Source organism: Ziziphus jujuba, chromosome 9 (genome assembly GCF_031755915.1).
Source record: "Ziziphus jujuba cultivar Dongzao chromosome 9, ASM3175591v1".
Classification (NCBI taxonomy): Eukaryota; Viridiplantae; Streptophyta; class Magnoliopsida; order Rosales; family Rhamnaceae; genus Ziziphus; species Ziziphus jujuba.
In genome coordinates this window covers 3,987,165-4,126,049 of record NC_083387.1, presented here as the reverse complement: position 1 = coordinate 4,126,049, position 138,885 = coordinate 3,987,165, and the positions used below count along the sequence as shown (strand labels likewise).

Genomic DNA, 138,885 nt, shown 5'->3' with positions numbered 1-138,885 from the left:
AATGCATATTACTTCTATATTTAAGAGCATCATGATGATCGATGATGTAATGGTCTTGTTCACTTTGGTTGTTGCCTGCCAGCTCATCTTCAATTTATTTATATTAAGTACCGATTTCTGAAAGATTTTTACAATTCACTAACACATATTTAAAATTTTAAATCACTATCTTTTTTTTAGTTTAATGTTAATGAATGAGAGGGTTGAGAAACTCTTAAAGGCCAACTCTATTCAATCAAACGAGTTCAAAGAGTTTTCACAACTGTTTGATAAATAACTTAATTGCAGTCCTCCTCAAAGAATAACCATTTCTTGACCTGCGAATTAAAGAACACAAAAGAGATGAGTCGTCTGAATCTGTGCATAAAATTCTATTTATTTATATCATTTCAATTTCCTCATATGTTTGATTCTACGTTCTATATTAATTTAGCCAACTGTTCATAATTATTTATTATTATTATTTTTCATAAAATCACAACTGCTTCAATCACTATGTTTGATATCTATACTAAAATTCCATGTATAAAATGAGAATTAATTTATAATTATGACTGATGGAGACAGATGGAAGTCTGAAAATGTTGCCCTAGTTCCCATCGTCTAGCCTTGGTTGATGGAGTTCAATACAACACTAAACAAAGTGAATATAAATTATTTTCCAAGTGTACTTGGAGCTACTTTTGGTGTAGATTGAAAGCCGAAACTCGGCAGGTAAGAATGGGCTAATGCCTTTTAATGTTCGAGACTTAGCCCAATAAAATGGGGCATAAATAAGAATTTTTGAACAGAAAGGCCTAATAGGCCCAATACCAGAACCACTTGCGTAACATGTAGATAAGAGTGGCTGCGTGACGAAATCACATTGGAAAGAAAGAGAAGTAAAATTGATCGTACCCAAACAAAGAGGGGCTCACCCATTTTATCTTCCACGTGTAACCCAGTAATCAACTTCATCATTGTAAGGGTGTCACAGAATGGGAGGGAGTGTCCAAAACGCAGAGCAATGAGGCAACACAAGAAGGATATGCACGTAATCGTAGTGGAAAATGGAGCATGGTCCAATTAAATCTCAGGGAGTGGGAGACAATTAGCTACGAATCCTTAATTCTATTACGGGATTAATAATTAATAAGTTTTGTTTCTAAAAGATTTATCAATTGAAAACAAGAGTATTGTTAATCTTTGCAAATTAAAATCTCAATTGAAAGGAAGCACAAAAATACAATACCATTCCGCATAACAGGCAAGACCCATCTCGCTTTGAGGTTAATCCCCATTCAATTCTCTCACTTTATTCTTTCTTTCACTTTCACAATTATACTGTTACTGTTGTTCTTTTTTTTTTTTTTTTTGAATCTTATTTTCATATCCCACTTATTGGTTTTTCTAAATATAATCTATAATTCTCTTTTTTTTTTTAATTATATAGTTTAGTGTAATTCTCCTTCTGGGTTGCATGCTTTATTATGAGAAAGGAAGAAAAGAAATCATCTGAAGTTACAAAGACGGTATGTTTTATTTGAGTAAGCACGAAGTTTGTGCCCTTTTTATCTATTGTGATTTGTAATATGTTGAATTTATTTGGTACTGGCAGATTAGCTTCTTTTTTTTCTTTTTTTTTTTTTTTTTCCCCATATAAAATTTTGTTTTTCTGAGGCTAAATTAAAGTTTGATTTTGGATTCAACTAGAAGTTGTATTGGTTTGGACCAAGATCTCATAGTTTACTTTCATCGTGACATGGATTGTTGAAGGCCTATATTGCTTTGACTTAAACCAGTTTATTTGTATATGATGATGGATCTTTTTTCTGTTTGTTGCTTAAACTCTGTGATGGTGAAGAAATTTATAATTCAGAATGAAATCTTGATTTCTACTCAACTACCTAGATCCTTCAATCTGCGCTGCCTAATTGTACTTGGGTTGGGGAAAATTTAACAGTGTATATCTGCATTTTTTCTGAGTATCCATTTGAGAATATCAATGTAACGATTGGATAAATGTAAATATCACATGAGAGGCTCTTCCAGTTTTTATTTATTTATTTTTTAAATTTTCAGATTCAAGCTTGAAAGATTTGAAAGAAAAATGAAGTTCGAAGAGGGAAGTGCAGTGGAGGTGTTAAGAAGAGAAAAAGATCCATATGGGTCATGGTTCTGTGGTAATATAATTGCAGAAGATGGTGATTACTACATTGTCAGGTATGAGTTACTCATGGACGATGGAGGAGAGCCTGTCATTGAAAGGGTTCACGAAGAAGAAATCAGGCCTCAGCCTCCACATCATCAGGAGCAAAAATGGACCATTGGTGATATAGCTGAAGCATTTGATAAGCAATGTTGGAGGCTTGGGAAGGTAGCAAAAGTGTTGAAGAATAACCGCTTGGTTATCAAATTTTTTGGGTCAATCCAACTTAAGGAATTTCATGCATCTGATCTAAGGATTCGGCAAGCTTGGCATGAGAATAACTGGTCTATGTTTGTAAAGGTAAGGGAATGAGTTCTTGCTCTTGAACCTTGCCAAATGTAAAACTAATATTTGTTTTGCTTGCGTTTTTTGCTACTAAGAACATCTAGTTTGTTTGTAATTATTCATTTACATGAATTTGGACAAATGATTAACATACAAGCACAATTCTTCATAGTTATGATTGTTAAAAGTTTTGCAAGCTCACCTTTTATGATATTTCCACATGCAAATATTCCCTGATGTTTATAATTTGGGGAAAGCGTTTTTAACTTTTGATTGTATTTGAATATATGAGATATTTCTGATGTCCAAGCACATATTTGATATTTCCTACAGGTCCCAAAAAATAAGCAGGAAGCCAAAAACTGTAGACTGAATACTCTAGAGCAATCAGGGAGCTTGGAATGCAATGCTCAAGCACTGGTAAAGCGTGAAGAAACTTGCTCAAGAGAGCAAAAGAGGCAGAAAGTTCTTAAGAAGGGCATGCATAATCGTCTCGGATTTTCCAATTATTTAAGGAACATGAAAAAGGGTCGTGCCTGTCATCCTGAATCATCCTCCAAGGACCTGGTTTTGGAAAGAAGCTTCAAGAAAAGAACAACAATACCAGATAAAGGAAACACTACTCCTCCGGTCGAAGTGGAAAAAGAAATGGTAAACAAATCTACTGATATAGGTACCGTGATCCAAAAAAGAAGAAACTTGTGGATGGATAATTCTTTTCAGCCTCAGTATACTGAGGATAGTTATCAATGCTCCGTTGCTAGTTGTAATTTGAACCCGATCGCTGATGATTGCTCCCGAAGTTCTGATAAGATTATGGAAGTCATATGTCATAGTTCTGATGCTGAGTCAACATTTCCATCTTTATCTAGCAAAAAACATCCATCCATATTTCCTCAAAAACTTAATGTTGACATTCATGAACTAGAACTTCAAGCTTACAAGTCAACTGTGCAGGCACTTCATGCTTCAGGTCCCTTGAGTTGGGAACAAGAATCCATGCTGACAAATCTCCGCCTTTCTCTTCATATTTCTAATGAGGAACATCTATTTCAGCTAAGACACCTCTTGTCTGCTCAGGTTCTTTAATCATCTCCATCACTACTTCTCCACCGTCCGCAAACCAATCAATAGTATAGCTCACTCGTTGACATATTATGGAATCTGCTGAAGATTCTAGTTACATTCTCCTCTGATGTAGACAACATTCTGCTGCCTGTTTCCGTCGTGTAAATTCATGTAAATTGGTCTAGAAGGAATTCAGTTTTGTCTTTATAAACTACGGCCATGTCGAAATACATGCAAAGTCGGCCATCGGTTTACGCCTTTTTGAATTCCATCCTGTTTCCTAAGTTAAATACGAAATGTCTTTTAATATGTTTCATTCAGCTTTTCTTGATATGGCTTTAGCTTGCTTTAGTTTGAAACCTTGATACAAAATGAGCTTCTTTTTTTTCTGTAGATTTATGTAAAGTACAAAATGGGCCTTTTTTTTTTTCTTTTTTTTTTTTTCTGTAGATTTATGTAAAGTTGCTGTCCTGTTGACTTTAGTTTCTACGATTTTAATTGTTTAGTCCTCATTGTCAATAAATCAACTGGCTGTTAGTGGGGAAATTAAAATCTCCTCATTATGTTTCCGTTGCCAAGGAGTCCATTGTGGATTCAAAAGGGTTCCAAAGAGTATTCTACCATGTTTTCTTTTGTTGAAGAAATTCCAGCCTTTCTAGCTACTTACAATGTGGTTGGTGGCTATCTTATTTGGGTTTTTCGAGGGTGGTGGATTATTTTATGTACCAAGTTTGAAGTTTGAAGTTTGGAGTTTTTAGATCTGGTCGATTGAGAATTTGATACATTATTTATTTCACATAATCCAACATAGAATTCTTTTCCTTTCCATGATAAACAACAAAGACAAATTTTTTTGGTGAGTAATAAACAACAAAGACAAATTGTTCCTTACCAATACCAAAAGGTCGTGCGGAAAAGGGCAAAAAAGTACAAATAAAAAAAGGTGTATGTGACCACCCTTGTAAAATTATTCCCACGATAACCGACACCATTTTGATTTTCCAGCCCTGTTGCACCCGCTAACGACATAAAAGATGAAAAGGAAAAGACCAATCTCAAGTCATCACTAAGCTTGGCAGAGAGCAATTTTCGTTGGATATTTACAGGGTGACTGTCGCTAAAAAAGTGCTTCACCTGGTATTAAATATCATATCGAATATGAACACTCAGGTTTCTAAGTAGTTGGTTGTGATATAATTACGTGGATCCCACATCTTCAAATCCCTGTATAATTGCAGTCAGCATGATCTCAGGCTACCTGACATAGTCTTGTTTAACAATGGCTTTAAAGTTGGTAAAAAGCCAAATTTCTTTTTCTTACTCTTCTACAGGCTTTTCAGTTTGTAGATGTAACAGATATACAACTTTCAATTGAAATGGTGGACGACACTTGCCCGTGATACAACTATAGCCCAAAATTTCAGAATCAACATGGACATCAAATTAATCGAGCACATTTAGCCAAAAGAAAATTGTGCTGTATCAGATGAACTAGTTCTTCTATATGGGATATCTCAAACCATCTTGCAACAAATGGCAAGAAATATATATATATATATATATATATTTTTGCTTACAAATCAGAGTATCCAACACCTGCAACCTTGTGAATCCTGTGGTCCTTCAAACCATCGATCCCACATTACGTTTATTGGGCCATTTGTTCTGTAATAGGAATACATCTATCATGGAGCATCAGAAATAAGAGCAACCTGAAGTGATAGAGAGTGAGAAGATGAATGTTATGATACTTACGTTGGGAGCAAAGCATCTGGTCTGGCTTCTATATAGGGCAGCAATCTAGGGGCACGGACAAAAATATATCATCATGAACCATCATATCCATTGTATTTAACTTTTATGATGCCAGAAGAATCATTCTTAATACTTCAGTTTGCAGAATTAGTTATTATCTTCAGAAATTAGGATATGAAGAACCATTTCTCATACTTACTCAGCACATATTGATGAGACATTTTCGGTTCTTTCAAGCTCTTCCAACTCTTCCTGGACAGAGAAAGAAATGGATAAACATAAATCAGAAAAAGAACATTGATATGCCTATACTATAGTTCATACAGCTAAAGAGAAAAACTTAATACATAACCTATGATTCCACAGGAACAGAGTAGTCAAGAATTTATTATTTTGTAGGAGAAAGAAAACCAATGCTTAAAAATATTAAAAATGACAATAAATAGAACACTGCTGTAGTTGGCATCTAAGAATATCTGATACGAAGTTCCAAGAAGGCTAGAAAATTCATAGAGCATCAAAAGGCAAAACAAACCAAATATTTATCCTGAAGGTCAATAGCAAGAGCAGTGCTGTCAATGGCAATCTTAAGACAGCTCTTAAACAGGTCTGTTTACACCTTGATTTCATGGGCATTTAAGTCGCTAATGCTATTACCATTCAACAAAATTCACAGTAAAAAAATACATGCATTTTCTCCTTACTCAAACTTGTTTCAAAGTTAAACAAAATCAATAACTCAGATTCCAAGCTACATAATTTGCATAATAACAAAGGTTTAATAAGCGGCCTTTACTCTTACTTATTCATAGAATTTCCAATTTGCAAAAATATTCTTGTTAGGGATTTACCAACTTCATGCCCATCAGATGTTTATTCGTTCAACAGCCTCTTTTCTCAATTTGATAAAATCAGCGACTCCAATTAATCAATGATTTAAACTAAGAGAAAATTTGATTTACCGATGCCAAAATACCCAACAGAGTGGAACATCTCCAGGTCGCTTCATTCTAAACCCGGTCCAATCTCCCTATGTAGTCAAACCAATTGGGAAATCCAAGAAACTCCCTCATATTCGACGAACGTTAATAATGGGTTAAAGAAACAACTATAGTCAATATCTCATTTTCTTTCATTCTACACAAAAATACCCAAAAAAAGAGAGAGAATTTGCTTCCAAGAATATTAGGTGTAACTCTTTTTTTTTTTTTTTTTTGTTGGCCATTGCATTAAGTATAATATTTACATGCTAAAAAATAAAATAAAATAAAATAAAAGAAAAAGAAAAAAGCTTGTACACCAAGGTTCACGATAACGGAAGCAAAAGCAGAAAAGAATGCGAAAGTTCTTCTAATGGACCAACTTTCTAGGGAAACAAACAGCATTCCTACACAACCAAAAAAAAAGACGGAAAGTTGAGGAAGTAAACAGTGAAGAAAAACCTCCAAGCTTTTGAGTTCTTGTTCGAGGCGTTTGAGCTCAGCAAGAATCCGATGCTTTCCTCTGTTATCATTGGAGGTTGATCCTCCTGCTGCTGCTACTCCTCCTGCTACTCCTCCTACTGAAGAATCGAGCTGTTCGTTGGCAAACGATGGCGTTTCAGTCTCCATCAGTAGTCACACTTTGGAACTAACTGCAAATATGGAGCCTCCACTGAAAGAATACTTCAAACCAGCACATTCATTTGAACCCCATGCTTCTGATTTCTCTCAACCAATTAACCGCATTCAACTACTCTCTCTCTCTCTCTCTCTCTTTCTCTTTCTCTTATCGACCCACGCAGATCTGGAGTGGAGTCTTCCTTCTTCTTTTTTTTTTTTTTTTCCCCTTTTTATTTAAAAGTTTCGGAGAAATAGAATTTCCGTACAAGATCGACTTTTCCCCCTCTCTGTCTGCTTTGCCAGTGTATTTTTTTTTTTCTTTTTTTAGTTGAAACCAACAATTTAAAAATGCAGAAAATTAGCATGACTTTTTGGCCTTCTTTTCTCTTTGCTTCGTAGTCTGTTTCTTAACTTCTTGGAAGGAAAGCCGTTTTTTCCTTGATAGCAAAAACAAACCTTAATAAATAATTGGTTTTCCTATTTCCTTTTTGTTTTATTTGCAACTTTTTCAGTTTTAAATATATATATATTTATATATATTTTGATAGATTAAAATAATCCTAAATTTCCAAAATATTGACTTTAAATGAAAGGAAAAAAGACCAAAATACTGCCCTTTTCCGACCAAAAAAGAACCAAACCAATTAACCATTTCTATAAATTCTCTTGCTTTTCTGTAATAAACATTCGCCGTGTATTTTCTTATTATTTATCTTTTCTCTCTTTGATTCAGATGTTTAAATTTTCATTTTCCAAATAAATAACTATATAAAAGCACAACTAATATTTTCTTTATATTGTAATTGAAAGTTATGATTTATAACAATAAATATATATGATTTACTAATATTTTCATTTATACCCTACCAAGGTGCTTGCCTTCTCTAAGTGGTGACTGAGTGGTGACCAGCAGAACGAGATGCTGTTTTTGTGTTGAAAAAGTGCCTTTTTTCTTTTAATTTTCTATGTTACACTCGGCATCTTTAATGGATTAATGTCACAAGAACTGTAAATGCTAAAATATAAATTCGGTATTTTGGCCCTGTATCTCCAATACAAGCCAGATGTCTAAGATGATATATAGGATGCTATATTTGACATTTCAACCGACATTGTTTGTTTGTTAAATTGTTTTGTCAAAATTTAATACTAACATTTTAACATTTGTATTAAAGAGCTTAATGTCATGGGCCCCTTCTTGTTAAGCCTCAAAAATTTCATCACTTATGTGCAGTGGGCGACGTTAAACTTTAAGATTATGATGACGAATTATATAAAAATGACATTGTATGTAGTAGCATATTTTTTATGCTCTTTATAGAATTGGATTTTTAATTTTTAATTTTTAATTTTTATATGTGGATGTCATTTACTTGTATATTCCATCGAGCATCTTCAATGGCAGCACTGAAATTGTGATGCCGAGACAAAATATGAATAGTAGAACCACAACAAGGGAATGTATTGCATAGGGAGAGAGAGAGAGAAAGAGAGAGAGAGAGAGAGAGAGATAAAGTAAAAGGCCCATTACTATGTCGGCGATGAAAGGGAAAGGGAAACACTTTCTCACCCCTGCAAGTTGTTTGCTCAGTGGCCTGCAAAATACCACCCATTGCTTTAAGCCAAGCAAAAAAACGAAAATAATAATAACTAAAATGCAGATTTTGCAACACGGCATTGACACAGAGCAAAGAAAGCTGCACTAGAATTATTGGTTCTGTTCCATAAATTATTATGCACACAGGCATTGCTGGGTGGAGACCCAGATCATAAAATCCTTTGCTAAAAGTTGGAAATTAATTACAACATCTATGAGTTTTGAACTACTTGGTCCCCTCCAGCATCACCATCTTTGGGCACCACTGGAGGTAAATCTTCCATGTTGTAGACCGAATTGTGCCTAGAATTCTCTAGTCTTTCACCATTTCCCCACAAAGCATAAGCCTCTTCTCCATGTATCGCATCGTCTCCAACTCTCAGATCGTCGTCTTCCAGTCTAAGCGGGATTAGAAACCTTATTAACAGACAAATTGTTGAGGTCGTAAAAACGTTGACCAAAATCACGAATCCAATGCCCAGTAGTTGAATACCCATTTGCCTAAACCCCGCTGTGGTCCGCCCAGTTGCTAAGCCGTAAGCGACACCAATATTACGCGGCCAATCGTCAACTGAAACGAAAATGCGGCTGAGTTCTGGATCGGCGAAGAAGCCGGCGAGAATGCCACCTAGGCTTCCGGCGATGGCGTGGGTGTGGAAGACGGCCATTGTGTCGTCGACTTGCTTGAGGAGCCGAATCTGTTTGTGGAGGTGCATCATAGTGTACCATGGGATGGTTCCTGACATTATCCCCATTATTATAGCTGCCCAACCTTGTACCACTCCTGCTTCTCCCAACACACATAAAAGAATGAATAATAAAGTTCATCTTTTTAGTTATAATTCTAACCCAAAACCGAATCAATCAAAATTTGAACTATGTTGGTTTTTTTTTTTTTTTTTTTTTTTTATAGTATCCGTACTATATGTTTCCATTGCACGTATACATGTCCTGAAGTTATAATTGATCTAAAATTTCAAAAATCATTAATTTAGCGTTCAAAAAGATATTACAAAATATAGAATTTTTTCTCTTTCTAAAAGAATATTTATATAAAATTCATATTTGTTATTAAATATTGTTAGATAAGTAGGCAAAAATGATGAAGGGAAGAAAAGGGCCAGTAATGAGGGTGACAATACCAGCAGCAGGGGTGATGCAGACAAGGCCAGTAATCATGCCCTGTGTGGCACCGATCACAGACGGCTTCCCAAAGTAAAGAATATCAAGCATCAGCCACGTCAGCAAACTGGTTGACGTACATAGGTGGGTGTTAAGGACGGCTAGTGATGCATCCATGCTCGCTGCGTATGGACCTCCACCGTTGAATCCTGTCCATCCCATCCAAAGCAATCCCGCACCTGCCAGCATCAGAAGGATGTTGTTTGGCGGGAACCTCTCTCTGTCCTTTTTCTGCCTGGCTCCCACCTGCACCACCGCCCATAAATTTGTCCACAACGTCGAGATCGTTAATGATATATATATATATATATATATATATATATATATATATATATATATATGTATTTGCATTAATTGTTATTAGTATTTTAAATTTTTAAAATTATGTAAATTGAATAATAAAATTTTGAACTTGTTATAAATTAATTTAGTTGATTAATGATATTAATTTTATTATTAGATGAGGTTACTATACAGGTATTATATTTATAATATTGATATTATAATTTTTTTAATAAAAATAAAAAATTGAAAATTTAATTTTTTATTTTTTATTTTACATTTATAATTTCTTATTTCATTCCTATTTTATTTAAATTAAAATTTCAAAAATTAAGTATTAATTTTTTATTGTCATTCCTATTTTATTTAAATTAAAATTTTAAAAATTAAGTATTTTAAACATAAAATTAGATAAAAAAATAAAAATAAATTGAAATTTTGGATCAAAAATTAAATAAAATAATTTCAGATCCAAAACTTATAATAATTTTTATATCAAACCATAAAAAATAAAAATAAATGTTAATTTGTATGCTTTTGTTATTTTGGTCTAATATAAAAAATAAATTTATTATTAGTGATTTTGTTTTTTTCATTTTTATTTGGTTTAATAATTTATATTTATTACTTTTACATCTTTATCTTTTTAAATAAAAATGGTTCATTCTATTTCTAATTTTTTTATGGTTCACTTTTATAAAATCAATGATTCGCAAGTGAATATAAGTAGATTTACCATTCTTCTCTTTTTTAGATCAAAATAAAAAAATTATAAAAATTAAATTTTTTTATTTTAGACTTTTTTTAATGGAATTATTATTAATTTTTGGTCCATTAAAATAATTTTATTTAATTTTTTCCAAATTTATTTTAAATTTGTATTTTTTTATCTAATTTTAGGTTAAAAAATATTCAATTTTTTAAATTTTAATTTAAATAAAATACAATTTGATACAAATTTTTAATTAAAAAATAATAAATACAAAATAGAAAAATAAAAAATTTTCTGAAAAGCAAGTTATGATGTCAATATGATGTTATATAAATGTAAAATTAATAAAGCTAATAAATTGAATTGATTTGTAAAAAAAAAATTCAATTTTTAAAATTCAATTTAAATAATTTTTAATTTTAAAGATCAATTCGCATACCTCGTATACTAATTCGCAATTAACCCCATATATATATATATATATATTTTTTTTTTTTATAGAACCAAAGGGTTTGAGAGTAGGTGTTACCCAGTAAGCTGCAGTGAACCCGGCCACACCGGATGATAAGTGAATGACATATCCTCCAGCGTAATCGATCAGCCCAAGCATGTATAACCACCCTTTGGGTGACCAAATACTATAAGCACAAACAGTATACGACGTCGTAAGCCATAGCGGCACGAACAACATCCATGCACGGAAGTTCATCCTCCCCAGTAACGCTCCAGCTATCAGAATCAGCGTTATGGCCGCGAAAGCGAACTGGAAATAAACCATGGTCGCGTTTGGGAATTTGCCAAGGAATGCTGGCTTTAGCAGAAATTTCTGTGCCAAAGACGTGTTAGGCTGGCCCAAGAACGGTAGGAGATGTTTGCCAAACGACATATGATAGGCCCAGCCTACCCAGCAGAAGAGAACAGCGCCGAAGGCGTAGAAGGCCATGAACGCGGAGTTCAGGGCCCATTTTTTCTTGACTATGCTGCCGTAGAGGATGACGAGGCCCGGAACGCTTTGGAGGCCCACAAGAGTGGCGGAAGTTAGTTGCCAGGCGTTGTCGGCCTTGTTCATCCACTCTGGATTGGCATCGTCCGGCAGAAGGTTCACCGGTAAAACCATTTTGAGCTTCGACTCCGCCAAATTCGGGGCTTGACTTGAGAAAGAAAGAATCAGAGTGAAGAGGAATGAGCTAGTTAGGGGACTTTTTGTTTTGCTACGAAATACTCATTGGGTATAGCTGGGATTTTTTTTTATTTTTTATTTTTTTTTTACTATATATATATATATATATACACACTATTTATTATATCTACGTGATTGTGTTGTATGGATGTGGAGGTACCAAAATGTCCATGGTTTATTATTTGCATCTAACATTTGGATGGGTACTAGAGAGGTTAAATTTGTGAATGACAATGTTTTGAGGAAAGGTTATAAATTATAAATAAAAGGGATCTTTTTGGTTTCTATTTGTTGTCCAACAAGGGCGGGGAGTCCAACGGCTTTTTTTTTTATAACTCGGGGAATCCAACGGCTAGGAGTGGAAACACTGGAGGTCCGGCCGAAAAGTGGAAGGTGGGACATTTTTTTAGGCTAATGGTGTTGATGCTCCCAAAGGAAGTTATAGAATTAGAGCCAATTATTATGAGTATAATAGTTAATTATTATTTGTGACCACGTAATCTTTATGGAATTTGAGTGACTCATCTGTACGTGGCATTTGTTCAAGATTCAACGATTGGCTTCATCAGTTTTGTAATTTCTTTATTTTTGGTAAAATTTGCTTCATCGAGGTTGCGCATTCTCCAATATATCTCTTTTTATATCAACGGCCAATAGAGATGGAGACGACCTCTAACTTTTTAATGTTCGTTTGAATATTTTCTTAAATTTTAATTTTTTTCCCCCCTAATATTTGTTTAATAATAAAAAATTAAAATTCAAAAATAAGTAAATTAGACTTGTGTTACAAATTAAAGATAAATTTGTCTTTCTAGAAAAAAAAAAATCATGTAACTAATTTCAAAATTTCTTAAAATTATGTTTTTATAAAAGTGAAATAGATTTCCTAAAGGCATGTTTGCATGTTTGAAACATAGGAATATAATTTCTATTTCAAAGATTTGTTTTTTTTTTGTTTTTTTTTTTTATATTTGATAAATTTTTGAATTTGACAATAGTTATTCCATAAGAATAGATTAGGGATGGGCAAAAACCGAATTACATCGACCAAACCGACATATTTGATTTGGTTTAGATTGGTTTTAACTTATTAATCTTTTTGGTTCGATTAAATATATTAAAAAAAACCAAAACTGTCGGTTCGGATTGCGGGTTTGATTAAATTTTATCCAACCCAACCCGTAACAAACCAATCATCAATTAAACTAACATTTTATTTTACTTTTATATATAAATATAGTATATAATTATAAAATAAAATTATTATTTTATTTATTGTGAGAATGGGATGGAAGAGTGTAAAAGAAGATTTTTTGAAATAATTTTCATATTTATAGATTGTTAGTTTATTTAATGATAAGTTCATTTTGAAATTTAAAATTTTAAATATGGGTTGTATTATATTTTATAATTAATAATGATTTTAAATTTGTCATAGAATTTATTTGTTGGTGCATGATGTATTTGTATAATTAGGTTATAGTTGTAGACTTATATTGTAGTTGTATGGTTTTACGTTGTATTATTTCACTTGTATTGTAGTTGTATGGTTTAATGTTGTATTGTAGTTAATGGTTAGTTTATTTAGTATTTTTGCTAGGTGAATGTATGTTAAAATTATTTAATTTAGATATTATTTTATTTAGATAATAGCTTGAAAAAGATATTTAATTCAAAATATAATGCATGAATATGATTGAAGATTGATAATTAAAAAGGCCTAAAAAAACTTTATACAATTTTGAGTCCAATGTATACAATTTCTATTTCAAAATAGCATAAATAAAAGAATTTGGACCGAGTCCTAATATGAGGCCCAAACCGTTAACTAACCCAAACTGACCAATGACTATTGATTTGGTTCGATTTCGAGTTGAACGTGGTGGTTGGTTCGATTCGGTTTCGTATCCAACCCAAACCGAATTGGTCAGTTTGGTTTTAAAAAACCCATAAAACCAAACATACCCGCACCGAACCCACTCTTATAATAGATATTCCTCCATTTGAAGGCGTAGTAATTATTTTTTAAAATCTTAAAATTTTTATTTTTATGTTTTAATTTGGATAAATTTTAAAATATTTTTATCATATTTAAATTTAAATTGATTATCACATATGTAAAAATATATAAATAAATATAAAATTTTATTTTTATCAAATTTTAACACTTTTGAAAAAAAAAATTTTGTTTATAAAGACTAAACCTTAATTTTAAATCAAAATATATAAATAAAAATTATTTTTTTTTTTTTCATTTTCTATTCCTATAAATATTATTCCTAATTTTAAAAGAATAACTATTTTGTATATTAAACCTAAGTTAAGTTTATTTTCTAATAACTATCCAAACATGAAAAAAAAAAAATTGTATTTACTTTCTAAAGAGAATTAAATTTTTACCGACTTTTAGGGGCCAAAATCATATCCAATAGGAACTTGAAAACAAGACAAAATCAAAAATATCTCTCCAATAAATTGGCCAATGATCCCAAAAAGAATATAGAAAAAAATGGGACAACTCATATCAGATCATAACCTTTTTCTTCTTTTGGTTAATTATATCAAATCATAACCTGAAAAATAGAAATATAGAAAATAAGAGAAAAATAGCTCTCTAATGAGTGGGGACTGCTTGCGTATCCCTGCATTTAAATACAACCACAAGAATTTTTGTGAGCGACACCAATAAAAATAAAAAGAAAAGAGTGACATTAATCACATGAGATTTTTTGTTTTTATGTATGTGGGGCCATAGCCTGTGGTTCCTTTTTCTTGCTCTCTCTTATCGAGCTTAATCGCTGAACCGGTGAGCGTCATTTCCTGCTCTACTAGCGGTACTCTCGCTGCCCCAAATTCGGAGAGGTAAGAGACTAATCACCATCTTGCCGATTCATCGAACTACTTGATATTCCCTGGGCATTAACAATAATAACTAAAGTAGCTGGTAGATTTTTGTGGGTTCTCCGCTGTATTCTCTATATCACTGTACTGTTTAATTGAAATTTACTAGATTTTACTTTGTGGGTATTCTCTGTTCAATCATATTTATGGCTTCTGCAATGCTCAATGGAGCTGAGAACCTCACTCGTTTCAGAGGAATAACACCAAATGGGTTAGGTTTTTCTGGATCGGATTTTCATGGGAAGAACTTTCCCAAGGTGGGTTTGTTTTACAATGCTAGAATTTCCAGGTCTGGTGCTAGAATTACTTTGCCCAAGTGCAGTCTCTCAGCTTCTAGGCCGGCTTCTCAGCCGAGGTTCATTCAGCACAAAAAGGAGGCATTTTGGTTCTACAGGTTCCTCTCGATTGTGTATGACCATGTTATAAACCCAGGGCATTGGACTGAGGACATGAGGGATGATGCACTCGAACCTGCTGATCTCAGTGATCGGAACATGATTGTTGTGGATGTTGGGGGTGGTACTGGTTTCACCACTTTGGGTATAGTTAAGCATGTGGATGCCAAAAATGTAACCATTCTTGACCAGTCCCCTCATCAGCTTGCTAAGGCTAAGCAGAAGGAGCCTTTGAAGGATTGCAAGATAATTGAAGGTGATGCGGAGGAACTCCCTTTCCGTACTGATTATGCTGATCGATATGTATCGGCTGGAAGGTACATTGCTTTATTTTTTTTAGTATGATTTTTTCTCTAACATTTTCTTATCAACCAAATTATTTTTCATTATTGTGTCATAATTCTAACATGTAGTGATGTTGTCTAGTTATTTTATTGAGCTGCTAAGAATGTGCTTAAGCAAGAATTTGTTAATTGGGGGAATAAAAAGTACTGGTTTTGTGTTAATTTACTTAATGAATGTGATTGGTTATTGAGTTTGTAGAATCATTGCATAATGTTTGTTAAAGAAATTGGTTATGTGAATGAAATTTAAATAATCATACAATAGAATTGTGTTCCCCCAAATATCCCTTTCGAAGAAACAGCAAGTTTAAAGGGGCAAGAATACTGGGAAGTCTTTGACTGCATACTTTGATTCTATGGGTGAACTCGAATATGTTGTAAATTTGCAAATTGTGTTTACATTATTGATATAGTAAGACAGGGAGGAAGAGAGATTAACCTTTTGTCGTTCTGCCCCTAATGGGAATTGTAAAATTTCATTTTCTCAGTATCGAGTATTGGCCAGACCCACAGCGTGGCATCAGGGAAGCATATAGGGTCTTAAAACTCGGAGGAAAAGCATGCATAATCGGTCCTGTTTATCCAACATTCTGGTTATCTCGCTTCTTTGCTGATGTATGGATGCTCTTTCCAAAGGAGGAAGAGTACATAGAATGGTTCCAAAAGGCAGGTTTTAAGGATGTACAACTGAAAAGGATTGGCCCAAAATGGTATCGTGGGGTTCGCAGGCATGGGTTGATCATGGGATGTTCTGTAACAGGTGTCAAACCAGCATCTGGGGATTCTCCTTTGCAGGTAACTTGCTTCTATACTTTTAGTACTCCTTACAATGTTTTCTTCTATTTCATTTCCCACTTGCCAGAGATGCATCTTATAAAACATGTTGTGAATTGTTGGAGATTTGTGCATACAGTCAATGACAATGTTGGAAAACACAGAGAGGTTTATACTGTCTATCCTGCTATTTCATGATATGCTTTGATTAGTTCAATTTCTGCTGTATGATAATTTTGTCCTGCTTTATCTTCAGTGCATTTTTTTCGTTTTATTCTATTTGTACTTTTGAATAATTTGCATGTCAAAAATCATAAAATATGTTGTGGTGGCTCCTTTATGTGTGGGCCTTGTACTCGCAAAACTTAGAAGTCATGAAGCAAAGTAATAATTGAGAGCAGTGGGATTCAAATGCTATAGATGGAGAAGTTTATGGCTTAATCTGAAATGGTTGGCTTGCATTGTTGAATTGGATCTTATCGACACCTTTAGTACTGGTGGAGAAGTTTATGACACCTTTAGGACTGGTAATGGGTATTATTTATTTTAGAAAGTGGAGTGAAGTTCTGATTTTTTCTTTCTATCCTGCTGAATTATATCAAAATGAGATATTATAATGTGTCTACATTGTAGGATATTATTTTGTCAACTTAAATTATCATTGAAACTGGTTGTTACTTGGTGATTATACAATTTGTTTCATTTTATTTTGTATTATTTTTGTATTATTTATATGTTTATTCTTAGTATTAATGAAGTTATGTATGACACATAATGCAGCTTGGTCCGAAGCAAGAGGATGTTTCAAAGCCAGTACATCCGTTAGTGTTCCTATCACGCTTGATTTTGGGTGCCTTGGCTGGGGCTTACTTCGTACTAGTGCCTATCTATATGTGGATCAAAGATAAAATTGTACCCAAAGGCCAACCAATCTGAGAGAGAGAGAGAGAGAGAGAGAGAGAGAGAGAGAGGTCTTTGCTGTTTGTAGGATATGCTAACATGCCTCAAGTCCTGTTTAATATCCTTAAGATATTTCACTCAACAATGATAAGCCATTCCATGTGCTTTTGTATGTTAACTTACTCCTTTTCAAATGCACGTCTGATGTTGCATTCATTGGAGACTGTCCTGGTAACCAATCTGCTGCGTGCAAATGCCTATATCATACATTTTGCTATCTCTATTTATTTTCTCTTTTTCACATGCACAACCAACGAACAATCTATTGCCACACAAAAGGTATTAAGCAAACTAACCAGTGATACATGTATTTAAGTCTATCAGTAACCTTATCTAGTTTTCCAATATATCAGTTCAAAACGAAGTCAACACAAAAAAGCCAAAGCAGAAAATCCAATTCAAATTACATTGCGGTGTTAAGTATGAAACAACTGAACCAGATAAGCCTTTTAACAGTTTCAATTTGCACACTACGGGGGAATGCCTCTCTCCGACGACCAAGATGCCAGTGCAAATTACCTAGTATCAGGACTGGCATCTCCATAGGAAACTAGCCCCCTTTGTCCAGATAGGGAGCTGGATCTTGACCTGCTTCTAGATATAGATGTTCTTTTGCGACTCTTTGGTGGTGTGGCATCTACTGATCTGGATCGGGAGGACTCCTCACTCCCAGACCTGGACCTGGATTTCATCCTACCTCTATCTGGTGAGCGCTGATGCTCAATTCGGGGACCAAGACGGGACTTTAGCCTGTCACTTACAAGAGGTCGCTTATCTAGTGGATTAGGACTGTGTGTAGGACTCTGGCTACGGTCCTTGTTACGGCCACGATAATGACCTGGACTAAGAGAAGCACTTCTACTTCGACTTCTCCTCCTTTGAAATCTATATAATAGATAATGTAGGTTAGTACCATATATATTTCTTCATGATTGCAAAGAATAACAGAAATATAGTTAACTAAATATGCGACCAAAAAAGTAAGTTAGAAAAGAACAAATCAATTAAAAAGCAATGCTGTACACAAAAATTAAAATAAAGAACAGGATAACCAACAAAAGTTATTCCATCTTCCAATTGCATAAATCTTTTCTTCTACACTATCAGATTCTTGAAACTAGCAAAGATACAAGTGCAACAACATAAACAAACTCTGACAAAGTTCACCTTATAAACAGAGAGAGAGAGAGAGAGAGAGTACCTGGAAGGGCTGTCACCTCTTGGTGGGCTTTTGTAACGTCTATATGGTGAGCGCTCAGAGTAACGTCTATAGCCTGAGTACCTTCATAGTACAGAAAACACATATAAATACCAAAACAAAGCCACCCTACTTAATTCAGTCACGTGGAGTTACCTATCATTATTCCTTCTGTACATATTTCTTCCACCATAATGGTAGGAGCTACGAGGTGAACGCTCTGGAGAAGGCGTACGGTAGCGACGTGCAAAGGAATAGCGCTCAGTAAAGCCCCGCCCTTTTCTAACACGCTTTGAAGTCCCATTTGGAGAAGTGCTCCTTGACAATTCCCGCCCATGGTCAGAGGCTGAAGGTTCAGAGCCTTTGTGAACAAAACCACCCAATGGACTAGCTCCAGAAATTCTTCTAGGACTCATGCAGGGAATGCTCCTAGGCCTGTTTCTTGACCTTTTGGGAGTTGGGCTCCTGTGGATTAAATATGTATAGGAGCTTTATCAGTGCTATTAAAGTTATGCATGTTCCAGTTCAACGGAGTCAAATATTTAGCAAAGAAATGCACTAATAGAAGTGGAGTAAGAAAGCTGTATCAACCTGGAGCTATTTGTGTCATCTGAGTGGGAATGTAGATTAACAGATTTAGGTTCTGTATCATGCCCATTGTTTAAACGTTCATTCTTTGGAGACAATTCACCTTCCTCTTGGGATGAGTTATTCTCCGTAGTCTTTATCTCAACATTCTTTTGAACAGTTTCTCTTAGTACATGGGGGGACTCTTTCATATCTGAAACATAAAAATCACCCATGAGTTCTAAACCACCATATTGTCAATGTTTACGAAATTCATCCATCTGTATCCCCAAAAAAAAAAAAAAAAAAAAAAGCAACCATAAAACTATGACCACATAACAGGGTTCCTTACTGCTAAAATGGAAAAAGATAGCATACCAAGATTCCTAGGTTGTTTATTTTCAGCATCGTTTAAGTTATTGGTCTTACGTGAGGAGGTACGGTGATCATTTTTATCATCATCAGAACTGCTTCTGCTCCCAATATACCTCTCACTTTCTGTATCACTTGAACTATCCGATCTTCTGAAAACAAGGTGAAAATTAACATCATGGATGTTAGGAAACAGAAGGATGACCGCACTACTAATAATTGTAAACCAGACCTTTTGGGCTTGCGTCTTGATCGTTTGTCATGTCGGCGTCTCTTCCTCTCCCTTTGTCTATCCCCTCTTTTCCTCCGATGCTGGTTCTTATCTCTTTTACTAGATTTCCTTTTTCTGTGCCTTCCATCACTAGAACTTGAATCAGATCGTGATTTTTCCGAATCAGAAGCTGTATCTGATTCTGAATCAGAATCAGAATCTGTATTATCGGAATCTGATTCAGTTTTCGAGCTGTATGAATCTGATGAAGAATATCTTCTTCTTCTTCTCTTCTTTCTTTTTTCCTTCAAGGACTTCTTGCGTCCTCTCACTTCCTCATCAGAAACATTCCCAGAGGACGGTATCTTCCCTGATTTTCTCTTTTTTCCTGTAACAGAACCATATTATATTGTGTCTAGAATGTGCTCCCTTAAGCAAGTAAGAACTGAACCAGAATAAAAACCCTTCAATACCTTTATCTTTTTCAACTGAATGATGAATTTTACTCTCAGCATTATCACCACAATCTACAATCTTCACAGTTCCAGAAGGTTTCCCATCAGCTGTTCCTACCATTTCAATTTTCTGAACTACATTGATTCCCTTCACAACCTTCCCAAAAACAACATGTTTCCTGCCATACAGTTAATTAGTAATGTTAAGTTACCATCAGCCAAAAAAGTAAGGAAGTAGACCCAACCATGTAAATCAAACCCACAAATGTAACACCCTTAACACTCCCAGCAACAAGCAGACCCATCCAATAACAGAGCTCAATGCAGGCACGTTGCCAAGATTTGAACATAAGATTAGAAAGACAAACAGAGCTCTCATTACATATTGATTTACCATCAACCCCTGAAACATAAGCTGTTAGTAATCGGTGTCAACAATGCACATCAAGTCAACACACAAAACACACTTTTGGCCCAATCAAGCATCAAGAATTCCATGGCAACGAATATAAATTAAAATGGTACAAGAAGTCCCAAGTGCAAGCAAATTGCAAGTACCCATCAAGGTGAGGTTGGCGCTTGAAAATTATGAAGAATTGGGACCCGTTTGTGTTTGGACCACTATTTGCCATTGAGAGAAGACCAGGTCCATCATGTGTCAACTTGAAATTCTCATCTGCAAATGACACAAAAACTTAGAATACTAATAGCGAATGACATACTGATCAAGTGTTCACATAGAGAAACTTCACCTGCAAACTTTCCTCCATATATACTTTCTCCACCAGTGCCTGAAAACGAATCAAAGGTTGTTCCTTACAAGTCTGGGCATGAATATATAAGTCAAGCATAGAATCTGCATTTGTGAAAAGGAAAAAACTGAAAGAGAAAAGCCCATACCATTTCCATTTGAAAAATCACCACCCTGTAAGGACAAAAGATTTAAAAAAAAAAAAAAAAAAAAAAAAAAACCATAATTTCACTCTCTAAAATCAATTACATTTAAAAGTAATACACACAAACAGATGTATATATTTTATGGCAAGTAGTGTTGTATGCGTCTTTGTTTACTTGAGTGAGCATACTGTACTAATGAACACACAGAGGGCATTTGCTGCATATATTAATGGATGATGCAATGCTAAGAGACAAAAAGAAAGAACATACTTGAGCCATAAATCCTTTAATTATCCGATGAAAATGTGACCCTTTATAATGAAGGGGTTTTCCAGTATACTTTCCAATGCCCTTCTCACCTACAGCAGAAGACAGCACAATACCATCAAAGTCCCACCACAATGCTTGTGCAACCAAAAACCATTGCTTTCACATATATCACCTGAATGTGTACATCATTCAATTGTTAATGTAAGCATCTATTCTTTTACTTCTTCTTCTTATCTCTCTGTCTCTCTCTCTTTCCCCCCCCCCCCCCCCCCCCCCCCCCCCCCCCCCCCCCCCTCTTTATTTCAAGAAACACAACAAAAATCATAATCATAGATTCATCACTAGCATTTAATTAACTCGAAATTAGGTATCAGCATAGACTTACATCCAAAAACATAAATGATGTCTTAAGAATTTAAAAGGAAACATCATCTTATCAGTTATGCAGTCCTCTCTTAAGCAAACAAACCTCTTTTTTTTTTTTTTTAAGAGAACATAAACAAACAAACCTGAAACATACCTAGTATACCATTTTTCTTCTTTCTGAAATAACATATACAGATTGTCAAGCAATGTGCCTAACAAATTTCACTTATGCTGAAGTTATCAATATTCTACATATTTCTTTCATGCATAAATAACTTAATTCGATATTGAAGGCAATATAACAAAATAATGGCATAAGATGTCTTCATAGAGTTCAAGCCAAGAATAAGATAACAAGCAATAGAAACTAGATAATCAGATTTGACTGCTTCTGATATTTATAAAAAAATAAAATAAAAGTAAAATAAACAAAAGACTACCAACAAATAGTATAATTCCAAAATTTGAAACTACCTGTACAGAGTGCCCGGAAATTTTCTGCTGTTTTTGGAACAACATCAGCAAAAAGCTGTGGATATTAAACAAGAAAATTTTCAGCATTTACAAAACTTTATCAGCAAAAGCCTCGAAGGACATGAAAAACCATTACATTTCAATTACCTCAATAACGATTCTTTCCATGCGATCCCCATCAATTGATACATCCAAGAATACAAAAGGGTTCTTCTTTTTAACCATATTTCCCTGCTTCAAAAATGACAAAAAAAAAAAAAGAAAAGAAAAGAAAAAAGGCACAAGCACATGGCATATTTAATACTAGATTTTCAACCATCAGAACTCAGAAGGAAAAAAATAAAAAAATCAGGGCATAGAGAATGTCCAGATGGTCAAAGGATTTTACTTCAGAGGTTTCATACGAAGACCAATTGTTCAAGGTCCAGCCCTGAGGCCATTGAATCTCACCTCAAATAAACACTACAATCACAGAAAATTGTATTTGCACTAAAATTCCATTCAAACCACAGACGACCAAACATCATTCTCAAGGTGACCCTCATAGAATTGATAATTGACATCGAAAAAAACTACCCTCAAGACAGTAAAACCACCTGAACCATGAACCCTACATCCACATCGTCGGCCAGACACAGAAAAACCTTCATTTCCACAAAATTGCGAACTTTAAGAAACTAACAATTAAAAATGCCGCACTAAATTAAAATTTGGCCATTAATGTGATTAAGAATCGCATTGTATTCAATCCCTCCAAAACCCTAAACCCTGATTTATAGTTCAAGTTGAGTTCCAGCAGAGAAACTTTTTTCTCTTCAAGAATTTACGGCAAACATTCCAGTAAAGTATGTCTAAAAATAAAAACTGTAAAATAGAATAGACGAAATATTGAGAAGTCTAAAATCATAGAAAACGGTTTTGGATTCTACAAATGGATGATTATGCCGAATTTGATTGTCGTATTGAGACAAAAATTGGAGTACCTTAGCTGAGCGTGACTCGGAGTGAGTGAACTCGAATCGGAACTCGGAAAGTGAAACGACAGCGGCTAAAAGAGCATCCGCAAGAATGAGAATGAAAGCTCTCACTGGGACTTTAGTTCTGGTTCGATATGGATCTTTACCTATATTTGTTGAAATAATAAAATTTTTTTACTTTTATTTATTTTATTTTTTTAGCCCATTTTTTGGTGTTACGTGCTTACAAGGTAAAGACTTGGCTTGGGGAAAAATAAAATCTGCTAGAATGTGAAACGTATTTTTGCAGTACAGACACACCGACGGCCTTTTTAGAAAATGGTAAAAATAAATAAAGAAATAAAAGTGTTGTTTGACATTAAAAAAATTGATAAATTAAAAATTTTTACTTTATAACAAAAAAAAAAAAATGGAAGAAAAACATATAAAAAGACTACATTAACGTTCTACAAATTTTAATTTCAACCAAAATACTAATGTGAAAAATAATAAAAAACTGACCATGGTAATGACAGGAATAATATATCATTTTTAAAAAATAAAAAAGGTAAATGACCCGTTATTAACTATATAAAACCATTTTGATTCTTGAACCTTTTTCTTTTTTTTTTTTTTTTTTGGCTCTCTTATCCTTAATCTTTAGTTTTTAAAGCACTTGATCACTAAACTATTTTTTGTTTACTTTATAGCAGTTTTTTTTTTTTTTATCTGCACTGCAAATTATAAAGATTTTATATGGTTGTTTCATTTTGCAATTTTGTTGTTCATGAACTAACTGTGTCAATTATTTCAAATAAAAAATAAAATTACCGATAACTAAAAGAAATGCCAATTTATTGACAACAATACAAAAGACATTATTCTTCTGTTAAAATCATCGTAATATAATATTACTTTAAAGTCAATTAATCTTTATAAATGTTGTTTTAGATCACCAACCAAAATACACCCTTTTATATATACATATATATATATATATATATATATATATATATATATATATATTGTTTCTTTGAATAGTTATTATATTCATTGTCGGTATTGTTGTATTACCTATATGAGGCAAAATATATATTAATGTTTATTAGACCACGTATGCGTCCAAAAATTGATTTAAAATAGAACGCCAACAGATCACATACCAAAAAAATAAAAGCTAATAATTTCATTAGATTTAATTTTAAAATCTCATTTTATAAGAAGAATAAATATAGTATAGTCGTCAAATCATTTGATCCAATACCAAAATAATAAAGGTAATCATCTCTGTGCAGTCTAATTTTGAATAATTATAAAGTGTGCGAGCAATACTCTTCTTGCAACATTTATTTTCATGGTACACTATGTGCACTTCATGTTTAAACACTTACCTTTGAATCATTTAGTTTGCCTCCAATTTTAATTGGCTGCCTCAAGTTTTAGTTTTTTCAATTGAGGACCTAAAATTTTCATTTCGGTTTCAGTTTATGCCTCCATTTTCTTTTTTTTTTTTTTTTGTTTGTTTGTTTTGCAGCTGTGATCTTATTCAGTTCACATAATTTTATTTAGTTCTTAATACTTTAAGTTACTAAAATGTTTGGATTTATAATGAAGCATTTATTTTGAGCAAAATTTTCATTAGGTTTTTTCCATATTGAAATCCAGAAAGGCAAAATTGGAAATCTTGATTGAAAAAATTGAAAGGCATAAATTGAAAACAAAAAGAAAATCAAATAAATCGATCAAAAAATTTGAAATTTGAGGCTGTCAAGTTAAATTGAAGATAACTCAATTAGAAATATTTCAGGATCACCAAAGCTAAAATCCCAAATAATAATAGCAATAATAAATAATTCCTTCCAATTATCTTTATGTTTTGAATGCCCAGGTGAGTAAGGATGTAGAAGTAAATTACTAGTTACTAGAAACTAATGATAAAAAAAAAAAAAAAAATAGTAGAAATTAGGCCAGTGACTGTAATGTATTTTGACAAATCATTAAAACCGCGGAAAAATATGGAGACTATTGTTGCTTATTCAATCGCAGTCAAAAAGTCGCTAAAACAAGAATCGGCACCATTCATTAGTTCTCAAAGCTTGGTGGAAAAAAAAAAAAAAAGTTGAGATACGAAGAGAGTGTCCATATTCATAAAAAAAACAAATGAAGAGAGTGTACGTAATAAATAGTAAAATCCTTTGAGGGAGAGTTAGATTCTCTTTGCTATAGTTTTTGGCTTTCACTTCTTAAAAAAGTTATCTTTTAAACTTTTGGTTATAAGTATTTTTAAAAATTAAAAATATTTTTTGACAATTATTTAAATATTATCAAAAATAGATTTGTAATTTTACAAGCTGTTTTGATTTTTTAAAAACTATGTTAAACAAACCTTAAAGTGTGATTGACTCCAAGAATTATCAAGTTGAGCAAAATTATCCCAAATTAAACGGGGAAATTAAAATAAAAAAAAGAAAAAAAGAAAAGTCATGAACTGGTGGACTTTAAGCATGAGAGCTGAGACCAGGCTTAGAGAGTTCTACAAATAGATTCAAACAATTCAAACCGCTGACTCAAGACTCTCTCGCTTTCTAGAAAATGTCATGCTGTTTGAATGGAAAATTTTCATAAGCGTGTTTGACAATTTCAATTCCCAGTTCAACAAAAACATTCCCGCTTGCCCTCTTTATAATACGACGAACACAAATTCTTCAGTTCAAACATACCTTTCTCCTCTCGTTCTAATTTCTATTCTCCCAAACAGTTTTCTTTCTTTTTCTATCTGCAAATTAACCCCTATTTTGAACTTTGAAATCCAAGCATGGCTGATGCATTGACAGAAAATCAGATTGCAGAGTTCCGGGAAGCCTTTGCTCTGATCGATAAAGATTCAGACGGTGAGTTTTCCTAATCATATTCACACACACACACACACGCACATATATAGGTGTATATATGGATTATTTTACTGTATTCATAGTGTGGTGTGCGTTTGAATTTGGCTTCAGGCTTCATTACCACGGAAGAACTGGCAGCGGTAATCCAATCAATAGATCGGCATCCAACAGAAGAAGAAATCAAGGACATGATCAGTGAGGTTGATTCTGATGGAAATGGGACAATAGATTTTGAGGAATTCTTGAATATTATGGCTAGGAAAGCCAAGGTAATCTACTTTTTTGGCTTTTGTTTTTTTGGACCAGTTTATCTAAAAACCAAGGCTCTTTTGCTAGCCGCTGATTCATGAGGATATATTATGTATGTATATGTTTTGTGTTTATTATAGGAAAATGTTGCAGAGGAGCTTAAAGAAGCTTTCAAAGTATTTGACAGAGATCAAGATGGATTTATTTCGGCCATTGAGGTGAATATTTTCACTTGAAAAGTAATATAATAACATCTAAAAAAAGATCAAAAATCAACCAAAACTCTGCATTTCAAGTTGATGCAAGCCATTTACGAATCAATTTCATGTGTGTACATAAATATACAAGTCTTTTACATCATTTATAATAAGCATATTTTTCTACATTTTCCATTTGACTTGAAAGAACGTCCAAAAAAAACAAAAGACTTTAAGATGGCGTAAAATTAATGTTATTTTATAGGTGTCAAATAGTATATTAATCAACTTGGTTTAAATTCTTTTTTTTTTTTTTTTTTTTTGGTCTCCTTCAGCTGAGACAAGTAATGATCAACTTGGGAGAAAGATTGACAGATGAAGAGGCTGAGCAGATGATTAAAGAAGCTGATTTGGATGGTGATGGTCAAGTCAGCTACGATGAATTTGCTAGGATTATGATGCTGAGTTGATCTTAATCAACTAATTGTATACAAGTAAATTATAAATTGATGAAAATTAACTCTGTGGTTCGATTACCATACATCTTAGGGAACAGTTTACGTTGTTTGATTGAGTGCCATTTATGCACAAGTGCTGAAATTGTCCAGATGACATCATCTTTTATTATACAATTTTTTTTTTCTTTCTTTATCATCGAAAAGTATGGAAATTCAAGCTTAAAATTATTCCGGAGAAAATGGTGGCTATGAGCTGCTAGATGGTTCCGTAAAAGAATTCAACATACATGCAACTTTTTTTTTTTTTTTTTTTTGGGGTCAATTAACATACATGTATTGTCAGTCACGTTTTGTACACAATTTATATTGTGAGAACCCAATAAATAGACTTTTATAATATTATTTTATTTTTTTTGTCGCTGATAGTATTTATAATTTTATACACGCTTAATAATAAGACTTTTATAATTTTATACACGCTTATTACTATTATTTCACATTTTAATAGGATTTAACTTTTTAAACCATTTATATAATATGTATATATTAGTAAGGAGTTTTCTCCCAAATGAGGCCCAATAATTTGGTAAAAGAAGATTACCAATAAATTATATTTATATTTTGAAATTTATTTGTATTTTTAAATATATATTCGAAATGAATTCTAACATATATATATATATATATATAAATATTACAATCTATTAAACAAATGATAAGTAGATTGAATGTGAATTTTTAACATACAACATTTAAGAATATGGTTAGCACTTCAAAGTAAAAAAAAATCAACATGGTTAGTACCACACTTACCAACGTGCACTGATGAGACACCCCTACCCCTTCCTTTTAGATTAAAAATTGTTATTATATATATAAAAAAAAAATAAATTATAAAAAATATTGGAAAATGATATGCACATTAAAAAAAGGGATTGGCGCCACCAAACTAAAAAGGCTAAGTAGCATTACCGTGCAAGCCACCACTGATGCTAGCCTCCGTTCCCGGCCGCGTTAAAGCTAGAAGTTTCATTTTCTGCCCCCTATATTTTCTTTGATTTACTGATTAGTCCAATTCTATCTCAAATTCTCAATCTCAGAAGATAAGAATCAATAAGAATATTCCCGAAGTTTGCTTAGTTTTTACGCGAACTTCTCCACGAAACCCCTTACATGGAGCCCCCACCATCGACTCCTCACAATACCGAAGAGTACTCAGCCTCTTCCACAATCATCGCCTTCGACCCTCCGATACCTTTGCTCCGGGGGCCTGTTCCGGCCGACCGATCGGACAATCCCTTGGCTGGCCCATACGTCCTCTCATTCAGAAACTCCAAAGCTTGGGCAAACGCTTATAGAGCCTGCGAATCCAAGATTATCGAACAGTGCGAGGCCGGAGCGAGGATCGGATGTACTATCAGTGCTTCGAGCAAGTGTAAACCCCCATGGTGGCGAGCTCTGTGTGGTTTCAGAGTGTCGGATCTGAAGGAGAGGGAGCAGTGCGAAGAGCGAGAGATGGAGGGCTGTTTGGTAACGGCGAAGGAGAAGTGTATCGGTTTTGCGAGAGATAAGTGTTTGAAGTCTTTGAGGGACGGTAGGATCGCGGCGAGTCGTAAGGGTTTGAATGCGAAGCAGCTTGAGAAGTTGGTTTGCTGGGCAACTATGGTGGATCGGAGTATATGGGTCGATTTGATTGGAATTGATCAGTTGGGTTCTTTGAGTTCGACGAATTATAGGGCATGCGAGTTGATTGGATCTAATGCTGATATTGATTGTATATTAGGCTGTGGAAATAGTGGGAATGAGGCATCCAAGTTGTGAGATTTGAAGAGCTGAAGAGTATGATCTATTCCATTTTGGAAAAGAAATTCATTGAGTCTAGCCCTCAGATTTATGGCCGCGTTCTACAATTGGGACTTGGTGCTGTTGAAGGTAGGTACTGCAGAGGTATGTAGACTATATATAACTTCTACTTCGTGATTTTGGTGCATGATAAAAATTAATAGAGATGATGCAAAAGGAGAGACATCCATGTCTAAGTGATTATGGTAGCTTGTTTGAGTAAAAAAAGCGATTATGGTAACTTATTGCATTTTGCATAGTGGAATTTTGGATAGTTTTTATGTGCATCTACGCTCTGACAATTTGTACTGAGGTTCTGTACATCGTCCTGATTGCTATTTTTTCCATCACTAATCAAAATTAACCAATAGGCCCACTACAACCTACACAAACACTGTTTTGCCAAATTTTTAGTCAGTGACAAGGGATTTTATCCGACCAGTCTTCCCAATGTAGTCTGCACAACGGCAACAGCTTTGTTTTAGCTGTAATCGTGAACAGTTGGGTGCGTGCAGCTTTACAACTATATTGCTGAACAGTTGGGTGCGTGCAGCTTTACAATATATTGCTGACATTAGTAATTCTTTTGAACTTTATGCTCTTTTCTCAATCATCATAACTTTTGTTACATTGTTTTAACTAAACGACTTACTTTTTTATTAGGGTGGTAGAATTTTGCATAAACCTTTTTCTGCTATGCTTGAATTGCTAGTAAGCTCTGTACATAGATAGATATCTGCTAAATAAGGTACTTCATGCATGGAAAGATGGTATTATATGCACTAGAATATTATTGGGGATAGATTCGTTGATAAATCGTTTTTTTTTTTTTTTTTTTTTTTTTTTTTTTTTTTTTTTGGTTTTAAGTTGTTAGGTAGTTTAGTTTTTGTGCAGAAGCTTCATTTGTTTATTATGTAATCAAAACATAGTCATGTATATTTATCAATGACCATTTCCTGATCTATAGGATAAAGAAAAAATCCTTAACTCAGAATGTGTCTGGGCATCCTGCATCCAAGAAGTAACTTAGACGTATCTGTTGTTAAGAATGTGTTCTAAGAAGTTGAAACCAGTATGAATTTAATTCATGTGTTGAAATATCCATGCCACATATAGTATTGCTAGGAAAATACAACCAAAAAGAATTTCAATCAGTTTCCTTTTCTTTGTGTAACTTCCAAGCACAGCTATACAATAGCCTAAAAGTTCCAATGAATTGAGGCGCAGTTAGATAACTCTCTTGTTTAAATGAGTGAAAATTCATGATATATCATCTAAATGATAGCAGTTTGAATGCATAGCATGTTAATGTTTTGCTGAGCTTTACCCATTCACTCTTAATTGTAGAATTATATAATATATTCAGTTTAATAGAATTAGCGATATGGTTGTTCAATGAAATTGATAATGTAGGGAACTATATTTTACAGCTCTCTACCCCAATTTCCATTTACCCATTTTTGACTATTAAAAAAGTTTGGATCGGCTTGAAGAGCATGTCGATAGTCTGAGTCAGACCTGGATTTTTTTTTTTTTTTTTTGGGGTTTCTTACCAGTTATCAATAGAAAGGAATTTTAGATAGATAATTGCATGATGTGGCCCGTGTTCTAGGTTTTTAGATCATGAGGCCTAGACCCAGTTAAGCTTTCTAAGACCAAATTTGCGACAATTGATATGGATCAGCTGGTGTGCAGGGTTGTCTTAAGTTTACGTTTAGCCTATAAATGTGTCTAATTTATGTGGAGATTATCGATAATAGATATAACATAGAGATATGTTTTGGACAAGTCCCATTATTATGCCATACTTATCATTCTAGCCATGCCCAAATTAAGCTTCTACAGTGTCCACTGTTTTCTTTTTATAGGGGTTGCACATTGCCCTATGTCGGCATCGATGAAACCAATTAGTCTTGGGCCTAGCCCACATAGGTTGAGCTTTTATAGCAACCCAAATATTTTGCCTCAACAATGTTATAGTAGTCTTAAGCAATTCAACACCTTAGATCACGTTGCATCTTCTTATCTTGTGTGTGTGCGTGTGTGATCGTGCGCACCTCCTTGAAGTCAATTCCTCGTAAAATTTCAAGGATACATATCTTGATAAGAATAATCTCTTTCTGTGAAGTGTACACGAGTTTTGCTAACTATGAAATTATTTTTCAAAGTTTATTTCGTCAGTATGATGTTTGTCCGTTAAGATGATGAGAGCATGAAATTGATTAATGGTACAAAGTAGCATACAAGTTAAGGGGTTAGGTAAGCGTTTGATTGTGGAAGGGATTTAAATGTGTTTTATTGCCTACTTGCAGTTTTGTCAATGGTTGAGACTCCTATATGATGACACGTCTTGAGGCTTCTAATACAATAACAGTTTATAGATTGTGTGTGGTTTCTTACAAAACAAAAAAAATTAACCAAATTTAAAAAAAAAAAAAAAAAAAATTGAAAGGAAAATAGATAAGTGTATTGGGTTCTGTCAGACAGTTTCTTGTAAACCCGATTATAACACGTTTTGAACTTTTTCCTGCAATTTGACACTTGATGCCTCAATGATTTCGACAGTCAAACGGAGCCTAGTTTTGAACTAATTCTTCTCAAATACGATTTGTTTAGACGTATTCACCCAAAAAAAAAAAAAAAAAGAGTTTGTTTAGATGTGTTTAGGCTTAGGCTCCTATGTTGCAAAGCACTATTGATCCACGTGGGACTGGGATCAGCTATCTTCCTAGGCACATTAATACTGGAGTCAATTGATTGAACGAAGACCTAAGATGTGGGTCCTTAACGTCTTTGTCAAGCTCACCCGTAACCCAAAATGTCGTTCTAGTTCTGCTGGATTTCACATGCAACCAAGGAAATTTAGAAATTTTTGCTTCATTGCGTTTTTGTTGGTATAGAGTTAAGCTAGGTTTGACATGAGAACTCACTGGAAAACGACTCTGTAATTAACCTATCATCATCAGTATCTACACTGTTAACATGATTATTAATGGGTAACTAACAAAATTTGAATAGTTAAATTAAGACATAAAATTAAAATTTAAAATATTGATAAATAAATATATAATACTGTAAAAAATAATAATATTTTATTAAAATAGGTACAAATTAGATTTTAATAATTTTAAATAATGGGTTGACACAAAACACCACCCTTTAACATGAACTGCCAGCGTTACGTTTAACTGGATGTCATAATAATGTTTTGCATAGACAGTCCCCTTAACGTGTTTGTCTCAATTCTTCAAGGTCGTCATCTAGTTTTTGTCAATGTTAGGAACCTCTGTAGTTAGGTTTTTAGAAATTTCGAGGAAATTGCCTTGACGGCTTATTAAATGACTTCTTTTGTTCTTTTGTACCTGCCAAAAAGCTTAGTCAATGTCGTGTATTGATTTTTTATTTTATTTTATTTTTTTAATACAAAAGTTATCAAATATGTAAAATGTATCCTCTCCTTCGTATACGAGAAGATTTGACAAAGCTGCCCTGCCGGCATCAACTGTCAGGAACATGCAACCAAAATAATGGCTTCATTTCCAAAGGACTATTAGCTGGTTTCCTGGGAATTTCTTTCTTGGAATTTATTTATTTATTTTTTAATGGCGGTGGCTTTTTCTAGTCGGCTATTAAAATTTAGCATTTAATTAAATCTTGGGCCCGATTTCAGGTCCACCCCATTTGAATGGCGTGAATAATGCCAGAATTACGGCAACATTGGGTCCTCGTTTTCATTGCAAGTGGCCCAATTAGTCTACGCCGATGGTTGGTGTCAGCCGCCACTGGCACTTCACAGGAAATTTCTATGTTCATGCTACTTTCTTTACGGAAAGCGGATTTCTTTTACGAACAAGGTTAATTGTCCTTTTTATTATTATTATTATTTTTTGGCCGGCAAAATAGAAAACTAAATTGTTTGCACAATGAAGTTTACTAGTAGTGCTAAAGGTACAGTAAGTCTACCAAAATGTTTACGAAATAATAATATTTACTTATTTTATTGATCTATATTTAATTTTATTTTTTATATTTATGTAATTTCAAGCAATGAAATAAGAGCAATGCAAAAGGTAATAACTAGTCTACTAATATTTCTATAAAGATGATGTAACATGGTAATAATATGTTTTTATTTTATCGATTGAAATTTTAATATGTCATTGATATGGATTAGTGAAGCTTTTAACAAATAAATGTAAATAAATATTCATTTTATTATATGGAAAACATCTTTTTTGTATTAGATGGAATCTTTAACATTATTATATAATAATAATACGATATTTGCTATATTATTTTAGTAGACTTTTTGGTGGTTTTGGTACTATTTTAATTATTTATTTATTGTTTTGTTGTAAATAGTTTTGAGTTAAAAAAGTCCAGCTTGGCGGCGTTTTTTGTTTGATATTTCCTTGTTGTTTTTCGATAAATTCGAGAAGGACGAAGCTAATTGTACGATGACCTTTTTAGTTCGGCAACCGCCTACCATTATCTATGTCGATCACACTGGACACGGCCATTTGATACAAATAGAACATGTTTAAAAAGGCTTGTTATTATTTTGTCATGTAGTCACCCTGAAGAAAGCAAAAGGAGAAAGGAAAAAAAAAATCTAAAGCATATGATGCTAATTACTAAACGAATCGTTTCCAGGCCCCGAATCAAATAAAATGTTGAACATTATTTTCTTAAAATTTAAAATTCTTAAAAATGGAAATGAAAAATAAAAAATAATCTTAAAATTAAGATAAGAAATTGCAGGCAGATTTGAATAATCTCTGCCGTGTCACATAAGCATTAAGCGTTCAAATGGGGAGAGGTGCGGTAACTATTGAAAAGCAAATAATAATAAAGAAAAGAGAAGAAAAGTCAGGCTCCAGGTTTCCCACATTACAGGGGGTCGTCAATGACTATCTTTTTCATTCACCATCCTGTACAAGGAATGTACGAAACCACCTCATCTGGGTTAACGATTACCCATTAGACCAAACAAATTTTTTTTGAACTTTTGGAGATGCATATAAAGAAATAATTTGTCTCCCAACTAAAAATTTTATCTACCATACCAGACAAACTTTTCGAAGTAAGGACCAATCGATTGGATGCTTTAAGAGAGAACGAAACCCAAATCTTCTTTAATTAAAAAGCACTTAAAAAATAATGAAAAGAAATTAAACGGAGACCAAAAAGATGAAAAGAGATTGTGGTCAATTTTTCTAAATGTGTTCACAGATTTGTTTTAGAAGACTTGATAAATTATTTTATTTTATTTTTGTTTGTTGTTTAACTTTAACGGGAGCGCAATATAATAGACCGACAAACAATTCTCCATCTATAAAAAGGACAATGACTAACTTGGTTTAGAATGAAGTTCTTTCCCAGCTGCCATCTTCCCGGTTGAGATTTATTATATCATCAAACCAAAAAAAAAAAATAAAAGAAGAAAAGAAAAAAAGAAGAAAGAATGGCAAGTAGCAGTGATCAATCACGCTATGGCTGTAGCATATTGCTTCTTGATATCACGACCCTCACCAGAGCCCAGAAAAGATGGCGCGTGGCATACTTAAAAATTTATGCTACCCGACTATTCATGCTATCATCGCTTCCCAAAGAGATTATATCAGTTTCACCCAAGAATATCACCAAGATTTTGAGCTCTCAGCCTCCTCCTCATTCCCCTCAGCCTTTCACCGCCCTCAACGTTAAACCAGACACCACTTTAACCAACGATGATCAAGAAGATGGTGGTACTGGTTCTATTCTAAAGAAGGTTGACCATGAAGGACTCGTAGAAATGGTGAAAGGCAAGAACTTGGAAACTCTACGTGGACTGGGTGGAGTAGGAAGCATTGCCACCAGCCTCTCTATCGATCCCGAGAACGGAGTTCCCGATGATGGTCACGAAGTTATCAAACGGCGCCAGATTTTCGGACCAAATAGTTACACAAAGCCTCCGCCGAAGAATTTTTTTTACTTCGTCGCAGACGCTTTTAAAGACATCACTATTGTAATCCTACTTGCCTGTGCTGCGCTTGCTCTTGGTTTTGGAATCAAAGAGCATGGCGCAGAGGAAGGTTGGTATGAAGGAGGGAGTATTTTCGTAGCTGTGTTTCTTGTCGTCGTTGGTTCGGCTTCCAGTAATTACAGACAGGAAACCCAGTTCCATAAGTTGTCCAAAATAAGTGACAACATCAAGATTGATGTAGTCAGAGGAGGAAGAAGGCAAGAAATCTCCATCTTTGATATTGTAGTTGGAGATGTTGTGCTGCTTAATATAGGTGATCAAATTCCAGCTGATGGTCTGTTCTTATACGGACATTCTTTGATGGTAGACGAATCCAGCATGACAGGGGAGAGTGATCATGTGGACATAGACACCGTCGACAATCCTTTCTTGAGCTCGGGATCAAAGGTGGTGGATGGCTCTGCAAGAATGCTGGTGACCTCCGTTGGGATCAACACGGCTTGGGGAGCTATGATGAGCTCCATAACTCGGGATTCGAACGAACGAACACCATTACAAGCTCGCCTCGACAAACTTACAACTTCCATCGGAAAGGTTGGCCTTACAGTCGCTTCTTTAGTCCTTGTAGTTTTGTTAATTCGTTATTTCACGGGGAATACGGAAGATGAGAATGGGTATAGGGAGTATAACGGTAGCAAAACAGATACAGATGATATTTTGAATGCTGTAGTGAAAATTGTCGCTGCTGCAGTGACTATTGTTGTGGTGGCAATACCTGAAGGTTTGCCACTTGCTGTCACTTTAACACTTGCTTATTCTATGAAAAGAATGATGGCTGATCAGGCAATGGTCAGGAAACTATCTGCTTGTGAAACTATGGGGTCTGCAACTATAATCTGTACTGATAAAACTGGAACCTTGACATTGAATCAAATGAAAGTGACTAAGTTTTGGCTTGGCCAAGAACCCATACCCATTGAGGAAAATTCACCTACAAATACAATTTCACCTGTTGTTCGTGAATTGTTCTATCAAGGGGTTGGTTTGAATACAACTGGTAGCGTCTATAATCCCGTATCTGGTTCTGAACCTGAATTTTCTGGCAGTCCAACTGAAAAAGCACTTCTCTCTTGGGCTGTTTTGGATCTGGGGATGGAAATGGATAAGCTAAATCAAAATTATGTTGTTATGCATGTTGAAACATTTAACTCGGAGAAGAAAAGAAGTGGGGTCTTATTAAGGAAAAAAATGGACAACACCATTTATGTTCACTGGAAAGGAGCTGCTGAGATGGTTGTAGCAATGTGCTCTAGGTATCGTGAGAGTAGTGGAGCTGAAAAGTCCTTAGACGACGATGTAAAAAGTAATCTTGAGAATATCATCCAGGGCATGGCAGCTAGCAGTCTCCGATGCATTGCCTTTGCCTATGTCCAAATTTCTGAACAAGAAATGGAGTACAATGAAGATGGAAAGACTCATAGAAGGCTCAAAGAAGACGGCTTGACCTTGCTAGGAATAGTTGGTCTTAAGGATCCTTGTCGTCCGCACGTCAAGAAAGCCGTAGAAGTTTGCAAATTTGCTGGGGTGGAAATCAAAATGATCACCGGAGATAACGTTTTCACTGCAAAAGCCATAGCAACAGAATGTGGAATACTAGGGACTAATACGCAAGTAAACGATGGAGAAGTAGTAGAAGGTGTTGAATTCAGAAACTGCACGCACGAAGAGAGAATGCAGAAGGTGGATAACATCCGTGTAATGGCAAGATCCTCTCCATTCGACAAGCTTTTGATGGTACAGTGCTTGAAACAGAAGGGACATGTGGTTGCAGTCACCGGAGATGGAACCAACGATGCGCCTGCTCTGAAAGAAGCTGATATAGGACTTTCCATGGGGATCCAAGGCACTGAAGTGGCCAAGGAAAGCTCAGATATCGTAATCTTGGACGATAACTTCAGTTCTGTGGCCACGGTTTTGAGGTGGGGAAGATGTGTCTACAATAACATACAGAAATTCATTCAATTTCAACTCACTGTGAATGTTGCAGCTCTTGTCATCAACTTCGTTGCTGCAGTTTCAGCCGGTGAGGTTCCCTTAACAGCAGTTCAGTTGCTATGGGTGAATCTCATTATGGACACTCTGGGTGCTCTGGCCTTGGCCACAGAGCGTCCGAGTGACGAGCTCATGAAGCGGCCTCCAGTGGGAAGAACCGAGCCCTTAATAACAAATATCATGTGGAGGAATCTTTTATTTCAATCTCTATATCAAATAGCCATCCTCTTGACATTGCAGTTCGGAGGTGAATCCATCTTCAATGTCTCCAAGGCAGTTAATGACACCCTGATTTTCAATACTTTTGTGTTCTGCCAAGTTTTCAACGAGTTCAATTCAAGGAGTATGGAGAAGATGAATGTGTTCAAAGGGATCCATAGGAACAGACTGTTTATAGGAATCGTGGCGATAACCATTGTTCTGCAAGTTGTGATGGTGGAGTTCCTCAAGAAGTTTGCTGATACAACGAATCTGAACTGGTGGCAGTGGCTATTCTGCATTGCTATGGGGTCTGTGTCTTGGCCTATTGCTTGGGTTGTGAAGTCCATTCCTGTAATTGAAGAACCATTCATCAGCTTAATCAAGAGAAAATTCAGGTCTGTATTCCTATAAAACTCTTCCAATTCATACTTAGAAATTGGATATGGGAAACAGTGGGGTCTTCGAAAAGGTTATGCCCCAATAAACTTTTGGGCAAAATTAGGTCCTTTAGGGTGTGTTTGGTAAGGGGATTGGCCAGTATTGAAAGGGACTGTATCCCAGTCTGATGTTCGGTTTTACAATTTGAAATCGGGACAACTTATATTAAACAGTGTTTTAATCCCAATCAATTGGGACTATCTGGCCCGTCTCATCCCCTGCGTCATGGGCTGAGATGGACACCGCCAATTGCTGCCATATCAGTTTGGATATCCATGGAACCAACAAAGTGCTACACGAGAACAGCTTGAGCAGTAAAAGAACCTTATCATTATGCTGCATACATACTAACTCAATGTGTTGTGTGTGAGAGAGAAAAGTATTCTTTTGGGGGTGGTGAATAGGTTTTTGGCTAACTCTTGGTTTGGACTCTGTTTTGAAATTGGACAGGGCTTCCTCTATTAAATCTGTAGTCGTATCAAATAGGAATAGGAAAATTTGTTTTCTTTTGCAGATTATCATGCGTTTTGTTTAGAGACTAATATTATTTCCCTGTATGTATCTATTATTGTATATTCATTTCACGTGGTGAAGTTGGCTTCAAATTCTTTTTTATGTGATTTCTTCCCCTTCCAGGAGTGTTCCCCAAAAATGGAATTACCGGTTTAAACATTGGTAATGCCTCCATAAAATGATGTTGCTTTGCTTTGGACAGTCATCTTGATAATGCTATATATCTTATCCACAGCTAAAAAGAATCAATTTTTACTTCATTTTGTTATTCCAAACAAAGAAAGTTTAAGAAACTATAAATCTCAAACGCGACTGAAATGGAATCAGCACTTTTTCACTCTGTATTGGAAATATAAATCATGGGTCTTACTGAAGGGGCGGCAATCTAGACTAACAAGAAAATCCCAGTTTGTGCACACAGAGAGACTTCCTAAATAAAATCAAATATGAGATTTTCTCAAACACTTCAGCATGATTAAAACACATTGAAAATCAGTGAACTTTGCACATGGACTCTTCTGAGTACCCAAAAGAGATTATCAGGGAAAAAAAAGAAGAGAAAAAAAACCTTCAATACCAGTGGATTTTTGCCAAATTACAAAATAATTATTCCACATCGTTGAATGAAGGACCTTCAATTCTGGAAAATTGAAGGTTACAATTCTACAGTATTCAACAAGATTGTCAAGAAAAAGGCAGTCTAAATGAGCAACCCCACGAATTGAAATTAGACAATATGTATTAAATTTTGAGTAATTTTAGGCATATACATGCAAAGGGCACCAAAATATATTCAATTCAAAGCAACCAGTTTTGACTGGAATGGTCGTTGATTAGGAAGATATCAAAGAAATATAAATCAAACATGTGGCATTCATGGCATAAATGTAGGCGTAGAGAATCAGAAAAAGCAATAAAAGAGGAAAACTCACTTAGCAAAGAAACAGTCACTGCTCTTTGCTTTAAGCCGTACTTGGCTTCTTATTCGACCCCGTGCAGACCTACCCACAAACACTTCGCCCGGGGATGCCAGCAGAAAACTAACTCACGTGGCAAAACGCAAAACACAACACACACAACCACCCCCCACCCACAAAATCCTACATTACACGCTTTTTATTTTACTTTTTCCCCTTCCTAATACTTCACCCTTTATTTATTTGTTTGTTTTGTACAAATCAATACTTCATACTTTCGGCTTCAAGAAAAATCCATGGATAGAAAATAAAGTTAATTTTGAAAATTTATTTATCAGCATAGAGAAAACTTATTGTTCATATATCTAAGAACTTTAAATCTGTTTTCGTCAGCAAAATCAAATATTTTCTTAATGTTGGAATAAAAAATCGGAAATTATACACTACGACCTCTTAAAAGATTCGATTGAAACAATCCTCTAAAACTGGATACATATGTTCCAATTAGGTAATATAATTCTTAAAGTAGGTAATGCAATCTATAAAATAAATAGTAACATCATTCATAAATTAACATGTTTGGTTTAATATTATTTTTTCATAATTTGGTAACATTATCTATATATTAGATAATATTTTCACTTAACTACAGAGAAATAAAAAGAAGATTTGAGAGCATCTTAATTATTTTTTATTTTAAAAGCATAATTTTTAAAATAAAAAATATATTAAATAATTTTAAAAAATAAATAGTAAGATTTTTTATATAAAAAATGAATTCGATGCTCTATATTTGGAGAGCCAAGTTCTACTATTTATTTTAATTCTTAATTTAAAGAGCCCATCAAAATTATAAAAATAAAGAATATAATATTTTTAAAAAGTGTTATGGAGATGCCGTAAACAGAGAGAAATTATGATTGGACAAAATACCATATTCATTCAATCGAAAAAAATATTGATTATTTTTAGTCGTTAAGATTAATTTAAATATGTACATAATAAAAAATATTTAACTTTTTATTTGGTCTAATAATAAAATTATTGAACAGATTCAAACTTTAATTTAAATAAAATTCTTATCTTCCTTAAATTGTATTAATTTTTTTTTAAAAATTATTTCTCTCTCCAAAAATGATTTTTTTTTTTTTTTTGGGTCAACATTCCGAAAAGTGAAGTGTTAATCTTATAATTTTTTTTTTTTTAAAAAAACAGAAAATTATTCCCCTGATAATTAATGTCCATATGTTACTCGACATGACCATCACTTTTTTCTTTTTCGGTGTCAATCATTTTCTTCCAAACTGTGAAAGCATCCAATTAATGAATGCCATGTAACAGATCCAATCTTATCATTGGCGACTTAAAAAAGAGTATATATAGAAATAATTAAAGGGCACAATTTAATTTTTATTTCTCTTCTGATTCTTGGTCCCAAAATAATGTTCTCCAATGTTTAGTTCACATGAAATTGATATCAGCACTAATAATTTTGTAGTCTTAATTATATGCATTCAATCGATCTTTTTTTTGTTTTTACTAGCTTTGTACTCTAAACATTAACCCAAAAAAAAAAAAAAAAAAAAAAACCAAAATATGTCAATGATATATCAAATTGATATTACGTTATCTTAAGTCGCGAATTTGAATGAATTTTTGTTTTTTTTATAAATAAATTTGATCGAAACAGTTCTGTGAAGCTGTGAGGCACGTATTTAGATGCAATAGTAACCATTTTATACTTAAATATATGAGCTATGTATATGAGCTATAGATAATAAAAGCAATGATTAAATTAAGGGTTAAATACACTTACTATCTTATAAAATGGGCAAAGTTTATACTAGGGTCTTTATAATTTTTTTTGCTTTGCATTTTGATACCTTTTAGATTTCAAAAAGTTGCATTTTAATAACAAACCATTAAATATAATTGAACCCTAATGGTTTATCCATTTTTTTACCCTAAATTCTTTGTTTTTTTTTCCCCTTCTAATGCTTATTTGTCCATTAAATAATGAATTTTAAATTATTTTGGGATGAAGTAATGATAAAAAATTTAAAAATAGATTTAGTGTTAAAAAATGGATGAACTTATTAATAATGAACTTTTTGAAATTTAAAAAGTATCAAATGCATAAAAATAAAAATTTAGAAACACAAAAATAAACTTTACCAAATTAGATGATAGCAAAGTATATTTAACCCTTAAATTAAACTTTGTTTAGAATATATTTTATTTCTGTATCTCCAAAAGTAGTTCTTTGAAAAATTACTCTTTATTAGTTTGATTAAAAACTCTTCTAATGTTTGAAACATGTACCTTTAAAAAAATTATCTAAATAATTTTAAACCTTAAAAACTACTTTTGACTTCTCAAATAAATATATATATATATATATATATATATATATATATATATATATATATATATATATATATATATCAAACAAGGTATTAGAATTGCACTCAAAAAAGTGCTTTAGTAAAACCCATTTATTTTAAAGTAATTTGTTAAAATAGTATCCTTTTTCCTTCGGGCAAAAAGTTATTTCCCCTTAACGTACCAGCAAAAAAAAAAAAGTAATTCTACACTCCAAATATCAGAAATGATATTTAAATATGATTCCACCTAAATGAAAGTTAAAAAAATAATGAAATGCTTTAGATGCCAATTAAAGATAACTTTATTGTCTACCCCACTTAAAATAATACTTTGGCTTTTGCTCCAAGCTTCGCAAATTCGGGAGCATATGATTTATTAGGCACTAATATTTGGATGCCTATTGGAGGAGGAAAAGAAGAAAGGATTAACAACTCTACGAAGGTCTTAAAACGCACAGCTCAAGGCCTTCTTAGAAAAACCTTAACAATTAACAAGATTACAAGAAAGACAAGCAAAGTCTAATACTTAAATGTTCTCAACAAGAATCTCAGATTCAATAGCAGATTATCTTAATAAAATAATTTCTTAATCACTTTCATGATTTCAAAGATTAAACAAAGATATCCAGAGACTTGGTTAATTGAAAAAAAAAAAAATCAATAATCAACAATATATATATACACACTGATTAAAGCTTTTTAATATTGGAGGCCACGAAGATTCAAGTTGGCTTTTTCCCTTTTTTCCTTTTTACCAGTACTTACATGTTGTTTATGGTGGATGGGTGTCGTTTTAAATTGTTGTTTAATAAAACCAATAAACTTAACCCTATTAAAAAAATGTAACGGTACAGCCAATAAAAAACTATCGTAAACTATACAAAAAGGGAGGTAAAGGGCTCTTCTCTAATGCATGAGGGATAAGATTGGATCTCAAAAGCACCAACCATGTTTAGACAGTTGAAATTCTGTCACTCAAAACCCTAACACTCATATCTCTACCCTCTGTTAAGATTCCCCAGCATAATTCCTACACAAAAACAAAAATGAAAAAAAGATAAGTACCCTCACATATGTTATAATATATTTACCATTTTTTCAAATATAGCTCAAGATTCTCTTAATTTGGTCTAGTTATATTAGGACTATTTGAACTCAACTGGACAAACTAGGAGAAGCTTGAGAGAGCATGAACTGAGAAACTTCAGCTATATAGAGCTCCTCAAAAAGCAACATAATAATGAACAATCAAATTAATTCTTGCTAGTTGATAAAATTTAGGGAAAATCAAAGTACAAAGAGTTTAAAATTGAAGTTAAAAGAAAAATAAATAAATAAATAAATAATGTGCAAAAAAGCCCTGAGATATAACAGTAACCTTGAAATGGTACCCAAATGGTGAAAATTAGAAATCACCTTGGACCATGGAGTTTCCTGGTAAAACCCAAATGAGCAAATTAACCAAAAAAAAAACACTTTGAAAGAAAATAGATATGGAATTTATGTATATAGGGGATTTTCGTGATCCATCAACAGGTGAAGCTACCACATGATCTGATCTTTCCTTGATTGATTCGCTCGTATAGGGAAGTTTAGATCATGCTGGCAGCTTCAACTGCAACTGGTGCACGATATGCAGGCTAAGCCATGAGATTGAGAGAAAGAGAGAGGAAGAGAGAGAGAGCGAGAGAGAGAGAGAGAGAGAGAGAGAGAGAGAGAAAGAGGGAAAGAAAGAGAGATCTGTGACTATATTTCAGTAGGATATGCTATAATGGAGAAGATATAGAGGAGAGGGATATAAATAGAGGGCCAGAATGTCTCAGCACTGAGGGTTGATTGTTTATATTATTATTATTATTGTTTTTAAATTATGGTGATTTTGTTACTAATTAATTAAGTGAAAAAAAAAGGGAAAAAAAAAAAAAATGAAAACACACAGATGGCAGTGGTCCAATATAAGACAAACTGAATATTATCATGCCCACGCCAACACCATGCAGACAAGCTAGTGATCTGTTGTAAAATTCACCTATATGCTTTTATCTACTTTAGGTGGGTCTCTCTCTCTCTCTCTCTCTTTCTCTTTCTCACATCATACATGAACCAAAAAAGAGTGCAAAACACAAATAGTTTAATGGGGGACCATTTCCATGCTTCGTAGCACATTTAGGAGAAAGGAAAGAAAACATCTCTCTACCAAAACAAAGTCATGTGACTCTACTCTATTCAATTATAACTATATCTCTTTTGATCTTTTTTACCTTTGTATTTTTGGTTATATTTTATATTTAAATTGCTTTATAAACATGGAATATTGCCATTTGTCAGAGACTTGATACTCCCGAATCTAATTTGGTGTCAGCTATACATTAAAAGTAATTCTAAAAAGATATTGAAATTAATTCATTTAGTAACATTTGGAGAGTCTCTGATCTATAAAGCAATCTAGACTAAACTGATACAAACCCATTAGAAAAATTTTAATATGATTTGTGTATATTGTGATAATGTTAGTTGTGATTTTGACATTCTGTTGTTTTTTCAACTTGTTTGATCCATTTGGTAGGTTTGGAGCAGATGGACCCAATAGATGCACGCCGAGTCATCCAAATAATCAAAGTATCAAAAAGAGGAAAACATAAATATTCTAAAGAGAAAGTTCTCAAACATATATATTGGATTCATATAGGTATATATTTATAAACTATAATTAACTATATACTATATGTTATGAATAAGACATTTATAGATTCTATATATGGGTGTAAAGAAATGCATGGGTTTTTGTAATTTTAATTAACTTTGTTGGAAGAGATTCCGAAATAGTTTGAATTTTATTGGTTAAAGGATCTCAATGTTCTTAATATTCCATCTAAGGGTTCCTTTTTTCTGTAAGCTCTTTTTCTTTGTCTTTATATATTATGCAGTTGCGTGCTTGATCGTCAGTTGTTCAACTTGTTCTATTGGTAAGAAAACCGCATCCATCCAATACTGTTTTTCCACATGCATTGGATTTTGTTAGGGAAAAAGTACCAAAAAAGAAAAAAAAAACAAAAAAGGGAAAAATGATTACCCACCTTGCAATAGTTTAAATTACAGGGAGAAGTGGTAATTTTAACTTTATATTAGAATTAAAGATTTTTTTGTTAAAAAATAAAAATAAAACACATATAAAGATTCAAATTAAAAAAAAATAAAAAATTGACATCTATGATTTGACATCCATGTGACTGTGAGAAGTATTAGAGAAATAGTATAAAATAAATAATAATCCATTTCCGAATAAAATTTTTGGGATAATTGATAATTTAACTTGTTATTATTGTTATTATTTTTATTACTATTGCTAATCCAGTGAGGCTGTGACGAAAATTAATAAAATTATTTATGCTATTATTATTTTGTAAAGAAAAATAAATAGAAATTTATAATTTAGGTTCTTAATTTTTAAAAGTTACCATTTAAGTTTTTAATTTTTCACTTTATTGTGGATTTGTGTAATCTCTAAATTGAAATTGGATTAATCTACAACAAACTGAAAAATTAAAATCTAAATCACTACTTTTGAAAATTGATGACCTAAATTATCAAATACTAAAATTTTAAAATACTAAAGTGTAATTAATATTTAATTATATATATATATAAAAAAGACCCTTAGTTATATATGATGTTATATTCCATATAGAAATCTTAAATAAATAATGATTTGGTCGACACAATAGATTATGAGACCCTAATTATCCACACAAATTACTAATAATAAATCATCAAAAATAAAATTCTTTCTTTGGATAAGTAGCAAACAAGCACATAAATGGTAAACCCAAACCACAGGCACCCAATACGATATTTGATATCAATGAAGCCTACAGCGACGAAAGTTTTAGAAGATACTAATCTTTTTTAAAGACCCCAACTTGATCACAAGCCATAGTTACATCACTAAAATTGAAATTATGCTTCCAACAAAGATAGCCCATCTATTCTTATACTCTCCTCGTCTATCACAATCTTAAAATAACCAAAATATATAATTTTTTTTGAAAGATCAAAATAAATAATTCAATATTTTGGTATATTAAATTTGGCTGGATAATAAAATTATTAAGAATACATATTCAAATTTTGTATGAAATCTCTTTCCTTTTTACTTTAGAATATATTATAATTCCTAAAAATAAAAATTATAGTATATCAAAATTTCACTTTACCGATAATCCATAGTAATAATATATATAACTAAGTATCCAAACAATTAGTTTTTGAATTTCAAACTACTTATTACTTTTCCCAATCTTGCACCAAATGAAAAAAACACTAGATTACAAGCCATCGTTACATCAGTAAAAGTAAAATTTTGCTCCAACAAATAACCAAAATAACCTTATTCTCTCCTCATCTATCACAATATTAAAATAACGAAAATATATAATTCAATATTATGGTATATATTAGTATATTTGACCTACTGAGAATACTATTTAGGATTTTGTGTGAAATCGCTTTTTTCTTTATTTTAAAATATATTGTAATTCCTAACACACACATATACATATATATATATATATATATATATATATATATATCTATATATATATATATATATGGTATATCAAAGTTCATTTTACCGATACTCTTAACGTAATAACATATATAAGTAACTAAGCATTCAAAACAATAAGCTTTCGATTTTCAAACTACTTATTTATTTTTTCCAATCTTCTAGTTAATTAAAACTAAAGATGTTAATTTAGACCATGACATAAATTTAATGGATTTAGATTTATTATAAATAGATTCGAATTAAATTCAAATAAAATTGTTTAATACGATTATTAAATGTATTAATTTTATATTAATCCTTTTAATCTGAATTAACCCATTTAATCAAATATGTCGGTTAACCTGTTAATTTAACTTGACATAAATCTGTTTAAATTATAACTTTAATATATTAAATTTATCATTAATAAAATTTTAATAATAGTTTTTTATTATTAAATTACAAATTTATTTACAGTCATATTATTAGTTTTTTATTAATTAAAAAATAAAGAATAAAAACTATTAAAATATTATTTATTTACTGAATTATAATATATTTAACACATGTATAAATTTATAGACATGGAAAAATAAAAATTAATATACTTTGAGGTGTAGAAAATTAAAAATATTATTATTAATAAAATATTTTATATTATTTTTTAAAAAAATAATATTAGATTTATGCATATCTATATTTAGCTATTATATAAAATTATTATATTATCATTTCATATATTATATTAGCATAAATTTATAACTATAATTATATAATTTTACATATATATTTTAATTTAAAATTAATTAATAATTACATTATTTTTATTTTATGTGTAAATAATTAATTTAAAAAAGTTTAACTTATTCAATTGGATAAATTTTGTAAAACAGATTAAAAAATTATTATATTGTCATTTTATATATTATATTAGTGTAAATTTATAACTATAATTATATAATTTTACATATATATTTTAATTTAAAATTAATTAATAATTAAATTATTTTTATTTTGCGTAACTAATTTAAAAAGGTGAACTTATTCAATTGCATAAATTTCGTAAAACAGATTAAATTGATCAATTTTATATAAGTGAATCAATTTTATTAATTTTATATATGTTAATCCAAATTAATTTATTTAATAATATCAAATTATATATTTATTCGGATTAAAAAAAAATTACATAATTAATGATTGGATCATATTCGGATTGAAAATTTCTAACTTTATTAACGATTGGATTGTATTCGAATTGAGCAATTTCAATAAGATCGATTAATGAATTGACCGAACATGATTCAAACGACATGACTTGTCACCCTAGCTAAAACTCAATCTTTTAAAAATATATATATATATATCCTCTGGCCACCCATAAAGAAAAAGAAAAGACATCAGACATTAGTATGCAACCATATTGCGCGAAGAAACATTTTCAGATGTTACTTACTATGAAAGTGACACGTTGTGAATATATCAACCAAAAATAAATAAAGGCAATGCGGTGAACCATATATCAATCCATTCTGTAAAGAAACTATTATAGATTGTATATCAATTTTATTAAAAATAATCTAGTCGTTTTGAGAGAAAATAAGTTTTATCATTTTCTTCTAATCCATATTCCCATGACAGATTTCGCATAATACTCAAAACTGATATTTCCACCAAACCAATAAACAAAAAACAAGAAGCAAATGACGGGTAACCCTCATAAACATTTAACGTGTATTGAGCCGTGAGTGAATTTTATCTTTCATTGATATCCACACAGATTGATTTTTTTTTTTTTTTTCCAAAAAAGGGTCCACAAAACAGGATACTTGGGCTGAGAAATTTAAGTTATTAAAGTCGATCCTACTAAGCAAAACTGAAAGCAAATAAACCCAAAAAGACACCGACCATCCCATTTTCCAATTGCTTCGAGTCACATCACTCGACCAACAATACATTCTTTGTATTTTATGATCAAACCGAGAAACACATCGTATTGGAATTCTATGACCAAGCAAGAAGTTTCTAGCAACGTTTCAACAAAAATTTCCAAAGGGGATGACAACTTATCCCGAGTCTTTTTGTCCCCATCATGTCAATTCACCGGTTAATTAGGATAGCACCCTCGGAATGGAACAAAACCAAAAGCCTCATACCTACTTTATTTATAAATAATAAAACACCATTATTTTTGACTTTGTATAATTCTGCTTTTTATGTTTCATATATTTTTATTCTTTGATGTGAAAGAGTAGGTGACAATATTAATAAGTTTAATTTGTTATTCTGAAAAAATAAACACTCTAGAAATTTTCAATTAAAAATACTCAAAAACTCATTTCTGGCCTTGACTCGAGTATTGCCCGTCCCGGTTACGACTGAATAAACTAGGAATTTAGACAGAGACCACGATGGGATTCCCCGAGACGAGAATGATCAGAGAAACCACCTGCCCTCGTTTTTCCTTTGTCGCATGGATCATAGTATTTTATTTTACAATTAAGGTTGATCTTTACTCCAACAATTATATTTAATTATAAATTGTCCTTTATTAAAAAAAAAAGGGTAAAAATTTGTTTTTGCAATCAATAATAATTAGAAAGCGCATAAAAAATTAGGAAACCTACAACTTGATATAACAAATTAACAATTCGACCTTCATTCATGCTACAAGTCTTAAAACTGCCACAAAACTTTGGAATTTTGAAGAATCAAGCATACCTATATGTGATGTAAAATTCTAATAAGGAACATAAATGGCTGTTCATGAAGGGTCCTATAGCAATCAATGAAAAATAATAATTATACAAACCATTATCAATAAAAATGCTAATACAAACTCAAATTGGATTACATTTTTGTCGCTCAACTACTATTACTCAAAACGACTCACTTCTTGTGAACATTAAAATATGAGTTATTGACTTATTCTCTTTTTTTTTTTTTTTTTTAAAGAAATTTAACACTCTGTTGAAGAACTTTGCAACTTATTTTTTCGGAACAATTAATCAAATTATAGACATATGTATACAAGTTTATGAGAAATCCAAAACATATAGTTGCAAAACATTGTCCTCAAATGATTATTATACCCATTAACGAACATAGCTATTATCATACATAAAATCAAGGCTCTCCCCTCACTATTAGCCTTTAGTACAGACGATCAAGCTTCTCTTCACAGCTCTTTCTCCATCTCGAAATGGAATTTTTCCACCACAAATATTTACTTCCAACCGAGGATTACGAGCTAGCACTAGCGCATCAAAAGATCATCCAGTATAAGGTAACAATTTGAACCAGAAATTGAAACATCCCAAAATATCCCCACCCCTTTTTTTCTTATTATAAAGTAAAATGAAGCCTAAAAATATTATTCTCAAAACCCAACAACAATATTCACCACTTGACACTTTGACTCCTATTGATAAATACCAAGACAATGAGGAATCTGTGCTCTATAAAGAAAAGAAACGACAGAAGCAATATAATCAGAGGTTAGTATTAGATTAACGAGAACGCTAACTATAAAGACAAAAACAAAAAAACAAAAAAGCAGGTTTAAAAAAAAAAAGAAAAAAACAAAAGAAAGAGCGCATGCCAATAATAAACAATAAAAGAGGGTCGTTAGACCAAAGAGGAATATCCCATCCCATATATTCATATACTTACCATGAGCTCTCATAGTGACTTTGTATTTTATACTTACTTTACAGCTTTTCCTTTTTAGAAACTGAGGAAGGACCTTGGCATTTCAAAATGGGTCCCCAAATAGGAAGGAGTGAGGCTGTCACAGCATGACCTAGCTAGGGTTAGCATATTTCTACTCTCCCGGCGTCCCTTACCCGCCATCACTAACCCAACGAAGCTAGATCATGCTGGCAGCTTCACTTTTTCCTTTGTGAACCTTTACGTTTTTTTTTTTGGGTACTTTTTCTTCAATAGGGCAACATCCATGTACGGATATACATACACAAGCAGTGAAATATTCATGAACAGGAAGCCAAAAAACCAAAAAATTAGAAAAAGGCAATGAAGTAGCAACTTTGGGCATAGAAAGAGAAGGATATAGTTTCAAAATCTGAGGAAGAGACTTAAAAGAAACTAAGAACTAGAATGCAATCATGATGTGAAAAATGAAGAAAAAAAAAAAAAAGAGGAAGAAAGAAAAGATATAAATTGAAAAGCATCAGGGGACATTTGTTATTTGCACAAGAGGGGGCAAGGCGAGGTAAGGCTTTAAAAGATGTAGGTAATAGAGATGGTTTATAAAGAGGCCAAAAGAAAGCCAGCTAGGTTGTGAAAGAGTGAATATTAAAGTATTTATTTGGTATTTCGAATGTGAATAGTGTCAAGGAAAGATACCAAAAAGATAGAGCAAAGAGAGAAAAAGAGCTAGATAAAAAAAGCTATAGATGTAGGTGTAACATAGGTGTATGATGAGAGAGTGTTTAGGGATCACAGGTGGTAGAAATATAGGGCGGCATGGCACTGGACAGTGGAGATGGGGCTCGGAGGAGGAGGAGGGGAAGTGCAATCCGCTGCATTTAGATAGATGTCGGACAGCAAAAGCATGCAGGTTTTAGACTGTGGGCTATAAAAGACTAGAAAGGACATAGGGATCGTACCAAAAGACATTTCAAAATCACTGTTCTCTCCTCTTCAGCAGCAGAAGCAGATCATATAGCCCACTGAACTGCAATTATTGGGTTGACATAAAATATATATTTTTTTTTCTTCTTCTTCCGAATCTCAATGCAGTGTTTTGGATTACTTGGTTCAAAAGGCCAAAACCCTAGTCTCTCTCTCTCTCTCTCTCCCCACAACTGGCCTTGATCAAAATTCAGTTGTCAATTCATGTTTCGGGTGATTTTAATGCCACCTCTTGTCCATCGATAAAAGAAAAAATATTATTAAAAAAAAAAAAGAGTAAGCAAATGCAAATGTAAATGCAATTTATGGTAAGCGGTCACAGTCACCACCATAGAGCAAGTCAGAGAGCGTGTGTAAGAGCACATGACTGAACTAAATAATCTAAGGCTGATTAATGTGCTGCTGCTGCTGCCAAACGGGTTACAGCTGTGATATTAGCCGTCTCATTTTGCTCTACATTCTTTATTTATTTTTATTAAAATAAAAAAAAAATTATTTATTTATTTATAGTGTTTTAATTTCCTGTAGAGCGTTTGCTCGTGAACGTAAAAGAGATAAAGAGAAGGATAAAATAGAGAAGTTCGATCTGATGAGATGGAGAGAGTGTGACGAAGGAGGGAGACTTTGGTATTGGTAGATGTGTTCAAAAGGCTTCATCCTCTTTACTTGGACCCCCTGCATTTGCATGCCCCGTACGATTCGTTTTTGAAGCCTACTACTTGTCACAGTCTCCAAACACAAAGACTATCACACTTTTAGGACTAGATCTCTATATCTATATCCATCTCATCAATCCAAATACATATGGAATTTCAATTTCTTTTTGGGTCAAATTTGAACAAGAAATTTATGGAATTGGTAATTAAACACTATTTGCTTTTGGTACGTAAGTTTTCACGCGCAAACCTACCCAAATGTGCCTTGGTGTGTAGTCTCCTAGGCAAGTCAATAGAAAGTCGTTTCCATGGCGCAAGAACCTAACAATTTCCATCTGAATCTTTCATGTAACTGTTTTCAGAGAAAAGATACGGGGAAGATTTATAGTTTGAATTCCTTGTACATATCAAAATGGACAAAAACCGTGACCGATTAATTTGGCCGATGTGGTTGAAAAACATTAAAGAAACTTGGTTTTGTTGGAAGGGGGATTGTTTGGATGACTAGAAACAGCCGTGGAGACAAGCCTAACGCAGAGTACTTGGGATCAGACAGAAAGTAATGGGAGTAAAGACTAGGAGGAGAATGAGCAGTACAAATTTGATAAAGAGCTGATAAGTGTGAAAGCAAATTAATTAATGAACCTCGTTTTAAAAAACAAAAAAACAAAACAAAGTGAAAAAAGTAAATATATATATATATATATATATATATTTAATTTTTTTTGCTTTTTTGTTTACTTGCCTCCTCTTCCACCTCCATCTTGAAATGTCTTGGAAAAATGAATTTGTAAAAGAAAACTCTTTTTTTTTTTTTTTCTTTTTCTTTTTTTTTTCGGGGGGGAAAAAGTTATGGAATTAAATGCAGGAAGAAGAAGTTGGGATGTAACGTGCAAGAGACTAGAGTAGGGTGGTCCCATTGCTTTCCATATTATGCTGCAGTATGTTCAGAGCGTGAAGAAGATAGAGAAACCTTTTTATTTCTCTTGGTATGCTAACATTGCATTTACTCGGCTGCACAAAAAAGAACCATCATTGCATTCAGAATATTGCTTTCACATGTTTTTTGGTTAGCCACTTTTGACTTTAAGAGACTGAAATTGACAGCAAAGTCTACATCTTGGGTTAAAGCTAAATAAATGTGATGGTTTTTCATTATCAAACATGTAAGATTCATTTTATTTTCTTTTCACAATCTCTATAGATAGCATTTGACCCAGATAAAAAATAAATAAATAAATCTCTTTAGATACATTATCAATAGCAGAATGAAGCAATATAAAAATGGGGGTTTAAGAACCAGCATACTTTGGGCCCTTGGCTGACATTTTCCCCTTAATTTACCAACATCAATCCAAATTTCTAATTTCTTTTTGGTTTTGGCTTGTTTTCCTAATATCCATTGGAAATTTGAAATTAATCCACCAGAACTGTTGAGTTTCTAACCTTGTAAATAGCTGCCGGTAACAAATTGACTTTATAGCAGTACTATCGTTTTGGAGTCCAAGCTTGGGGACCATCACATACAAAGTACTCCTAGAAGAATCCCAGACAAGTTTTGTAAAACTCCTGGATTGAATCTTGAGACTGTCAAATCCTCTCCTCTCACATTTGGGAAAGTGCTTACTTTAACACTCCTGGATTCAAGTCAGTGTAACCAACCTTGTAAGTTCGAAGATTTTTGAAGGCAGATATTATAGAAGGATCAAATACAAAATCTCATACTAACTATAAAGAGAATGACATTATTACCTTGTCCTTAGGACAACAAAATAGAGGACTTGGACAACATCTTTAATAGCAGATACATGATCCAATATTACTCTATTTGATATCTTCCAATGGTCGATTGGTCATCGGCGATGGGATTGAAATCTGGGAGTCTATATGAGTCATAACCCAAAATGTATTTAGAATTGTCACCAGAAATCGCCACAAGAACAGACGCCACCCTTAAAATGATGGAATCTATTGGCATCCCTCATAACTAGTTCTCGCTCAAACACTTTTGAGACTAATTTGCTGAACGTATGACAATCACTGCAAACCCGAAGATTCTTTGTGATTCGGATAGAGGTTCTACCAGGAGTTTCAAGCAGACCGTATGCAATGGCCAACCTCTCACTATGTCCATAAAGCATCTCAACTTTTTCTTCTTCCTCAATATTATGCAAAACCAATTTGACTTGAGCCACATAACCTGCTTCCCTTTCCAATATCTCAGTAATTTGAGCTAATTTCATATAAATCTCTTCAGACTGAGGATGGGATTTATCCCTTGACATAAATGCGTGAACCTTGTTTCCAACTTCAATCCAACTACATCCAGGATTTTTCTTCAACCCACTTCCCTTCATTCTCTTCCTCACTTCCTGTACATCTTTCCATCTTCCGCTGGTAGCAAAGAAATTAGATACCAGCACATGGTTTCCTGGATTCTGTGGATCCAAGTCTAATAGCTTCCTTGCTGCAATTTCACCTAGTTCTTTATTATTGTGAACCTGGCAAGCCCCAAGGAGAGCACACCATACTTCAGCGGTAGCTTCACCATTCATGCTACTCACAAATTGGTACGCCTCTTCCAAGCGGTTGGCTCGGCCAAGCAGGTCAACCAGACAGGCATAATGCTCCGGCAATGGCTCTAACTGATATTCTTTTTCCATAATATCAAAATATCTTTTACCGTCATCAACCAAACCCGAATGACTGCAAGCATATAGAAGTGCTAAAAAGGTAATTCTGTCAGGCACCAATCTTTCATCCTCCTTCCCATTAAATAACTTAATAGCTTCCTTGCCATGACCATGCATTCCATATGCATTAATCATCGTAGTCCAAAGAACTATATTCTTGTTGCTAACAGAGTTATATACCTTGATTGCGTTCCCTAAACTACCACAGCGGGCGTACATATCCACTAAAGAGCTTACAACAGATTCCTCTAAGATGAAGCCCTTTCTAATTAAAAATCCATGAATCTCTTTTCCTTTCATCAAGGCAGATAAACTGGCAGCAGCTGATAGTATACTCATGGTTGCTACCGAATCGGGTTCAACTTCAGCTCCTTTCATTAGGTCTAAAAGTTCAAATGCCTCATTTGCAAGACCATTATTAACATAACAAGATATCATGCTCGTCCAAGAAACGATGTCTTTACATTCAATCAATTCAAATATTCGATTTGCATAATCTACTAATCCACACTCTCCATATACACTGACAATTGCATTTTGTAGCAGTAGATCATCTAAACCTCTTCTCATGGTGTAACCATGAACTTCTTTTATCAGGGAAACACATTTCAGGCCTTTACAAGCTAGCAAAATGCTTTCAATCATCATTGAATCAATATCAACCCCTTCCGTTTGCACCTTTTGGCACATTTCCAAGGCATTTATGTGACTATCATTTTGAGCATAGCCAGCAATAACTGTCGTCCAAGAAATGATATCTTTAATAGGCATCCTATCAAACGCACCCTGCATTAAGTTTACACATGAACACCTAGCATACATATCTATTAGTGTGTTTCCAACCCTCAAATCAGAATCTAATCCTAATTTTATTGCATAAGCATGAACTTCCTTTCCATACGATAGATTCCCTGATCGACCAGATGCTGCAATGATATTTAATACTGAAACCTGGTCAGGTTTTTGACCATCATGCTGCATATCATAGAACAACTGCAGAGTTTCATTGTACAGGCCATTTTGGACAAAACCAGACAGCATGGTGTTCCATGAGACATTATCCTTGCGCTCTAAGTCCTCAAAGATTCTTGCAGCATCAACCATTTTACCACATCTAACATACATAGCAATTAGTGCATTTCCCACATAAGTATCAAAGCAGTGACTCGATTTCAAAACAGCAGCATGGATCTCCTTACCCAGCTTGCCAAAAAGTGAATCCTCACAGGCGTGAAGAGCAGAGACAAAGGTATAAGCATCTACGGTGAGATTCACCTTCTGCATTTCTCTAAAAAGACTTAGTGCCTCTGTAGATTGCCCATTTGCAGAATACGCTGAAATCATAGAGTTCCACGACACAGTATCGTCCATCTCAGTTATACCATCAAATAACTTCCTTGCCCCGATAAAATCATCACACTTTGCATACATAGAAACCAGTGAATTGGCAACAAACACGACGGAATCAAAACCATATTTGATAGCCAGACCATGAATCTCAGTCCCACAACGGAGGTCGTTAAGCATGCCACAAGCTCTCGCTATACAAGGAAATGTACATGAGTCAAGAGTAACTCCCAAAAGCCGCATTTCCCTATACAGTTCAAGCGATTGCAAAGGCTGGCCATTTGAAACACATGCTCCAATAATCGCATTCCAAGTAAAAATCGTTCTATCGTACATTCTATCGAACACCTTATGAGCATTCAAAAGGGAGCCGCATTTTCCATACATAAACAGAAGTTTAGTACTCAGAAACACAGAATCAGTCACAGAAAAAAATTTAGTCATATGAGCATGAATTTGTTGCCCTTGCGATAGAGCTTTTTCGCTTGCGCAACGTTCAAGAACAGATGAATAAGCTTCATGGAGACAGAACTGAAGTGAAGTTTGGCCAAATGACTGAAAAGCTTCCTGGAGACTTCCTTGCTTAGAAGTGCCTTTCAAGGAAGGAATTTTGATGGGTTTATGAGATACATGAGGAAGTTGAAGAGCATGGGTTTTCTTCAACATGGGGTGGTAATAATGGTATGATATGGTTGAATAGGTGAGGCATGGGACTGAGGTAGCCATTATAGATAAAGATCACAGAGTATGTGTATGAGAAGCCAAAGCCAAAGCCGCCATGCGCAGGCAAAGAATTTAGGCTCGTAAGTAGCCAATTGTCTTCTCATCAATTACAGCGAGCTTTATTCTTCTGTAGTTTTGCATTACAAATTGTTTAGTCGTCTGTACCAGCTTCTCAGCCAATAGACAACACTTGTATGATTCTCCACAAAATAATAATGATAAAATGGTGTTTCGACTTTTGCGTTTTTCCTTTTTTTCTTTTTTTTTTTTTTTTTTTTTCATTCTAACTAAAAAAATTCAGGCAACCTTTTTTTTTATTTTTTTATTTGGGGGCTAGAAAAATTCATGCAACCTTAAGATTGTAGAAAAAAGAATGACGTATACAAATAAAATTAAATAAATAATTGCTTTCTTCAAATTCTATTTTTTTCATGAAAAACACTTCCGAATTGTTCCTGTTTATATATGTTTTGATATAATGCATAATATAAAGATAAAAAAAAAGAAAATAATTGGAATATGTATATTTTTTACTTATTTAACTTTTTTGCACCATTAAGCAAAATAATAATAATAATAATAATAATAACAGCATTCTAGAAGAAACAAATATAGATTTTTTTTTTTTAAACCTTTTATTAAGGATATAAAAAATATAAAAAAAAAAATAAAGAGAGAGAAATAGCGAAGAACCATTTCCATTATAGATTCATAGATTCAGAGAAAGAGCATTTGTACATTTCACAACAAAGAAACCGGCAAGAATGCCCAATGTGCTATGCCAAAAGAATTTTTAGCCGAAAAAGAACACACTTGACCAATTAACTGTCCCACATCCAAAATCAGCCGTCCATTTTCACCCAACGACCCATTACTTTCACGCTTTTTTCCGCTATACAACTTCATTACACACTGTTGGTTTACTACTCCTATTTACAGATCAAAATTCCTATAAACTAGATGTTCTCGCACAAAATTGAAAACATCCTCCTATCCATGCAAAGTACAACAAAAGCACAGCCTTCCATGGCACCTTCTTTCAATCACTCTTAACCCGCCAGGTGTACACAGTGGTAGCTAGGCCTCAAGCTGGTTCTAGTTTTCAACATTTTAGTCAGAACTTTACGAAAGGTTTCATCTTCCTTTCTCTCCTGTCTCAATAACAGGCCAGCCCTGTTGTCTTGTTTTTCCTTTCCATGCATATGAACGCAGCACTCATTCTTCTATCGACGATGACAAACTCACAGAACCTTTTTTCTGGGTCCCATGAAGAATAATTAGAACGGTCAGCTGCCCATTGTGTTTTAAATTATCACACTTGACGATTATCTTCCTTCCTCACCCCAGACTAACTGATCCTTTCAAGACCTCATCTGGCAGTGTCAACGACAGCAAATGCCCACCAGAATCTCCACTGAGCAACTGCTTCAAGTCATTTGTGAGGTGGAGGGCAGTAACAGAGTGCTTATGAAACTTTAACACCTTGTGGAGGACCAACCTATATTCTGGCGCCTTATCACCGAGATTTAATCCAACCATCCCACTTCGCGGTGACTTGTTTTGAGAACTTTCTAGGATGGAGCAGTGAACCATTTGCCACACCTTGACAGCCCCACTCTGGTGACCTGTCACATACCAGTTTGTATCCTGCCAGTCAGAAAATGAACTACTTGTCACAGAGAGAATAGAATCAGATGGCAGTTGGGATGTGTTAACTGCTGCAAGGCAGTCCCCGTTGATGCTCCAAACAGCAAGTAAAATCCCCGCTGCTGTCACAATTTCCCCGGTCAAGTCATTCACATATATTGCTGAAACTGGTGCTGGAAACTCAGGAAGCTGCCTAACAAATGCCAAGGAGCTGAGATCCCATATAATAACAGTGCAATCATCTGATCCCGTCACAATAAGCATGTAAGGCTGGCAGACACGAAGACATGTGATTTTGGATGTGTGGGCACACAGTGCCTTCTCTAGATGCAAGCGTCTCAAGATACGCGGCCCATGCTTACTGATTCTCCAAACAGAAACTAAACCATCATCAGCACCAGTGACAAGAATCTGACCATCATGGCTAACACCAGCACACTGAATCTGGTTTCCCCCATGAAGATTTTCATGCGTGGAGAGGAGACGGTCTTGATCATAGCTCATAAATCTCAGGCTACGGTCTGGAAAACCCCATGCAACATACTTTGTATATGTTCGTGGTTTAAGCAAACTATTTGCTCCTGCCACAAGAATTTTCTCATTGATAGAAACAATCTGTGTTATCGGAGATGAACTCTTGCGTATCTCATGAGGAACAATATGGCTAGAGTGCTTGAGGGGATGAGGAGGAAGTTTTCTGTCGACTCGCCTTTTCACATGGGGTTTGAGGAATAACTGCTTGGGTGTCTGCCCAAAATGATTAATTTGTGCTAAAATTGAGGCTTTCATTGCAGGATCTGTAACCGAGTCTATGTCCACACTTCCCTCATATGTGTAATGATAGAAAACATTTACAGCTTCCTCAGCAGCCTGTCAAACTTGGAATTAGAAGCAAAACAAGAACAAAAACCGAAATAGAACAATCATGGAACAGCATAGGGAAGACAAACTTTAATAGGAACAAAATTTATTTGTCCAACCACCTGATATTAACTTGTAAAACCTTATAATTTAAGTTTTCAGGACTAAAAAGGAAAGGAGAAAAAATGTAGCAGAACAAAGAGAACAATTTGTTCAAAGTGACTCGACCATCAGCACATCTAAAAATTAGATCTAAAAATGAATATAGCAAGTTAGTGTCAGTAAAAACCCAGCTAAATTTAATCCAATATTTCCATTTATTAAATTTACAGAAAAATACACAATTTGGCTGTAATCTGTCAAAAAGAGAATATTAGAAAAGCAATAATGGATATTCTTTTTGAGAAAACTCTAATATATGACATTGATCATCAAATTCAAAAAAGAGAATCTTAATGCTATAGTGCTAAGCTGCAAGTTCTCTTGAAAGCTAAGGTTATAGAGTAGGTCAAAGTAGGTCCAACTATATAAATCAACCTAACATATTAATAGAAGAAAGTTTTAAGACTCCTCTCATTAGTAGGTCTACTCATAAACAAAGCTTAAGTAAATAGGAATTTAAGCCCAACTATCTATATCATGCTAACAAAATAAACAGTAGATAGATTTAGCACTCCACTTGCATGTAAGCCTGCTATTGACAGAGGACAAATTGGGTGCAGAATTAATTATAGAAGTAAGGGATAGTAGGATTTGAACACATGACCCAATAGATAAGAAGACTCTGTTAGGTTACCAAAAACTTAAGCTATTATGAAGTGGGTCCAACTATGTATATCAAGTTAATATCGTGAAAAATGTATGGTTTTAACATATAGAAATCGAATTTTCATTAGACTTCCCATGTACTCAAGTGCTAATTAAAATTCAAGTCTTTAATCCTTATTTCCTGTTAAACATTGTAATAGATTGTCAGGGAAAGTCAATGACCAGTTCTGCCAAACCACTTAAAGTCAACTCAGCTTCAAATTAAGCAGAAACATAATTGCTAATGAATAACACCTACCTTCCCTCTCTGCTTATATCCAAAGATGAGGTCTATCCAGTGATGCAAATTTTCCGACACATAATCAGATTCCAGTGCCTCTCTATGCTTCCTGATGAACTCTCTAGCACTGCCTTTGGCCCATGGAGGTAACATGACATCACCAACCTATAAAAAGAACAAGAGCACTCACAATAATTAATATCCAGCACTTGAAGGAAAAACAAAAAGTTCTAGCATGTAAAAGGGTCCTTTAATCAGCAACAAACCCACCATTGGGCAAGGGAAGCTATGCAACCCCCAACCCCACCTACACGTTAGGAGGTTCTCTCAAAAAGATCATTTCTTTACAAGGTTTGCCACTTTCCAAGTTACAAATACCCACCCCCTAAGGACAGGAATGGTCTAGATATATTCTATAGCCAAGTAGTGAAAATGTATATGAACCATTTTTCCCCAAAATATTAGTAGTCCAAATATCATGAAAAATAAAATGGAAGACAATAGTGAAAGTGTCAATAAATGTTTCAAGTTTAACCTTTTCTCCAGATTGTTTCTCTCCCAAATCAAGATTAAATCGATTTTCAAGGAATTCTGGCATGTAGAAAAATTCTGGAATTAATTCTTTCACATCTGACGTATTCCCCTTTCCAGCTGCACTTAACCAAGTATCCCTAACACTATTAAAAAGACGATCAGCATGGTCAAACTGCCCGCCCTGTAGCTTCTGATTCTCTGCACTGAAAGGCGGTAGGCGTAGAAGATAGAACAGGACAATTCCCGCACTAGAATAATGAGAACCATAATGAAATTTTGGGACCTCTGGGTCATCCCAGCTCTCATATCTGAAATAGGAAAAGGAAATATAAAGTTCAAATATTTAACTTTTAACACACATTCACGCATGAAAACCAGTGCTAACAGAAGTGCTGCAAAGTGCAAAACTCCCGAACTACTTAATATAGCAATGATATCAGAAAAAAATTAAAATTTAAAAATATTATATAGGAAGAATAAGCAAAAAAGAGTTTATAACTGTGTTTCTGATAGAATTTATAACAGCGTTTCTAATAGAGAATTGACCTTTTCTTAAATTCATCTTCTCCTTCTGGAGTCTGACAACCCATTGGTTTATCCAGTCTACGAAATGTTTTTGGATCTGACAAGTCTAAATTTTCACTTTCATATTCCCTAAGAACCCATGGAAATACAGGATACTGGGTAAGGTCACTGTATCCACGTCCCGCCAAGGTATTGAGATGCATCAGGTACTGAAAGTTGCTAATTTCTCCAGTTTGCCATCTTTTTGAAAAGGATTTAGCAGTTATCTTAAACAGACGGCTACCCTCATTGCTTTCTTGTTTGGTTGATCCTGAAATGGTTGTGTCCAACCTGGACAAGGAAGAGAATGAAGTAGGTTATCATTCAGAAAGGAACAGAACAGCAGAAAAATCCAGAAACGGAAACAAGTCACAGTTAAGCATTTCACAGAAATTGCAACTCTATTGGTGTGTTTGGCATTGCTTTTGGATCAACTTCTACATGTCTAAAAGTGTTTCCTAAGGAAGCTACCCTCCGCTAACTTTTGTTAGAAGTGCTTTTGGAAGCCTTCCTAAAATCTATTCAAACACTCCAAGAAGCAGCTTTTGAGCCTTGAAAACTGCTTCTAGCTTCCCGGAATCCATGCCAAACAGGGCCTATCTATAATTATGTGTATGTCCCTCCATGTGTATGGGCTTTTGTTCTAATTAACCTCTTGGTTTCAATTGACACTATTTTAGTTTATTTAAATGAAAAGAAACAAATACTGCATGAGTTTTTATGCATGATACATTTTAGTAGCTTAGGTATGAACATGCACCAGGACTCACTCAATTATTTGAAGTTTTCTAAACAAAAGATCCCCCGCAAATCTCCAACCTTGCATTTAATGCATTTGTTTAAACATCAATTATAGTTATTTTTCCATAGAAAGCCATCCATGCTTATAGTCAATTGAACAGGTTGTAGATTTATTGTCAACAATAAATTACATAAAATTTCTAGATGTTCCAGTTACATAGCTTCATTGAATGATCTAATATTTTTTTCTAAATATCACCATATATCAAACAAATAGAGACTGAAAGCGAAAAACCTATGCTAACAATCACACACATATTGGTTATTTGAGTAAACACATATAGCCCCTTAAGGTTCTAAAAGTTCAACTCCAAAATCTAATTGAACTGGTTATAAACTTATTGTTGAACTACATCACTCAAAATTCTTAGATGCTCCAGCTATGCGGCTTCATTGAATATTCTATTTTTTTTTTATTTTTTTTTATTTTTATTTTTTTACTAAGAATCACCATATATCAAACAAATAGAGAATGAAAGCGAATAACCTCTGCTAACAATCACATACATAATGGTCATTTGTGTAGACAAACCTACAGGTTCTAAAAATTTGACTCAATCTAAACCTCTAGTGCTCACTATTACACATTTGACATCATTGAGAGAGGCAATTCCTTGACTCTAAACATTTTACTTTTGTAGAGTAAATATCTGTTCACCTGAAATGTAGTCCACCTTCTTCAACTCGAGAAAAAAGACTCAATTGGATAACAATAACAAAAAACAAAGAAGAGGCTCCTATAGGAATTTTCAATCTGTATGCCAATCTAACATCACATTATAAATAGATAATTGTTGTTTACATGATTCTGTGAATATATATATATATTTTCAGATAAATGATGTTAGGATAGACTTCCAGTTCTCTTATATTTTACTTATTGATAAAAATATATTGTTTACTATAGAAAACAAAAAAAAAAAAAAAAAAAAAAGAGGCAAATTATGTTTCTTTGCAAGAAAGCAGAAACAAGCTCTGCTGTCAGTAAATAAAGAGCCCCATAGAATTGAGTATCAATATCTAGTCTTCAACTTTAATTGCTAACCAACTACATAGATTATAACAGAGTTCCTTCTTCGTCACACTAATAGAATATTTATGCCAAAAGCAAAATTATATGCATACCAAAAGAGCAAAATTTCAAACATTTATAATAGCATATGAAGCAATTATGAAATATATATTGAGTTAAGCAATAAAGTACGATAAATAAAGGGAATAAGTTTCATACATGCTATTCCTTGGAAGATTCATGGCAACAAGATTTTTGAACACTTCTTCCCTCTCCTTTTTGTGGAACACCAGGAGATCATTGCATCCATCCATGCTAAATATCTCAACAGCAACCGGACGCAATTGGTAATCACGTTTCAAAATCTCATGAACACTATTAAGCTTCCACATGCGCCAAGGATGAGGCAGATTACCACTTGTGCACACTTTCTCCTTTCCCCATGCACCACCATTATAGGCCCATGCTCTTCCCCCAACCAATGACTTAACCACTGTGCCCAAAGATGAACTTGACTTGGATTGGAAATCCATACTGCCAGTGACATCCTTCTTAACACCCAGAGCCTGATCAATAACAGACAGTTCATCTTCACATTCTTTTTCACAAATGCACCCAGAGTCATCTATATAAAAATTTTCAATTACATACAGACAAAACTCGCCTATCAGAAATATACCATCATGCTTGTCAAGACCCACAACTCGTTCACAGTTATATCGGAACCGTATCCTTTCAAGAGGTTCCAAATAAGGTCTGATTAGATATTCACCATTATCATGAAGTTCCTTATCCTGTTTATCCTCCATTACCTTCATGTCATCAATTCTCGCAGAAGATGACTGTCTAGGAGATTCCAAGTCAGATCTTCCCAGCGTACTATCTTCAATTGGAACAGACACTGCACTAGACTTGCCACCAAACTCTAGTGCAGAGTGTAGACTTGCTTCATTTATGCTACTAGCTCTGTCATCATTCCATCCATTCCTAACGGAATCTGCATTTTTTACATTGGCAGATTCTTTAAAAAGTGATTCATCATACAGCTCACCTTCAAGATCATTCTGTTTGGCTCCATCAGTCAACAGGTGAAAAAATGATTCAGAACCAGTATCAGAACTATCTGGACCACTATCGGTTTTTCCTTTGGGCACCTCTGCTTCCCCTAGTTCAAACTGTCCATCAAGAACATTCTGTATGGTGTCAATTGTCAATTTGCAGCGCTCAAGTTTTTTACGCATCCTATACGGACCTTCAATTGGACAAAGCTGCCATTCAGTATCCTCAGTCACAGCTGATTTACGCATTGGGAATATTCCACGCTCATGTACAAGTTGTTGGAGATGAGTTTGCCACTCACTCTCAGCATGCAGAACCCATCCATACTTATCTTGACGGACAACTCTCAGCTCAGTAGACATTGCATCACGAACCAATTCCAGTGCATATCTCCGTTCATTCAGCTGTTCCCAATGCTTTAGATCTAACTTTGAAGTATCCTTTGTTTTCCTCCCCATCTCCCTCTTCCGACGTCCTTCCATACCTTTAATTCTCACTCCAGGAAATTTTGCTGATCCAGCAATATACTGAACCCACATAATGGCAGCACACTGTTCCAGCACTTTATTCACAACCTGTTCTGAACTCTGAAGCCACTCAAAGAAAGCAGATAAACTTCCGGTCAATAATTTATCAAAACCTCCGTGTAGTACATCCAAGTGAAGTCCTTGGTTTGGTTTAGAGACGAGCAAATCTTCTAGAGCAGCCCTACGATGTACTAGGAGATACTTGAAAATATCAACTGCCATGTTCTGTACATTTTGCCGTTCATCATGTAGAAGAGATATTAAATTCACAGAAAGACAACAATTTAGATCAGTATCAATATTGCTGGGACAGAATATAATACGCCTATGAGCCACTACTAACTGCAAAACTGTGCAGATATCAATTCCTGCATCATCATGAGAGGTATTCGGGGATGTCCTCCTCTTAGATTCTATTAGCAAACCTAAGGATGAAAGAAGATCATCTTCTCCGATTGAAATCAAGAATGATGGAAGGAAACAATACAAAACCATACGATTTGCATTTTTAAGAATTGAATGGATATAAGCATCAAGTTGTCTAGTCCCTCTTGTGATGGACAAAAGACCCTTTCCACTTGGAACAGCTTCTTCAATTCGACCATCTTTGTTTGCCAATTGTAACATAGACAACAAGAACTCCAAAGTTCTCAGCACTCCCATTGGTTGAGGAAAGGCACCCATATATACTCGATCCACTATCATCCAGCATAATGCATCCAAGTTTGAAGACCAGCGACTTTTATCAAGCTTTTTCTCATCTTCTTCGTCATCCCGCAAGAGACGTCTTTCTAGAAAGTTCATCAGTCGACCAAGGCACAAGCCCTGGAACACTAACACTGAGTCAGCATCAACATTTAAAGGAACACTTTCTAAGATCCCCTCTATAATTTGTGAAGCTTTTATTTGTTCAGTGACATAATCAGAAAGAACTTCTGCCATGAAATCTAAAACTGCAGTTGCTCCCGCACAACAAGGGCCACCCCCATAGCCAGAATCATCCATTTCAAGAAGCAGCTTTGGACTTACTGAGAAAAAGGTGTTTGCAGATGAAGGCCCATGAGAACTAGACTTCAAGTCTGAAGATAGCTCTAATTCATTAATTGAAATAGAAGAGTCCATGGGAGGAGTGGCAACTAAAGGAGTTTTAGATTCAGTATTGCCTGCACTTCCCAGCCAAGATGTCAATGCCAAAACTGGAGATGATGAGGGTGTGACTGAGAATTTAGAATTAGACTTCTCTGATAAAATGGGAGAATCTGGCATGGTATAAGATGTGGAACTCGGAGAATCTACCAGTAGTATATCTTCTAGAGTGCCTTTCCTCCGACGGAAATTGAATTCATTAGAGCTGGAGGTAGCAGAAACCTGGTCAGTATTGTCACCATCTAAACGATGCATAGCTGGGGCATCATCTTGCATGGATTTGTTAAACTCCTGTTGTGATGTAGCAACTTTGGTCTCTGCTTTATTATCAGCCACATAGTTTTGGACAACCATATCTTCAGAACTTGTACCTTGAGGGAAGCTTCCAACAGTAATGGATGTTTTCATAGACTGATCCTGTTCATGAGGTAAGCTAGAAAATGTATTATGTGAACTACTTGTATCATCACACTCGTTCACATTCTTCTCTTCCGTCTTTACAGAAAGTTCCTTTGCCATCTTCACTGCATAGGCAGCCCTGTAAGAGACAAACAAAAGGTTCGATAAAGAAAGAAGATGTAATTGCTACAGCTGGGCAATTACCATAAGAATCACGCCTTACTTCAGTAAATAAAATAACCCATAACAATAAGACAGAACAATTTATCGGTCACATGACAAACCTTACACAAGAGAAATAAAGGTCAATGCAGCTTTCAAGAAATTCAGCTCGTTTGCATACAGCAGAAAAAGGGGGGCACATCTTAGCCAGATCAACCATAAATCTCAACACTGATGTTGCAGCAGCAGGGGCTGATGCCTCCCCACCCATCAAGCGTGCTGCATATGTCTTGTGCATCAGAGCTTCACCCTGAAGCTCTCCAGTCATATCTGCATTCCCCTCAACAAGCTCAGCCACAAGGCCAGCACCAACCTGGGAAAGATTGCCAGTTTGATGGGCAAGCATCCACTGCATGCTCAACCTTTCAAAAGTTGATTTTGCCATTGCAATCACAGATTCCAACAGTTCAACAAACATTAGTTCCACATTACTCCCATCACTTGGCATAAGGGCATGAAAGTCTAGCATGCGAACTTCTGGTAGCCTAGGATAAACAGGCTTTCCAAATATCAGGCAGAACAAAATATAATATATATCAGGGGAGTCAAAGAAACTTGGAAGAACCCTAGCCAAGCCTTGATAACCACCACTGCTGCGAAATTTCAGTGCAAATGTAGGAGAAGAAGTAAGACAAACACCAAGTAGAGTCATGATCCATCTCATACTAGTTGGGTGAACAGCTTCATCAAGAAAATATGTTATCAATTTGGATGAAACAATTTTATGCCACTGCTCAAGCAACTCTTCTGCTTTTATGGTCACTTGCAGATCAATAAGCATCTCCAACAGCATGTTCCTTACGATTACATGCTTGCCCATTGACTCACGCATAATCGGACGTCGTGAAGTCAGGTCAGGTGGATCAAATGTCATAACCACAAACCTGACCACCTGTTCCAGTTCAGATGACAGAAAGCCATCTTCTAAAATGACCCCAAGCAATACAACCAATTTTTCCAAAACAGGAACTTCAACATCACCCCGCTGCAGAGTAACAAGTAAATGTTGAACAAGGTCAATTCGGCGCAGTACAGTAAGGTTATGGTTTCTATACCAGTGCATGGACACCAAATGCTCAAGGAAGCCCAGTAGTGCAATCTGAATTGAAACTGCAGCTGTTACCCACAATGTCCAATCCAACAAGACATGTTCAACCATATCTGGATTTGATAACACAATGCAATTTGAAGTTTCAACTGACATATCAACATGGTCTAGCTCTGAAATATGACTGAATGAATCTTTATGTCCAGAAAAATCATCCATATCTCCATGAGATCCAACCGAAGAAAATTCATCACGAAACTTAAAATTCAGATCCTCAAAACTATTGTCCTGCATGGTTGTAGCAGGTGACAAATTAGAATATCCCAACTTCTTTGGTTCAGAAAATGAAGCCTCACATGCAGCAATCTGGAAGAAGATCTCAAGAGATTGCATGTCAAATAGTGACATTCTACGACGCAAAAATAGAGCAAGCAAATGGTATCCTCTATATGTTTGCATGTCTCTCACATTTTGAGGATTCTGATGAAGTGCACAGGCCAGCAGAGTAAGGGCCATGTGTAGCATATCCCTAGTCTCAGCAGCTTCTACTAGGGCAAGGACAACAGCCATTCCACCAACGGGGCAGATAGTATCACCAATCACGCATTGCCTACAGACATAAATATCCCCATGAAGACGGCCAAAACGTGGTATACCTGCACAGAAATCCCAATAAAGGAAAGAAGAAAAAAGAAACTATAAGAATCACAACAATGATACTTCATAAAGTCAAATACCCACATATAGTTGCAAGGTTGGGGATTTTGTAATATACCTCCAATAGGAGATGCAGCAGCAGACATTGGATCAACTAGATTGAGCATGGATAAAGCCCCTGATGCTCGAATAGTTTCTGTACATGTTCCATCAAATGCAAATATAAGTTTCTTTCCAGAGAGCTGTAAAGAAAGGTTTCCTAATCTCTCCAAATCCCAGACAATTCCACTGCCATCTGTCTTGGAGTCTCCTAGCTTGCTAGTCTCAAGCCTCTGTGAGTTTGAAGCCAATGTAGGGTCAGCATCTAATGAATCTAAGATAGCCATGCTACCACCACCACAAGCCTGATTGGGTACAAAACGAAGAAGATCTGTGTCCTGGAAGAGTCCTCTGTATCCTCTACCAAGAATATACATAAAACAAATACAACCTGGTGTGAGAACTTCCTCAAAAAGGTAGCAAGAACGGAGTTTCCATGTCAAGTCACCAACCCTAGCACAAGTAACTGGAGTCCCAATGATAACCTGCAGAGGTTTTCCAACTGGAGATGGAGAATATCCTAGTTTCCCTGTGTGTCTCAGCTTTCCATTCAGGTAGACATAAGCAACACTGGCTTGGAATAGCCCAGCAAGGGCATTTGGTTTGCTGTGAACAACTGCAAGGTGATGCCACCTGCCTTCCTCAAGTTCTAATCCAGAAAACGAAAGGGAGGAAGAGTTGCTGGTTGAAAGTGTTAGAATGCCATCCTCCTGAAGATAAAGCTCCGCATAGAATGTATTTTCATTATTTGCTGCACCAACAGAAAATAGCCGGAGAATATGCCGCTCATGATTTTGTCCATTAGAGCTGCTCCGCCTTGTAGGACCAGCTTTGGAAGGATCTATATCTTTTGCCTGTGCCTTTAAGAAATTTCGAAACTGAAACCAACAAATAAATGAATAACCAGCAGCTGGAGGCCATGATCTCTCTCCAAGAGAGACCTGAACAGAAGCATGCCCAGTTTTTCTCATGTCCATCTCTATAAAGGGTGCAAGAGAAACATTTTCCGAGGCCATATCTTCCATAAGAATTAACCTTTCCATCATGTCAACAAGTATATGGCCTGAATTCATTAGCCTCATTTGTATTACATATCTAATAAGCATTCTGAGTTCTGATGCAGATAATCTGTCACCAAATACACAAACCTTGTAAACAAGTGAAACAAACAAAATGGTTGGATTGAGCAAATGAATTAATTTTCAGACATGACAGTTCCTACCTATATGCACCAAGAACTTCTACAATCTTCAGAGCATAAGAGAGTAATGGAGATGAACCCAGAAGGAAGGGGTGGATAGTCTCCAATAAAAGTTCTACACAACCTAAATACATCAAAAAAGAGACCAGTGAGTAAAGTAGTAATTGCTTACACATATGATTTTCTTTTCTTTTCTTTTAATTTTTTGTGGTGTAAGAGCAATAAACTATTTGTTGCGCACCTACAGAAGTCAGGTTTTCCTGATTGAAGGACCCAGCTCGGGCTAGCTTCTCAATAAGACCCAGCACTTCCAACTGCACCTTGGGAGTGAAGAGCAACAATGAACGTATAAGAACTCTAACAGGGCCGGCATTGTAAACTCGTTCTTTCTCAGGAAGAAACAACCCAGATGTAGTCACTAACATAAACATTGGTGATTCATTTTTGTTCACGTCAGATGATATGGGACTCTCTGACGTCAAGAAAGGTGGAAGCACAATTTCGAGAGCTAGCTCAAACAATAACTGAATGACTTGCTTTTCACACTCCACACACAGTAAGCCAGATTCAGATAAAAGATCATAAAATGTTTGGGATGATATAATTGCATGCAATTTCATCCTATTAACAGCATTATCACACACTCCAGCAGTTACAACACGCAACAAACATGTAAAAACCTTAATATAAACCTCCAAAGAAGATTGATCTGCACACTCTCCATCACTTTGGAAACTATGAAGTGTGGTAAGCAAAAGAGAAAAACCAGTGGCTTCACCAAAAACTCTCTGAGCAGAACTATTCACTCCCAAAATGCGCCACACAGCTCCCATAGTATCACATTTTGCATCATTTTGAAGACTGTATTGGATTCCCGAAACACTGGAAACCATTCCACTTTTCAAGATTTCAACAATTGCACCTAACTCTTCAGAGTGTACCTGGTAAAAATGATATCGAATACTTGTTAAAAATATATAACAACAGTTATAAACATATAATGTAGACAATAAATCTTGCGGATTGGTCAGAAAACTGCTAAAAAAATTTTAAAGTTGGAAGTTCAGAATTGACCCACAAATTTATGAATAATAATATCAGAAGAAAACCTTCACAAATTTAATAACACCATCAGACAATGTATCTGTAAAGTAAATATGTTCACAGACCTGAGTAGCATCTTCAATGATCAAACATGATAATACCCTGAGGACCCCAGGACGATGTATTTCAGACACAACGAAGGGGAGAACAGCAGTAACACCATTAGCTGAACGGAAAGATGACTGATTGGTTTCACTTTTCTTTAACAAAGACACCATACAATCCCATGCAACAGCAATTGTACTCTCAACTTCAAATATGGGAAACTTTCCTGAGCCAGACTCCATCAGCTTGGGTGACGAAATAATGATATCCTTACTGTCCAAATGTTTCTTAAAGCTGCTTGAGTTGGATTTTCTCTCCAACTGATTATCATTACTGCTGTGCTGTTCTGAACCCGAAAGGAACTTGTGTTGTTTCAGGTCATCTAACAGAACCTCCAGGACTCCAACTTCACGCAGAACTTTCTTGTACTGCTGGTCAAATGATAAGAGTTTAACAAAGAAGGAAATTATGGTGTGCTTTAAGTCTGATGCTATTGGTTGCTGCAATAAGCAGCAAAGTGAAAGTAATTCTTGCTCAGGAACACAATTCACAACAGTCACAGCATATTCAAGAATTTTCAAGATTATCTCTTGCAAAGGTGGAGGAAAACCAGCCATATTTAAGATAAAGAGAGGAACAGTTCGTAACTGCTGACATAACTTGTAGTTTTCAAGATGACTTGAGAATATTTTAAACATTCTATTTAGAACTTCTGCTTGCAATTCTCTGCTATTGGCTTTTAGAAAAATGTCCTGCAACATTTGAACTGCTTCAAGGTCTTTAACTTTATTATTTCCCTTCTCCCAAACTTCATCAGAAAACCGTTCAGAAGAGGATGTACGGTTTCTGCTCTGGCTACTAGTCCTGGAATGAGAAGATTTGGAGCTTTTCACTCCTGAAGACCCTGAAATTTCAGGTAGTCCAGTTTGGGCTAGATTAACAAGAACATCAAGCAACCTAGACAGAGTCGGTGAAAGTTGGTACGTCAGAGGATCCTCTTTTTCCATGAAACCCTGTTTGTCCACATCATCCAATGCATGAGAACCATCAGAGACACGATTTTGTTCTGAAGAAGAGTTGGAATGAGAAGACTGAAAACCCTGACTTTTTGGCAGCATGGAAAGTGTTAATGCAAACTGAACAAGGAACTGATAACCATGAGCATTATGTATATCCTCCCTAAGCCTGATACCACCAGCCTCTACAGGTTAAAAGTGTATAAAATCAGCACCAGAACAGAATAGGAAACAATAATTAAGCTGTATGGCATAAACATATATATAGGTGAACCTTGAAAATACTGATTCTTAGTTCAACTCCTAGACCAAATAAGGACGTCTTTCTCATTAATTGCTACTATACAAGAAAATGGGCATCAGATGAGCCAATTACCAGGTCTGTATGATAATTCCACACATTCAAGTAACAAGTCCACAATGCCCATTGTGTAGGCAGAATCACCACAGTCGGGATTAAAATCTTTGACAGCCATTAGTAAAACCTTTATCTGCACATAGGAACCAGGTTAGAAATTTTAAATCAATAACAAAAGACTATCTAACTTCTGAATAACACTCAAAGCTATGGGCATACATCTCAAACAAAAGATGAACCAGTCTAGAAAATAAGTAAAACAATAAGTGAATCATAGAGCATTTTTTGCAAAAAATTGATGTTTATTGGCTAAGTATGGGCATACAGATAACAGGCTGCTCTTGAGATTAAAAAACTGATCCTTTAATGCATTTTTTAGGCTTTATACATGACGAAATATGTTTATTGGCCGATCAACCATAAATAAAGTTAAACTATGAAGAAAGCTGCTCATACAGAGACTTGGCATAACAAATAATCCCATAAGTATCACCACATACTGGTGGAATAAAACGTGTAGTTTTCATATTGCCATACCAGATGATGTTTGCGAATATATTTTGCCGTGCTTCCATTGTCATTGACCAAAAGAAGACCAAGTATCTGAAACAATAAGAAATAGGTAACAAAAATGAAAGTATAGATTTTATTTACAAGCGATGCTGGTATTCAGTCCTATGTACAATCTGCATACCTGCATAGCATGCCTATGAAGCTGTATGCTGTGCAGAGAAACAAGGCCTTCCTTATACCGAGAGAAGATTATCAAGGACCCATTAGCAACCATCTGAAAGAGCATTAGAAGTGAATCATCCTCAATCAAACTTTGTGCTGCCGACGGGTGGCTTGCTAGTGCTTTCATAATGTGCACAATACTTCCCTCTACCTGCATAAATGAAGATAAGTATAGGAGGGTAATGGATTTTTATTCACATGGTTACTACGGCAAAGCACAAATCCAAATCAAACTTACAAAGATTATAAAAAGGTGGCTGTCAAAACCTATATCCTAATTACTTTTCATATACTGAAAATAAGAGAACAAATAAAAATCAAAACCTATCTCTCACAGTCTCACCAACATCAAAGAAAGCCTTTTCTTGTAGAATGAATGGTAGATTGTTGTTTTACTTGATGAAAAACTACACTTCTAAGTCCGTTCAAAGATGAAATCAAAGAAGCTCCGAACAAGAAAAGGGTATGTTGGAAGAAGAACATTTAGAACACTTGATAATCACAAATTAAACCCACTAAACATACTATAACAGCAGTAGAGCAATAATCCACAGGAATCTGAACATGAGCACATAAATACATATATATACATACTGAGCTATGGGTATTTTCCATGGAGAGAAAGCTACCTCAAGCCGACGGATTTGGCCAGCATCACCGTTATAAACATTCTCAGCTAGCAAAGTTCCTTCATCATCAGTAGCCTTTTGCCTTTGAATGGCTTCATCAGGATCCAAAAGGGCATTGAGAATATGAATGAGGCAGCATAAAATTCCCGAATCAAGAAGAGATTGCTTATCAATGGGCTGCAAAAAGCAGAAAGAATTTGCATATAATAGTGAAAATTGGCATCAATTGTCAATGGCCAATTGGCCATAAAACAAAGAAGTTCAGTAATAACCATCCCTGTTTCCACAATTATGACAGTGTCATAGCTGGAATATCACAAAGATCAAGTCACCTAGTGTGTCATAAAATGTAGCACATCCAAGATTGTAACAGACTAGAACACTTAAAGATGAAAGGAAAAACATGTAAGACAGTACAACCAAAGAAAAACATGTAAGACAGTACAACCAAAGAGATATCTCAAATCTTCTGAAAATTAAGGAAATTTACCCCAGAAACAAGGATCTCTATTGCAGCTAACAAATTTGAACCTGGATTGATGCCATCCTGCGATCATTATGCAGGCATACAACTTTAATTAACAAATGAATGGAAAGGTTAACATTGAAAACATAGGGAAAACATGCAAACCTTTGTGACTTCTGAAAAAAACATTAATATTTTTGCTACATCCAAAGATCTTGTTTTGCTGCTGATCTTTAGTTTCTCAATATCTGTTACAAATGCTCTTCCCACAACAAAAGAGAATATATGTGTTTCAACTAACCTGTGAAGATAATAGGAATTAGTTTCAGGAAAAATAATCTGTCAAATTTCCCAGTTAAAAGAAGCTATAGTCTTCACTTTGACTTGCATAATATAAGATAGAAAAAACCTATATCCCATGTAACAAAACTATATTCCATAACAACATCACTGACTACAAAAAAAGGACCTAGATCCAAAGAAACCTAGAGCATAGAGAGTATTAGCTTACAATATATCTGAGAAAATCACGTAGAGACTTCTAAGCATACACATAAAGTTTTTAGATTAAACCCAATAAAGGCATAATAAGAAATAATAACTCTAAAACACATAACGAGAAACAGCATCCATACATGGTAACTAACTGGGCTACATTAGCATGCTGCTTCACTAATCTACAAAAGGCATCTACAGTTAAATTCAAGGCCGCTTCTTTCTCCTGCATGCATGAAAAAAAGTCATCAGCACCCACTGTTATATAATATCATGAGATAATTCAACTTATGTATGAACATAGAGAATTTAAAGAAAAGGATAGTAGATTCAGGCAATAACCTTTTCAGAGCTGGATGAACGAAACTCTTCCCAAAATCTCTTGAAGTCCAATTCCAATTCATGTTGGTCTCTGCTTTCACAGGGAACAAAACTAGGGTCATTACTGCATGATAATATAAGCCCTGGAAGATTATAAATATACATGTATATATATTTTAATAAAAAAATTTATTTAAAAAAAATTAAAAAAAAAAACATATACAAATCTGATGATTAATCCTCTCTGTCATGTCATTTCTAAAAACACCTAGTGAAGCTTGAGCTGTTAAATAAATATTCTACATATTGAACTAGGTGCCATGTCATGTATAGAAAAACTCATATGAAATGAACCGTATATTTACAAATCCACATATCTATAAACATATGCAAATCAATGTTTTTCAAGAGGCAAATGAACCACATATTTAGAGCTTTTTCCTTAAGAAAATCGCATTTAATACATGCACATGCAGTATTTTTACGACTAAAAGTAGGAGATGTATTCATTATAATACATGTAGATGCATGCGCATACATATTTCAAATTCTGTACTCAAAAAGTCTTTAATTGCTAGCTTACTAGTTAGCTAATCCACTCTACATGTCCTCAACTAAATCATAAAATGTAGTTGAATAACCTTTTACTTTCATCCAGAGGTTGACCATGTAAATTTCTGGATCAACAACCTACAATTCCTAGAAAATAGAATCAACAGCTAACATCTAAACTTGCACCATGAAATAAAAATTCAAATTTGAAAGGTAGTACATTAGCCAATACCCAATTATGATAGTGAACTTACCAAGCATGCTGCAAGCATATTTCAAACAGTACTCCTTCATAAGTTAAAATTAACTCATGCCAAAATCAGCACAGAATATAAGCTTCTTAGCTTAGAAATAAGACCAGCATCCACCATAGAATGTGGTTGTTTAGGTACGTGATCCAGATTCCAATAACAATAACCTAAAAATTGTCCATTGCAAACAGCCACCAGCTACATTCAGCTAAACAAAATCCCAAAGCACCCTATCAAAAAGCTTAAGAACCTTAACTGATTGCCCTATTACATATTCAAACACCATCAGTAGCCGTGAGAGTAGCCATGAGAAGGAATGAATGATTGAATTCAAAAACGAATGCAAGCTAAGGCACGGAGAATCTAACACGTAAAGCGTCAAACCTCAAAACTCATGCTTTAGTCAACAATTACTTAATGTAAGCTCATCTAGCTACCGAGAGAGGATAGAGCATCATTCTAGACCACTACATTTAGGATCAGAGTAATTCTAACCACAGTGATAACAAAACTAAAATGAACAAACCTAAATCATTATTCACACCAAAAACCCATAAACCCCAACATTCAATCGAACAAAATGATCATCGACACATGTCAAGAAAATGACCAGTCCAGCTTAGCTAAAATCCAATTCGTTTCTTGACATTTGTGACGAATGGCTATAGAGTTTAAAACCCAAAAAAAAAAAAGACAGAAAATCAAGAAAATGGCAATAAACCTTGAAGGAGAATAGGAGAGGCTTTGACGAGCTGAAGAAGCATTGTTATCCCAAGAAGAGGATGAGATAGCCGAAGAAGAAGAACCAGCAGTAGCAGAAGGAGACGAGGAAGAAGGAGATTGAGTAAAACCGACCTTCTCTTTGATGTCCTTAAGCAATGTTACCCATTTCATCGTTTTGCCTTTTGATCCCTGAAACATACGCCTCCCTCTCTCATCCGACGAGACGATTACCGCCACCAGATCCGAGCCTTCTAGAAACTACCTAGAAGGATCTCTGTCTCATCCCCCGCCTTAGCACCTTAACAAATCCCTGTCCTCAGAATTTTTCCTCCACCTCCAGATAAAAAATAAAAATAATAATCAAAAAGGTAAAGAAAGAATTCACTGAAAACAATTTTCCGGGAAAAAAATTTATTTTCCAGGAAATCGAATTAATGCAGCTATAAATGTATTCCAAATCCGATCGAAGATTCGAAGTCCGCTGCGGATTGCGAGCAGCGAGATCTATCAAATTTGATAACTTTTCTCCCTTTTTTTTTTTTTTAATTTCCAATTTTCCGTGAGTTCGTGATCTGTGTTTTCGCTGCTCTATCTGTGTCTTTCTTTCTTTCCCCTAAAGTGGAAATTTTTTTTTTTTCCAATTTTGAATTTTTTTTTTTCTAATTTGCAGAGAAAATTTTTCCAAAGGCCTAAAAAATAGAGAGCTAACGAAACGGTAACGCGGATTTCGGTTGAGAAACAAAAGGCTATATTATGGAAAGAAAACCAAGAAATAAGAATACAAATGCCGACCCTCTCTCTTTCTCTCTCCTCTTCTCTTTCTCTCTCTATTTCTCTCTTTGTCTCTCTGCTTGATTTCGGACGGCCACTCCGCGCCTTCTACCTCGCTCTCTATATCTCTAAAATCCTATTCCCCTCTCTCTCTCTCTCTCTCTTAAAAATAATATTATATTTGTTATCAGAAAAAAATAAACAAATATTTCCTCTTTTAGTTCCCTTTTCTCGACCACGTCAGCGTGGGATCCACGTCTCTCTGTTTTCCACGTGGACTCTCCAAATTCCATCACAAGCAAGGAAACCTCTGCTTGATTATTATGCCTCCTGCGGTCTTCGTTTGAAATTAGCAAAAGGGTTCATTATTTTATCAAAAAAAAAGCAGGAGGGTTAATTATGAATATGTATTAGGACTTTTTGGTGATTATTGAGGGTGTTGATTTAGAGAGCATTTATACTCTGATGTTTACCATTTTTTTTTTTTTAAAGAAAAAAACAAACAGAAAAACTCTGATGTAACCTTTTGCTTGATTCCTTAATGACAAAGGGATGTCATGTGGCTTTCTAATAAGTTTGTAAGGTACCCAAAAAATACTAGGAAGTTGTTTGCCACATTAAATATGAGTTATGTTTTTCTTGCATGAGCCAGCTGCTTGTAACAGTTCAGTTTGTAGTACCATATATTTATTAATATTTATAACATGCTTTCTATTATTAAAATTTTATATTTAATAATATTACCTCCTTTATTAACTGCATGTGTTCGTGAAAAATGGGAGAAAAATTAAATAATAATATAGAACAGATTAGTGAATTTTCAACTCATTATATGGAAACAATGATGCACTGAGGTTGTGAGGTGAGTAGCGTTCATTTAAATTATAAGAATTTTTTTCCATAAATAAACCAATGTAGAATCAAATACTAAATACAAATTGATTTTCATAATTTGATTACTCTGTTTTTTTGAGACTTTTATTTATTGTTAATGATATTTAATCCAGATTTTCCCAGTAAAATCTAATATTTTGACAATCTACTTAGTTATATATTTCCCCCTTTATTGATTTTTCAAGTATTATGTATATATACGTGATCAGCATATATATATATATATATATATATTCCATTTATATTATTATTTTAAATATATTGTTATTGGCAGGATAGGGTGGACGAAACGTGCTTCCTCCTCACGTGGAATTTGGATTATAATTGAATATGATGCCCAAATTTCGTACATTATGGAAGCGCACCACCATAACACCGTGCTCGATAAGTTGTTTAATACCATTAAAATAACAAAAATTTGTTTTGGCTTATTTTTCCAAATATAATAATTTCATGATGCATGCATGAATTACATGATAATATGTCGATGCCACGGTCAGCAAGGAGATTATTCAACATGGAAGTCGATCTTTATCATCCCTTTAATCAAATAGAAAAAACAGGTTAGGTGGATTTTGACATCAGAGCTAATTGATTAACAATTTTTGTACACACATTTATTTTTCCATTTTAATCTTAGTTTTTTAATTATTGGATAGAACCATATATAGTTTTTAAACCCGGTGATTTAATTTTACAATTTACCCTATTTGTAAAAACTGAAAAACCAAAAAGGCAACAAATAATCTCTATTACTATAATAAAATACAGAATTAAAGCAATATAAGATTAGGTCAATCTAAAACACCTTATTTGGTATTTCTTTCAGCGGAAGTGAATATAAAAGAAGTTAGGTAAAGAATAAGTCCTTTGTGTAACCTTGAAGTCGTCAAAATTCATATATTACAAGATGTGAATAAACTTCAATTTGCTTATACGTTTCGGCATAAAATCAAGAGTCAATTAAGGTGTACAATCAGACTCCCTTTCATGCTTCTCTAACTCGATAACACACGCAAAAATGAATACCATCGTCTTATTTAGAATCATTCATATAAAACATGATTTTATATGGACAACTAACGGCAAGTAGCAACAAGGTCCTTAGTAATTTATTTTATAATAGATGTTAATCGAGCCCATTCCACAGATGGTAACATTGCCAAATTCCTCATAGAGAAAAAAAAAAAAAACCCATTAAATACAATTTTTTTTAATTAAGATATGGTTTAGATAATAGAATAAGCCAAAGAAAATTTGAATATATGAACTGGGACATGCTCAAACAAATTGTTTGTTATAATCTCCCGCCTCTCCCGTGATTTAGTGCTTCAAATATAATGGGGGCAACTTGCTAATTTTGGATTTGGTCCTCTGATTTTCCCACTCGCATTCAAGATCATGATTTTTTTCACGTGCTGGTGGGGTCACTTCTACACGGCAATCTCAATATCTTGTAAAATGTTAATACAATTTTCTTTTGGATATTGGCCTTGTTTTTTTCTTTTTATTTGTTCAAAGAAAACTTATCGTTGACAATAACTTGGAATAAAAATTGACCAGCTGTTTTATCTCTAACACTTATCATGTTTCAGTGCTGATTTGAAGAGACTTGGAACTTAATTTGTATGCTTACGTGTTATCATTGTTATTTTTAATTATTTTCCAATATTTGTCCGATTGGTGTCAAGTTGTTGACTATTTTACGGGACTTAAATAGTTTTACTTTTCTTTTTAAAAAAAAAAAAAAAATCTTTTAGTTTTAGGACTTACATTTTCAAAAAAAAAATATATATATATATATATATATATCTTAATAATAACAAAATAACAGAATATGGAATTCAGAGTTGCTGTATTTTATTTACATCGTACGCATCATGCCAACATGTACATGAATAATTGTGTGTGTGTGCGTGCTTTTTAAAAAGGTTTTAATAATACTTTCAAATAAAAACAATAAAAAAAAAAGTTTATGCATGTTTAGTCTTCCGGATGCTTTGTGTTTCTCAGTGAAACTGTTAGGCGAGATTAATAAAAAGAAAGGAAAATTAGTAAGTAAATTAATATTTAATGAATATATAAACAAATAAATATTTAATGCACTTAACTATTTAATTGCTGTTTTTTTTACTGAAAAGTAAAACATTTAGATTTTTTATGCTATTTGACAAAAAGTAAAAAATACGTATTTGCTAAAGTTTAATATCAATATGTACACAAAATTTGCTAGAAAAAACTTTTTTGAGAAAATATTTGTAGATCTAATAAAATTTTTTTAAAATTTTTTAAAATGGAAATAATATTTATTGAACTAATCGATATGACATATATACTGATCATTTAAATGATATATTTTCAAAATAATAATATAAAAATAATAAAATAAAATATTTTAATTAAAATTTATTATATAAATTAATAATCATCATTAATAATGATAAATAATAATAAAATTCTCCTTAAATATCAATTTATCAAATCTTTCTCAGAATTTTCAAAAGAAAAAAAGTTATACGTTTACCAATTACCAAACATTCTCATAATTCTAATTTGGACTTCAAAAAAATAAAAACAAAGATAACAACTTGTATTTATTCATTCTTTTTTGGGACATTAACAAAATGTATTTTTCATTCTATAAAAGAGTAACATGTATTTTTTTCCCTTTAAAAATAAGCACAAGCGCGTGGCAATTGAGAGAAGGAATATAAGAGGGATGTATTCAATTTAGAATTTAAAATATTTTAAAAGTCTTTTAAAGTTTTGAGGTATTCGATTTAGATTTTAAAGGAGTCCATACAAATCTAATAATATTCAATTCAGATTTTGATGGATTTTATAAAAGTCCATTAAAATCTAGATGTATTCAATTAGGATTTTATAGAATTCTTTTAAAATATGATGGTATTCAAAAAGTCATTGATTTTAAAAGATTTTAAAAAATAATAGATTTTAATGGATTTGAAAGGATTTTAACAGGAAAATTATAAAGAAAATTGTCAATATGAAATCCACCTTTAAATTCAAAGATTTCATTAGATTTTTACAAAATTTTTATGGAGTCTGTAGAATTTCATAACAATTCATCAAATTTTTTAAAGTCTATAATTCATTTTAAATCCATCAAACTCTAAATTGAATATATTCACTACAAATAAGAGAAAATGAGAGGAAAACGGAAAAACGGAAAGGATATTAGGAGGGTCCCTCAGTAGCAAAGCGCGTGAAAGTGGGCCCCCGAGGTTCGATTACTCAAACGCAAGAGTTGCGGACCTGGGGGTGGGGGATTCGGGTCTGAGCTTTTTCCCAATTGCTGACTTTTGATTCTTCTTTCCAATCCCTTTTTTTTTTTTTTTTTTTTCCTCCTTTATTTTTATTGTATATTTTTTATTGCGTGTCAACACACGAAATTTGAATTGTCTATCCCAAAAAAAAAAAAAAAAAAAACTCGGAATTTGAATTCTGCTACTTTAATTGTAGTTTTTCATATATATATTTTTTATTTAATTTAATAACTATTTTCAAAATCACCCATGACACATCGAAATCCACATAGAATCGAATAATAACAAACAAAATAATACAAATTGAAAATGTACAATATTTTTTAAAACAAACTCTTTGACGTGACCCATGCCTATTCTTCCAATAAATTTATAATCATTAACTTAAGGCACCCCAAAACAAACAATCAACTCGTAACAATCCTACCTATGCTATTAGATTGTAAATGAATGATGACAAGGAAAATGAATAAATTTACTAAAAATAAAAAGAATTACAGAGACAAATCTTTTCGAAAACAAGTACATTTTTTTGTTTGTAACAGATATTATCTTTGTTATTGTTAGATTATAAAGTCTATAGCAAACTTAGAAAAATTCCAACCTACCAGGGTGCCTTTTGTTTTTAGTGGTGGGGCGGGGGAGGGATGTGCCTTTCAGTAAGCCAAAAAGAATCGGATAAACAACAGTAGCAAACATAGTACTCATTATAATCTCAGTCAACCAACCCACTCAACTCACATCAACTAGAAAATAACCTAACCTCCCAAATCCAACATTAAACTACAGCTTAAGCAAACCCATGAGACAGACTAAACCTAACGATGCGGTCCAATTAGCATTAGCCGACATCCAAACAATACGCTAACCACGACTAAACCTAATGATTCAGTCTTAGCATTGGCAGACATACAAAAACAAATACACTAACCACACGACAATACAATTTTCATTGAAGAGTGGCCAGCCATTGGAATTATTTAGAGGTTTCATTCTCCCTCTTTTGACTCCACAGTCTCAGGCAGAACTCATTTACTTTATCTCTCGCACTTTGAGAAATAACGCTGTGTCGCCCCACCTACCACATATGCTAGTACACAGTGCACAACATTATATTTGTACCGGAATAGACCCACATATAGTCCTATATAATGTACAGGCTAGGCTCACCATATGAAAGCGTTGTATGTGTGGCATTTTGTTCATGTCTTATTTTGAGGTGGTTGTTGGAGTTAAATTTTGTAAACTACATATATATATATATATATATATATATATATAAATTTTGGTTTTATTTTATAAGAGTTTTTGAACGCTCACATACACAAATTGAATCAATTCACATACGAATTCAGCTAAGAATAATGATCTTGAAAAGATTGTCACTGAATTTGAATTTAGCATACTAATCCCTCCTTTCAAAAATATTTTTCTTATACTTAAGAGGTTGAATTGGTACTCATCAGGAACAAAATAAATTTAGTTAATATTTTTATTTTGTTATTTATTAGTAGGGGTGGCACTGGCACTATAAAGTTGTAAAACATTGGGCCTCTTATTGGGCTTGGGCCGCCTGGCACTCTTTGGTCGATTTATTGGGCTGACGAAGAAATACAGAATCCGGTGCAATAAGATATGTCAGCCTCATCGTGCCCTTACGTTTCATATACTGCTGGCGGTGCAGTGATGTGCCATCTCCGTTCTCATGGGCATGTAAAAGACTTGTATACAAAATAACTGCAACTAAAAAACTATTCGAACTTTCAACTCATTTGCTATTTTAAAAAACTATTTTTGTAAAATATTTTTGTTGTTTTCAAAATTTTTTGTTTCCACTAAAGTTCAGTGAGTTCGTTCGTCCGCTAAAAGCAACTGAATGAATGGAGAAGCCTCTGCAAATTCGAAGTTTTGAAGTGGCTCCAACGGCCATAGACTTCGAATCTCTGATTGAATCCGCAAACGTTCCCGCAGTAAGCAAAACTCTTTATGAAAACTCTATGTTTTGTTTTACTTACAGGAAAATATTCACTCTCTTTAGCTTTTTTCTCTATCTGCCTGTAAAGGTTTTTAGGGGATGCGTTAACGATTGGAAAGCTGTCTTCAATTGGAATCCTAAGAAGAACGGTCTTGACTATTTGCAGGTTCGTTTTTGTTTCAGTTTTTTGATTGTATTTTTAGTTTTCTAGAAATTGTCATTTGTAGAGTATTTTTTGAATTTATGTCTTTCAAGTGAAACATGTGCTCGATTTCGAATTGATATTTAGGAAAGGGTAGGATCATGTACTGTGGAGGCTATGCTATCTAGATCTGCACCTGTATTCTATGGTGATCTCCGAAGCCATGAGAGGGTAATGACATATATAATTCGTGTTATTTGAGTTATGTGGCTTTCAGTAGCTGCTTCTCCCTGGAACACATTAGCTCTTAGTAATTTGCTTTCTTTACATTTTGTAGGTACCACTGCCATTTTCTGCCTTTATCGGTTTCTGTAAGCAACGTTTGCAAAATACAGATGGTGTTTGTGGACCTTGTGGTGTTAATAATGAATTGGAAAGGAATGGGATGGCAGAGTCTGAATCTTACAATGAGTCTTTGCCTTATGATGATGCCCATCAACAAATTTATTTAGCACAGGTTCCTATTTCGAAGCTCTAAGGCACCGGATATCTTTTTTAATTATGTTTTTCTTCATTATTGCCGTTGAAACCGTATTTATAAATTCTCAGTTTTATGGTGTAGTTTTCTCCACCTAATTCATTCATTACAAAGTATAACCGTGTTGCATCTTTCCTTGATTGTATGTAATTTAGGTACCGATAATGAATATTGAGAACGAAGAGCACGTTCAGCTGGAAGCTTTGAGGGATGATATTCAAATGGTTAGTTCCTCTATTTGACCTGTCCTTCATAGGTTTTTCTATAGCCCTCTACTTAAGAATCTTTGGTTCTCACATGTAATTACTAATTGCCTGGCATTGATTTATGCAGCCCATATTTTTGGAGGAAAAAGTTCTATCATCTATCAACCTGTGGATGAACAATGCTGAAGCTAGATCAAGTACTCATTATGATCCTCACCATAACCTTTTATGCTTAGTTGCTGGTTGCAAACGAGGTTCAGTAATTTTCTCCAACCTTGGTGAATGAGGTTTCTGAGTTTAGGTTTATGATGTTGATAACATGGTTATAGATGCGAAGAGAATACAGAAATCTTGTTTATGTGGCTTACAATGTTTCATCCCTTGGCGTATTTTATAGTATGAGACTAGTTGTTGGCTTGATATGTATTGTAGATGGCTCTATTGGCTGATAGGAGGTGTGACTAGTATATAGAAGTCAAGAGTTGGCCTGTGTTAGAAAAATGTTTTACAGTTTGGTAGGCAATATGGTCTAAGTTACTTGTTTTAATTGGTGTTTGCTTGAAGATTGTTTTCTTGATCTGGTTGCATAATTGTAGGTATCAAATTGGTTAGTACCGGGGAATGGTTGTATGGGTTGGTCAAGAAGAGGATTGAATTGGTGTCTCAGGATTTGTTAGAAAATTGCAAGATTGGGGGTGGAGATGGTGGAAGATTTATATCTTAACCTTTACGAGCTGCATTTCAATAGTTCTTTAACAATGAATCACAGGCAGATTTCAACTAATGCAACTTTGTTGTGTAAGAGTGCATGTTGTATTTGTATGCCTTCAAAGTGGTTTTTCTTTTCCATTTCTTTCTTCTCACTTTTTATGGTTTTTGGTGGTAACAACTTTATAGTGGATGGTAAGAGCAGAGGACTTTGGTTGAAGAGATTTTATTTTCTATTTCAATTTATTTGATTTTCTATTGCATTAATGTTATTTTGTCAAACTTGATGCTTTTTTTTTTTGGGGGGGGGTTTGTTTGACAAACTTGTTTGTTTCACAGTGGTTTTATGGCCTCCTTCTGCAAGTCCAACATTATATCCAATGGCTATATATGGGGAGGCATCAAATCATAGGTATTCTACTTTCTGAATCGATGATATTAACTTAGATCTTGTTTCTTTTATACTCCTTAGCTTAGGGAAATCTTAAACTTCTAATTGTTGCATAATGACCAGTACTCAATGTTTCTATTCTGTGGTCTTCAACACATGCACACACATATATATTCTGATTTCCCCTGCTTTTTTTCTGCAGTTCTGTTGCTTTGGAAAACCCAAACTTTTCAATATATCCAAGAGCGAAATGCTTAATGGAGTACTCACAGACGGTTATTCTTCATGCAGGTGATGCACTTTTCATTCCTGAAGGATGGTAAGGATTAAATCTACTGTGTATTTATTCCATTAGAAGAGTTTCCCTTCTTTGTTAATATAAAAGTACCGAACCCAGTTGTTTTTCTTCCAAGAGATATGTTAATTACATATTCTTATGTTCAGAATCATCATCTCTTTCTCTTCACATGCTAATTTTGCTTTTGACTTTCCGTAGTCATGAGACTGAGAATGTGATATCTACCTAGTGTGGTATTGATAGGTATTACGGTTTTACAGCAAGGAAAAAGATGATTTAGTTAAAGTTAAAATATGTGCTTTGTATTTTTGGCAACGTTGTGTGCATGTGTAACTTAAACCATTGTGCGGGTCATTGCCTTATTGTTTCATTTGTTATTGACTACTCCCTCTGTAAGAATGTATAGCTTATATAATTTATTTTCTAAAGCTTGCCCAGTATTTTTCCCAACTTAAATAACCAAATCCTGGTAGGTGTTGCTTTTTGTTTTTTTTCTTTGGGTGCTCTAATTGCCATGTAATCCAGCTTCTGACATTATATAAAAAAGAGTTTGAAGAAACTTCTGGTCTATGCTTTTATTGTTATATATATGAAGCTCCTTTCTCACTTGTGCTGTCCCAAAAAAAAAAAAAAAAAAAAAAAAAAAAAAAGGGAAAAAAGGAAAGAATCTGAAGCTCCTGGTCCTGGCAATGTTTCATGAAGAAGAAAATAAAACCCCTTCACTTGTGTGTCAATTGTTTGCTGATATGATACGAGTGTTTTTACAAAAAGTATATTTTCCCTCTATTGTTTTGATCATTGTTATTGTGAAATTATTCTTCATAGTCATATTTGTCATTATGTCAAGTTTACCTTTCTCCTGGTATACCATCAAGTTAAATGATGTTTGTCTCTTCGCTGTAGGTTCCACCAGGTAGATAGTGATGAAATGACCATTGCTGTTAACTTTTGGTGGCGCTCCAACATTATGTCAAGCATGTTAGAACACATGGATTCATATTATTTACGAAGAATACTGAGGAGGTTCTTACAGTTGAATTTATCTTTAATGTCAGTTAAAAGTGTTGCTAATACAAAAAGCTAACTTGATTGTATATTTATTTCATGCTTCATTTCTGCATCAAATCCAAATTTCAAATGGAAGATTAACGGACAGGGAAATGGTATGTGTCTTACTCATGTGTGTGTGATTTCTATCCAGATTACACTACTTCAAGTTTGTAGCATATTTGTCAACATTAGTTGCTTTCAAGGGATGAGAAACATATTCTACTCGTTCAAATTATTCCCATAGGAAAATAAATATATAGATTCTATTTCGACAATTTGATTGAAAGATTTTTAGAGCTTCTATCTAGAAGATATATAACATTGTTTCTATATATCTATTTATCTTAAATTCCTATAAAAATTTTCAAAAATTACTATTTAATATCAATTTATTGTGGGAAAGCTTGCGAAACTTCATGTCTAAGAAAAGTACTCATGATTTATCACAATTGATTTGGACAATATAGATAAAATTTTTGTCGACTCTAGCTAGCAATCTATTTGTAGAACTTTTACTTCATTTTTCATATTTTCTTTTTAACTTTATTAGTTTATATTTGTCTCTATTCATTAAATGTGGGAATCAAATATGCTTTTTTATTTCCACTTTTCTTTGTAATATTCCTTTTCTGATGTTTCTTGTTCCACCTATTAAGTACGTTTATTTATATATTTGTTATAAATTAGGACAGGATGAAGCTCTACGTAAGGACTCTTCTGCAGAAATGCCGAAGACAAAAATGAATATGTGTGAGCTGCTGGATAAACGAGAAGGAGGTCAATTTCTTATTGTTTACTGAGAGATCTATTATATGTTACTTGGTGTCTTTGTCTTTCCATTTTTTCAAGGAGTAGAGAAATGGAATTTGAGGTTTAAAGCTTACCAGAGTTCAATAATTTCATATCCAGATAATAGTACTGACAACCAAAATCAGACATGTGAGGAATGGGATTTAAATGGAACACAAGAGCAGAGAAATACGTTGCATGAACTGGAGCCATTTTCCATCCAGGCTCTTCATGAACTTGTTTCTTTGGTTCATGATTCTGTTAATATTGCTGATCATGTTGAACCAGTTCAATCCACTTCAACAGCTGATTCTACCGCAAGTGTGAAAGTTGAATACAAAAAAACTATGACAACTGATTCATTTAGCTTGGAAGATGATCCAGTTGCTAAAATTCTTTGGACCCTTGACTCATGCACTCTTCAAAGTGTCTTTCTTGCTATGGCAGTGAGTATTCTATTTCTAATAAAAGCTTAAACTTTTAATAGATGGATGGAATTTGTGGCATGGCTAGATTATAGATACTATACATTTGAGTTGCGCTTTTTATTGATTCATTCCACAAGACTATAGAATAGATGGCCAGAGCTCTGTAAATGAAAGTATGTATGGCAGTTGGCATCATTTAGGTAGTATTATGTCTAACGTTCATCACAATACAGATGCCGCCCTTCGCATATTGTCCAGTAATATATTGTTTTTCATCATTGAACTCTTCAAGTTCTGATCCACTTGATGATAGGTTTTTTTTTTTTTTTTTTTTAAGGTGAATAGCACTTGATAGTTCATTGTTACTCAACTTCAGATTTTGAATTCATTTCACTTTTTTATATAGAACTTATTATCTATTTCTATTTCCTCTTTTAGAGAAATTTCCCAAGAACTCTGGAGGCTCTAATACTGCATTTGCTTTCACCGGTGGGAGCTGAAGTCCTCACACGTAAGTTTGATGAGATAGATCGACGTACCACTGAGGACGATAGGTACATACTGATTTCCCATAATCCTTCTTTTGGTTCTCATTTATATTTTCTGTGACAAATGGTATTCATCTTACTTTTGGTTTCTACATGTTAATCCTTATTTCAGGAACAAATTCTACAAGGTTTTCTATGGTGCCTTTGATGATCAGTTTGCGGCAATGGATGCCATTCTGAATGGGAAAGAATCATTTGCCCTACAGGTAATACTGTGCTCTGTCGAAGCTTGTATCTGGAACTCAGCATGAACATGTCCCCCTAATAGAATGTGAAGTATAAACAGCAAATATAGATAATTCTTTGAAATGTGCTTGTATAGGTTGAGGAGGTAGGTTTTCATGCATTAAAATAATGTAAGACTATATAGACATTTTTCTTTTTTACTTTACTTATTTTTTCTGGGTCAGGGGTTGGGGAGGGGGAAAGCGAAAATGGGATGTTGTCTGGGCCTTCCTTCCTATGAAGATCATGAACCATCTCTTTGGTTTTGATTGACTAAAAACATGACTCGTCTGTTTTAAAACATCTCATTTTAAACATCTAGTAATAGTGTTCTGTTTGCACCATCTACTGCTTTGTAACGTCCCAGAAAATAATAAATTTACTCTACTCTTAGGACTTTTGCTGGTAAGAGTGTTTCATGTGAATGAACTGGTGCCAAGAAAACTTTCTAAAAGTTTGGCTATTTGTGCTCAAACAAATGCTCTTTTCTTTCCTTGAGGTTACTTTATCATTAATAGAGCTTGGGTGGGGAACAAGGGTTCAAAGTTATTCCAATTACTGTTTCCTTTATCAGAGATAATAGATTTTTCATTATTAAAACATCATCAAGCAATTTTTTGTATCAAGTAGTACTTGTTAGCATGCACAATTCTAAACTTCTTGTTAGTTTACTGGAAGTTCTAACTAAGCATGGTTCCTTGTAATGCCAATTGCTCTTTCCTGTCTAGCACAACTCTCATGGCAATCTTTTTGTTGAATAACTTTGATGGCATTGCTTTTTTTCTCAAAATGAGCAGACTCTGTAGAATTTTCTTTTGGATGCCTTGCTTTTCTTTGTTTCTTTACATTTTTATATCATCTTCAGCCTAGTGGATATTCGTGCAATATTTATCTTGTGGATTTATACAGTCTACTCTCCTCCATATTCGAGCAGTAAATTGAAAATTTGCAGCACAATTTGGATGTTCTTGATTATTCACTAATTAACTCAAGCGTAACAAAAGATGCAAATTCAAAGTGTTTTGGAACTTATCAAGAAATCGAATGCTTTGACAAACATGTAGAAGTTGTTCCAAATATTTACACATCTCGTCTAAAAGATTGGCTGCACATTGCTTTCAAAACATTCAGAATCCGATGAATATGAAACAAATTGTTCAGGCGATGGAATGCATGAGGAACCATGATTTATTTTTTAAGCAGATTAACACTTTTATTTTTGTTTAATTTTTCTTTTCAGGCATTCAGGAATGTGTTGGACAAGTTTGTGGGATTTGATTTGGGTGGGCCAACACGTGGGCTTAGATGAGAGTTTCTGCAAGCACTCCTTTAAAGAAATTGGTCCCTCCGGGTCTCTGGTATCTTGAGAGAATATAATTGATGTGTATATTCGGTGCTGCTGGAGCTTTTTTCATTTTTTTTACGTTTTTCTTACATGTATTTTTCTACTGTTTTAAAGGAACTAAAATCACCGCTAACTTTTGATTCAGCTGTAAGCATTGGATATCTACATACGTTCTAATTTATACTATAATTGAACTACAACTCTGAATTGTTTTTGAAGTTTTGGTCTGATTTAAGTTCATTCCTTTACGTTCCGCTCTAGATCCGTCATGGGCGGATAGATTGCACTGTTAATTTTCATCTATTAAAGAGGAAAAATTAACGTTGTAACAATTTGATATGTTTTATGTTTTTCTAAATTCAAGCATTTGAGATTCAATTAGTTATATGCTGAGGTAATCAATATTCCCATTAAACGACCATAAGCTTGGTGGGAAGCGATATATTGAATTAGAAAATAACTTGCTTCTTATGATTGTTTAATCGAGAAACTGATGCCATACTCCTTTAGCAGGTTTCTTTAGCTAAGCTTGTGAAAATGACAAGAACAAAAATGGTCAGAGAAGTAATAACTAGATGCAAAACGCAATGAGAATGTATAATTTTACATCTTTGTTTATTATTAAATATATTAACACTCATTAAGAGATATGTGGAAAAGAGGGTCATTCTGTGGGAATTTGCAGCTGGAGAGGGAAAAGGAGAAAAAAAAAAACAAAGCATGGAAAAGAAAGGTTTGGTAATTATTAGAGTTGGAAGAAAGAAAAGAGGGAAAAAGGAAGATATGTAGAGGAAGAGATTCCCTGGTGGAAGATGACATATGCAAGTCTGTTGTGAAAGAAAGAAGAGAAAGAATAGAAGAGAAGCTTTTAGTTTGTCTGGTTGTGGAGCAGAGGGTGATAAAAAAGAGTCTTTTTTACTAGGCAAATGGTATATATTGTATCCTAAACCCTGCAACTTATATATATACTTTCTAAAAGCTTGGATATACCATAACCACCCAAACCCTCCTTTCATTAATCCCTAGGCTTCACTATCTCTCTCTCTCTCTTTCTGTCTCTCTCTCTCTCTCCCTCTTTCTCTTGGTGGATATACTCAGTTGTATTTGAGAAACTTTTTTTGGTAATTCTTTTTATTTGACTAAGATGTTTGGAGTAACACTTTTTTCCCACAATTAGCAAAAGCTCTTGTGAATGAAGCGCCATTTGAAGAGACCTCTTTTATGATCAATTTAGATAAAACCTAAAGTCATAAAATAACCGTAAAAATATTGCATCTAAATTTGTGCATACATATATTGTTCATGTTTACCCCAAAAAAAAAAAAAAAAAAAAATCAAAAATACATATATTGTTCATTTATACTTCTTATCTATATTTACCAACCCATGACACTCAGAAATTGACAACAGTAATACAAGAGCTTTCAAATTTGTCCCTTATATGTTATTTATCAACTGACAAAAGGTTTAGAATTTATGGTATAAATTTTCACGTACTAATATACTAATATTATCAAATTTATATACAAATTTGATAACCTAACAGTACTCAATCAAAAATTCATAAAAAGAAAAAGGAAAATAAAACAGTACTCAATCGAAAAATAGGCTGGCTATGTAACAAAGTAAGGAAGCTGTAGTTCAATTGTGTGAAGGTTATTGTAGGTTAAGCAGCCAACCTAAGGCTGTTATGTGGGGATGTGCACAGAAATTGATAAAGGGTCATCAAGAAAAAAGAAGACTGAGAATTTGGTTTTCAAAATTTCAAAGTTGTATCGAGCATCTTTTTCATAACCGTTGACATTTTCCCAATCTTTTATTTATTTATTTATTTTTCCTTTTCTTTTCTTTTCTTTTCTTTTTGTTCTTTAGATTTCACTAAGTCCCGGACCACCACCACACCAAGCACAAAAATACATACACCATCAACTTAGGCTAACTTTCTGCACTCACGCTTAAAACAAGTTTTACAGCCTCCCTACCCTCCTCTCTCTTTAGAAAAGGCTAAGTTTCTTTGAAATTTTTATCCCCATTTTTATTTTTTTTGTACTAACCCCCAAAAGAAAGTGACCAGAAAAAGAATCTCTCGGAAACTTCATTATCCAATTGGAATTTGTTGCAAAAGGAAACAAATTAAAAGGAAAAAAAAAAAGTGAGTTGCTCAAATTTTGAGAGTCTTTGTTCATGTGCTATGCTCGCTTAGTCATAATAGGGAGATGAAAAGATTTCCTCATTCAACATGTCTGTTTATATGATTGAATATTATGAGTCAATGATTCGCCTTAATACGTCTCTATATTAAATCTATACAATTATTTACATATGGAATTTGATTAGTCACGAATATGTTTTATGTGTGACCACCCTTGTGAAATCTTTAGCTAAGGTCCTTTGTAAACAAGTTCCATTAATTCTTCTCTCTCTCTCTCTCTCTCTCTATATATATATATATATATTAGTTTGTTCGCTTTGTAAAAATTGATTAATAATATTTATAGTATCACGGACTTGCATAAAATTGAAGGCTATGAACGAATTGAGATCATTATTAATTGAAGCTAATTAACATAAAAGGCTATTTAGATACAGCAAATTGAAGGATATCCTAGCTCCCTCAGACCACCTTTTGAAGATAAAAGCTAGTATAGAGGTATCCCCAAAAGAAAAAGAAACCGAACAAATTTACTTAGATATGGATCTGAAACAAAAGAACTTGTACAAGTAGTTTTTCATCATTATTTAATGTAATTTTTTTTTAATTTTTATATATTTAAAATCTGAGAACTAGGAAAAAAAAATAAAAATTACTGTCAAGATTGAAGAAGATGCCAAATTAATCAGAAAAATATACAGAGTGACAATTTTTAAGGTTATGTAAAATTCAATATCAGTGGCAGTCTGGCAGTGTATGAATTTTGAACGTGAATAAAAAAGGAGAAGATGGTGGAGAATATTGGTATTGTTTATGTTTGGTTTGAATTATCAAATACAAATCCAAGGGAGAGGCTGCAGAATAATAGAATGGGGCCTATCAATGTCGACATCGATGGGTTGGATTTCTGTTGAGGGGCACATACGTCAATCCGAAGGGTACAAGTTGTGGGGTCCTACCTCTACCGACATGCTCACCTCATCTTTCTTTCTTCTGCTTCTATTTCTCTCTCTTCATTTTTGCTCTTCGTTCTTAGCCTTGCTATATGCAAATCTCTCATCTCTACCTCTTCCCCTTTCTATTTCTCTATTATTTCCTTTTGCACATTTACTAGAAAATCTTGGGTGTTTTTTGTAACTCTGTTGCATGCAATTATGTAAAAATTGTATGTATTCTTTTGTGTAAGAGTAGGTCCTTTATTTTTTGAAAGTATTTAATGTACTATCTGTTTTCTTTTCTGTCTCATCACTTTTTTATTTTTGAATGTCAATAATTTAATTAATGTTTTACCATTTTTTATTATTGCAAAAATTATATTGTATTCTTTTGTGTAAGAGTAGGTCCTTTATTTCCTGGAAGTATTTAATGTACTATCTGATTCCTTTTCTGTTTCATCACTTTTTTATTTTTCAATGTCAATAATTTAACTAATGTGTTACCACTTTTTTATTTTTCAATATCAATAATTTAATTAATGTATCAAAAAGATAATAGTAAAATGAGATATGAGGTAAAATAGTGAATTTGCATTACTTGGTCACAAAAATAATGCATTTATACATTCATAAAAGCAAGCAAAAAAAAATTTTTTTTTGATAAATGATTTAAACATATGTAATCTTACCTTTTTTGTTTTTTCTTTCTTCTATTTTTTTGAAAAAAAGAAAAGAAAAGAAAAATTAGTTTTGAATTGTTTTTTCATAAACAAAGGGTACATCTTACACATCTTACCTTCAATAAGAGTAGATTCCCTTATTAAATATTTTAATATACTATCTGTTTTATTTTTTGTCTCAATATTTTTTTATTTCTCAATATCAATAATTTAATTGATGTCTCACTACTTTTTTATTTTTCAATATTAATAATTTAATTGATGTATCAAAAAGATAATAGTAAAACGAGATGTGAGGTATAATAGCAAATTTGCATTGCGTGATCACAAAAATATGCACTTATACATTCATGAAAGTAAGTAAAAAAAACAAAATATCTATAAATGATTTAAACATATGTACTCTTACCTTTTTTGTTTTTTCCTTCTTCTCTTTTCTCCCAAAAAAAAAAAAAAATAGTTTTGAATTGTTACACATAAGCAATCTGTGCATTTTGCATATCTTACCTTTTTTATTAGAGCATCTTACCTTTAATAAGAGTAGGTTCCCTTATTAAATATTTTTATGTACTATCTGTTTTATTTTCTGTCTTACTATTTTTTTTTATTTTTCAATATCAATAATTTAATCGATGTCTTACCACCTTTTTATTTTTCAATGTCAATAATTTAATTGATGTATAAAAAAGATAATGATCAGATGAGATGTGAGGTAAAATAGCAAATCTACATTGCTTGATCACAAAAATAATGCACTTATACATTCATGAAAGCAAGCCAAAAAAACAAAAAAAAGGATAAATGATTTAAACATATGTACTCTTACCTTTTTTGTTTTTTCTTCCTTCTCTTTTCTTTAAAAAAAAAAAAAAAAAACTAGTTTTGAGTTGCTAGTCATAAGCAAACTGTATTTCTTGCATATGTTACCTTTTTTATTGGAGCATTTTACCTTTCATAATAGTAGGTCCCCTTATTAAATATTTTAATGTACTATCTGTTTTATTTTCTGTCTCATCACTTTTTTATTTTTCAATGTCAATAATTTTGATTGACGTGTCTAACATAAAAGATAAAGTGAGACAATGCATTTGTATTACTTGATTATGAAATAATACAAAAGATAAATGTATGAAAGAGTGGAAAACGATTGAAAAAAAAAAAAAACTAGGTAAATATGATATATATGGAGTAGTGCACTAACGGAAATAAGATGAAATCATGAAAATTGCAAGTGATTTCTTGTGTTATATATGTAACCTTTTGTAAACTAAAGTTTCGAATTGCTATATTTTTATGAGCAAATTGTCTTTACAGCAGCTCCTAAGTGTGGTATATAGTTTGTTTCTATAAACTACTTTAATTTTTTCAATTTGCTATGGAAGTTGCTTCTTTAGGGATTTTTCATTTAATCATTCTGAACTAAAAGTTAAAAGCTAAATTTGTTAGGGTTAGAGAAGAAAATAGCACGGTTTTTATCACATATAAATATATATAATTAATAAAATATCACTTTTTCATAGGATCTAAGGGTTGAAAATTAAAGAAATTCTAACGTTAGTCTAAAATTTATTTGTGTTCACTCCTTCACAAGCCTGATAATGATGTTCAAACTCACTGAAAATTATAAAAATTGTAATACTTTTAGCTGATTCTATACATATATATATGCTGCAATAACAGAATATATGCAAATCTACCAATTTTAAGAATAAGTATAAGAAGGATATATATATATATATATATATATATATAATATAGATAAATAGATAGATATAAATATATTTTTATTTTGGTAAACAAGAGAATTCATTAACAACAATGCAAAGAGAACAAACACCCCAACCTCTTACAAAGGATGAGAGGAGGTTGGGGTCCATTCCAGCACAAGGAAGAAGGATTATATAGTTGATTGGTGGAATGGTTTTTTTGTTTTTTTGTTTTTTTTTTTTTTCTCCTTCGACAACAAAAACTTTCACAAAAGAAAAACAACAACCATTTAACGTAATATACATAGGAAAAAGAAAATATAGATATGCATATAAAAGACCTAGTAAATCAACTAAGGACATTGAGAACAATTTAAAGCAAAAAAGGAAAAAGAAAATTAATAATGTGGAGACGGATAAACGCATATAAGATGAGAGGAGTGGATTGTGGAAGGAAGACTTGGGTAGTTTTGTCATTTCAGACAGCATGGTCAAATCTGAAATCTCTCTTTTACCCCTGATTGGCTTCAACAATCAGCCCACGTATCAGAAGCGGCAGCAGCAGCAGCCTCGGCAGCGAACCCAAAAGCCTGAGTCTTCAACAGAGAGTGGTGGTGGTGGTGGTGGTGGTGGTGGTGATTCCGCTCATACGGTTGATGAAAATCTACACTTCCCGAGTATGTTAGCATATCCTTGACATTTACGCTAACGTTAAGAGCCCCATTTCCCGTACCATGAGGAGGACCATGGCCTCCATTGCCATCTCCAGTCAAACCCAGGAAGTCCCTAGTCAAACGGTCAGTCTTGTGCCACGTGGCTAGATCTCCGGACGCCAAGCCACCGAGGAACTCGGTGGAAATGTGATGGCTCACCGTATCAATGGTGTGACCCAGCGTTCCGAACTCGGTCATGGCCAAGCCGTGAGCCATGTGACCCACTGACTGAGCCTGTTGCGCTGCAGTACTCGCTGTTGCACCAACGGTTGCAGCCTTTTGGAGCAGCGCAGTGGCTGACAGGTGCGCTGAGGTGGCGGCGTTTGAGGCTTGTTGTGTGGTCACATGGAGGTTTTGGTATGGTAAGGTTACCAAACCCCCCTTATGACCACCATCTTGGAAGAATTGTGAATTGTTTGGGATTTGGAAATGTTGAACTTCTGGCTTGATCTGAAGTGGGTGGTTTTGAGTTTGAGCACTGTTGTTGTTGTTGCTGCTATTAGGGTTAGGGTTTTGATGTGGGTCCCAGGGTGTGAGGGAGATTTGTGTGATTGATTGTGGTGGATTTGGATTAAAAGGGAATAGAGGCTGGATCGTAACTGGGTTCGTTGTGGTGGCTAATTGGTTTGCTGAGAGTCTTGCACTTTCTTCGGCCAATGCATCACAGAAGGCTCTGTGGGTTATGAAGCTGTCCTTCCTGTTTATAATTTATATTCACGAGAATAGCCAACAGAGAAAGACAAGAGAGTTTTTAGTACGAAAAGCTAATATTTGAAATCTGACAAAGGGATATTGGGTGTTTGTGTGAATTAGAGAGAGAAAAAAAAAAAAAAAAACTGTTTCTTTGTTTTGTATTGATTTGGTCATAGTGGGGTTAAGTTGGTTCATATATAGAAAAAATAACATGCATGGGGTTTTAATTCATGTGCATGGGAAAAATGTAAAATTGGATATCTACTGGTCAAAAGGAATGAAATTAGAAACAATAATAATAAAAAAGAAAATTAAAAGAAAAAAGTGAAAATGATCAGCATGCAATGCGTGTGTATATAATAATCATGCATGTTGTTGCATTGACAAAGAAATGCCAAAAAAACATTTAAAAAAAAAAGAAGAGGATATATAATTAATTATATATTGCCAAAATAAAAGAGATGCTTGGCAAATTGATTAATTTATGCATGCAGATGGGCGTATTGGATATAATGCCCAGGAAATTGATCATTAAAATCACGCACATGCATAAAACAGAAATATGAAAAATTAAAAAAACCGAGTAAAAATCTACTGACCATGAAGGGGAAAGTAAGTTAGCATGATCAGATTTTTTTGCAGACTTATCAGTTTTTATAATGATGAAAGTTCAGTGTTTTTCTCTGCAAGTTACCAATGGCATGCTTCATTAGATTATAAAAAATAAAAAATAAAAAAAAGGAAAATAATTGTCACGGGTTTTCTCATCCAAGAAACCCAAAAAGTAATTTAACTTCTTTAACTTTTTCTTAGACAAGAGCAGATCTCCATCATTGTTTTCGAGACTGCAGTCACTCCCTTTAGGAAGTACTAAAAGAACCACAAAATACCAAAAAAAAAAAAAAAAAAAGACCAACTCGATCTTTATGAGCAACCAAATGAAATTGAAGAACCATGAAAAACAGTATAGCCAAATGTATAATATCGTAGAATATAAAGTTTAAAGAAAAAAAAAATCACGTAAAATCTTCAAAAACTTGATACTGAGAATGAATCTGTAACTATGTGTAAGAAACTTATATCATACGCATAATGCATCCAGAACTTGATTGATACATAAAAAATCAAACTGGCTTGGCGACAAGCAAAGTACAAAACATTATCATGTATATATACAAAAACAAAAAATTTATTAACTGTTTGCTTCTATTTGTTTTTCTTCATTATCTTTGTTTTCTTTTTTCAAATTAAGACGAAAATGGCAGGTTCAGATTTTCAGAGATAATGCTTTCAGTTTTCTCTATTGAAATTGTCCTCAAGTAACAGACACTTGCATTAATGGTGTCTATTTCCGCGCAACCTGCCACTGCATTTAAGCACCCAGATATATATATTCCCATGCAGAGAGCTTACCATTCTCATGTAACAACAACTCCTTCTGACCAAAATCACCGGAATACACAAAAACGAAACACACCCTCTTTATGACAACTCATCAGACTTCCCATTTTTAAACCCAAAAAAAAAAAAAGGGGTTTCTAATAATTAATAATAATCTAATAAGAAACATCACATGGAGAAGAAGATTAATTAGGAGTTTAATTAATTAAGACGAAGAGATATAAACAGAATTAGAATTGTTATACCTGGAGAAAAGGGTTCCACAGTCACATCTATATTCTCTAGTGCCACATGTTTTGGAGTGAGCCTTCCAATCAGATTGGACTGCATAGATCTTTGAGCATTTCTCACACTTCCATTTCTTCTCTCCATGTTTCCTGCAGTAGTGTTTTTTAATTCCTGTAAGATCTCCAAGTGCTCTTGAAGGATGGTGATGAACACATGAAGGTTCAGGGCAGACATAGGCTTTCTTTTTAATTTCTTTGCTGTTTCTCTGTTTCAGCTTCCATGGAAGGTTATGACCTCTCCTGTGAAGTTGAAGATTCTGATCTCTCTGAAACCCTTTGTTGCAGATCTCACACACAAATCTATTGGTGGCTAATAAAGTCTTTGGGGATAATGCTATAACCTCAGCATCTGGGTCTGAAAAATAAACCAATCAAAAAATAAAATAAAATTTAAGCTTACAATAAGAAATTGAACAAATTAAAGAAATTAATTAAGCTCTTATATATATATATATATATATATAATATAGATTACCTGGGTTTCCAGGGAGGCTTCTTTTCTTCTTGATTTTGTGTGGTTGCTGAGGAGAAATGGTGGAAACCACTGGATTTAATCCACCAAATTCTTGAACTCTTGTCCCTGAAGACACACTGGCTTCCTCAGACAAAGAAGTTGAATTGGACATGGCGGCAGGAAACATTTGCTTTTGGAAGAAAACTCCAACAAGAGAAAAACAAAGGAAAAAAAACCAGTACTACCCTCTTTCCTTTAGCTATAATATAATCTTTTTGTTTTGTTTAATGAGATCTTTCTTTCAAAGTACCCCACTTTTGCAAACCTTTGAAAGATATAATAACAGCAAGAAAAAGAGAGACTAATATAACTAAGACCAAGTTATAAGCACAGAAATAGAGAATCCCAGCTTTGGACAACAAACTATACTAGTATACCCACCCTATAGACACAGAAAGGAATCATTTTATTGGGTTAGAAAAGCAAAAAATTAAAATCTCTCGTGAAGAGATTATTATTATGATGATGATGATGATGGGTTATTCTTCAGGTCGCTATCTAGCTAGACCATGAATATTGCTTGTCTGAAGCAACCCTCTGCAAAATCAATACAGACATATCTCTTTCCCAATCTTTCTCTTTTTCTCTCTCTCTCTTTCTCTTTCTTAAAAACCCATCAAGAAGCTCTAGTCCATGCAATCCAACATGGTAAGAACAGACAATAAGATTTTTTTTTTTTTTTTCTTTTGGTTTTCCTCTCAGGACCTCTTCACTACTTAATAATCCTTTCCTTTCTATCTATTTATTTGCACAAATAGAAGAGAGAGAAAGATACTGAAAATGAAGAGGTACAGTAGCTGCTGCGTATATTGTATATAATAGTGTACAGTACAGAGGGTTATGATTACAGTGGCAGACCATGGAAAATGAGAGGGGTGGAAAATTGAAAGCGGAAAAGAAAAAATAAAATAAAATAGAAAAGAAAAAGGTTAAAAAAAAAAAAATATCCCCAGAAAGAAAAAAAGGGCTAAGAATTCTGTAAAGGTCAGAGAGAGATAGAGATAGGAGGGACGAGGAGGCTAGCCCGAGCAAAAAAGAAGAGGAAGAATCCCCAAACCCACTTGATACATCAAAAAATTTCTTTCTTTTTATTATTATTATTATTATTAATTATTTATTGTTATTATTAGTTTTTTTATGATTATTTATCTTTTAGTCTGACTTTGGCACTTTCTGTCTTTTCTTTTGTCCCTGTAATAAAACACCCAAAACCCAAAAGGCCCTTGATTTGAATTGAAATGATATTAAAAGGAGATATGTATATATGTATATAGTTTACAACGTTTGGCTAAGAGAATGAGAAGCTCAAAAAGCTTGCGGGGTGCTGTATAAAAGGCATAAGAGATATGGACCGACCTTGTCAACCTTTTATATAAAACACCCTCCACTACATGATTGATAATTGATTGACTCTCTACTTATACACTGATTTAAAAGTACCATATAAAAAAAATAAAGTACTAAATGTGCTTTATGATGTATTTTATTTTACATATAATATATAGTTTGGTTCTTCTATTCTATTCTACCTTTATTACATTGTTGATTATTCCCACTAAATCCATCTTTTGCTATTATCACATGCAAAATTAATTGAATGCTTTAGAAGACCAAAAGTTTATGAAATATGGCTTAATTAATTGAATGCTTTAGAAAACCAAAATTTTATGAAATATGGCTTTGTCCCTCTAAATTTTCATTCATTTTTTGTGTTTGTAATATCTGTTTTTCAATAATTTACAATATGTTGTTATTTGGGAATATCCAGCTTCGACTTTGAATTATTAATTTTTCTTTCCAAGTTTTCGTCGAATAATTTAATGGGTTTGTAGAATTTTATTCAATTATTGTATACCATATATATAGTTGAGAGGATTTCTCTGCCCTTTTTTCTGTTTCTCTTTCTTTTATTATTATATTCTCTTACAGCCTAGTGCAAAGCTAAAGTGGCTCAAGCAAACCCCACCAAGAAGAGTTTGGAAGGGTCTTTTTTTGTTTATTTTATTTTTTATTTTTCCTTTTCTTACCTCTCTTTATTCCAAACCCAAATCTAAAGCCATAGACATAAATGTCAATTTTATCCCTTCAATTTTACCAAACTGAGCAGATATTAACCCAAGACGTACATGATGTTAATGGTTAAAATTGTCATTTCAAGTAAATTATGGAGGTGATTCCTTCCTTTTGAGTCCATGCGTGGCCTAAACATGGCAGCAACCATGCAATCCGATCGGTAAAAATTAGGCATGTAGGGAATAGGACCCATCTATTTTCAGAATTTTGGTGGGCTACTTGGTTATCTAATATTTGCTCTTATAAAAATACTTGGAATCCTATGTGACTTCTTTTGATCTAAATAGTCTTTTGAATATGCAAGCTTTTGAATGAGATTCATTTCCTTTCCTTAGGGATAAGATGAGATTTATACCCTCATTGGTTCACCTTTAGGCAAGTAGATGCAAAGGACAATAAAGAACTTGACCCAAACTAACAAAACCACAAACTCAAACTCAAAATTTAACAGACGAGAGGTCGGTTTAATGGTGAAACTTTCACACTCATATCTTTAAAGTTGTAGGTTGAAGTTGATGCCCTTTTCTTTTAGTATAGAAAATATTCATAATCCTAACCTCCAAAAAGGGCCCAAAAAAAAAAAAAAATGAAAATTTATAAATCTTTAAACTAACTAACATGTACCCACATAACGAGTTTTAGTGGCTTTACAACAAATTAAGAATTGTTGTTTTTGTATCCTAGGACAATAATCTATGAGTTACTTATACGTATAATAAATATTGGAATTTTTAGAAAAGGAGTAGGAGGGCATATGTATATTTATCTATATATATATATATATATAATTTGAGGAAGGACGAATTATAAAATGAAATGAAAGTTGGAGAAGAGTAAGAATAAAAATATTTAACCATTGATCAAAGTAAGTGAAAGTGCACATGAAGTTATGATAGCAACGTGTGATAATAGAGTGTTTGATTTTGAAATTGATATTTGCTGAATATATATAACTCTGTTCTGCATTCAGATTGAGGCATATTGATGAATGGGAAAGAAAGCTCCATGCGGGCCATACCATCATTCACGGGTTCTTCTATTACTAGATTCTCTAATGCAACTTTCTCTTTCTCCTTTTTTTTTTTTTTTTTTTTTTTTAATTATGGATTCTGTAAAGGCCATATATATATATATGTTCAATTTTTCATCTTATTCTGTATCTTCCATTATATTTTCTATTATCGTTTGCCTTAAAGATTCTTTACTTGATCATACTAGGAAACACTCTCTAAACTTCTATTTAGACCTTCGCCAATCACCATAATTATTCATATGATAGAGATTATTTGGTTCTAAAACCATTAAAAAAAATGAAAAATTCCACTGTTTTTATTTTTCTCGAAAATAAAATTTTAATAAAGACATGCATATTGAATTGTCAAAAAAAAAAAAAAAAGAAAAAAAGATAGGTGTACTGAAAACGAAGTGTTTATTGGGTTTTATATTATGGGCCAGGCTCAGTTGGTCAGTGAGTCCTAAATGGGTACAATTATGGACTGACTTGAAGTCATGATCAATTAGAGATGGGCTTGAACCCACGAGACTCCTAACTCCCAACATTTTGGTGTCAGCGAGGCAGACTCGGTGCAAAAACCCCAACCAATCAAATTTTTTCTTTTTTCTTTTTTTTTTTCAAATTTCTCTTTTGCAGAGAAAATAAATAAATAAATAAATAAATAAATAATGGAGAGGATATTGGGCTCACGAGAAAGCAAGAAATAAATATTTGTTAGGTTAGGTGTTGACCATATATAATCCATTCACGAGCTCCGGATTGGCAAAACAGGCCTAATACATCGATCCACTTGTCGACTCACGTGGTTCCCTTGTAAATAATGCATATTGCGGGCACTACCAGCAGGGAGGCGTATAATCATCGATTAGCCTATACACAATTTGTTTTACTTCACAATTCAAATCTCAGTATCTTAGCTTTAATGAAATTTTCTCATAAATCAAATCACTTTTCGTGACTCATGTACGTCCCTGTGTCCACACAATTATTCTTTTAATTAACAATTTCATATTTTATAAATTGACCAAGAAAAGACAAAATACTTTTTTAATCATGACAAAACAAAATAGAGAGGCATCATCTAAGTGGTGACTGCTGATGGGTTTAATTCACAAAATCATTGTACTTACATACTCAATATTTCCTCCGTACATAAAAGTTATTCAAAATAGAAAGTATACTTTTTCCAAACCAAATCTGTTCCTCAAAAATATATTAGTTCAAATTCCAATTGGACGATCCTAAAATAACATCCATACCCCCCCCCTGTTAGTTCTATATATTACCAAATCACACAGAAGCTTATACATCATTTTCAACTATTAAGTCAACCAGACAGCATAATGTTATTCAATTTTTTATTCTGGAAAGAAGGTGTTGGGGATACATAAATTATTTGTCACATGAAATTGGACCATTCTGATAAGAAACAATAAATTTCACACGAATCCATCATTCCTGGGAAGGTAAAAACCAGAATTATTTACATCCAAAATTTTCAAGTTGTACAAAATTCCAAAATAAGCAACATAAGTTGCCTTTAAACACCATATGATATGTAAAAATCTCTTTTATCACATAACAATGCAAAAGGCATAACATTTATCCCCCAAAAAAAAAAAAATGCAAAAAGCATAAAATAATAAACTCACATCCTATGTTTTTTGGATTAATAATAATTTTACATAATATCTATTACTTAAAAAAATAATACTAATAAGAATAAAAAAATGATTGGAATGTTAGAAATAATTTGATATAAATGATAAACATGCATTCAAATAATTTTCAGCTTTTAAAATCAAATGATAATTTTGGCTATAAAAGTTTGAAATCTGGAGGATGAGTTAAACAAGACTTAAAAGACAAAATGAAACCAGTCGTGGATTGTTCTTTTGACAAATATAAACAAAAAGTACTGGAGGATGCTTTTGAATTTCTTGATGTCGGGGTTTGCAAACTTTAACAAAGTAAATACTTAAGTCTAATAGATAATGTTTTTGCGGTGCATTTTGATTACTTTCGGCATTTCTGCCCCCAGTTGTCCTGGTGGTGTGCCATTTGCTATCTAGGGACACGTTTCATCAAACAAAGAAAACTATACATTCAAAAAAGATACACCAGGACAAGAAAACTTTTTGGTTCTGGAAAAAAGATTATCCCTAAAACATATGTTACTTATGAATGATGATGAGGAGCATTAAACGCCCTTAAAAGCACACAAATCTACACAAAAAATCAGACAGAGGAGAGTCAGACACCACATAAGCCAAAGCTCTGTATTTAATGCTGTTTGATTTTTATGCTGAATTGTTATAATCCAAGCATTAAATAGAGGAACATAATCAATCTGTTCAGAAAATCCCTCTTGAAAACACTGTAAGATGGTTTCAGTACCCATGATGACCAGCTAGTAAAACCAGATATATAAATATGTTAAATTTAACTTACATGGCCAACCAATTTGCAGATTCAATTAGCACATTTTGGACTCGCAAAGTCACCTAAAATAATCTTAAAGCTAGACCTGAAAAGATTAGCCAGGAGATTTCATGGGGGGGGTATGGTTTTCCGATATTTTTCATACAAATATGGAGGTTGTTGTATGATTGGAAGTTGCGGCAATGTGAAAACGCAATCTGCACTTTGAATTCTAATCGTCCACTTCGTTCTCAACATCAACAACATGCCACAAGAACAAACAAATTTGTTTGGTTATGGTTTAAAGAATGGAAATACATTACCAGTTTGGTGCCCACAGTAGATGGAAAATGAACGATGAGGACCATAATGTCTTGGCATGGAAATATCTACATAGTATAAATGTAACAATCATGAAATTTGTCACCGACCACTACTCAGTGTCTCTCGGAAACAACAAATAGTAACACGAAAAGAGCACTGAAAAAATAAATAAAAAAAATCAAACCGACAGAGTCAACTACCAACGGCAACTTGGATGCAAAAACAAAATTTAAGTTGTGGTTCTTGAAGCTTGCAGTTACCATCTTGTCCAGTTCAACAGCTTCAGGACAATCTACATTCATTTGGGGCCAAAAGAGAGAAAAAGTTACAAGAGAAAATAGGCAGTTAATCAACATTTGGCTTTTTTTCTTTTCTTTTTTTTTTTTTTTTTTTTGGAGAGGTGGAAAAAAAAAAAAACAAAAAAAAACAGGAACCTTTGAGACAATTCATGACAAAAAACTACCACAGGCTGTGTCCAAGCAAAGGCTGCAACCTAACCAATAAGAGAAAATTTGAAGGGATTTACATAATAGAAAACAAAAGTCTGACAAATAAATTAAATAAAAAGGGTTAGAAACACCAGAAACAAGATAATTTCCGCCAATACACTGCTTGACAATTCACCCCTGTCCTGCCAATACCAAGTAATTCAGATGAAGAAGTTATAGCCTAATTGGCATTTTGAAGAGACCCAAGCTAGTAAGCTACTCATAATGAATACCAACTGAACCACCTTGGAAGACCTCCTACCCAAAAAGAAATTGGTCATTGAGACTTCATCGACTATCAAATGCCCAGAAGTCATAGCTACTCTATCTTGGGCTTGAACCCAAGTAACCAAACCTATCGGCCAAGACATTCACATCTTCATCTTCACCTCTTTCACCACCATGCATCCCTAATTCTTCCTCAAACCTCTCACTGAAAAGTTCTTCCCAAAATCCTTCATCAAGCTCTTTATCCCCACTCTCAGGTGCCTCTAGCTCTTCTTGTCCCTCATCCTGCTCCTTCCTTGTCTTACCGAATCCTTGCATTTCCAATGCAAGTGCTTCCAGTTCTGATACCTCAAACCCATAATCTCCAAACTCAAGAGGCTCAGTTTTGACGGTGTTTATTCCTTCACCACGCCGGCTTGATTCACTGAGACCCACAGAGCTTCGTCCTTGATCAATAGGCCTCCTTCTTTTCTTGCTCATGGCTTCCTCAAGCTCTTTCCTTTTCTCTTTCTGCTGGACTAGCTGCTGAAGAAAAGCTGGGTTTTGCATTGCCCTTGCTAAGAAAGCCATCATTTGCTGCTGCTTCATTTCTGTACCTTGTAGTCTTTGTTCCATTGCTTGAAGGCAAGCTCTGGTGCTCTGCTGCTGCTGTCGAAGCTTCACCAGCTCCATCATTAGGACTTGTTTGTCACGCCGCAATCGATCGACTTCACCCCCTATTCCAAACCGGCCTACTTCAACACAAGGTCCTAGAGCTTGTTGTGGAAAGAGAGGCTGAGGAGTTGCTCTCCTCCTCTTAATGCTCCTAAGTAGATGCCTTTGGCCACTGAGAAATCCTTCATTGGCAAATTCCCATCTATCTGGATCTATCTTTCTAAACCCCTGCAGAAAAATCAGTATCAAAGTTTGGTGTCAAATATCTTCTAAAGCTTTCCTTGTTTCGTCACCGTCATCCATAAAAAATAATTAAGAAATCGAATCAATGTCCAATTGTCCATTGTCATCAAGCAAAGAAATTTACAGAAACAATAATGGGATGAATTTTATTTACCGTGGATAGTAAAAGAAGAATAAAAAAATAATAATAAAAAAATGGACATGTTCGCAGAAAGAATTCAAAGAAAAACAAAGTGAGACGGATTTTTTAAAAAAAATGGAAACACAGACCCCAAAAAAGTGCAGAGAGAAACGAAGGTGCTTCGGTGAACATTCCACCAATAGCTAATAATGCCTTCTCTTTTATTATAGGAACATAGAAACAAGTGAGAATTCCAGAACTTTACAAGAACATCCAAATATTGATCGAAAAATCGAGTAAAAAACAATTTCTTAAGAAGAAGAAAAAAGATCCAATAGCAAAAATTCCAAGAGCTTTTTCTTCAATCAAAATTAAAAAAAAAAAAAAAATCTTGTTTGAAAGCAACAATTTTGTCAGGCAATGCAAATTATGGAGTAATTTTTTTTTTTTCATTTTTTCATTTTTTTTTCCTTTTTTTTGAGAGAGAGAGAGAGTATGAGCATGGCTTAATGAAAAAAATTAAAGAGAGGGGCATTTAGAAAGACTGGATCATATTTGCATACGAATTGGTCATCCAAAACACTGGGTTTTTCAGTTTCTAATTAAGAGCTAAAATCTGATGAAAAATTTCAGGGCAGTCAAAAAAACAACTGGGTGGGAGAGGAAAAACTTACATAAGTATTGAGCTGTCTAACAAAGCTTGAGAAATTATTGTGCTTAAAGAATCTAGGAAGGAGATTCATAGCAAATGAATGAGGATCCCAAACAACAAAGCTGCTACCTCCTCTGCTCCAAGAGACTATGTGATTGGTGGTTGGGTCATCCACCATGTCATACGTCTTGGTCAGAAATGGAGGAGGCCCTACGTCGTGTAGTCCATCCATTGGCTGCGGTGGATGCATCACCGGTAGCTCACCTCCCTGCTGCGAATAACTCGACCCCCCTGGATACTCTTCCTTCACTGAATATAGAGGATTCATCCCTGAAATTCCCACAGATATTTTTTCACAAAATCTTTGATGGGTTTTTCTTTTCCTTGTATTAAATTAAATATTATTCTGGTTCCTAAACAAAATAACACAATATTCCAATAAGAAATGCAAAAATTGGGTAAGAAACTACAGGGTATGATTCCTAGAAATCCTATAATTCTATCGCTGAATTCGAAACTATGAACTAAATGGTGAAAGGAGAACTCCAACATAAGAAGAAATGAAGTGGGTGAGAAATGCAAGAAGAAGAAGAAGAAGAAGAAGAAGAAGGAGAAGGAGAAGGAGAAGAAGAAGGAGAAGGAGAAGGAAAGAAGGAGAAGAAGGAGAAGAAGAAGAAGAAAGAAGAAGGAGAAGGAGAAGGAAAGAAGGAGAAGAAGAAGAAGAAGAAGAAGAAGGAGGAGGATATGATGATCCTTTGCCGAGCTGCTTATTCAGGAAAACAAAGTCGCTCTGAGATTCCAACAAACTGAAAATGAAACCTTTTTTTTCTACTCCAAAGCTAGAGCTAAAAATTACTAGGAATCAGCAGCCATATGTGTGTGTATATATATATATATATCTATATGTCTATATATAGATATAAATGGAAGAAGAAGAAGGGCGAAGAGAACCTTTAGATTTTTAATTTTTTTTTTCTTTCGACTACGTTTCTTCTTTGGGAAAGTCGTTTAAGCCGTTATGAAGTAGGTATTTTGACGCATCCAATATACGAAGGAGCTACGGATATAGTATTTAGAGGGATAAATATAACTAAAATATTTTGATTATAATATTTCTTTGGAAAGTTCTAGATGTATTTTTTTTTTTTTTTGAAAGCAGTTCTAGATGTATTTGGGGAGCAAATTGCTTGCTTTTTTTAATATTTTGTCTTTTATTTTAATATATTATGCCACTAGCGCTGTCTTTGGTATGGCCAAGTATGGAAGGGTGGTCCGTAGGAACCTTCTGGAAGTTCCATTGGAAGGAAACGCAAACGCAATCGCAAGGAGATGATATGGTGGAGGCATGTTGTGGGTCTCACTGAATTTTATTTTATTTTTATTATTTTTAATTTTTTTTAATAGCCAAAATTTGGTTTTTTTTATAGGATCTGATTGGTGGGGAATTATACCCCACTTTGTAATTGCGTTACATCATATGAAAATAATGCAAAAAAATCCCATAAATTATACAAGGTTTTGGTGCTTATATAATAGTTTAAATTGATTGGTGGCAAGGAATTATATTACAAGGAATTAGTTGGCCTTTTCTATGTGGTTGGAATTTTAACATATTTTTTTGGGAAAAAATAATATATAGAAGCGGAAAAAAATAAAATTGAATAAATTACACGTAGATGTTCATTTTTTTAATATATATTTTATGAAATTTACGCAAAATTCGTGCACTGCAAAAATTATTAAAAATAGTGTAAAACTATCTCTTTCCTATAGATAAAAGAATAAAACCATGAAATTTTCGTAGCCAATAATATTCACTCTTTTTATTTTTCTTATTTATTTATTTATTTGTTACATATATAAATATTGAAGCCGAGAAACAAATCCAAATTTTTAATCGACAAAAAGTACTCGCGGAGAAGCAGCACGGTAAAATACACTTGTCGGTTGTGTGAAAATACAATAAAATATTATCAACTATACGTGTCGACAGTGTAACATGACGTGTATTAATCTTCTCGTTATGTGAGCGTTACAAGTGGACTTTTGTTATTGGCAAACACTAACGCAAAACCAGTAGTGGTGATTCGTGAACCAAGTCCTTCCCTTCAATTTGCAAATATTTTAAAGCAAGTTAGGTAGAATAATCTTATTATTATATAACACCAAAATAGAGCTTGCACCAAATGCCAATAGCACAATGACAACATTTGCTTAGAAAATTGTATAATATTTTAATCAGTTTAATCCAAACAATGCTTCTACTTCCGGAATGTGCTAGATCTTTTTACATTATTGATTTTTTTACATTTTTTTAAGCAAAAGAAAAAAAAAAAAAGGCTTATTTTCACAAATATCTACTACCCCTTTAAGTCCCTGGCTTAAAAACAAACACGCAGTGGTAATTTGCGACACATAGACAAGCTCATTAGCCATTACCGAACATTTATATATTAAACCTGGTTTGGAGTACTATGTTTATGATATTACCTATATTATATATATATATATATATATTTTACTTTTGATGTGGGCTTTTTTTTTTTTTTTTTTGGATAAAATTTTTTGATGTGGGTTATGTTCAGAATTTGGTTCCGATTGTACTCAAACTCAAAGATATCACGGAAAATCCTAAGTCTGTTATGCTAAAACCATTGGCCAATCATATGAACCCAGCTGATATTGCAAACATGGTACCGACAATTTTTTTAATATGGACGATGTAGTAGGATGTGCTGGCATTTAGGAAACTCCCGCAGGGCGACCGTACAACGAAAAAGAGAAAAAAAATAAAAAAATGGAGAAATTATTTTATTGTTTATTATTATTTTGATGGTTCCAAAATCATACTCAAGCAGGAAAAATGCTATCATAACGAAATGCCACGTGGAGATGACGTGGCTGTAGTCTGCAAATGACACGTATGAACTTGGTATGCATTTTTTGCTACTATAATAACGCAGTGTTTGAGTTTTACTTAGATATAAGAAATTACAGCATGACATTGGTTAGTGAGAGAATATACGTGGTATTAAGCAGGATTGGCACGTCACTTTTCTGATATTTTGGCACACTTTTGTAGTGATACATTTAATCTGAAATTTGGAACAAATTAGTAGGCCCTGTTTATTTATTTATTTTAAATATTACTTTCTTCGGAACCGGATGTTGTTATAGTGTTCAATCAAAGAAGGTCACGGAAGATCGTGTGCGTACGTAAAAATGGAAAGATGTTTTTTCAGTTTTCTCCGCGTTTTGCCTTTCTTAAATCAGAGATGTGACCAATAATACGAAGCCACGTATTACAGTGTCCTGGGATGGGCCGTTGGTAAGCTACTCAGCCTTGTTTCGCACATGGAGACCAGACCTACGATAGAGAAACGTCACATATAGTCAGTCAAAAGTCATAACAGTCAAAGTCCGGCCAACGTGTACAATCAATAGGTACTTGTTGGAAGATTCATGTCCCTAGTCCTACTCCCCTACTCCTTCCTAGTTTCTTACCTACTAAAAGTTATCATATCTATACCAGTTAAGTTTTTTTTTTTTTTTTTTTTTTTTTTTTTTTGGGATAAAGATCTATACCAGTTAAGTTAGGAGCTGTTAGGAGCATTAAATGTACAACAATATTGGAGTCTTACCTTCTTTACCAATTTGATAATATGCTATTCTCCTTCTGTTAATATTAGAGTCATTAAATATATTTATCATATTTAAAATCCTTGAATGTGGATGACGTGACATTATTTCAACATAACAAGATTCATTGCTAAACTTGGAAGCTTAAAAGCTTCAGTAATTCCCAAACCATTGACTTAGTGCTTTTTCCTGCCTACATTAGGTACTGAACAGATTTCTACGGGCTTGTCGTAATTCTAAGTTGGTCTCCACGATGAGGATAAAGGCACACTAAATAGCTCTATCAAATGCAAGGCCATACTGCAACGACACGTTGCACTTCCGATCAAACATGGGATACAAAAAGCAAGATCAATCTTTTTCCTAAAAAGGGCTTGACAGATTATTTTCCGATTAATTTATGTATGTTAAACTACTTACTTCCATACTAATTGCTTCTCATTTACAAGCTAAAGTTCTTAAATTACATGGAAGTCATAGGAGAACAAATAAATGAACTTAGTGTCAAGCTTATTGTTAGAACTCTCAAGCTGAACTTGTTTTAAAAGCACTCAAACTTGCATTAAAGCTCATAAGTTTTTGAAAGACCTCGTTCTTGATCGGTTTCTTAATGAAAAACTCAAAATTTAAATTAGTTTGGCTCATCTATATGTAAAAATTTGAACATTAGATATTATTTATTATTTAATTTAGCACTAAATTATTTTTAAAGTTGATTTATTTTATTATTATATTTTGCAACTGAAAAGTTTATAAAATTAAATACAAAAAAATATCGTCTGAGCATTGTAAAATTTTAGTATTTTAAATTAAAAATATGATTTTTATACAAAGATATAAGTAATAAATTGGAGTTATTTGCGAACTGTTCAAGAATCAAGATTGGCTCATGAGTTTCATGAATCATGTTAATGATAAATCGAGTTTGAGTGAGATAAAACCAAATCAATTGTTCAAAAAACTCTGCAAGTGTACAGATTGTATAAGTAATATAGTGACAAGAATGTTGAATAATATCTTACGACAATTGATTTAGATATTTAAACTAATTATCAAAATTATAACTAACTGTTTTGATCTAGACTCAATACTCAAAATTAAGACAAAGAAATGATTAAATTCAACTAAATTAGCTCCATCCAAGCAATTAGAAAGAGAATCGAAGCTAATAAGCGCACTAATAAATTTAGAGATGAAACAATTATGAATTAAAATACTAGGATCTTGACTTCCTCTCTATCCTTTTTATATTTGAGCTAATTGTCCGATCGCTAGGCAAATTCTAACCAATTACTAACCAAAGGATTTAAAACTCATTTAAAATCCTTTTCCAAGGTCTAGTTAGAACTTATAGGCCATTAGTTTGGAATTCCTTTCATAATTCCCCTAATCACCTAAATATTAAATTCCCTTTTTAGAAGTTACCTAATCCAAATTTAGTGTTCCAACTCAATTAGAATCTAAGTTGTATGTTTCAAATAACAAATTTAGAAAATTAATATTTCCCAAGAAATCTACTAAGATCCAATCAAGAGAGTACTGTGAGCAATAAATCCAAGAAAAATACAAGTAGAAGGATAGAATTCAAATTAATAATTAACCTAATCATCCAAATATCATATGGGTAGAGATTCTATCAAAATTTTCTATAAAAATTTTGCTAAATATGTTCATAGTAACATTCAAATCCAAAATTAGAGAAAACCCCATATAAACATTATAAACTCTGCAAAAAGTTAAATAATCCTTAATACATGTTTAGAGAGCAACAAAATGTAGAGAAAAACTAAGTAGTTGAAGAGTCTTAAATGTTCCAATATCTTGAAAGTCTTCAATCTCCTTCAATCTTCAGCTTTCTCGTTCTAAATACCTTGCTTCTCTCTATAAAAATTTGTGCCTTGTTCTTCAAAATCTTCTTTATCTCTTCTCCATCATCCCCCCTTGTCCTTAAGTAGATTAATCCTCGTAAGTCTCCATCTAGCCCTCCTTCTTGAAAATGATAAAACCCTACTATAAAGGGTAAGATCAAACCTTCCAATTTTGATCATGTGGCTTAAGTTAGGCCGATGAGTCTATTAAATGGCAATGACCTCTTAAATGACAGTAGTGGAACACACCAAAAACGAGGTGGAGCACGCACGAGTTTTTGAGAGGTGACTGAAAATGGGGTAGAGCACGCTCAGAAAGAGGTGAGACACGAAAGACGGAAAGAGTATGCCAGGAGCAAGGGGTGAACTCAACTTTGGGCTTCTTTTGCTCTAAATAATAAATCTCCAACCATGGCGCTCCCAATGTCTTGAAATCCATATAAAGATCAACTTATAATCCCTTTTAAAGCTCACCTACACAAAACACATGAAAACGCATCAAAATAACAACAACCCTTTGAGTTATCAAGCAGATAAATAAGCTAAAGAGGGTTAAATCTCAAATAGATTATGAATTGTTCAAGCCTATTTAGAGCTCGATTATGGAAGATTGATTGTATATCATTTTATGACTATTAATTTCAATAAATCACATCTTTGGTGTGTATCTAATTGGTGATGCTTAGATCAAACTGGATTGACTATTACGTAATTAAGTGATTAGATTCAAGTTTCTTTGGATTTTTATTGGTAACAGCAGATATTTTATATATATCTTCACATAATATAATCTTGCCCAAGAATATGTTATGCCTGAGACATGAAATGAAAGACAACAAGTCCAAGGAAGCTAAGAATAAGGCGCAAAAGAAAGACCAACAAGCGTCAATAAGAAACGGCTTAAGAGCAGGAACTTTGGTTTCGTGGCCTTTTTAAAGTTTGTAGCTTGGAGTCGGAGGGAAATTAATCAGTTTGTTTTTTGGGTAACAGCAAATTAATCAGTTTTTATCAGATCGGGATCGGGCACCTGGGCTGGGCTTTTGTCGATCCTGACGTGGCAATATCACTGGCACCGACAAAAGCATAATAATATTTTAATGATAACTATAAACTTCCTCTCTCTCTTTCCTCCGCCTGATGAGTACTCGTTTTGGTGAGAAATGAAATGATCGAAGGATTTAAATTTCATCGATTGCTATTGGTATGCGGGGTGCTACTAGCCGTTACGACGCGGTCTCACGGAGAAGAATCGTCGACATGCTTGACGCTGTACAAAGAAGGAGGTGCTCCGGCGGTGTTTCAATCCCCAAAATGTCCTCGCTGGAAGCTTTCCAGTTACGCTTCCCGTTCTCCAAGCACCGCGCGTTGTCAATCCGCCATGCTTCAAGGACGAAGAAAATCCCAGGAGGATCGCACTCTCTGTGTTCTCGACCTCACCGTTCCTTTCCCTGGTACGTTCCTTTCGCAAATTTCTCTCTCTCTCTCTCTCTCTATATATATATATATACATATATATGTCTGTGTATTCCTATTGGAAATAATGGTATCAATATCATTGAATTTAACCCTATTGCGTTGACCGAAATTTGATGATTTTTTTTTTTTTTGTAAGAAATTTAGCGTTTATGTTTGAATTTCTGGTTTATTACTCGAATTATTGTTGTATTAATGAATTTTTGTTAAATATTCCTTATCGTTTAAATAATGGTTCTTTAATGTGTTAAATTCGAACTTGGAGCAGGTAAAGTGGGGATTAAGGAGGTTACGGTTGGAGTTGTGGCTGTTTTTGATGGTCATGGTGGTGCAGAAGCTAGTGAGATGGCATCGAAGCTCTTGTTGGAGTATTTGATTTTACACACTTATTTCCTTCTGGATGCAACATATTCTTCTGTATTGAAGAAATCCACAGGAAGACTGCATAATAGTAGAGAACATCATTCTTTGTTTCAAGTTATTAATTGGGATGAAGTACTAGGTCGTTATGAGTTGGACAGTGGAAGGTTATTTTCTATAATACCTATTCTGACATTTATTATCTACTTAATTAAAAGATTCATGAAGTATATATGATCATTTCGTTCTCTTGGCCTTTCCATTGCATATATCATGGCTAACATTCTTGGCAATACATGTTTGCTCTCATATATGATCTCGTTATTGGTTGAGTTTTTGGTATGTTTTACCAACTTGTTAATTTTTTTCGCAGGTTTAAGCATTCACTGCCAGCCAATTTTGATGATTCTTTTTACTTGGAAATTTTAAAGGAAGCTTTGTTGAGGGCATTGCATGACATTGATGCGACATTTTCAAAGGCATGTTTTATTTGATATTTCACTACTTGATTCAAAATTTTTGTGCGTAATATTACTTGTATGCTCCCGTACTGACTTTCATTCCTATTATGTCCTGAAGGAAGCATATAGAAAAAATATAGAGTCGGGTTCTACTGCCACAGTTATATTACTAGCAGATGGGCAAATTTTAGTCGCGAATATCGGAGATTCAAAGGCATTTTTGTGTTCTGAAAAATTCCACTCTCCTGCAGAGGCTAAAGGTTTTGAAGTTTAATTAAAGCCATGCTGTTTAATAATTTTATGCACATTTCTTGCTTCTTTTTTTGATTAGAGCTTTAAATACTTCATTGTTGTTGTTGATCTTCTTTCCTTTTTGTTTTTTTTTTGGGTTAAATTCTTCTATTATGTTTTATTAGGAGTATTAATTATCATGATATAACCATACTCTACTATTTTACATTTAAATATATGATAACATTGTGAAGCTCTTTATTTATGGTTCTTGTGAATTGCAGCCACCTATTTGAGGTTATATAAACGGGAAAGACGTAATGGTGCTATTTCACGTGTAAGAAATGATGATAACTTTAAATTGGCTTCCACCACTGGACTGGTGCATCTTTCTGTGAAGGAATTAACAAGCGATCATCATCCCAATAGAGATGATGAAAGACTTAGGGTAGAAAATGCTGGTGGTTATGTTCTTGAATGGGGTGGTGTGCCTCGAGTAAATGGTCGGCTGGCTATTTCTCGGGCTATTGGTGATGTATCCTTTAAAAGGTGAGGTTAGCAGATACTTGCTAAATGCATCTATTACTACATCCTCCTTAAGCCATTCTACTTCCAAACGCCAAAAAGCTTGGAGAGTGTGAATGAGGAATGTCTATTGATGCTTATTCTATTTTTATCATTTAAGAACTTTATTTGGTGTGGGATAGAATTCTCATTGGATTTTATGCTAAACTGTCATCAGGTATGGTGTTATATCTGCTCCAGAATTGACAGATTGGCAACCACTGACTGCCAATGATAGCTATCTGGTGGCTGCATCCGATGGAGTTTTTGAGAAGTTGAGCTTGCAAGATGTTTGTGATTTATTGTGGGAAGTTCATGAACATAGTCCCCAAAGATTGCGTCTCTCTTCTTCATGTTCATATTCATTAGCTAATTGCATTGTAAATGCTGCTTTTGAAGAGGGCAGTATGGATAACATGGCAGCTGTTGTGGTTCCATTCGTTCCTTCTGGTTTCTCTGAGAACTTGTGGAAGGATAGATTAATTCAAGAAGGAGACCTAAGTTGTCCTGTAATAGGGTTACAGAAGTCAACCTATGAATTTTCAGGTACTTTAAACCTTCAGAAATCGTACTTGTTAACAAGCTTACCTATGGTGTCAGTGGTAGTGTTAACTATTGTGGTCAAATAAAACGTTGTGGAGATCTTAATGGAATGCTTGCAAAAGTATGTATATAGTGATTTCTTAATTGTGTATATCATGTTTTTGTATTCTTGTGTACACTCTTTCTGATGATTTTTCATATGCTAATTCTCTTAATATTACCACCATGGTCAGCTAATGATGTCATGTCTGATATTGTTCAAGCGGAGCATGCTCATCCAGTTATGACCAAGTTTGACAGGTTATTGGTAAGGCTGAAAAGCATAGAGTTTTAGTCTTCTTATTATAAACCATACTTTGGATTCTGTAAAATCATTGTTTTTAAATTGGATGCAATAATATAATTTATTTTCTCTTTACGAATTGATATGTTCATATGTTTCCTATTCATTGAAAGGTTTCTTTGACAATGTAAAATGGGACGAGGATATAGCATTCTTTCCACTCTTCCCTTTACAACTCTGTACTATACTAATTTTTACCTGAGTATGAAAAAAGTCAGGATGCCTTCCCAAATTTTGTATATCTATTTTATATCAAGTATCTTCTTTTAAAGGAACTAGACAGATTCCTGAATTAGGCTATTTTAACATATGTCATGATTTTTTGACTTGTAGGCTTTTGATGTCAGTTAAATTGGGGCATCTTAGAAAGTAAGAATGATTTGATTCTGTTTCATGTTTAACTCTTCATTTTCAACTAATAACCGATGGACGTCAGTTCCATTGTGTTTCAATCCATTAACAAAGTTGATTGTCTAACATTTCTGATTTGCCAAGTTCATCAAAGCTGGTTAATTTAATTGTGATATAAATTGTTGCAGTTAAAAGGCAGAATTTTCTCTTTAGAAGACAGGGCCTCCATCACTTAATTTATTTGCTTTTGCCCTACAGAGAAGGCTGAAAAAGTGATATTTGCTTCTTTTCTTGCTGTAGGTGGAAGGGAAACATGGCTATATTGGATGTTTTTATTTATCTGAGAACCTTAGTGAACATACAGATTACATATTTCAAGCTCAAATGGTTGAACATGGCCTACCTAAGGCTCTTCCTGTGGCCCTTGACCAACATTTTGGTAAGTGCATGTCTATGTGTTTGGAGCATTTTGATTCTGGTGGTAAAATCTTTTTCCAGGATGTTAGATACTTAAATATATGGCCTATCTAGTTATCACCAGGTACAGAGGAAAAATAAAAATGTCTTGTAAATTTATAAGAATAATCTTTCATATTGATATCTTCTATCAATTAACTCAGTCATTTTTAATTTTCTTTTTGATTTTAGGTGGACCTTTAAACTTGTACCATGACCACAGTTTGTGCATGGACCTTGGAATGACTGTAGATGGTGATAAAAATCAGTGCATAAGTGCTGAAGGGTTTGCTAGTTTCCTTGGTATGCTTCAATCAATTCCTTTCCATGGTGCTGGTTCTGATAATGGTTCATTTGAGTATGCAATGCCGGACCTAAGGTATGGAAATTTACTTTAATTGAACTTCACTATCATGATATAGTAATTAATGGTGTTTCTTATCATCCCTTTTACAATCTAAGGTGTTCCTTATTAATGTCATTTGATCATTTGAGTATTCTGATTATTGATTTCACTAATCATCCCAGGAAGACTTTTACTACTAATTTAACTATATATTAGAATATCTTAAGATCAATTAATAGTTACTTATGATCTTTATATTTAAATTGCACTTGCAAAATTTGGAACAGATATCCGTAGATTTAATTTTTACTCTCTCAACCCCCATATATATTGTGTATATATCCATAGATTTCTTGCATTTCTCTTTCTATGTTGTATTGATTATGGGCTATGGGCTACCAAATTCAGGATTGACTAATGGTGGGGCCCTTGGGGCATGGGAGACAAAATTTTGAGGATTTTTACGGTCTTTCATCTATGCTTATGTTAACTGATAAGTTTTCATATGTGGTTTGCTCTGTTTGTTTTTGTACTTTTAGAACAAAGCCTTATAAGGAAAAGCATTCTTTTTGGTTACTAGGTATGTTCTAAAGAAGAAATTTGGTCGTGGATCATATGGTGAGGTTTGGCTAGCTTTTCATTGGAACTGTTTTCAAGGCAGCAACTCTTCAGATTGGAGTGGGAAAAACAAGAATATCTCATTTAATTCTATTCATTTTGACACAAACATGTGGAATAATAGCTCCTTTACTCAAAATTATCACGATGATCCTCTTAGTGACAACTTGTTCATTTTGAAACGCATAATGGTAATTATTGTGGTGAATTCAAATTAAATTATTTGGTGCTTTAGAGTCAAATATAGTTGATAATCCTCCTTTTTCAAGGACATTTTACCTCTTTTGGAACGCATCTCTCTGTTGCTGGGCCATAAGTTGGAATAGATGTTCTTTTCAATTCGTAAAGGACCATTAAAACTGTTGGAAAGTAATTTTGAAAGAATGAAAATTTCAAAATAATGCTTAGATTTTTATCTCGTATTTGAAAATGCTAAGCAATCATAACTTCTGATTATTAGTGATGATTCTGGTTCGTCTGTTTCATCACTCAAGAGTCTCTTAAGTTGTTATTATTTTGTTCCCCTTTTTGATTCATTTAAATATATGGTTTGGAAGGATTCCACTGTTCATTTGAATTTTTCTTAAAATGTTTTAAAAATTGTTGTTGGGACAATTATTTTGCGTGTTAATTCTTTTCATATAGAAGCATCAGTGAATAGTTCGTAACTTCAAGCAGGTGGAGAGAGGAGCTGCTGTTTATTTGAGCGGTCTACGTGAAAAGTATTTTGGAGAAGTTTTTCTTAATGCTTCTAAGTGTCTTGGTGGTTTTCTATCAGCCGAAACATCAACCTCCGTCCTGAAAAAATCACATTTAGGCTTCAAGCACCTGTTAGATTCGAATGATAGAACGGTCCATGAAACAGAAGACAGTTGGAGTTCTCCAAATAAAACCCCAAACGAATTTAAACCACAGAATGCTTTCTCTGAAGAAGGTCTGAATCATATAGCTAGATATGTGGAGTCTTTTGAATCCAGATCTAATGAAATATGGCTTGTATTTCATTATGAGGGTGTGTCCTTGTCAAAGATTATGTATACTGTGGAAGAAGTTGATACTAACGCTGATGAAGAAAGGGCTGAGAAAGTGAAGCATGTCCACATGTTGCATCCATCAAATTGGTGGCATTGGTTGAAGACGACAGAGGCAGGAAAGGAGGAAATGCGAAGTCTTATATGGCAGTTGGTATGTCTCCATCTTCTGAGAGTAGGGTTTGAAGTTTGTTTTCCTAGATTTGAATGCCAAATTTTGATGCTACTGCCTTGTCTGACTTTTATGCAAATCTTTAAAAGCTGATATTTTTCATCTGTTCAGTTGATAGCCTTAAAGTCCTGTCATGATCGCAATATCACCCACAGAGATATAAAACCTGGTGAGGGCATCGTTGCCTTGTAAGTTACGGCTGTCTAGTTATTTATTTTGGTTGGCATTGACTGGTCTAAACTCTTTTTGATGTGTTTTAATTAATTAGTTGTTATCTATTTATTTATTTATTATTTTTTTTTCGAAGATATATATTGTTCTCTTCTATGTTGGTCATTCAAAATGGTTACTGCATGTTTATACTATGTCAATATGCGATTTTGTTGAAGTTATGGCTTATATAACTATTGGAACTCTTGCATATATAATTAATTGATTAGATGCACTAAGGTCATGGTTGCCAGTTCGTATGGGATTGGATAAGATTGGAAGACCAGAATAATCAGATAGAGCAGTGGCTGGGTAAGATATATCCTATCCAATGTTTGAAGCAAAACCTAATATATAAGGTCTCCAAAGATGAAAAGTCAACCCTATCGTTCAAGTTAAATTGATTGAGATATTAATATACGTTAATGAACTGCATATCTGTAACTGTAATTTTCTTCAAGCACTATGTGATGCGAGGTACAGGATGAAAGTATTACAGCTTCGTTCTCAATAGCCTTCTGATGCACGTCTAAGCGGTAAACCAAATTAACTTTCTTGGAATTCCAATCATGATTGAATTTCTTAAAATAGTGAACAAATGAAAAGTAGAGAATACGAAAAAATAATACTTAGTAGCTAGAACAGGACTTAGAAGATTGTAAAAAAGGGTGGGATGATATAAGCCATATAAATCTTGAAAAAAGAATGAAATGACAAAAATAAAATTTCTAGCCTTTCTTTTTGTGAGAATAGCGATAGAAAGATAACGGAAAGGATAAAAATGGAAAGATCTAAACAAGGACTCACCTGAAATAGGCCCCCTGTTTTGGTGACCATTCCTCTGGCAACTTGACTGAGCCCAAGGCAGGCAATGGAGTCTAAGTCAACCTTAGATATGTGGATTTTCTTTGAGTCTGAGTTAAATATCATTTGTATCAATTGCCTTCTAGGTACACTTTCCTTCTCCTAATTGATCATGCTTTTGCATTATCAATTTGACTTGGTGTTTTTCAGTTTTGATTTACTGAACACAAAATGCTTTATATCTTATAGAGAACATGGTGATATGCTTTGAAGATCACGAAACAGGGAGATGCTTAAAAGGAATTCCGAATGGAGACAAGAACTTCACCACAAAAATGTATTGTAATTTATATCTAATAATATAAATAGTGTTATATGTTGCCTATTGTTGCCAGTGATGTAAGCTTATATACTCCTCTAGGCGCATTATTGACTTCGGAAGCGCAATAGATGAGTTCACAATGAAGCATTTGTATGGTTCAACTGGACCTTCTAGGTATCTATTATTTTTTATGGCTATTTGTTTAACTATATCTATTTATATACTTTACGCATATAATATTTTTTGTTTTTCCAGAGCTGAACAAACTAATGAGTATACTCCTCCTGAAGCTTTACTTCATGCTAGTTGGTATCAGGGGCCAATAAGCAGAACTTTAAAGTACGTGTTAGTGATATTGATAGAATTGATGTTAAATTGAGCTTTCAGTTCATAATTTAACTGTATAAATGTTTCCACCTGCTGACAGGTATGATATGTGGAGTGTTGGTGTTGTGATCTTAGAGTTGATTTTAGGATCACCAAATGCTTTTCAGATTAGTGCTTACACTCGTGCTCTTTTAGACCAGCAGCTAGACGGTTGGAGTGAAGGCTTGAAGGAGCTTGCGCATAAGTAAGCTTTCTCCTTGGAAAGGCTATAAACTGTTATCTATGTATGTTAAATTTTTGAAATTTTCATCTTGATGGGAGAAATATACTAGTGGCTTTACATAGACTTGCTTCCATTTCAACTGTCCATGATGGACTGATTATTTATTTTGTGATAGATGAGTTATAATGAGCTTGATAAATGGTGTTTGGTATATCAGAGATGTGCTAGCGAAGTGTTCATCCCTTGTAATGATATCGTAATATACTCCTAGAGATGTGCTAGCGAAGTGTTCATCCCTTGTAATGATATCGTAATATGCTCCTTGATCATAAGATATAGATGTGAATAGAGGTTCATACTTATGATTTTTAACAAAAAGGAAAAGAAGTATCCATGAAAGGCAGGTGATTATCTGTTGCAGGTAGTCTTATCTGTATGCTATTTCTGGAAAATAAGTATGAAGTAAATGAAGTTTTGGTCCCAACCGTTCTTCCTTCCTGCTCTTTGTCTTGTTATCGGTTTGGCCTATCTGTTATTGAAGGATTAGCTGGAAAAAGTGTGGGAGGTCTAGACTATGATGGGGTTCATGTTGCCTCCATCTAGAATAAGATTGCTTACTATATGTAAAAATACAGATTACCAGGATTGATGATTATAAATATTTTATTTATTTATTTATTTATTTTGTGGTGCTAGACTTAGGTCATTTATGGAGTTGTGTATCTTAGTCCCTGGGGTTTACTCAAGACATCACCGCACCATGGGCCAAGTAAGTTATTATCTGTAATTGCAATGATTTCTGGGATTGTGCATTTCAATTATATATAATCACATTCATTTATTTTCTGTGTGTCTCAATATAAATGCCAGTCAAGTGATAGATGTAGGCATGCAGCCATGGATTTTATTGCTAATAAGAACATAAGCGTATAAAACTCATGAAACCAAGGTGTGTTAGCCTTATCAGATTCTGGTTTCATATTCGTATAACAATGTTCATCTTATGAGATCAGGTTGGAGTATCACCTGCTTCCTGGAAATGCTCAGAAGAGTTCTTTTCCATCCAAATTAAGAGCAGAGATCCCCTTAAACTTGGGTTAGTTTGAGTGCAGTTAAATTTTTGTTTCTATATATAATATGTGTTGTATTTCCCCAATTTTAAACTTGTCTTGGTAATATCTGCAGGTTTCCAAATGTTTGGCTTTTGCGGTTGGTGCGCCATCTTTTACATTGGGACCCTGTAAATATACACATTATGCAGCTCTAAAATTTTATATTCAAATGCCATATGATTATTTTTCTATCTAGAAATCTCATCGTAATTTTGACTGGGTGCATCCTATAAAAGTTTCATTTTAAATAAGCCTCCATATATATATATATATATGTATGTATATGTATGTATATATATTTTCATAAATTTGGAACTTAAACTTAATTCTTTTGAACTATAGGAGGAGAGATTGAGTGTGGATGAAGCTTTGCAGCATCCTTATTTCCAGCCTTCTCCAAAAGGATGAATTGTTCAGCCAGTTCCTTTGTCTATAGTAATTTACACTGTTCTGTATCCTTAGAAAGTTAAAATTCTTATGTTTTACGAAATTGTAACCAAGTATACAATAGAAATTATCATCTAGATAGTTTTCTTGTTTCTTTTCCAAAAATCTAAATGCAGGTTCCATGTCAATTTAGCACTAACAGAAGGAATTCAAATAGTTTAGAATTGAGAAGTTTTTCTGACACAAATTTTAAGAACCAAAATACTAATTACAGGTAAGACTGTAGGGGATGTGGTATTTTACATGTTCCTGGTGTATCTTGCGGCAGAAATTGTCTGAAGCCAGTCTGCATGGAAGTGGTTTTGATAGAAGATCAACATTATTTGAAATTGTAACATTGCTTTTTTGTTTTGAAGAACTAAATTGTAACATTACTTGTGGGCGGATGAGTAGTTGGTGTATAAAATAGTTCGGCAATTGTAGTTTGTATATTAATTTGTGAAATTTTTGTCAGCTGGCTCAATTTACGCTCTCTGTGTACACTGTACAGTACACACAGTTAGTTATGGTGGTGACAGTTAGTTTAGCAGGTGATTAACCCACTTTTTGATTTGTACTCGTAACTAAATTTGGTAGGAGACAAAATTTTGATTGGAAATAATGTTAAAACTATCTCAACTAATCATATAAGCCAAATTTGTAAGTTTTATGGAAGGCGTTGACCAAAAAGAGAGAGAAAGAAAGAAAGAAAGGTAGGTGCATGAATATTATCTCAAGGAAAGTGAGAAAGGCAGAGAAATATTTGTAAACACGTAAAGCTTCATCGGTTGTCGCTTTTAATACCATCAAATTAGCAAAAAAAAACTTTTGACATCGAATTCAATATTCTTTTTCTCGGTTTTCTCTAGCATAATAATTCAGAGGGTGACAATAATTGATTAAGAAATTCAGATATGCTTTAGAAGATAAGGGTGTGGGTAACAATTCAAAATTAAAATGTACCAAACCGGGATGTCTTCTTCAGAAAGCACCATAAATCTAAGTGAAAAGTATTTTCGATTTTTTTTTTTTTTTTTTTTTGGGTCTAATTTGGTTGAGCATGACCGTCATCCAATTTTTTCTCTGTTTAATTTATTTAAGAAGTATATTGAAGAACACGAAGTGCCAAAGTCTGACATCCACTGTATTTACGTTCACACGTACGAAAATAATGAAAAAATTTACTTGCTTCTGACACTTTTTTATTGGACTTGTTCCGCCAGACCAACCAACGACAAGTTGTAAAGGATGAGACGGCAATATTTTCAATTTGGAATATTTACTAGTATATAGAAAGAAAATAACGACTGAACCCAATATTGAAAATGCTAGTAAATAATTTACAATAATTTTCAATGTTTACTGTTCTTTTTTTTTTTTTTTAATCAGAATTACAATAAATTATATAAATTAAAGATAATGAATCCAACTCAGAACCCACATATACCATTGGACTAATCTCACTTAATGATAAGGACCGATTGATATTATATTACATATATGGAAGCCATCCTGGCTGAGTTAAATTACAATCTGAATGTAGCTTAGCTCCTCTTTCAGTTTCTTAGCGTAGGGATTGATCCGGTAAGATGCTCTCTTTCTAAGACCTTGAAAATATTATGTAGCCCTTAAAATATAACAATCCTTTTTCTTTTTAACTAACGACAGTGGAAAAATAAAAATAAAAAATTTGCCCAGTCTGATACAAGTTCGAAGATTATCATTCATCGGCTTAATATAAAATCTATACCAATAAGAAAACACAGATGGATAATGATAAATTATATTACCAAAAATCTTGGGAGCATAAATTACAAAAAACCTTGGACCCCAGAAGATGGAAAAAAAAAAAAAAAAAGGAAAAAAGGAAAAAATGAAAAGAGAGAGAGAGAGAGAGAGAGAGAGAGAGAGAAATGACGTGGGCATGCACAAGCTCGTTAGTATACAGGTTGGTGATGCAAATCTTTTGCCACCATTTTGATTTTTTTTTTCTTTTTTTTTTTTTTTATAATTTTTTTCTGTCTGTTTTTGGCTACAATCATGGCTCATGGCTGTTTACACGGCTGTGAAGCTCCAGCATTTCTTGATGATTAGGGTCAACAGAGAGAGCAGCTCGACAATCTCGCAAAGCACCTAACACATCTCCAATGTGCTCATGAAATGCGGCACGCAAGTGGAGAAGATGGAGATCGGCTTTGAATGCAATAGCCCTTGATAGTTCTCCAATTGCTTCTTTTTCCTTGCGGCTGTCCATTAACACTGTTCAAAAACAACCAAAATTCAACTTTAATACCAGCTTAAACGAGTTAAAATGTACGGATCTAACCAGGAAGAGTTGTAATAATTTTACAAAAAGAATACAGTTAAAAAGGAAAAATAAACATCATGATGCTTATGGGAATTACTGCTCTCTAATCTGAAATCTATAATGATTAGAAGTTCTTTCTTCCCTATAAGATCTTGCCACTAACACAACAGTGAAACATAGCTGGTTCTGCCCTTTCACACAAAAAACTCAGGAAAAAGCTCACAATGCTAAGACGAGGAGCAACAAAAGGTGGGTCATAAAGGTCACATCCAGATACACATCCTAAATATGAGTTTAGTAAAAGATGGACACTCTAGCAGCAAAGATCGCCATCAATTATGGTTGGTATAGTGATTAAGTCACTATTGCTACTTAACACAGTAGGCACCTACAACTAGACCTGGCAATTTGGATCATGACACGGCGACACGACTCGAAAACAACACGGAATAAATGGGTTTGGATTTATTATAAATAGGTTCGGGTCATAATCGGGTCAACCCGTTTAACACGATTATTAATCGTGTCATTTTCGGGTTGACCTGTTTAACTCGAAATTGACCCGTTACGACCCATTTATTAATCGTATCATTTTCGGATTGACCTGTTTAACACGATTATATACCTATTACAACCCATTTAAATTTAATTTTAAATTAATATTTTATCACTAATATAATATTTAATAACTAAAAAATATTATAAATTAAAAATTTTATAAAAATAATTTTCTATTATTAATTTTTTAAAAACAAAAAATACATCTTTAATAAAACAAAAACATAAAAATAAAAAAAAATAAAAAAAATTTTGGGTTAATAGGTTAATTTTCGGGTTAACGGGTTAATAGGTTAGTTTTCGGGTTAATAGGTCAATTTCAGGTTAACGGGTTAATAGGTCAACACGACCCGTTAAAATAATCGTGTTAAACGGGTCGTGTCGTGTTGACCTGTTTATAAACAGGTCGGGTTAGTGTTTTAGGTACCTGACACGATTAATAAATGGGTCGTGTTCGGGTTAGGCATTTTTGACCCGATTATTAAACGGGTTGACACGAACACGACCCACCAACCCGAATTGCCAGGTATACCTACAACAACATTGTTCGTCATTAATAAAATGTTTTGGAATCTTTTAATTCCCCAAACATCAAGCAGCATTATATTCAGAGAGAAGGAGTTAGAAGAAGAAAACAAAGTCTAACCTGCTGCTCTATATCTGTAGGGATAAACACGAAGTGGATCTAATCGAGTGACCATTTCCAGATCTGCCTTTGTGAGTTCACGGTCACAATATTCAGACCTTTTCTCGTAGGCAGAAGCATTATTCCTGGCCTTCTCTATTAGTTTCGTCATTTCATCATATGCTGCAGTCTTATCGTTTCTCAGAAAATGAACCCGTGCGAGGCCCTGGTGGGCTCGGGTATGCCGGATTTTAAGAGCATTTATGTAGCAATCAGCTGCCAGGTCTAGCCTCTGGCAGTCAACATAAACACTTCCAAGATTGTTCAGTGCCTGGCCAATTATGGGATTTAAAAAGGTCAGAATCTACCAAAGCAAAACTGCTTACTTCTTTCCAGACATAACTTTACTTTTAATCCTTTGTTACCAGTGCATCAGCAACCAAAAAATTCCAAAACCCAAACTCGGGTTCTGCCATGCATTTATTTAGTTCTGTCCTCTAATGTTCTCCAACAAGAACAACTCATTATGTTAGTCTACCAAGATTAACATTAACTACAAGTACTAAATGGATTGAAAAAAACATATGGGTTGGAAATGATATTAAATTCTAATATATTGTGCATAGAACACTTTGTTGCATGCCAGTTTCATAAATTCTGGAGGTTTTTGTTAGGTACTTGGAGAGGATGGCAGAGAACCATACCTGACCTTTCCGCAGCCTGTCTGAGGGGCACTTCAGGGCATCTTCAAGAAGAGAAACAACAGTTGAAGAACAAGATGGGTCTTGGCTAGAGTCAGCAAGTGCATATGCTTTGAGAAAGAAAGCCTCAAAGGATCTCTTGATCTTAATAGAATCCTCAGCTTTTTGGAGCCCCTCCTCACAATGACCTGTATCGTATAAGATCCAACCCTCATAGACCAGCCGTTCATGTTCACTAGATGCATGTTGGCGAGCTAATTGCAAACTCCTCATGGCTGCTTCTGGACAGTTTAACCTGATAAACTAAATACATGAGATTTCTACTAACCTTGAAATAGAAGAACTGTAACACCACAAGAAGTATTAGATATATGGAAGATAAATATGGTGCCAAAGGCAGGACAAAAGAAATAATAAATAGGTCTAGTCAGGAAAACTATAGTTCTACATATGTTGCCGATATTGATTATTATCCTGTTTTAAAGTGGGGTCTACTGCAATCCACTAATGTTTCAAATCACTCATCTGGCAGGGGCATAGATTTGGCCTACTCAAAAATATTTCTAGCTTACACATCAATATATTGCTAGTCACCAAATTACAAACCAAGATACTGGATGCACATTAAGGTATTTCTAATATATAGAGAACTAGTCGATAATACCCACTACAACTTTTAAACTCAATGACACACCTGAGGAGAAGCAATGACTGTCTAAAGTATAGAACACCTTTTGCTGCATCCGATTCAAGCATTTGATAAATAACAGAGAGAGAACCAATGTCATCCACAGAAGACCATCGATCATATAATTGCAGCCAACAATCTGCAGTTGTCCAATTCTCAACATGCTCACGAACTAGAGTACGAAATTGGGATGCTGCTACCCGTCCCTCAAACATCCTATAGTCTGGGGAGAGAGTAAGGATAGCTTGAACATCACAAATGGCTGATTGATAATCCTCAAGAGCAAGATAAAAACAAAACCGAAGTTCCAAGCATTCTAATGCAAGTTTAAACCCAAGAACCCGGTTAATTTCTGCAAGCGCAGCTTGAACATTCTCTTTCAGCATTAAGGAAGCTGCACGATACATGTAAGGGTAAGTAAGAGTTGGATCTAACTCAGTCGCTTTCTCAAGGTCTTCCCACCTCTGATCGCCTTCATGGTATAATGACCTCTCTTGATACATCCATCCAAGTGGGGAGATAGTGGAAATTACAGAGCTGAGCTTCTCATATGACCAAAGCTTATGACCTTTAATGTAGCCCAGTCTAGCTAAACCTACAACAGAGTAAATATGGCCTGCATTTAAAGATGCTTCAAAAAGTCGTTCTGCTTCTTCATATTCTCTTCTCAAGAGCCTTACACATCCCAATTGATGAAAAGCCAATTGTCTCTGCTGGTCATTTTCAGCAAATTCTACTAACTGTTCCAGGAAACAAGCTGTTGTATCAGATTGAGGATCAAGGTTCATGGCAACTTCACTTAATAAACAATAGAGTGAATATGAAGCCGGCCCAACCATGATCAATCTTTGCTGTCTGTCAGCATGCCTGAATATTTCCACCACTCGATTGTCATTTAAACAATCAGGAAGGTCATTTAAAAAAGCTTGTAAACATGATGCAGCAAGGACACGACAGTTCTCTTCAAGAGCATATTCCATGAGTTCCACGGCATCATCTCTAGAAGAAACTAAAGACGCGAGTTTCCTATCACAAGCATCTCTGAGCCTTTCACAACAAAACTTGTTTGCGAAAACTAATATTTCCAGCAAAAGATTTGGAGAGACTTCACTCAAACTACCAGTCTTGCTGAACTCATCGATTGCCCTCATACCTGATGCAGAGATATTGTTTTCAGACAAATCTATGTCCTCACAAAGTGATTCAGAGAAACACCCATTAAGCATGGCATGGAATGGAGCTGCAAGGCTTGATATTTTCTGCCTATCACATACTATTTTATCATCTCCAATTCTAAAAATAACATTTTTTAAGATTTGGTTCCCATTCATCGAAACAGTCTCATAGGAACTGACACTCAATTGAAGTGGAAGCTGACCCGAAATGTCTACTGGCCCAAACTCTTGCGCACATTTGCCACAATTGGCAAGCAAGTCAGCTATAAGCTCTTCTCCTTGCTTCTCATACTTCAACCATGCTCCAAAAACGAGCTTCTCATGTACGGTGCTAGCCTTCTGCCAAGCAGAACGTAGGCTTCTCCGCATCAGTTTTCCTTCTCCAAGGCCCCTAAAGACCTGGAATTGTAACAAATAGAGCTTTGACCGGTCTTGTGGAGGACACGACTCAAGTTCTTCATGGATTTGAGCTAAAACTTCTACATAATCAACAGGTTTAAAGAATGGTAGTATTGGTGGCTCAGGGACCTTGATGAGAGATTCTCTACAATAATTTGACCATCCCCACCCAAAAACAAAAAGGCAATTTTCAGTATAAATTTGAATTGGAAATAAACACGCACACACACACACACATATATATATATATATATATATTGAAATTACAAAAGCACAGACGAACAACTTACATGGATGAGGAAGAAGAAGAAGAGGAGTGAGATGCAATTTTAGAAAGCTTTCCTCTTTCAACCTGTAGCCAAGACTGTGGATTGAGAGCACTAAGCTGTGTTTCTTTACAGGACTCGGAGGGAAAGAAAGTCCTCATGGGGCATAAGAGATGAAACAACTCCCAGATCTCCACAGCAGCCTGATGGGTTTTTCTCTCAAAAATTCAAAACACAAACAAAAAATTGGGAAAAAGGAAAAGTAAAATCAAATACCCAAAAAACAAAATAGTCCCCTCTGATACCAAATCACTGCTATAAGATGACAGATTTCCAGTCAGGAACACAATTTCCCCCGAAAGAGGTTTGAAAATTACAAACCAATATATGAATACTCACATCACCTATATGGGCTTCTTTCAATAAGTTCATACACACCTAAATTTACAATAAAAGTAATTTTATAAAAAAAGAAAAAAAAAATTTTTTTTTTAAACTGTCATACATGTATATTCATTTCAGTTCAAAGAAATGAACAACTAGAACCCGTAATCATGCTTTTTAGCTTTACAACAAAATATCAATAGTATCTTCAATAAATAAAGCACTAAAACCAGAAAAGACCAAACACCCACCAACGGTTACGTAAGATCTCTACCAGAAACTTGACCAAACCCACATTATAGCCCACCCAATCTCCTCATAAAATGCCAAAATACCATAACCAAACAAGAGAGATAGAGAGGAAAAAGGGAGAGACCCACTTCACTTCTGGCTTAAATCTGCAAGACCCAAATCACAGATTACAAGCTGACAGCAGAGAGCTTCAGAGGCATAAGGATCAAAATGGAGGAATCCAAATAAAAATTCTCACTTTAACTTTGTTTTCGTTTTCTTTCTTTTGTTTGGTAAAAGGGAAAGGTTTTTTTTATTTATTTTTTATTTATTTTTCTTTTAGTCTTTTTTCTCTCACTTTCCTTCCGTTGGAGACCAGAAAGATAACATCCTCTGTTTATTGGGACTTTAAAATAAAAACGCACTGAAAAGAAAAAGAAAAAAAAAAATTACTAAAAAATGGCATAAAAATAAAAGGAAGTGGTCGACATTTTTGAAATCTAAGCAGGGAAAGACATCGTAGGACCATATGGAAAAGCCTAACGACGTCGTTTCAAACGGACTTGATTGGTTTCAAACAATAATTGTCATTCCAAACTGGGGTCCTTTGAACTTTATAAGCGGATTAAATTATGGTAAGTGGAAATTAAAGAATGGAAATGGGAGGTTCTTGTGTGTATCGCACTCACACCAGATGCACAGTATTTTACAATATCAAATACGGCCCACTATGAGGATGAAAGAGTGGTGCCCATATATATATGGTTCTTTTTCATTTTTTATTTTTTATTTTTACCTTCTTCTACTTCATCTTTATCTTTATGCGGGGCATTGAATAATTGGAAGCCTTAAAATAGGTATGTAAAGTTCAGGTATATTACGAAGGTGTTGCTGATCTGATCAGATCCGTTAAATTTGAGGACCCCACTTCTAAAAGTGAGCCATATGTAAAACTCTGGAATATATGAATATCTGGTCATAATTGTATGAGTAAACAGTATTTAAAAAAGAGAAATTAAAAATAAAAAAATAAAAATCTCAGCCTTTGAAATACTATCAACAGCACATGCACTTCTTTCATACAATCAAAACCAGCCAAGTGGCGATGTTTTGGCCTTTAAACTGTAGGGAAATTATAAGTTGAAATGACAAAAATATGAACATTCGTTGGCGCAAGTTTTAAGAAGCCAGCAGCCAAACTGCCAAACTCCTTCACTTTGTTGACTTTTGTGGGACAGTGAAGTCTTAATGAATTATAAAGGGGTAGGAGTAGGACCTCAAACTATAAAAGAAGCCTACCCTTTGCCTATTCCACCTTCCCTGCTCTCCCCACCATCAATTTCTATTTCAATTTCCTTTTTTTAAACATTGTATACATGGGTATGCAATTAAAAGCTTTAAAAATTTAACTAATTTTGACATAAATATTTACCTTATTATAGTGTAGAGTGTCTGTCAACTAAATACGTGGAGATTGTGCACATTGATGGTACAATTTTACGACCCTTGATGGAAAACAATTTTCTTTTTTTTCTTTCTAAAAGATGCCATATGATAAAACTCTAAAAAAAAAAAAAAAAGAAGAAGAAAAAAAAAAGGGGAAATGTCAAAGCAAAAAAGCCCATATTTTACTACACAAGATTAAGTTGGCCCAGTGAATGTGGAACTTAAGAAGGCCCAATATATCCCTCTGAGCATCCAAAAGATGAAGAGCTTGCAACAAAAACTAAGAGGTTCAGATTGTGTGAGCTTAATACGTGACATATATGATTTTTTTTATAAAATGATTTTATATCATCGGTTGTATTGACAAACCATATTGGGATTAAAAAACAGACATAAAATAAGGATGATAAAAAAAATAATAAAAACAAGCAAAAGAGGCTCACTCAAACCAGAAGAGACAAAATAGGATTAGAAAGAAAAGGATTTTGATTAGGGGCGTGAATGAAATGGGTCCTTGGGGTGGGACATGATTGAGAAATTATTCTTCCGAGTCACTAAAATAATTGGGAAAGCATACAAATCCTAGAGAGAGAGAGAGAGTGCATTGGTGGTGGATTTGGATTCGTTTGCCAACATAGTCATCATGGAGAACAAGATCAGGACGCCAAGATCTACTTCATAACATTTTTATCATTAAAACAATTTTTTTTTTTTTTTTGGCAATTTTATCATTGATACCTATTTGACCAAATTCTCACCATTCACTTCTCAAAATATCACTCCCTTCTCTTTTTTCTCTGCGACACAACAACCAGTTTTATATTATTATAATTTTTTATTGCTATCTTTAATTGAATTGCCTTTTATGGAAAGATGTCTTAAGTATATTAACAAAAGGGATTATAGCATTAGATGACAGACCATATAAATGCATCTTATTACTTATTTTAAAATTTTAAAGGAAAGCATTAAAATATTGCTATTCTTATTTATATTCTAACTATGAATATAAATAACTAACTTATATATTTATTTTAAAAAATACTTATATATCTTGTGATATATTATAATACACCATGCGTAATTTTTTTTTAAAAAAAAGATACACGCTAAGATTCACGATTTAACAAGATTTTATGCTTTCAACAAGAAATTAACTTGATTCATCCAACAGATAGCAATTTTTTAAGAAAAATAAACACTAGATCTACTATACTTTTAATATGAATGGGCTTCATTCATCGGGCCTCAGGCAAAAGGCCTTAAAGGCCTGGCCCTTTTAGCTGGTCCCCAGCCTCATCAAGGAAAGTACTTTTCCATGAAAAACAGTGCCTTAGAACACAAACATGGGGGCCGTGCAATTTTTATCCACTAATGCCCACCAACATGCTATCATTGATCTCCATTTTAACATTCTTGATTATCTGCAAAATCAACAACCGTAGAGCATCCAATGTCATTTAAAATTTCAGCAGAGCGGTTACTATTAGGACAGATTGTGATTGGCGGAAACCAGTCCCATGGTTGGTACAGGGTCTAATGGGAAAAAATCCATAGTAAGTTTTCTAATGATTACGTGGCAAAATACGATATCAGCCACCAAACATCAAACATTGAATGGCCAAAACAAAGCATCGGTTAGTTCAATTTAAGAAGAAAAGTGCATGAATGAGTACAGGAATAATCACCTTTGTCGTTAAGTTCTATAGAGAGGCTGGCATTTTTTATCATGTTTTCAACAGAGCAGCTCCTGCTAGGTGTCTGAGGTGGTCTTGGATGGGAAGGAGAATATGCCTCACACAGGTTCAATTGCTGGTTTAAGAACTGATCTCCTACTCGATGGTTTAAGTAGATGTCCAAGCCTGCAGAAGGAGGGACTGCTGCCTTTCTCTTGTGCTTAAACCTTCACCTAACAGGAGTGTGAGGAACAAAGAAGGAGGAGCAACTTGACAAAGATATATTTGACTGTCACTAAGTGTGCATTTTTAACCATTTTAAGATACCTGTCTTTTCGCTTCTCAAGATATCTTTGCACCGATGCTTGTCTACTTGTCAGTCCGGCTAAACATGAAATTAAAAGAAAAAAAAAAAAAATAAACAAGAAGACAGAATCAAGTAGTGAGACTTTTCTAAGGGCATAACAATCTCAAGACCTTTTAGAGTTTCATAGATCGAATGTTTAATGCCTTTATTCGTGTCAGGGGACATGCATTAATTATTTACCAAAGCATTAAATAGCATTTCTCTAACGTCTCAGCTACCGTAGATAAAAGAATTGTCTTATCTACTCTAAGATCAATGCCATTATATATAGATATATATATATAAAATATATCGGTAACAGAAAATAAAAGGACCTAGCCCGGTAGGAAAATATTGATGGCATGATACAAATTTCTTTGGTGTTACAAGCACAATAAACAACCGCAGAATTCTTGGGGAAATAGTTCTAAAGTTAATGAACCTAGTTATTTGTGTGACCTTACACTAATCAACGCCAAAATAAACAATTTTTCTCAATCATACTGAAAAAACCATTACAGGAAAGCACAGTCAGTTTTACCACCAACAATTGACAAACATCAAATTTTGGTTTTAAGCTCTTGCACTTCTGACTAAGTTATTCACTGGGCATTATGTAAGGAGTCCACTGGTGTATCTACGAGAAACTCAAGTATAGGTGAAACTTTTTTTGATAAAAAAATATAGGTAAAATATAAACCAGTGCTCTAACAAAATATCTTACCAGTAAAATATCTTAGTTTTTCATGACTTTGGTAAACCAACACAACAATCACTAATTCCAAAAATCTAAACTCATACACCTCCATATTTTGAAATTTGAGGGAAGAGGACAAATGCAGCTGAGTTCAACGGAATTGGGAAAAACATCATGTAATCAATATCAAACCACATTGATGTGTATGCGACTGGAAAAGTAGACAAAGGAACAAGAGATTAAGAATATAGTTGTATATTCGATGTTGAATCAAATGTTCAGTAAGAAGATCATCAAGTAGTATTCCTATAATGGCAGCTAAAGAACATGGCCAAAAGACAGGTCATATACCTCATTTTGTATCGACCATTTAAATAAAGAAAAAAGATTAACCAATGGTTATATATGCAAGTGAGATGATTTCAAGTTTTGGCTACAAGCTAAAGTTATATCTCAAAGACTAAGCATTTACCAAAATTATCTTCATGAGATTTGCTGCTCTCTTCTCTAAGGAACTGATCTCTTTCTGCAACTTTTACTGTATAGTAAAACAAGAACACTTGTTACCGAAGAATTCACGTATCAGTTATGCTATAAAGTTAATTTAACCACAGCTTCTACATCACCAGCAATTTAACGGTTTTAACACCGTCTATTGGGCACCCAAGGTCCATACCATGGAAAAAGCTAACTAGGAATTGCTTAAGTAGCTCAACCTTTCCACCATGAAGGCATACAACAGTCCACAGTGCCTCCTAGAAGAATGGCATCTAACTTCTAAGAGAACTGACTTAAATCTTTGGGATTGGTTTCAACACCATAAGTGTACAAATCTCTATGCATAGATAAAAAAGATGCACGTCCTTTAATCACCATCAAATTCTACCTGTTTGCAGTCTTGGGAAGATGGCAGCAGGAGAATTTGGCCCTGCATTGGCAGCTGCAGCATGTAAATGGCATGGAAGGGGACTAAAGGGCCATAACGTAGTGACTACATCTGACGAAGCTTCATGAGGCAAAAAGAATGGGCTTGCAGCAAATTGCACTATCGTTTGTGCCTGAAACGAGAATATTCGATAATTAGTAGAAGGGTCAGTGAACCATGATGCTCATTTACATTATAGTAAATATTATGGTTTATTACCTTATCATCTGGCACGTCATCATAGACATTAACTTTCCCACGGTAGAAAATTGTCATTTGTCCTACTGGCTCATTGGTTGCATCGGCGTTTCTGGGACAAATTGATGAACTACTATAAATGGAATTTAAAAATAAACAATGCATGATAATGCTGAAATTTTCCAGTCTACCCGGATTTCCAAATTATAGTAGCAAGTAGCAACCTTGTCGAGTAGAAGAAGGTTATTCCTCTTTGTTGATCAAAATGGCCAAATACAGTTGCACAAATTATTATCATTATCTTTTATTTATCTGTTTATTTAAAAATAATTAAATAAATAAGAAAGAGTGAATCAGAGTATACGTGACAACAAATCACTCCATTTACAAGTGGGTGCGCAAATAGGCTTTGTTTCGTGATAAGCAGCTTCAACAGTGACCAGCACCTACTTTTTTTGTTTCTATTTTGCTTTTTGAAAACAGTGAAAAGCAAAACTCCAGTGACACACGCAAAAAAAAAAATAAAAAATAAAAAAATAAAAATAAAAATAGAGTTTACGCGAGGAAAAAAAAACAAAAATCTTAAAATATCTTCCACAAGATAACGAATTAAACACCTCCATCTTATATACTTTACACAGTGTTTAATTAAAATCAGATTTACCCAAAATATTATATATATATATATATATATATACATATAAAGTGATAACAAGAGACAAGGGACTAATAATAATTGCAAATGATAAACAAGTGTTTGTGGAGGATTACAGAGGAGAAACGGAGTCGTTTTCAGCGGCAATAAGTTGGGCCGAAGTATCATCAGGAACATCGGGCTTGGAAGGATTGTTGGCCGGATCGTCAGCCGAAACAGTTAGACGAAAGTCTGGGCCCTACAGAAAATTTTGTTTGATTTTTAATAAAATAAAATAGAGCGCGAAATTTATCAAAAATATATATATAAAATATTAAAATATCAAAGAGAGAGAAGAAAAAAAAAAAGTATTCATGGGGCATATTTTATTTCAGTAATCTAGTAATGCTACCCGTACCAAAAAAATTCAGTAAAATTATAATCCAAATGCTATGATATTTGATATGATATTATTGAATGTAAATTAATAATGCTTTATTGTTATGGGAGATAAAAATCAACCAGATGATAATTAATTAATGGAACAAAAATTTTTATTTATAAATTTGGGGCGTGTAGAATTAATCTTTCTATTTAATAATAAGCAGGCAATAATTAAAATGGGATGTTAATAGAGAGGGGGATAAGAGTCTAAACGATAAGACAAGGCTGAGAGAGAACCGCACGCGAGTTGGGCTTTGAGGGCCGAGAATGTAGAGTGTGTTGGGTGTCTCGGTGTCGTCGGACTCCGACGTCGTTTCGAGGAGAGCTTTAAGCGAGATAACCTGCTGGATCGCCTGCGATTTGTTCCACGATGGCCTTCTCATGCCTGTACGGTCACCAAATCATTAAGCAAACTAACTCACGCGCCGCCATTCCTCGTACATACATACAAATTGATATTCAGGTGTTCATACATTATTAATATTATAATTATAATATTTAAATGTTAAAAAAAAAAAAAGACAGAGAGAGAAAGAAAGAGAGTGAGTGAGAAAGGGAAGACCTTTTTCTTTGAGAAAACGGCGGCAATCTTCACGGGTAAGCTGAGAAATGTCATCTTCGGTGAGTAGGTGGAGGGGTTTGTAAAGTGGTGACCGGGAAACCGTTTCTTCCGGTTGCATAGTGTGGGGATTTTGGCCGTGGAAGTACCAGGGGAGCTCCGGTTACTGTAAGTTGCAGATGAGTGAAGTCTAAGTCTTCGCCGCCGATTTCTGCAGTGGTATTTTGGGAAGTTTGTTTCTACTTTGTTGGGGATTCAGTAGCTGGAGTGAGAAAAAAAAGAGAGAGAGAGAGAGCGCCTGGGTTTGAGGAGGTTCTGCCGCGGCGTCCCAATTCGGACTCCTTTTAATCCCAGGGGGGCTGCAACCCCAGGACGCCACGTAATTGCTTGCCCTTCACTGACTGTTTTGTCCCCCTTAGCTCCTACAATTAACCATTTTGTCCTCGGGACGGATTGCTTCTGATGTTTGCTGATAGATTAGTATTAGTATTAATTTTCATTTTTATTTTTAAAAAATAGATTAGTATTAATTTTTTTTCCCCTTATTATTTATCGTTGAGAGCCATAGCCTTCCTAATTAAAAATGTTTTCTTACATTACTATATGAAAAAGATTATAAAGCTACAATCATATCGTACGCACTTCTAATCGAGAACAAGTTTAGGATTTTTCAAAGATGTTGGTAAATATTTCCACTGGTTTGTAATAATAATATTATGCAAAATTAATATGTTTTAAAATCATGAGCATAAAACGATCAGTTCTAAGGAAAAAAAAAAGCAGCAAAAACACAGTAACTGTATGTCAGAAGAACTAATAAACAATAAAACAAAGTTTTTCTTTTCGTGAATGAAAAAAAAAAAAAGTTGTAATATAAAAGATTACAAACTATAACATGTTTCTCCAGGAAAATAAAATAATGCAATGGCCACTAAATTAAAAATTTTTCCTTTTTTAAAATTTATCCATTCAGCTGTTATTTTATTTAAGGGATACAGGAAGTACATTAGTCTACGTGATCAATAGAGGATGTCAGACGGTATTTTAAAATATAATATTATTTCCATTGGAAAGTGCAAGCAGAAGGCAATTAAAATTTGCACCGTTGGATCCTCAAATCATTAGGATTCTACCTTTTATAGGCCCCAGTGCATAATGGAGCACACGTGTCGCTTCAGAAGGCAATTATGGATGGGCTCCACGGTAAATGGGGAATGGATTGGGTCCGGTGGCCGAACAGTTCGTGGTACGGAAGATAAAAAAGCAAACCATAAATCGAAGCGGTTTGTTTGCCCTCTAGTGCCACGTGTTAAACGGAGGCCCATGGGCTACAGGCAAATTGGCAAGGGCCCCGGTTACCCTGAAGGTGGAGGTGGACCCCACCTCTGTTTCCCCATGGTGGAGGTGGAAACCCTTTCTTCCGCTTTCCGCTATCTCGATTATATGGGCCCACCTTGTCTATCATTTTGTCGACAATTACCATGCATCATCTGACCTTTGCGCTCCCCCACCAACACCTCTCCTTTTGTATTTATATTATTTCTTAATTTAATATTCTCATTATCTGTCAGGCTACTTTAACATTTAATATAAAAAAATAAATAATAATATAAATATATATATATATTTATAGATATATTGATAGATTAGATTGTGTTTTTAATATTAATTTTTAATAAGAATGGGATTAATAGTATCCTGTAAATTCATTTATAGTCTTCATTAATATTATTTTTTTAAATTATTATTATTTCTTTTGATAGAACCTATATATTATTGTCTTGTATTTAATGTGAAAAAAAAAAAACAAAAGAAAACTAAGAGTGGTTTTAATTCAAATGTGAAATCAAAATGTAGTTACGAAAAGCTTACTGGAAAGGTCTTTCTCGAATCTCGAAATCCTTTTGTTGGTATCGAGGCCTGCGAATACAGAGGAACATCACCACGGAAGCGACAGAAAAGCACAGGACTATGTTCAACAAATAAAAGAACTGGCTATAATATTGTATTCAAGATAAAAATTGCTAAGGAATATGACATATTGAAATCGATACATTGTTAACCATTCCTTGCAGAAGAAAGATTTTCTTTTTCATTATCGAAAAGTAACTAAACTTTTATAGATCATGGGATAGTCTGGTTATTCATCACAAAAATGGGATAGTCTGGTTACAGAACTTGCATTCATAATAACTAAAGGCTAAACAGAGTGGCATTGCATTGCTGACCTTTCTTTTGGGATTAAATACAAGACTAAAGACTAAACAGAGTGGCATTGCATTCCTCTGTATCCCTTTTGTTCTGTTCTTTTGGATCCCCTGTTGAAAATATCACTGCAAATGAAAAGCAGCTAAGTTAAGGAAAGCTTCCTTCTTACCGCGAAGATCCATCAAGAAAAAAGGAGTCTCTCAGTCATTGTTGATAGCACCTATCAAGGAAGGATTAACGCTTGCTATGCAACCGCACATCTTCATGTTCCCCATTGATGCTGCAAAATTAAGGGGAGTATTCCCTTTCTCATTCTTGGTTAGAAGTACTTGTTCTGCATCTGGTCCTCTGGAAATGATCTCAACAAGTTGTTCCACAATATCTTCTTGTCAATCTGAGACTGCTAC

General features: G+C 34.0%; 16 protein-coding genes and 1 long non-coding RNA gene across 45 annotated transcripts; 7 read left to right on the top strand and 10 right to left on the bottom strand.

Moving 5' to 3' along the window:
• Positions 1-965: 965 nt before the first annotated feature.
• On the top strand, positions 966-3,872 carry LOC125424307 (uncharacterized). Of its 3 annotated transcripts, none has more exons than XM_048481338.2 (4): positions 966-1,246; positions 1,433-1,511; positions 2,062-2,488; positions 2,807-3,872. In XM_048481338.2, the coding sequence occupies exons 3-4, from the start codon at positions 2,090-2,092 to the stop codon at positions 3,560-3,562; spliced, it is 1,155 nt and encodes a 384-aa protein (XP_048337295.2). In that variant the 5' UTR covers positions 966-1,246; positions 1,433-1,511; positions 2,062-2,089; the 3' UTR covers positions 3,563-3,872. The 3 variants fall into 3 exon arrangements, with proteins under 3 accessions (XP_048337295.2, XP_048337293.2, XP_048337294.2); XM_048481336.2 differs by having other exon boundaries at positions 966-1,268; XM_048481337.2 differs by lacking the exon at positions 1,433-1,511 and having other exon boundaries at positions 966-1,268.
• Positions 3,873-5,107: 1,235 nt separating this feature from the next.
• On the bottom strand, positions 5,108-7,328 carry LOC107425920 (guanine nucleotide-binding protein subunit gamma 1). 5 transcript variants are annotated; one of them, XM_060811437.1, is made up of 5 exons: positions 6,739-7,328; positions 6,259-6,326; positions 5,496-5,548; positions 5,297-5,341; positions 5,108-5,206 (listed from the first exon to the last, which is right to left on the bottom strand). In XM_060811437.1, the coding sequence occupies exons 1-4, from the start codon at positions 6,904-6,906 to the stop codon at positions 5,325-5,327; spliced, it is 306 nt and encodes a 101-aa protein (XP_060667420.1). In that variant the 5' UTR covers positions 6,907-7,328; the 3' UTR covers positions 5,108-5,206; positions 5,297-5,324. The 5 variants fall into 5 exon arrangements, with proteins under 5 accessions (XP_060667420.1, XP_060667421.1, XP_024932868.2 ...); XM_060811438.1 differs by lacking the exon at positions 5,297-5,341 and having other exon boundaries at positions 5,108-5,253; XM_025077100.3 differs by lacking the exon at positions 6,259-6,326 and having other exon boundaries at positions 5,108-5,223.
• Positions 7,329-8,576: 1,248 nt separating this feature from the next.
• LOC112492981 (ammonium transporter 2 member 5) lies at positions 8,577-11,876 on the bottom strand. Its single transcript, XM_025077845.3, has 3 exons — positions 11,200-11,876; positions 9,637-9,922; positions 8,577-9,278 (listed from the first exon to the last, which is right to left on the bottom strand). The coding sequence occupies exons 1-3, from the start codon at positions 11,785-11,787 to the stop codon at positions 8,707-8,709; spliced, it is 1,446 nt and encodes a 481-aa protein (XP_024933613.1). The 5' UTR covers positions 11,788-11,876; the 3' UTR covers positions 8,577-8,706.
• Positions 11,877-14,564: 2,688 nt separating this feature from the next.
• LOC107425921 (2-methyl-6-phytyl-1,4-hydroquinone methyltransferase, chloroplastic) lies at positions 14,565-17,380 on the top strand. The gene is made up of 4 exons (XM_048480335.2): positions 14,565-14,712; positions 14,861-15,463; positions 15,979-16,285; positions 17,045-17,380. Exons 2-4 carry the CDS (start codon positions 14,898-14,900, stop codon positions 17,198-17,200), a joined length of 1,029 nt encoding a protein of 342 aa, XP_048336292.2. The 5' UTR covers positions 14,565-14,712; positions 14,861-14,897; the 3' UTR covers positions 17,201-17,380.
• A 126-nt stretch (positions 17,381-17,506) lies between these two features.
• LOC107425919 (peptidyl-prolyl cis-trans isomerase CYP63) lies at positions 17,507-23,177 on the bottom strand. Of its 6 annotated transcripts, XM_048480331.2 has the most exons (15): positions 23,018-23,171; positions 22,423-22,496; positions 22,182-22,265; positions 22,035-22,089; positions 21,195-21,283; positions 20,928-20,952; positions 20,780-20,818; positions 20,586-20,703; positions 20,046-20,206; positions 19,594-19,960; positions 19,368-19,513; positions 19,014-19,203; positions 18,579-18,887; positions 18,426-18,506; positions 17,507-18,109 (listed from the first exon to the last, which is right to left on the bottom strand). In XM_048480331.2, the coding sequence occupies exons 3-15, from the start codon at positions 22,257-22,259 to the stop codon at positions 17,740-17,742; spliced, it is 2,028 nt and encodes a 675-aa protein (XP_048336288.2). In that variant the 5' UTR covers positions 22,260-22,265; positions 22,423-22,496; positions 23,018-23,171; the 3' UTR covers positions 17,507-17,739. The 6 variants fall into 6 exon arrangements, with proteins under 6 accessions (XP_048336288.2, XP_015891465.3, XP_015891464.3 ...); XM_016035979.4 differs by lacking the exon at positions 22,423-22,496 and having other exon boundaries at positions 22,182-22,268; positions 23,018-23,177; XM_016035978.4 differs by lacking the exon at positions 22,423-22,496 and having other exon boundaries at positions 23,018-23,176.
• A 2,477-nt stretch (positions 23,178-25,654) lies between these two features.
• LOC107425895 (calmodulin-3) lies at positions 25,655-27,200 on the top strand. The gene is made up of 4 exons (XM_016035947.4): positions 25,655-25,881; positions 25,993-26,150; positions 26,271-26,348; positions 26,663-27,200. The coding sequence occupies exons 1-4, from the start codon at positions 25,806-25,808 to the stop codon at positions 26,795-26,797; spliced, it is 447 nt and encodes a 148-aa protein (XP_015891433.1). The 5' UTR covers positions 25,655-25,805; the 3' UTR covers positions 26,798-27,200.
• Positions 27,201-27,863: 663 nt separating this feature from the next.
• On the top strand, positions 27,864-32,635 carry LOC107425925 (uncharacterized). The gene is made up of 2 exons (XM_060811451.1): positions 27,864-28,732; positions 32,298-32,635. The coding sequence occupies exon 1, from the start codon at positions 27,959-27,961 to the stop codon at positions 28,604-28,606; it is 648 nt and encodes a 215-aa protein (XP_060667434.1). The 5' UTR covers positions 27,864-27,958; the 3' UTR covers positions 28,607-28,732; positions 32,298-32,635.
• Positions 32,636-33,910: 1,275 nt separating this feature from the next.
• On the top strand, positions 33,911-37,896 carry LOC107425924 (calcium-transporting ATPase 12, plasma membrane-type). Its single transcript, XM_016035987.4, has one exon. It carries the CDS (start codon positions 34,092-34,094, stop codon positions 37,254-37,256), a length of 3,165 nt encoding a protein of 1,054 aa, XP_015891473.2. The 5' UTR covers positions 33,911-34,091; the 3' UTR covers positions 37,257-37,896.
• A 13,833-nt stretch (positions 37,897-51,729) lies between these two features.
• Positions 51,730-55,981, bottom strand: LOC107425946 (pentatricopeptide repeat-containing protein At3g63370, chloroplastic). 2 transcript variants are annotated; one of them, XM_016036021.4, is made up of 3 exons: positions 52,705-55,981; positions 52,399-52,589; positions 51,730-51,966 (listed from the first exon to the last, which is right to left on the bottom strand). In XM_016036021.4, exon 1 carries the CDS (start codon positions 55,716-55,718, stop codon positions 52,872-52,874), a length of 2,847 nt encoding a protein of 948 aa, XP_015891507.3. In that variant the 5' UTR covers positions 55,719-55,981; the 3' UTR covers positions 51,730-51,966; positions 52,399-52,589; positions 52,705-52,871. The 2 variants fall into 2 exon arrangements, with proteins under 2 accessions (XP_015891507.3, XP_015891506.3); XM_016036020.4 differs by lacking the exon at positions 51,730-51,966 and having other exon boundaries at positions 52,181-52,589.
• Positions 55,982-56,397: 416 nt separating this feature from the next.
• On the bottom strand, positions 56,398-76,170 carry LOC107425911 (protein SPIRRIG). 2 transcript variants are annotated; one of them, XM_025077060.3, is made up of 20 exons: positions 75,234-75,357; positions 74,516-74,679; positions 73,731-73,800; positions 73,529-73,614; positions 73,059-73,194; positions 72,918-72,974; positions 72,428-72,604; positions 71,758-71,949; positions 71,601-71,666; positions 71,082-71,196; positions 69,710-70,890; positions 68,782-69,481; positions 68,562-68,664; positions 67,359-68,467; positions 65,598-67,239; positions 62,402-65,452; positions 60,352-60,660; positions 59,807-60,113; positions 59,290-59,436; positions 56,398-58,232 (listed from the first exon to the last, which is right to left on the bottom strand). In XM_025077060.3, coding segments are annotated over exons 4-20 (10,473 nt in total). In that variant the 5' UTR covers positions 73,531-73,614; positions 73,731-73,800; positions 74,516-74,679; positions 75,234-75,357; the 3' UTR covers positions 56,398-57,053. The 2 variants fall into 2 exon arrangements, with proteins under 2 accessions (XP_024932828.3, XP_015891451.3); XM_016035965.4 differs by lacking the exon at positions 74,516-74,679 and having other exon boundaries at positions 75,234-76,170.
• A 5,676-nt stretch (positions 76,171-81,846) lies between these two features.
• LOC107425821 (lysine-specific demethylase JMJ31) lies at positions 81,847-89,048 on the top strand. Of its 3 annotated transcripts, none has more exons than XM_016035866.4 (15): positions 81,847-82,157; positions 82,251-82,328; positions 82,452-82,535; positions 82,642-82,821; positions 82,998-83,066; positions 83,176-83,245; positions 84,096-84,168; positions 84,350-84,466; positions 85,349-85,468; positions 85,590-85,608; positions 86,188-86,272; positions 86,405-86,730; positions 87,151-87,266; positions 87,373-87,466; positions 88,726-89,048. In XM_016035866.4, exons 1-15 carry the CDS (start codon positions 82,068-82,070, stop codon positions 88,792-88,794), a joined length of 1,590 nt encoding a protein of 529 aa, XP_015891352.3. In that variant the 5' UTR covers positions 81,847-82,067; the 3' UTR covers positions 88,795-89,048. The 3 variants fall into 3 exon arrangements, with proteins under 3 accessions (XP_015891352.3, XP_015891351.3, XP_024933380.3); XM_016035865.4 differs by having other exon boundaries at positions 81,848-82,157; positions 83,176-83,302; XM_025077612.3 differs by having other exon boundaries at positions 82,116-82,157; positions 82,418-82,535; positions 83,176-83,302.
• A 5,467-nt stretch (positions 89,049-94,515) lies between these two features.
• On the bottom strand, positions 94,516-98,957 carry LOC107425870 (protein indeterminate-domain 12). Its single transcript, XM_048481362.2, has 3 exons — positions 97,873-98,957; positions 97,356-97,752; positions 94,516-95,713 (listed from the first exon to the last, which is right to left on the bottom strand). Exons 1-3 carry the CDS (start codon positions 98,036-98,038, stop codon positions 94,831-94,833), a joined length of 1,446 nt encoding a protein of 481 aa, XP_048337319.2. The 5' UTR covers positions 98,039-98,957; the 3' UTR covers positions 94,516-94,830.
• A 5,288-nt stretch (positions 98,958-104,245) lies between these two features.
• Positions 104,246-107,213, bottom strand: LOC107425896 (heat stress transcription factor A-7a). Of its 2 annotated transcripts, XM_025077078.3 has the most exons (3): positions 107,082-107,213; positions 106,153-106,460; positions 104,246-105,342 (listed from the first exon to the last, which is right to left on the bottom strand). In XM_025077078.3, exons 2-3 carry the CDS (start codon positions 106,456-106,458, stop codon positions 104,557-104,559), a joined length of 1,092 nt encoding a protein of 363 aa, XP_024932846.2. In that variant the 5' UTR covers positions 106,459-106,460; positions 107,082-107,213; the 3' UTR covers positions 104,246-104,556. The 2 variants fall into 2 exon arrangements, with proteins under 2 accessions (XP_024932846.2, XP_015891434.2); XM_016035948.4 differs by lacking the exon at positions 107,082-107,213 and having other exon boundaries at positions 106,153-107,041.
• Positions 107,214-111,400: 4,187 nt separating this feature from the next.
• On the bottom strand, positions 111,401-112,644 carry LOC112492824 (uncharacterized). Its single transcript, XR_007243221.2, has 2 exons — positions 112,518-112,644; positions 111,401-112,111 (listed from the first exon to the last, which is right to left on the bottom strand). It is a non-coding gene; the product is annotated as an uncharacterized LOC112492824 (long non-coding RNA).
• Positions 112,111-122,484, top strand: LOC107425914 (probable protein phosphatase 2C 51). 8 transcript variants are annotated; one of them, XM_016035970.4, is made up of 21 exons: positions 112,111-113,088; positions 113,379-113,637; positions 113,844-113,949; positions 114,050-114,191; positions 114,447-114,711; positions 114,905-115,272; positions 115,503-115,576; positions 116,264-116,402; positions 116,612-116,798; positions 117,346-117,574; positions 118,062-118,568; positions 118,698-118,755; positions 119,850-119,937; positions 120,022-120,096; positions 120,178-120,261; positions 120,350-120,493; positions 121,169-121,241; positions 121,486-121,568; positions 121,658-121,712; positions 121,927-122,019; positions 122,148-122,484. In XM_016035970.4, exons 1-20 carry the CDS (start codon positions 112,803-112,805, stop codon positions 121,990-121,992), a joined length of 3,288 nt encoding a protein of 1,095 aa, XP_015891456.3. In that variant the 5' UTR covers positions 112,111-112,802; the 3' UTR covers positions 121,993-122,019; positions 122,148-122,484. The 8 variants fall into 8 exon arrangements, 6 of the variants coding, with proteins under 6 accessions (XP_015891456.3, XP_015891457.3, XP_015891455.3 ...); XR_003057244.3 differs by lacking the exon at positions 121,169-121,241; XM_016035971.4 differs by lacking the exon at positions 122,148-122,484 and having other exon boundaries at positions 115,533-115,576; positions 121,927-122,136.
• A 1,501-nt stretch (positions 122,485-123,985) lies between these two features.
• Positions 123,986-129,900, bottom strand: LOC107425915 (ETO1-like protein 1). 5 transcript variants are annotated; one of them, XM_060820314.1, is made up of 7 exons: positions 129,366-129,900; positions 128,755-128,933; positions 126,897-128,609; positions 126,206-126,497; positions 125,523-125,832; positions 125,304-125,408; positions 123,986-124,269 (listed from the first exon to the last, which is right to left on the bottom strand). In XM_060820314.1, the coding sequence occupies exons 2-7, from the start codon at positions 128,889-128,891 to the stop codon at positions 124,049-124,051; spliced, it is 2,778 nt and encodes a 925-aa protein (XP_060676297.1). In that variant the 5' UTR covers positions 128,892-128,933; positions 129,366-129,900; the 3' UTR covers positions 123,986-124,048. The 5 variants fall into 5 exon arrangements, 4 of the variants coding, with proteins under 4 accessions (XP_060676297.1, XP_060676298.1, XP_015891459.2 ...); XM_060820315.1 differs by having other exon boundaries at positions 129,495-129,900; XM_016035973.4 differs by lacking the exon at positions 125,304-125,408 and having other exon boundaries at positions 128,755-129,884.
• A 1,953-nt stretch (positions 129,901-131,853) lies between these two features.
• Positions 131,854-136,619, bottom strand: LOC107425883 (protein TIFY 4B). Of its 2 annotated transcripts, XM_016035930.4 has the most exons (9): positions 136,274-136,617; positions 135,954-136,096; positions 135,405-135,526; positions 134,655-134,745; positions 134,397-134,568; positions 133,983-134,048; positions 132,795-132,852; positions 132,480-132,694; positions 131,854-132,215 (listed from the first exon to the last, which is right to left on the bottom strand). In XM_016035930.4, exons 1-9 carry the CDS (start codon positions 136,389-136,391, stop codon positions 132,199-132,201), a joined length of 1,002 nt encoding a protein of 333 aa, XP_015891416.3. In that variant the 5' UTR covers positions 136,392-136,617; the 3' UTR covers positions 131,854-132,198. The 2 variants fall into 2 exon arrangements, with proteins under 2 accessions (XP_015891416.3, XP_015891417.3); XM_016035931.4 differs by lacking the exon at positions 131,854-132,215 and having other exon boundaries at positions 132,562-132,700; positions 136,274-136,619.
• Positions 136,620-138,885: the final 2,266 nt, after the last annotated feature.

Coding starts and splice junctions, on each gene's coding strand:
- LOC125424307 (XM_048481338.2), top strand. CDS start 2,090: ATGAAGTTCGAAGAGGGAAGTGCAGTGGAGGTGTTAAGAAGAGAAAAA. Junction 2,489..2,806: donor ACTGGTCTATGTTTGTAAAG/GTAAGGGAATGA, acceptor TATTTCCTACAG/GTCCCAAAAAATAAGCAGGA.
- LOC107425915 (XM_060820314.1), bottom strand. CDS start 128,891: ATGAGGACTTTCTTTCCCTCCGAGTCCTGTAAAGAAACACAGCTTAGT. Junction 126,498..126,896: donor CAGTCATTGCTTCTCCTCAG/GTGTGTCATTGA, acceptor TTAGTTTATCAG/GTTAAACTGTCCAGAAGCAG. Junction 124,270..125,303: donor CCATTTATTAATCGTGTCAG/GTACCTAAAACA, acceptor GTTTTTGAACAG/TGTTAATGGACAGCCGCAAG.
- LOC107425920 (XM_025077099.3), bottom strand. CDS start 6,906: ATGGAGACTGAAACGCCATCGTTTGCCAACGAACAGCTCGATTCTTCA. Junction 5,549..6,738: donor AAGAACTCAAAAGCTTGGAG/GTTTTTCTTCAC, acceptor TTCTCTGTCCAG/GAAGAGTTGGAAGAGCTTGA. Junction 5,207..5,296: donor CCAGATGCTTTGCTCCCAAC/GTAAGTATCATA, acceptor TTCCTATTACAG/AACAAATGGCCCAATAAACG.
- LOC107425883 (XM_016035930.4), bottom strand. CDS start 136,391: ATGCAACCGGAAGAAACGGTTTCCCGGTCACCACTTTACAAACCCCTC. Junction 136,097..136,273: donor CCGTTTTCTCAAAGAAAAAG/GTCTTCCCTTTC, acceptor GTGACCGTACAG/GCATGAGAAGGCCATCGTGG. Junction 132,853..133,982: donor ATCTCATGAAGATAATTTTG/GTAAATGCTTAG, acceptor TTTCATGTTTAG/CCGGACTGACAAGTAGACAA.
- LOC107425911 (XM_016035965.4), bottom strand. CDS start 75,433: ATGTTTCAGGGATCAAAAGGCAAAACGATGAAATGGGTAACATTGCTT. Junction 72,605..72,917: donor TAGAGATCCTTGTTTCTGGG/GTAAATTTCCTT, acceptor TGCTTTTTGCAG/CCCATTGATAAGCAATCTCT. Junction 60,114..60,351: donor GAAGATGAATTTAAGAAAAG/GTCAATTCTCTA, acceptor TTCCTATTTCAG/ATATGAGAGCTGGGATGACC.
- LOC107425896 (XM_025077078.3), bottom strand. CDS start 106,458: ATGAATCCTCTATATTCAGTGAAGGAAGAGTATCCAGGGGGGTCGAGT. Junction 105,343..106,152: donor TTAGACAGCTCAATACTTAT/GTAAGTTTTTCC, acceptor ATTTTTCTGCAG/GGGTTTAGAAAGATAGATCC.
- LOC107425925 (XM_060811451.1), top strand. CDS start 27,959: ATGGAGCCCCCACCATCGACTCCTCACAATACCGAAGAGTACTCAGCC.
- LOC112492981 (XM_025077845.3), bottom strand. CDS start 11,787: ATGGTTTTACCGGTGAACCTTCTGCCGGACGATGCCAATCCAGAGTGG. Junction 9,923..11,199: donor GGTTCACTGCAGCTTACTGG/GTAACACCTACT, acceptor GCGGTGGTGCAG/GTGGGAGCCAGGCAGAAAAA. Junction 9,279..9,636: donor CTGCATCACCCCTGCTGCTG/GTATTGTCACCC, acceptor TGGGAGAAGCAG/GAGTGGTACAAGGTTGGGCA.
- LOC107425946 (XM_016036021.4), bottom strand. CDS start 55,718: ATGGCTACCTCAGTCCCATGCCTCACCTATTCAACCATATCATACCAT.
- LOC107425921 (XM_048480335.2), top strand. CDS start 14,898: ATGGCTTCTGCAATGCTCAATGGAGCTGAGAACCTCACTCGTTTCAGA. Junction 15,464..15,978: donor CGATATGTATCGGCTGGAAG/GTACATTGCTTT, acceptor TCATTTTCTCAG/TATCGAGTATTGGCCAGACC. Junction 16,286..17,044: donor CTGGGGATTCTCCTTTGCAG/GTAACTTGCTTC, acceptor CACATAATGCAG/CTTGGTCCGAAGCAAGAGGA.
- LOC107425924 (XM_016035987.4), top strand. CDS start 34,092: ATGGCAAGTAGCAGTGATCAATCACGCTATGGCTGTAGCATATTGCTT.
- LOC107425895 (XM_016035947.4), top strand. CDS start 25,806: ATGGCTGATGCATTGACAGAAAATCAGATTGCAGAGTTCCGGGAAGCC. Junction 26,151..26,270: donor TTATGGCTAGGAAAGCCAAG/GTAATCTACTTT, acceptor TGTTTATTATAG/GAAAATGTTGCAGAGGAGCT. Junction 26,349..26,662: donor GATTTATTTCGGCCATTGAG/GTGAATATTTTC, acceptor GGTCTCCTTCAG/CTGAGACAAGTAATGATCAA.
- LOC107425914 (XM_016035970.4), top strand. CDS start 112,803: ATGATCGAAGGATTTAAATTTCATCGATTGCTATTGGTATGCGGGGTG. Junction 113,638..113,843: donor TATGAGTTGGACAGTGGAAG/GTTATTTTCTAT, acceptor TTTTTTTCGCAG/GTTTAAGCATTCACTGCCAG. Junction 117,575..118,061: donor TCATTTTGAAACGCATAATG/GTAATTATTGTG, acceptor AACTTCAAGCAG/GTGGAGAGAGGAGCTGCTGT.
- LOC107425919 (XM_016035979.4), bottom strand. CDS start 22,259: ATGGTTAAAAAGAAGAACCCTTTTGTATTCTTGGATGTATCAATTGAT. Junction 20,704..20,779: donor ATATGGAGGAAAGTTTGCAG/GTGAAGTTTCTC, acceptor TGTCATTTGCAG/ATGAGAATTTCAAGTTGACA. Junction 18,507..18,578: donor TACAGAAGGAATAATGATAG/GTAACTCCACGT, acceptor TGTACTATGAAG/GTACTCAGGCTATAGACGTT.
- LOC107425821 (XM_016035865.4), top strand. CDS start 82,068: ATGGAGAAGCCTCTGCAAATTCGAAGTTTTGAAGTGGCTCCAACGGCC. Junction 82,536..82,641: donor ATCTCCGAAGCCATGAGAGG/GTAATGACATAT, acceptor TACATTTTGTAG/GTACCACTGCCATTTTCTGC. Junction 83,067..83,175: donor TGAGGGATGATATTCAAATG/GTTAGTTCCTCT, acceptor TGATTTATGCAG/CCCATATTTTTGGAGGAAAA.
- LOC107425870 (XM_048481362.2), bottom strand. CDS start 98,038: ATGTTTCCTGCCGCCATGTCCAATTCAACTTCTTTGTCTGAGGAAGCC. Junction 97,753..97,872: donor AAGCCTCCCTGGAAACCCAG/GTAATCTATATT, acceptor TTTATTTTTCAG/ACCCAGATGCTGAGGTTATA. Junction 95,714..97,355: donor TGTGGAACCCTTTTCTCCAG/GTATAACAATTC, acceptor AATTATAAACAG/GAAGGACAGCTTCATAACCC.